Source organism: Macrotis lagotis, chromosome 1 (genome assembly GCF_037893015.1).
Source record: "Macrotis lagotis isolate mMagLag1 chromosome 1, bilby.v1.9.chrom.fasta, whole genome shotgun sequence".
NCBI lineage: Eukaryota > Metazoa > Chordata > Mammalia > Peramelemorphia > Peramelidae > Macrotis > Macrotis lagotis.
The window spans coordinates 676,534,722-676,656,617 of NC_133658.1; the positions used below are offsets into that span (position 1 = coordinate 676,534,722).

General features: G+C 34.3%; 2 protein-coding genes across 6 annotated transcripts; both read right to left on the minus strand.

Moving 5' to 3' along the window:
* Positions 1–38,887: 38,887 nt before the first annotated feature.
* On the minus strand, positions 38,888–108,349 carry NUP35 (nucleoporin 35). 3 transcript variants are annotated; one of them, XM_074215551.1, is made up of 9 exons: positions 108,267–108,349; positions 67,804–67,974; positions 66,359–66,486; positions 59,613–59,673; positions 46,421–46,562; positions 43,962–44,031; positions 41,453–41,581; positions 39,962–40,126; positions 38,888–39,208 (listed from the first exon to the last, which is right to left on the minus strand). In XM_074215551.1, exons 2-9 carry the CDS (start codon positions 67,961–67,963, stop codon positions 39,131–39,133), a joined length of 933 nt encoding a protein of 310 aa, XP_074071652.1. In that variant the 5' UTR covers positions 67,964–67,974; positions 108,267–108,349; the 3' UTR covers positions 38,888–39,130. The 3 variants fall into 3 exon arrangements, with proteins under 3 accessions (XP_074071652.1, XP_074071651.1, XP_074071650.1); XM_074215550.1 differs by lacking the exon at positions 108,267–108,349 and adding an exon at positions 88,497–88,605; XM_074215549.1 differs by lacking the exon at positions 108,267–108,349 and adding an exon at positions 82,952–83,312.
* On the minus strand, positions 97,794–120,528 carry DUSP19 (dual specificity phosphatase 19). 3 transcript variants are annotated; one of them, XM_074215552.1, is made up of 4 exons: positions 119,798–120,524; positions 111,327–111,373; positions 108,267–108,419; positions 97,794–102,165 (listed from the first exon to the last, which is right to left on the minus strand). In XM_074215552.1, the coding sequence occupies exons 1-4, from the start codon at positions 120,027–120,029 to the stop codon at positions 101,983–101,985; spliced, it is 615 nt and encodes a 204-aa protein (XP_074071653.1). In that variant the 5' UTR covers positions 120,030–120,524; the 3' UTR covers positions 97,794–101,982. The 3 variants fall into 3 exon arrangements, with proteins under 3 accessions (XP_074071653.1, XP_074071655.1, XP_074071654.1); XM_074215554.1 differs by lacking the exon at positions 97,794–102,165 and adding an exon at positions 107,163–107,372 and having other exon boundaries at positions 119,798–120,528; XM_074215553.1 differs by lacking the exon at positions 97,794–102,165 and adding an exon at positions 107,163–107,375 and having other exon boundaries at positions 119,798–120,528.
* Between the last annotated feature and the right edge of the window lie 1,368 nt (positions 120,529–121,896).

Here is a 121,896-nt window from a genome sequence, read left to right on the forward strand (position 1 = left end):
TTTCCAGCTCCTTAATCACTAATGGTTCTGACCATTTCTTGGACATACTAGAAAGAGAATCTGTTTGGATATCAAAGAAAAGAAAACTGAAATTAGAGCAACAAATGATTCAGTCCCCCAAATCCTAAAAGACATTGCTTAAAAGCAACCAAGGAAAACAACTAGTTACGCCTGCTTCAGTAGGAAAAGTTGTTTTGGCTCAGAGCAGCTATCAAAAATTGCAAGAGCTGAACAATAGCAAAAGAAGTCCCCCTGTACCAATTGCAGTGCTCCAGAACAGTGAGCCCTGGTCTAAGGCACTCTGCATCCACTCAAACTGTAGCTTTATAAGCCCCTGCCAACCTAGTCATTGTAGAAATCTGCCAGAGTGCAAAGGCATGAATTAAGTCACACAGTAAGAACAATAAACATATAATGCACAGTAAACAAGGTAAGTTTAGCTAGGATCAAATGTAATAAAATGTAAAGCGCTTTTTAAATCATAAAGCCCTTTATAAATAATTGATAGTAAATAGTATTGTAGCAGTCTTAATAGTAGTAGTACTAGTACTAGTACTACTTATTGTAAGTAGTAGGTAGTTTAGGAGTAGTGGTAATGGTGATGATGGTACATTTGGGAAAAAATCTGAAAAAATGTGAATTACTGGCTACTAGTATAAGCAGAAGATTCATTTCAACATTAATAAAGTATCTATTACTTCTACAAAAATATTCATAGCAGCCCTGATTGGAAATAAGTAAATGTCCTTCAATTGGGGAATGGCTTAGCAAACTGTGGTATATGTATGTCATAGAACACTATTGTTCTATTAAAAACCAGGAGAAATGGGAATTCAGGAAAGCCTGGAGAGATTTGCATAAACTGATGCTGAGTGAGATGAGCAGAACCAGAAAAACACTGTACACCCAACAGCAATATGGGGGCGATGATCAACCTTGATGGACTCACTCATTTCATCAGTGCAACAATCAGGGACAATTTGGGGCTGTCTGCGATGGAGAATACCATCTGTATCCCAAGAAAGAACTGTGGAGTTTGAACAAAGACCAAGGACTAGTACCTTTAATTTAGAAAAAAAACTGATATCTTATTGTCTGATCTTGCTGTCTCTTATACTTTATGTTTCTTCCTTAAGGATATGATTTCTCTTTTACATCACATTCAATCTGGATCAATGTATACTATGGAAACAATGTAAAGACTGGCAAATTGCCTTCTGGGCGTGGGGGGAGGGAAGTAAGATCAGGGAAAAAAATTGTAAAACTCAAAATAAATAAAAACTTTATAAAATAAAAAATGTCAAGTATTGTATTAAGAATAAGATATACACATACAGAAGCAAATATTGATATTAGGGAACTTACATTCTAATAGGAGAGCTAACTCATGCAGGTGAGTGATTATCCAAGAGAAGTTACAGAGAAGGTGAGTGGGAAAATTATCAAAAATGAAAATCTCCTTCCTCAAGGAGCTTTTTTACCTTGTATTTGTTTTCAAAGTTATTATCGTTGTAAATAATATTGCGCATATAAGTGAGCTTTCTATTTACTGAGTATGGAAAAATGCCATTTCTAAAGAAAAAGGGAGAACCTCATTTAATCTAAACTAGTTTGGGCACAGCTGATTATAATCAAATTGTTAATCATTTTCTTTATAACCTTCAGAGAAAATACCATATGCTTAAAGGATTTTTTGCGGGGAGAGGAGAGAGGAAGGTAGAGATACTCTATATAACTATATATGTACATATATATATATATATGTATATATATATATATATATACAGCCTTATCCTTTCTAGTTCCTCAATTTCCATATCAAGAAGTTTTCTCTTACTTAATATCTATTCCTCTGTGTGTTAATCTCATTCCTGCCAATCCTGTTCTGAGTGAAAACAAAGAACTCTCTCACCCAAACTTACTAAGATCCTGCCCTCCTCTACCTATTGAGTCTTCCTTCTCACCTCTGAGTCTAAAAATTCCATTGTTTTCTATGTTCTGCTAAGTGAATTTTCTTCATTTTCATACCTCTTTCTAAGTACAAAATTGGGAGGTGTGGTTACTAAAGAGCTAGCTCATTACTAGTGATAGCAAATTTTATCTTGATACCCAGACTTAAAAAGAAGGATGATTGCCAGACCCAGAGCCCTGTGTTTGCACTGCTGCTTAAAGTCCACATTCATGTTCTTTAGGGAGCATTTCTACTGAATGATAAATGCCAAACTTTAGAGAATGGGAGTAGTCTATGACAGGGAATGCTTCTCTAGCATGCCATAGAAAGTAGGCATAGAGATCGTGGTAACTAGGTGAAAGCCAGATCGGGGAATGTCAGTTTCCTATTTACCTTACCAAGACTATTTTTCTCATTGATTCATCACATAGGAACTCATTCTTAATTATTTGGAAAGTTCTTTAAGGTGCAACTAATTAGAAGCATTTATTAAGTCCCTAACTTGTGCGAAGAACTGTACTAGTTACTAGGGATACACAGATCAAAAACAAACAAAAAAACACACACACAGTAACAAAAACAACAAGAAAATAAAAACCAGAATGAAACTACCTCTTCCTTCAAGGAGCTCAAATTCTATTGAGGAAAGGAGAGTGGGTGAGGAGGGATGTGAAGAGAGAGAGGTATACAGATGAATACATATACATATGTATTTATATATAAGCATATGTATTCATGAAAATACATATATACACATATAAAAATACAAAGTACTTTCAGGAGCAGAAAGATTACTAAAAGCTATGTGAACATACCTTCTATCCCCTAAATATATGGAATGATTAAACATCAGAAATTGAGACTTTAGCTCCCTACCTCCCTACCAATGGCCTCAGGCCTATATTATTATTCCATGGTTTGGTTTATTTATTAATTAATAATTCTCCAGGTTTTTCATTTACACTGGTGCCTGTTATACAGTTACATTTACAGACAAAGAATCAATTCCCTTTTGTTATTTTGGATGAAAAGTAAATATCTTTACCCAAAAGCAGCATTTTTTTCCATTTGTTCTGGAGACCTCATCCTTTTCCTTTTGTTCTCTACAAAAGAATTTCTATAGAAACATAAGCCATCAGAAATAGAAAGTCCCATCTCCCTGGGGGGGGGAAAGCTTTGCCCCTACCTATTTCTGAGTGCTTCTGTTCCTCACTCCAAATCACCTCCAGCTTGATCTCTCACTATTTCTTAGCAGACCATTTCCCCTCTGCTTACTTTGAAACACTGCAAGCTCAAGGCATCAAAGACTGTGTCAGACTATGCTTATAAATTACTATATATAGCTCAATGTTCCTACAGAAACCTATAAATACACTGGCATAGGCTTTTAAGGTATGCCAGAATTAAGACAATGGGTGGACTTAGTGTAAGAAATCCTTCTTAAAAAGAGAAACTTGAATATATTTAAATAGAGCATTTTTCCCATTATTTTAATCACCCATTATAGTTTTACCTAACTTCCTACCAATCTCAGGTATACCTAATATATTAATTTCATAACAATAATAATAAAGGTTCCTTTGACCAGGGTTTTCTAGACAACCTATAGTTAATATCTATATTCTTGAGAATGAAATAGACGTAAGGTATTTGGCTGTGATTTCTATTCAGCAAAGAGAGTCTTCATGAGTTGTGGTAGAAAAACTTCTTACTCTGTGGGTCAGCTGATGATGACCTCACAACACTCAAATTGAGAGATATACAGTACATTGTTGGATCCATACTTGTAGTCTTTACAGCTTGATGGGATTTTTTTAGAGTTTAGGATCATAGGATTATAAGATTAGAGCTGAGAAAGATCTTAGACCTCATTAAATGCAACCCACTCCATTTACAAATGGGGAGTCAGAGGGTTAGAAAGGTTGTAGGACTTGCTGGGGGTCACCTATCTAGCAAGTATTTGAGACAAGATACAAACTCAGTCTTCAAGACTCTAAGCCCATTGCTACAGTCCCTGAATCTTATTGACATAGTCCTCAAGAATCCAGTCATTTTCATCCCATGCTGAGCCTTAGATGTGGGATATCAGTGAAGGATTTATATAAACAAATACTTAAAAAGTTGATGGATGAAAAATCTTAATTTTCTCTTGTAAACAATGGATCCTACATGTAGCCTGCCCAGATATCTTAATGTGAAGGCAATGTGGGAGGAAACATCTTCCTTTTTTGCTATATAGCCAAAAGAGGTTGGGGCTTTAAAACTGCTCTTGGCCTCTTTTCCTATGAAATCTTATTGTGTTCATAGGGTTAAAGCTCAGTTTACCTGCAGTATTGGCTCCATAAATTGAACCAATGAAGTGAGAAGGTTTTCCTCTCCTTGCCCTCCCTTTTACCACTTGGCTCAGAGAAATAGGCCCAGGGTTTGTTTGTCTCTGTTCTGTTATTTGCCCTTCTATTTCAGGTTCTGGGAGCAATCCCACTGGACCTGGGTGTTTGATCCATGGTGGCCTTAGAGCCAGAATTCCAGGTTCTCAGACTCAAGCCTAAGAGGGAGGGCAGAATTGGAACTGAAATTTTGGACTGTGCTATAAAATAATTGAACTAAACCGTGAATCTATTCTCCTTCCTCCACCCAAAAGATTGAGGGGATATGGGAAGAAGGTATTGGTTATGTCTCCCATGTGTTGTGGAGTATATTTGTATATTTGTCAACATACTTTTGAAGTAAATACTCCTTTGTAAAGCTAAGTTTTAATGTTGAATGTTTAAATGGAAGAAGGGTATTCCTACAATTGAGATAATACCATCATCAATAGGGACTAGAGTCATTAGCAGAGCCTAGATATTTCCACCCTCCCTTAAAGGTACTGAAGAACCCTGAAGGAGGGGATGAAATGTAACATACTTGACCCTCAGGCAGAGAGGGCCAGGGTAGTCAATGTTATACAAGCAAAAGAATAGCAGTAGGGTTTTTTTTTCAATTGAAATTTTATTTTTCCAATTGCATGAAAAGATAGTTTTCAACTTTCATCCATTTGCAAATTTATGAGTTCCACAATTTTCTACCACCTACTCTACTCTGTCCCTTCATCATGATGTTGAACAATCTTGTAAAAGTTGTACAGTTAGTTCTTGTCCTTTATTATCAAAGAAGACCAAAATGACATCACTATATTTAAGACAAATTACAGTGTCTTATCAGACACTGTGGTCAATCAGACTAATATGAGTTCAGAATGCTTTACCACAGGTTGGGCACAAATAGTCCATGTGAACACTTAGGGTGGGTACTCCAAACTTACAGATATAACGTTTCCTTTGAGCTGCTTCAATTCTGCCTTCCTCATAGAATGCAGTGCCCTCACTGATGAGGGCATACCATTCTGAGTGAACTTGTACCACTGTCTCCCATGCTGTACAATTAATTCTAAAGTTCTTAAGAGAGACCCAGGGTGTCCCAGTATTGCTTCTTTTGACCCCCTTGTGATCATTTCCTCTGTGTGAGTTCTCCATAAAATAGGCTTTTGGGCAAACATGCTTCTGGCATTCTAATAATGTGCCCAATCCATTTAGTTGCACTCTCTGTAGTAATATTGGAATACTAGGTAGTTGAACTCAGTGTCTGATATCTTCTCCTGACAGGTGATCTTCAGATAATTTAAATGGAAGCGATTCAGTTTCTTGCCATGGCACTAGTAGACTGTCCAGGCTTCATAGGCATGAATCAATGAGGTCAGCACAATGACTCTGTAGTTAGTCTAGTAGTTCGTCTAATATCTCTTCTCTTCCACACTTTTTTTTCAGACCCCCTCAAATACTAATCTATTGCTCTGGCAATGGGAGTGTCAACCTGACTGTCAATGTGTACCTCCTTGGAGAGGATACTACCAAGGTAAGTGAACTTGTCCACAGTACTCAAAACTTCTCCATTTGCTATAATCAGTGGTTCCACATATGGATGGTGTGGTGCTAGCTGATGGAGCACCTGTGTTTTCTTAATATTGTTAGACCAAAATTAGCACAAGCAGCAGAGAATTGATCCATATTTTATTGCATCTTAGCTTCAGAGGACTCATTGAATGCAAAATCATCTGCAAACATGCACTAACACTCCCTCAACTTTGGTCTTGGCTTGTAGCCTTTTAAAATTGAAGAATTTGCCATTGCGGTTGCTGATCTTGAGGCCATGTTGATCTTCAATGAAGACACTTGATAACATGGCTGAAAACATCATGCTAAAAAGTATGGGAGCAAGGACCCATCCTTGTTTCCCTCCATTAGTGACTGGGAAATCTTGAGAGCATTGTCCACTATTCAGAACTCTGGCATACATGCCTTCATGGAACTGACATACAATACACGTACATTCGTGTTTAATATATTTCCTTATTAGTCATATTGTAAAAGAAGAAATAGAACTAAGGAAAAGAAAAAACATGAGAAAAAGAAAAAACAAAACAAGTTTTTAAAAAGCCAACATGTACTGTTTGCTCTTCATTCATTTTTTTCCTCTGGATGTGAATGGCATTGACCACATAAACTGCTGAGAGAAGCTTCATCCATCAGTGTTGATCCTCTCACAATGCTGTTAATATTCTTTTAGTTCTGCCAGCTTCACTCAGCATCAATTCATGCAAGTCTTTCCATGCTTTTCTAAAATTCAGCAAAAGTCATGATTTCTTACAGAACAAAAGTATATGAATGTTTCATATACCATAACTTGTTCCCCAATTGATAGGCATCACCTCATTTCCAGGTCTTAGCCACAAAAAAGAGTGGCTATAAATATACTTGAACATGTGACACTTTTTCCATTTCTTTTTATTTCTTTGAGATATAGACCTAGTGTTGCTATTGCTGGATCAAAGGGTATGAACAGGTTTTTTTTTTTTGCCCTTTGGGCATAGTTCTCCAGATTGCTCTCCAGAATGGCTGCATCAGTTCACAGCTCCACCAATGTACCAATTTTTCCAAATCCTCTACAACATTGATCAATTTCCTTTTTCATCATCTTAGACAATCTTATAGAAATGAAGTCATAATTCAAAGTCGTTATATGTATTTCTCCAATCAATAATGCTTTGAAGCATTTTTCATATGACTAAAATAGCTTTAATTTCCTCATCTGAAACTATCTGCTCATATCCTTTTACCATTTATCAACTGGAAAATGACTTGTAATCTTATGTGATTGAGTGCTCTATATATTTTAGAAATGAATCCTTTATCAGAAACACTAGCTATGAAAAGTTTTCTTAGTTTTCTGTATTCTTTCTAATTTTGGCTGTATTGATTTTATTAGTACAAAAAGTTAACTAAATATAGTCACAATCACCCATTTTGCAATTTATAATGTTGTTAGGTCATAAACTTATCTCCTCTCCATAGATCCAACAGATAAGAGTATTTTTTGTTCTCTTATTTGGTCCATGGTATTACCCTTTATGTCAAAATCCTGTACTCATTTTGACCTTATGTTGGTATAGGGTGTGAGATATGGGTCTATGCCTGGTTTTTGCCATACTATTTTCCTAGCAATTTTTATCAATTAGTGAGTTCTTATCCCAGAAGCTAATGTCTTTGGGTTTATCAAGCAGTAAATTACTATAATCATTTATTACTATTTCTTCTGTTACTCATTCTAATCCACTGGTGCATTACTATTTCTTAAACAGTACCAGGCAGTTCTGATGACTGCCACTTTATAATATAGTTTCAGATCAGGTACAGCTAGGCTATCTTTGTATTTTTTTCATTTCCCTAGATATTTTTGGACCTTTTGTAGTTCCAGATGATATTTGTTGCTAATTTTTTCTAGCTCTGTAAAAATAGGTTTTTGGAAGTTTTATTGGTATGGCACTGAATAAATAATTTATCTGGATAGAATTTGCTCCACCTAACCATAAGCAATTGACATTTTTCCCAGTTGTTTAGATCTAAACAGCCATTTGTATGAAAAGTATTTTGTAATTGTGTTAATATAGTTTATGGCTTTGTCTTGACAGGTAGCTTCCCAAGTTTTTTAATATAGTTGTGATTACAGTTAAATTAAATGAAATTTCTCTTTCCAAGTCCTGTTCTTGGACTTTATTGTTCATATATAGAAATGCTGGTGGTGTATGTAGAGTTATTTTATATTTTGCTACTTTGCTGAAGTTAATTGCTTTAAGTAGTTTTTAGTTTATTTTCTAAGATTCTCTAAGTGTACCATCATATCATCTACAAGAATCAAAGTTTTGCATCACAAAAAAGGTATTTTTATTAATAAACATATACCTATACAATCTTTTATAGAGAATTCTATAATTTAAGAACAATATTAATGAAAAGTTCACACAAATTTGTCATTATGCCTTCCTTTGAAATCATATGTTATCATTTGGATACCATATCTTTATTATTTATTATATAAATATTCCAGGCAACCAATCAATAAGTATTTAAATGCTCTGTAAAAGGCACTATGTTAGGTTAAGAGGATATAAGGACAAAGGATCAAATAACCCCTAATTGCAAAGTACTTTTACTTTGATTAAGCCAAAAAGTACATGTAAAAATATGTATATGTAAATATAAAGTTAGTGAATACAGTACTTGCAAAGTAGAGTTCTAGAAGGTGAAGGGATCAGGAAAGGCTTCACCTAGATTTATTCCTTTCCTGTGTCTGTTCTGACTTCCAGACTTCAAAACCTTGCCCCTGGACAAGTGTCTGAATCTCCCCTCTACCTTTCCTTTTTTGGACTCCCTTTTGTATATTATCTTCTACCAATAAAATTTTGGAGCCTTGAGAACAGGAATTTTTTCTTTGATTTCATTGTATTTGTATCCTCCAGCTCTTTTCACACTATCTGGTACATAATAAATGCTAAATAAATTATTTCTTTCCCTTCTTCTTTTCTTTTCCCTTCCTTCCTTCCTTCCTTCCTCTTTTCCTTCCCTTTCTTCATTTGCACTTCCTATATAAAAATCAATGTATCTTGTTTTTCTTTTTGTTCTAATGTGTATTACTAAATAACTGAATATTTGTCCTGTCTGAAAGAAAAGAATTTGCCTCCTTTAGCAAAAAAAAAAAAGGAAAATTGTATGAATAACTTAAAATCTATTTTACAAGTGAATAAATCCTTTTAAGTATCTAGTCAGATTGCCCCTACCATGCCTGAGACAAAATGAAAATGCAATCCACAAGGGTTTTTTGAGACCTTGGGTACAACAGAAAAATCCATCATGCATTTTGAAACATCCTTAACAAGGTCAAAGAGGAAAAGCAGAATCAGTTTCAAGAATTATCTGTTACTTTCATTCTTGATAACTAAAAATACTTATTCCACTAAGTAAAATAGTTCTTTCATTCCATTTATTTTGTTCCAGTCTACAGCAACCACCCTGAGTCTTAGAAGAAGAATCACAGACAAGTCATTTAATGCAAAGTCATTCCTCATTGTGGCTTAACTGGAAACACCCAAGGCTTGAGATCTGGGAGGCATAAGCCAGGACAACAAGAGAAGGCCACTAGAGCAGTCATACCTATGAGATTATGGTATTATGGAATACTAGAAGAGATGGGGAAGATGTACAATGAAGGATGGTATCAGGGTCTCAGGTGAAATTAGTCTTCAGGTCATAATAAGAGGAAAGGAAGTCAATGTCAGTTCTAAAAGAGGTCAACTCTTTGCTTTGGCACATTATACCAAAATCTCACCACTCTTTCTGGTTTCAATGGATGGGACTCTTTGGGTACAGGTAATGCAGGCATGTTGAAGAAGACCAGGTGTTTTATAGGCTGAGTCAGGATGTCCCTCAAGTAATTATGACTGTTTTTCTACCCCTAATATCATGAGCAGGGAGGCAGTAAAGTCATATGGGAGATACATGCTTGTGACATGTTGTGGACATACAAGATTCAGGCAAAAGGAATGAGTAGGCAGTGAGAAGAGCTATGTTTAGAGCAGAGAGAGCCCATTGGAACAAAGACTATATGCAATATCTAATTGCAAATAAAATAGTTGTTTATAGACACAAGAACAGAGAGCTTATATCCAACAACTCACAAGTAGCATCCAAGTCCTGGTAGGTAATAACATTAAAATTGTTTTCTTTCTTCCTTCCCTGAAAACACAGATAATATAAAAACTCTGTTAACTACATGAAAAGGGCTAAAGCCCAATTGATTGTAGCCAAACCTTAAATCTCATTCAACCTAAAATTTTTTCCTATCAGCATGTTAAAACATAACAGTTTGAGCCCTATTTTTATTATTTTTACATAAAAGCCCTTTTTTATTTTTCCTTTTAAAAAATAGGAACCAGAACTATTAAATGCTTTCAGACTTCTTACTAAGAGCTGAAGCCATGTACCAGTCTGAAAGGTAAAATTAAATGACTCATTTCATTTATAATCAAAACTGTGAACCCCTTTATTTTTATTACATTGTGAATTCCAGTGAAAAAAATCTCACAACAGTTATTGAATTTTTCCCCTTAGAGCATTTATATTCAAAGCTATTATACAGTTAGTGAACTGCTAACTTTTTTTTCAATGTGTTTCAAAAATTCATTTTAAATGCCCTGCAGAGAAGACAAAACTAGCGATTACACGGTAGTGAAGAGACCCAGCCTAGCCATTCTAGAAAGTGCCCTTTAAAGAAAGTCTAAAAACACTATGAAAAACACTGTAGGCTAAGACTCTGCGTTAACATCCAGCAAAGACCAATATGTATTACTTAATAACTGAATAATTGTCCTGTCTGAAAGGAAAGAATTTGCCTCCTTTTTTCTAAACAATTTGGCATCAGAGGACAAGCATTCAAATCCTAATTCTTCACCTCACTATCTTGGTAACTGGGGGGGGGGGGGGGAGGAAAGGGAGGCAAGCAAATCACTTAACTACTCTGGACCTCAGATTCCTCATCTAGAAAAGAGGATTTGTACTGGATGAACTCCAAGGTCCCTTCCAGCTCCAAATCTATGGTGCTTTTCTAAACCACTTTAAGCTTTAATTCCATAAGTCTCCAAAGCTTCTTTGTTTTAATTACTTCTACAAATTTGTCAGATCTTATGATTACTTAGTCTTCACTCCCACTTTAAAAAATACATTAAAAGGAATTCTGGACCACAATATTTCTATCTGCACTGGAAGACAAGCAATTGCAAAACAAAACAAAACCCCAAACTATGTTTTTCTGACCACTGAAAGGTAAAAATTTCATGATGCATTCTTAGAAATTAATATCTTCATTTTTTAACTTTCCCACTTATTTTAATTAAATTGAATGTTAGGATTAAAGTTACTATAGAAGGCAAAATAGGAAAGAATTGACATACCTAGATTTTACTTTACAAGTACTTCACCCTGAAATATACTTTTCTTTAAAAATTATTTCTGAATTAGGAAGTATATAACTAGCTTATAGTATAATTTGTAAAATAAATTTTATTGATATTTACTTTTGCATAGCCTAAATTTCCTCATTTAGTCTTCTCAAAGGGTCAAAGAGGGAAAAAAATCAGTTCAGCAGTGGATAGAGCACCAGCCCCGGAGTCAGGAGTACCTGAGTTCAAATCTGGCCTCAGACACTTAATAATTACCTAGCTGTATGGCCTTGGGCAAGCCACTTAACCCCATTTGCCTTGCAAAAACCTAAAAAAACTAAACACAAAGAAAACATCTGATATTACATAGTGTTCCATAACCATAACTCCCCCTTCCCCCCTACTTCTGCAAAGAGGATAGGGAGCTTTATTTCTTCTTGCTGTTCAAGCTTGTTCATTATTGTTTCACAGCAGTTTCAATTGTCAGGTTGTTGCTCTTCCCATTTAAATTTTTATGGTCATTATGTAAGTTGTCTCCCTATTCTGATTACTTCAATTTATATGTCTTCTTATGTTTCCCTGTATTGATCATATTCATTGTTTCTTACAGTGAGATATTATTCACCTAACACAATGTTTAGGAATGTCCTAATCTAAGATCATCTTTTATTTTCAGTTCTTTGCTATTATAAAAAGTGCTAACATTTTGTAATATTTGGAATCTTTATTTTTACAACTTTATTTCATTGAAGTATATATCTAGCAATGGAATCTCTAGAGCAACAGGTATGGACATTACAGCCACTCAGCACAAATTTCCAGTTGCTCTAGACTAGTTGCAACAATTCACAATTCCAACAGTGGCACATTAGAGGGCCTTTCTGTAGTACCTAAGGACCAAATCCATATTCAAGAAGCTAGCAGATTTCAGAAGGCTGCCTCCAAGTCTAGGAACATCCATTTTTAGGATTGTTGTTTGGTAACTTCTGCTCAAAGAAACAGGTGGAAGTACCCAGTTTAGTGTAACCTAAGCAACAAACACGCATGTCATGTTCAAGAAGCTAAGCAATTGGGAGAGGTGGAAATGAGCTATCTTCCCCCCCCCCTCATCTCAGGGGAAGTAGCAGGAAAAAGTTCCATACCACATGATCCAAAGAAAAGAAGAAAAGCAAGAGCTAAATTTGTGTCTCCATATAAAGTATACTCAGAAAATAGACAGCTCTTTGTGCTTCAGTTCCAATAAAGGGTTTGCTTTCCATAGAATTGAATTCAATAAGTAAACACACTTAATAGGTACCTACAAGGGGGAACAAAAAGGCAATAGAATCCATTCATTAAATTTCTTATGATCTCTACTTAATTTTAATTTTGTCAACATTATTTCTTTTGGACCTTGGGCTTGTGTTAATTTACAAGTCTGTAGATTGCCTTAAATCTAAGACCTTTTAGAGGGGGGGAGAATAGATGTGTGATTTTATTCATGTAGTAAGCCCATGATGTGGAAATACCCTTTGACATTTTTAAACTTAGAAAGTTGCCTATATATCTAGAGGTAACATTTTACTTAGGAGAAAATATGTATTCACATAAGTGACAAGTTTGTTACTGGAGGAGGAAAGTAGCACTAAACTAATGTTAAAAATCAAATTCAAAATATCTTATTTATTGAAAGTGCTTTACAGTAGCCATATATGTATGTGTATATATATATATATGAATGTATGTATATAAATATATAGGAAGGAAATTCATGAGTTTGTGAATACAATGAATGTTGCCAAAGTCAATGATTCAAAACCTATAATTTCATTTTAGTGAAAGAAAAATAACATTCCAGTCAATGTGGCTGTAAATTCCATTTTAAATGCTATCATTTAGATGACAATTCTATATTTAATATTTCATAGGATGAAATCCTCCATTGCACACATAATAAAACTGATCCTAGGTACTGGTTTTATATTACTAAACTCAAACTGAAAATGAGCATAGTCTTTTGTTCCTGAGCACAATTCAATTATAAAGAAACAGAAAACGTCATCTAAGATCAATAGCCTATTACACTGCTAGGTTGCTGGGTAATTTCAGCCCAGTTTAATCTATTGAAAACTGTAGTGCTACAATCTCTATATGCTTGGGAATTCCTATAGAAGAAGAGACATGTATTTAGTTTAATTTTATTGAACACAAAAGCTATATATAATGCTGAGAAGAGTTCAGATGTGCAGCAAAAACATATAAAATCAACAGCTAACAACCTGAAAGAACATAAAAAGAATTTCAAGTATATGTGTGTGTGTGTGTGTATGGTTATTTTTTTAACCAGACCTGTGAATTCTACCACCACAAAAAGCTCCTGCTGGGGAATTGCCTCTATCAATACTTGTCAATATCATTTGACACCTATTCTGAAACTTATACCATTAGAGATACCTGGGGCAGTGAGAAGTTAAACAACCTGTCCAGGATCACACAGCCGTTAAACACATGTCAAAGATAAGACTTGAATTCAGATATTTCTAAAGTTTTGCTGAAAAAAAATGCAACTGGAACTTGAATAGTGGTTTTAACTAGTTACCACATTCTCATTTTAATGAATTTTTTCAAGAAGGAGAGTAGACAAATGCATTAAAGTTGTGAACCATAATTTAAGAATAAATGTACATTTCAGATTCATTGTTGTTATAATTGTTTTAAATTGGAAGGATTTTACTTTAACCTTTTTTTTATTTTACAGACAAGGAAATCAAAGCCCAGAAGGATTCTTGCCCAAGGTTATACATCAATTAGAATTAAAATTGAAATGTCCTATACCAGGACCATATTTATTATTTAATATCAACCATGCATGATACTAGATAGTTTTAGAAAATTTATGTTTTTTTAGATTTATCTAGCAAGTCATTCAGAAACACACACACACAAAGTGGATTAAGAACATAAATTTCTCAGATTATATCATGCAGATGGATGAATGAGTTGGTCCAGTGTGTATACATGACTTTACCGAGTATTGTAGATCAGAGTTGTCCAAAATGTGTCCCACAGACCTCATGCAGCTGGCAGTTTGATTTTATGCAACTCACCATGGGTTTACAAAATGCTTTAGTAAACAAAGCGGAGCTATAGCAGAGCTCTCACTAAAATGGCAAATCAAAATATAACATCTATTGTTTCAATAAAAACTCTCAAAAGTAGGGTTGGACAGCTCTGTTGTAGATGAATTACAAGCTGGGATCAGAATTGAACAAGAGAAAGAGAAGAGTCTAGGTTATTTTTATGAAATTGTGCAGGAATTTGCATTCTCAAGGAAGTTCTTGACACAAAAATCTGTATTTTTAACTTTTTCCTGAAGATGCAAATATCTGTCCTTGAAAGCAGAAATCATTTCATTTATTCTCTTTGTATCCTGATGCCTCCTAAAAAGTCTGCCACTTAAAAGTGCTTACTAAATGTTTGTTGTTATGAGTCTGCAAATTATGAAAAGTTAACATCTCAGACAATGAAAATTTCAAATATGAAGGATAATGCCAAGAAAATGAATGGGCAAAACTAGGCAGCAGTTTATTATTAAGAATGACTTCAGCAAAAAAGAAATATAAAAGACCTTATTATGGAAATATATAATTAAAGGGGAAAATGAGCTGTTCATATATTAAGTGCAAAACATAATAGTTAATCAAAGTGCTGCACTGATAGTACAAAAAAATTGAAAGTCCTGGAAAAAGACTTGTGTTGGAGAGTTCTTCAGGGGGGGTAGGATTTATGGGAGGATAGGACAAGAGTCATGCAGCTGGAGTTTTAGATGTGTTGCAATTTGCATGAGTAGAAGGAGCAGTCATATTGATCAAATCTTGAATCTAATCAAATATGAAAATATATCAACATGAACATTAATATGAAAAATATTTATAAAATCATGTATTAATGTTTATAACAGAAAAATAAATTAACCAAGGGTAAGATGACATGAAATGATCATGATTTCAAGTATATTTATTTTTTCATTTGTTTTTTGTTTTCACAATGGGGTTAAGTGACTTGCCCAAGGTCACACAGCTAGGCAATTATTAAGCAATTGAGGCTGGATTTAAACTCAGATATTCCTGACTCCAGGGCCAGTGCTTTATCCACTGTGCCACTTAGCAGCCCCTCACGTATACTTCTTGAGAGCACGTGCAACTAAGTCTGATTCATGGTCTCATCCTTGCATATGATAAATTTGGAAGAGAGTGAGAAGTCTCAAACTAAAATTATTTGAGTTGTAAAAGAAAATTATATATATATTTAGTTTTATATAAGCACACCTACCAACAATACCATTTATGAACAGGTAGATATATTCTATTTATCCTAGATAAATTGCCCTCGATCCCACACCTAGAAACCAACAGAAGTGTAATTTGAAGCCAAGTCTTCCTAATTCCAAGTCCAGAATTCTATCCACTGCACCCTATCTCCTCTCAACATAATTTCATAGGATTAAATATTAACTACACTGTTCTGCTCTTTGCAAGGGCTAAGTTTGCTGACTTTTCTACATAATAGATTTGCATCTGAGTGTCTCTTAAGTACTTCATTTATTCACCTTAAAAGGCAGTAGGCTCTTCCTCATAGGAAGTCTTAAAGGAATGTCTAGGTGGCCATATATCACAGTGATGTTGTTGAGAGGACTACTCAAGAGGACTATCTCTCCTGGCCAGTAAAATCAGAGAAAGTTGAGGATATTGTGAAAGAAAGCTATTTGGAGTGAAGTTGAAAGAATCCACCTTTTTTAAAAAAAAAAAAAAGTTTTATTTTATTTTTTCCAATTACATGTAAATCTAGTTTTAAACATTCATTTTCTATAATATTTTGAGTTTCACATTTTTCTCCCTCCCTTCTTTCCTTCCCCCTCCCCTTGAGAATGACTAATCTGGAAAAGATTATTTATACATGTACAATAATAACATTTTTCCATATTAGTTCTGTTTTGAAAAAAAAGATTAGAACAAAAGGGGGGAAAATAGGACAATAGTATGCTTTGACCTGCATTCAGACTCTAATTTTACTATGGATATGAAAGTCATTTTCCATTATAAGTCTTAAAATTTTCTTTGCTCACTGAACAGTGGAGACAGCTAAGTTTATCATAGTTAATCATTATACAGTGCTACTGCTAATGTGTACAATGTTCTCCTGGTTCTGTTTACTTCACTCAGCATCAATTCATGGAGATTTTCCCAGGTTTTTCTGAAATCCACCTGCTCAAGATTTCTTTCTTTTCATTTGTTTTTTTCTTTTTTAAAATTTTATTTATTTGAGGCAATGGAATTAAGTGACTTGCTCAAGGTCACACAGCTTGGCAATTATTAGGTGTCTGACATCGGATTTGAACTCAGTTATTCCTGATTCCAGGGCCAGTGCCCTATGCACTGCACCACCTAGCTCCCCCTCAAGATTTCTTACAGAACAATAATATCTGTAACATTTATTTACCACAATTTGTTCAGCCCTTTCCCAATTGGGCATTCCCTCAATTTCCAGTTCTTGTTCATGTAAAAAAGCTGCTATATTGTCATTTTCCTTATTTTTGTGAACTTTGGGGGATATAGACCTAGTAATGACATTGCTAGTTCAAAGATGCAATTTGGTTGTACTATGAGCATGGTTCCAAATTACTCTTCAGAATGGTTGGATCAGGGGAGGCTAGGTAGTGCAGTGGATAGAGCACTGACCCTGGAGTCAAGAGAACCTGAATCCAAATCCAACCTGAGACACTAATAATTACCTATCTGTATGACCTTGGGCAAGTCACTCAACCCCATTACCTTGTAAAAAAACAAAAAAAACAAACAGAATGATTAGATCAGTTTATAATTCCACCAATATTGCATTAGTGAGTGATCTAGTTTTCCCACATCCCCCCCCTCAATATTTATCATTTTCATTTTCTGCCTTATTAGTCAATCTGATAGGCATGTGATGGTGCCTCAGATTTGTTTTAATTTGCATTTCCCTGGTCAATAATAAAAAAAAAATTTTAATGGATGTAGAACTCTAATTTTTTTTCCAACATGGTAGTTTAAAAAAGCTAACTTTGAGAAAACAAATGTTCCATTCTGCCATTGTTTCCATATCTGTACTTTATTGTAATACACATATGTTTCTTTACTAAGGTGTTTTTGCAAAAAGCACAATTGTCAAAAATTAAATCAATAAATAAATATGCTTTCTTTGTGTCTTAGCTATAAATACCAACATATTATATACTATATGATTATGCTAACATGTTAATTTATTCATTCCTTTTTAAAGGTCACTTCTTTCAATTGAAGGCTTTTCTATTAAGCTAGCAGTGACAACATTTTTCTCATCATTGCTTAACCAATAATAATTTGTTTTCTTCTTAGAAAAAGAGCATCTCATTCTTACACAGCAGTGTGGCAGTCAATAATGTCAGAACTTCACTGCTCATTAATAGATATGTAAGACAAAAAAAAGATAAAAAAATAGTTATGTAAGACAATCTTACATTACAATCTTTTGCCAAATCATGCACTAAAAACATTATAGGAAAATATAACTTTATCAAAGAAGCAGAAACTTTGTTAAGAGTTAACATCTGTGCCTAATAGATCAAAAATGTTTACCTCATTGATTGTTCTTTTTCAAGTCAAGGTTTAATAGTCTGATTCATTAATCATGTAGAGTTGTTTATGAAGAAGTAAGCCAATTTATTTGAGTTTGATACTTTTTCATGGACTAAAAGACCATTTGGTGGTTAGGTGGAACATTAAGCAGCAATATTAATCTTTTATATAATGGGATAACTGGGTTTAAATTATGAAGCAGGAGGAGCAAAACTATGCTTAAGTTTACATTTTCTATAATGAAAAACCAATTTCCATTACTCATTATAGTTTTTCTGGTTGTGTGTATTTTAGGGACCATGTTCTTTTTAAAATGTTTTATTAGAACAACTGATTTGGCATTTGGGAGTAAATGTTCCCTTTTCACCATTCAATTATGAGAAGAAATGATTGTATTTTTGTATGATGTGCTCTTCATTTCTCACTAGTTGTACCTCCTGGACTAGATTCTGTTATCATAATGCTTCCAGGAAACCTCTTCACCAGGAAATTCAACATCCTTAAAGATTACATCAGTTTGGGTATTTATGTTTCATCTGTATTTTCAGTACTCTCCAACTGGAAGGTCAGTTTCTCCCCAAACTTCTATTTAAGGAGGACTTATAGAGCAACCAGTTCTTCATTTCCCACCAGTTGCACTCCTAGAATTGAACTCCATCATGTCCCTGCCAGGTACCTTCACCATCCCCCTATATCTTTTCAGCTTTACTTAATGTATTAGTTTTTCCCATTAGATTGTAAGCTCTTTGGACTTGGTTCTTGTCCTTCATTATCAAAGAAAACCAAAATGACATCCCTATGTTTAAAAAGTGTATCCAACTGCAGCTAATCGGACCAATTAGAGCTCAGAATGCTCTACCACAAATTGGGCACAAATAATCCATGTGAACACCTGAGATGTATACTCTAAACTTATAGATGTAATATCATTGTAACCTTAAGCATAGTTTTGCTCCTCCTGCTTCATAATTTAAACCCAGTTATCCCATTATATATTGCTGCTTATGTTCCACCTAACCACCATGAAAAAGTATCAAACTCAAATAAATTGGCCTACTTCTTCATAAAGAGTAGGGCTAGATGGCGCAGGGGGTAGACCTCGGCCATGAAGTCAGGTGGACCTGAGTTCACATCCAACCTGAGATACTTACTAGCTGTGTGACCTTGGGCAAGTCATTTAACCTTGATTGCCTCAAATCCAGGACCATGTCCAGCCACTCTGATCCATATCTGGCCACTGGACCCAGATGGTTCTGGAGGAAAAAGTGAGGCTGGTGACTTGGAACAGCAGTTCTTCTCACTCAAATCCAATTCACATGCTTGTCATGGCACCACCTCCCTGAGGTCATGGTCTTCTTCAAAAATGAATAATACTTTTCTTCAAAAAAAAAAAGAACAAGCAGCTCCTTGAGTGGAGAGACTTTTGCTTTTTCTTATTTATATCCTTAAAACTTAGCATGGTGTCTTAATTAATGTTTAATAACTGTTAGGGAATATAGAAAAGAACAAGTGTTTCTTGCCCTCAAAATACTTATGCTTTCTAAATTTACTGCTCGGGTGAAAACCAGTAAGTTTTTAATTAATTCCCATTAAGTTCCAGGCATTGATAAGGATGCCTAAACAAAGTCTCCAAAAAAAAAAAAAGATTTTAATTGAGGATCCTGGCCTTAAGAATCACCTGCAGGGGCAGCTAGGTGGCACAGTGGATAGAGCACCAGCCCTGGAGTCAGGAGTATCTGAGTTCAAATCCGGCCTCAGATACTTAATTACCTAGCTGTGTGGCCTTGGGCAAGTCACTTAACCCCATTGCCTTGTAAAAAAAAGAATCACCTGCAACCTTGTTAAGAAAACAATACAAAAAAAATCATAAAAAATAATTTAAAATGTACAACAAAGATTGAAGTGCCAACATAAATAATATAAATAATAAATTTTTAAAAGGTGAATATGGATGGAATAAATGGAAAAATCACAGAAAATGTATGCTTTACATTAAGACTTGGTGATGCAGAAAGGAGGGAGAACTAAGGGTGAGGAATACTATGAGGAAAGGAACAGAGGCAGGAAAAATCAGAGTGACTGTTTTAAACATCAAATGAGAAGAGTTCATTTCAAAAGCAGGCTTATCAAGATTTAAAACAAGATTGTGGAGAATTAATATCTAGATTGAAGTATTTGGACTCTGACAATGTGGAATGTCTAAAGGCGTAGTTTTTATATTGGGAGATAAAAAGATCAGGTTTTACAAAAGTTGACCAAACAATATTATCAAAAATAGATTGTGAGATCAATGGAGAAAGGCAAAAAGTAATATTGAGGAAGAGGGAAGAAAGGGTAATCAGGGCTTGGATAAAAATGGTGGCCATGGAAATAAAAAATTTAAAGAGATGATACAGACTGACAGATAGAAATATGTATATCCTATCCCCATATAAAACTCTAGGATGAATGTGAATTATAAAGAAAATCTAGGGTAGAGGAGGTTTAAAAGGGTACGTTTCTGACAGCCCAAACAGGACTGATATTTACAAAAAGCTCACATCTTAGGAAGAGGAGGAATTCCTCAGACTTAACTGGGTATTTAGAAATACATGCTGGATAAAATAAAGGCATGGAGATTGGAAATGGAATGTTGTGTACAGCAAGTAGACTAGTTCAGCTGGAAGCGACAGACTGCATGAAAGGGAATAATATGGAATTAGTCTGTCAAGATGTATTGGAGCCAACTTGTGAAAAGCTTCAAATTTGTTTGTAAAAATAGTTTGTATTTTATCCTACAGGCAATTGAACAAGGAAAAACAAGGTCAAAGCAGGAGAGAAAAATGCTAAAACTCTACTTTAGACAATTTGACAACTGTGTGGAGGATAGACTGTAATAGAAGGTAAATGAAGATAGGTTAACCAATTAGGATGCTATTGAAATAACTTTTATGGAACTTTTAGGTGATCACATGTGATTATGCTACAACCCTTCAACCAAGTAGAGGAATGGAAAGAATCAGTTGGTAATAACTGCCTCATTTCTTCATTTATTTCTAACCTGCTTTTGTTCATGAGAAATTTGTTGGATTTCAGAGGGCATGTACCCAGAAATAAGGGGTTTTTGTACATTTTTTGTACAATTTTTTTGGTAGAGCATGTGTATTGTCCACAGGACATATGTATCCACATGGATCTGTCTAGAGGTGACTAACAAGGAGGCATGAATAGATATTTATAGAGTCACTCCTACTTGTTCTGTCACCCCTACTTACTAAAATGTGACTTTGATTTCTGTCATAGGCAGTTAAGTAGCTCAGTAGTTAGAGTACTGGGCTTGAAATCAGGAAAACTAATTTTCATGAGTTCAAATTCAATCTCAGACACTAGTTGTGTGATCTTTGGCAAGTCACTTCACCCATTTGCCTCAGTTCCTTATTTGTAAAATGAATTGGAGAAGGAAATGGCAAATACTCTAATATCTTTGCCTAGAAACCCCCAAAAAGAATCACAAAGAATCAAACATGACTAGCAAAAACATTAAGTGAAAACAGTGAAACAGTAAAAAATCCATTTATCCGTTTATCCAAGCTAACACAAAATAGAAATCAAAGAAGTTATACAAATTAGTATATACCAGATAATACAAAGAGTAGGAGCAAAATATCTCAGCTTAAAAAAAAAAAAAGATATCTCAGTTTCATAATAAAGAAGGAAAGTTCCCAATCTCACCCAATAAGAAATTTCCAAAGTCTCTAATGTGGTAAACCGGGAATAGGGAAATGAGGTATTTTTCTAAATATCAGTTTTTCCCCCCCAATAGAGATCTCTCTCCTTGAAGAGAATCTGGAACTGTGTATATACTGTTGCCAAGCTGGAAGTCAGAAGAAAATCTGCTCTGGCAAGTTCTCTTCAACCCTACCCCTCTAAAAGGTAATCATTTTCCAACAAAGAGGAGAGAATTATGCAAATAGCCTTTAGCCTTGGTTACATTCAAGATAGTTTTTTTTTTAAGTACTGTTAAAGACAGCATGATAGCATGAATAAAAAACTGGGTTTGAATTTAAGAAGACAAATCATGGACTCCTGACTTCCACTTGACCCTTGGAGACAAAACTAAGAACAAATGGTTGAAAACTGTAGAGACCTGTAGAGACCTAGTTTGACTGGATTTAATGCAAAACTTCCTAATAACTGCAGCAATGCAATAGTGAAACAGGTTACAAGGAGTCAATAAGTTATACAACCCTGGAGATATTCCAGCAAAGTTTAGATGACCACCTTTCATCAGTCTCATGGAGATTTTTGGTTCCGGTATGAACTGGACAAGATAACTTCCTGGCTGTCTTCCAACTTTTAGATCCCAGGATTTTGAAAATTTGAAAAGCAAATCTTTGGAAATCCTGATCTCTATGGAAATGCATTGAGTCTCAGAATGCTAAGATAAGATACTTACAATGTTTGATAATATTTCTGTTGCCTCAAACTTGGTCTCCATAAGAACTAATCTTGTTCGAAAAAACTCAGACCTTTCCATCTAGATCATAGTCCATGAAAATCAAGGTAAACTGAGGCACTAAAAAGAAAAAAGTAAAGAAAAGCGCAGCTCAAAGCTCCCCTGACAAACAGTGGTGGGATCAGCCTAGGATTAGTAGCACTTGCACTTACAGCCTGGGAGAGATAGGGAAATCTAGCCTTAAAAAATAAACAATCAAATAAATGAATAAACAAAAATCTTAGTACAGTTTTAAGCTTTTAATAGCTTAAAATACCCTTTAATATCTTCTAAATCTGAAATTCTGTATATTATTTTCAAGGTGCTTTATATTTGATTTCATTTCAGCTTCTCAAAACTCTTATGCCATAGTTGCTTTGAATATTTTAAACCCTATTATTCAGATGAAGAGACTGAGACTAGAAAGATTAAATTATTTGTCCAGGCACAAATCTAATAAGGGAAGGAAATACGATTCAAATTTGTTTATCTATATATCCATTTCATTCATTCATTCGTTCAATAAGCATTTATTGACTACTATGTGTTAGGCACTGTGCTAAGAGTTTTCCTCTATAACATGTTGTCTTTACTAGTGACATGACCCTGTCATACATAGAGAGCAATTACCAAAACCATGCAGTATTATTCTAAAAATGAAAAAAAAAAGATCAGCTGGATGAAAAATAGCAAGAATGAAGTCTTATGACACTCTAAATGTATCATATATATAAAAACTCAGAAAAGGTAGCTTTATTAAATTAATATATCAATTTAGATAATTATATTGGATCTTAATTTCTCAATTTTCTTTGAAATAAATTCTAGAAAGGTTAAAAAGTTAGCTTTTTTTATAAAAGCCTGTTTTTTAAAAAATGACAGGGAATATTTGTCCCAAAATAATTACTGAATTGTTGAATCTCAGTTGTAGAGGGATAATGACCAACAATTAAAGAAAAGTAAGATATTATCCATGGTAAGATGGATGTGTGAATATATTAATAAATATATGCAATATATATAAATAAAAACTTATTCCTAAAGGAAAAGCAAAAAAATGAAAAGAAAAACATAATTGAGCGAAGTTTACTATCCAAAATGAAATAACAATAATTAACATTTAGAGTGAACTTTGAAGTGTCAGGAGCAAAATTGAAACCTAGGACTTCCTAATTACAGGTCCAGCACACTAACTACACTGCCACAATGCCTTTTAACTGATACAACAATAAGGACAATAGCCAAATTCCATGTAAACATGGTCTAAATGGAGAAACACACAAGAGACACAAGAGGAAAAAGAGACACCAAATCACCACATAGTAAAAAAAATAGAAATGCACATTAAAACTATCATGACATACATCTAAGGTCGAATACACCTAATCAACCAGGAAAAAAATACAAATTATAAAATACAATGTCCTTTGAAGAATGGAGGAAAAGGATCCTTATAAACTGCTAAGAGCTCTGAATTAGCTTCAACTGAGAAATAATGTGACAGGAATTACAAATTGCTAACATCCTTAGATATGATAATACAATTTGGGGGATATAGTCTGGGGAAATAACCGCCTAAAACAAGAGTATGGCTATACAAACTATTGTATATTAAGTTCTATGTAATCATATCTAACCAGAAAAAATTAATAAATGGAGATTTATGAAATGTTCAGAGAAACAGGCAGAATGCAAAATAAAGCTTATGAAACCAGAAAAGAATTATTAATGTTTTTAAATAAAAGTTACTCATGATTTAAAAAAAAAATTAGACACATTTTCAAAAATGGTTCCTCAGTCTCCTCAGACACAATGGGGAAAACTAGACAATTTGGGACCAGTTTAGATAACAAAAAGATGCAAGGGCACCATCTAGTGGCCACTTAAAAGTGATCTCAAATCTACATAATATAAAACAGATGCACGTTACTGATACAACTTAACATCTATAACCATTCTATAAGAAATAATGGAAATAGTTCTTTCGTCTGACCACTGGAAAATAACAATTGACTGAGATTTAAGAAAAAGAAATCCAGCTCACTCCCACAGATAAATTACTTAGTTCGTATATATATATATGTATATATAAAGAGAGAGAGACAGAGAGAGAGAGAGAGATTTACAGATACATATTATATTTGTGCATGTGTATATGTATATATGTGTGTGTGTGTATGTGTATATGTATATGTATATGTATATGTATACATATCTCCATCCAAGGGAGAACAAGGATATGTACTAGTCAGTGACTTCAAAATGTTTTTAAGTATCTAGTGTATGTCAACTACTTTGCTTGATACAGTCACAAAAGTTGTCTTTTGCCCTGTTTGGAACATATGAGGTCTGAGTAAGACGTGATCAGTTTTGTCAGCACTTGCTTCAAATTTCAATGGATCTTAAATTTGAGTCTTACAGTTTTTTACTCATAAGTAAACAGATTTGATATGCTTTACAAATACAATAATTAAGTGTAAGCAAACTCTGCATACTTTTGGGTGGGGTTTTTTGCCATTTTTGATGTTTTCTTCAAGTCATTGATGCAAAAAAACTAAAAATTTGGCAATTTGCATTTGTTAGCTAGTGTCATGATATGTCTCCATCTACTTCTAGGCCACTTTCAAAATCTTTATTCATTCACTTATTTTGTTCCTATCACAGAAGTTAGAGTAAGAAGTAACCTTGGCATTCATCTCTACTTCAGATCAAAAGGAATGTCTCTACAACTTATCAACAAATATAATTCCAAAGGGAACCCATTAGTTCTAAAGAAGACATTACATTTTTTGAATAGTATCTTATTGTAAAAAAAAATTCTTTATGTCAAGTTCTAAATTTGTCTCTCTGTAGACTCCACTCTTTGCTTTTAGTTCTGCCCTCAGGGGTCTAATAGAACAAGCTTAATCCTTCTAACAGGTAAAACCTCTTCAAATACTTTAAGACAGCTATCAAGACCTTTTAACCCCCATGTAATAGAAAGTTCACTGGTCTTCCAGACTGTTCTCCTTCAGGCAAAATATGCCCAACTCAAACTGAACTCATGAGAATTGTCAATTCCTCTTTCAGGTTTTTCCTCTAATACTATCACTCAGTAACTTCTCCTTATTCACTCAGTTCATAACTATGTTCAAATAATTCAGTGCCTAGCTCTTTAGCCCCTCACTAACTCAGCTCCATATACATATTGACACTTCCTCTATACCTAAACAGTTCCTAAACAATGTTTTCCCATGACTAACTGCACTCAGTCGCACATAAAGATGATAGTAATCTTGATCATGCAATCCCATCACTTCCATATTCATGAATTAGGAAATTTCCATATCTGATCACAATCAATTCCAAACATCTACCTTCTAAAACTAAATCCTCTTTCTACATCCATACTATGATATCAAATCCCTTTGACTCCTCAATTTTCATCTACTTCATCATCCCTGCAAGCTTACATTCTTTTCCTTTGCCAAGCTAGATCCCCTGGAGGACAGTTGAACTGTACACCAACTTTGTCTCAGTCCTTGCCTCCTTATATCACCATCTTGCCCTGTCAAGTTTCTGCCTTGGATCAAAACCATAATTTTATACCTTCATCCTTCTGCATGTTCTATTGAAGGTGGGGAAAATCACAAAACCAAGCTGACTGGGTCTACCATAAATTTGTCATATAACCTCAATTAGACCCTCACTTCCCCAAAGCAAAACTGCACCACAGTGGTTCTTCCAAGTCTTCTCATCCCTACTCAAACCTCCTATGACTTCTCATCAGTTTCACCCTTTCAGATGACAAATATTTTTCTGAAAAATTGAGGCTATTCGCTGAAAACTACCTTCTCTTTTCTCATATCACCCAGTTACCTTCTCTCTTCATTTACCTCTGCATAACATAAATAGCCCTTGCCAACCCTAACTTCATTGACAAATGATGCCACTTTATAGCAACTTTTCCAACATGTTATCCCCTTTTGGCCCTTCCGCTTCTCTTCAATTTCTGTTTACTGGCTGCCTCTACAAGCTTCCCCTATTCTCCCTCTCCACCTACCCATATCCACTATCATCCCATATCATTCCTACTTTTTGAGGTCAAATTCCTTGCTACCAAGTGTCTCTACTTCCTCTCATCTCTCTTAATTCTCTAAAATCTAGCTTCCAACCTCATCATTTAATTGAAACTGTTCTCTTTAAAGTTATTAATAAACACATGTCAAATCTAATGCTTTTTCTCAATCTAATCCTTGAAATCTCTGTAGCCTTTGACACTGTGGATCATTCTCTGCTTGATACCCTTCTCTAGGCTTTTGAACATCACTCTTTCCTGGTTCTCTTATCTGACTGCTTTTTGTTCATCCTCATCCAGATTTTATTCTCTAATTACAAGTGTCCAAAAGAGTGCTGTCCTGGGATCTCTTCTCTTCCAATATTTCACTCAGTAGTTTCTATGGATTTACTTACAATCTCTATGTTGATGCTATTTATCTACTGAACTAATCTCCAAATGTCTTTCAGTCATATCAAACTGGCTGCCACTACTGTGGTCCAGGCTCATTCCTCCATGCCTGAACTAATGCAATATGGCCTACTAGTTGATCTGTCTTCCACAAGCCTCTTCCCACTCCAATCTAGACACACTCAGTTGTCAGTGATCTTCCTAAATCACACATCTAAAATCATCCTCAAAATTAATAAATTTCAGTGGCTCCCTATCATTTTCAAGATCAAATATAAAATTCTCTGAGGCATGCAAAATTGTTTATAATCTGTTTCTCTCCACCTTTCTAATTGTCATAAGACCTTCCACATTCTTTGCTTCCATGCAATTCCTACATTTGCAAGTTCCTCCATTTCCCAACTTTAAGCATTTTCCCTGGCAGTTGCTTGGGACTGAAATATACTCCCTCCTTTTCTGTCTCATTTCTCTTATTTCCTTCAAATTCCATCTTCTACAGAAAGCTTTTCCTGATCTCCCTGATTCTTGATTAGCATCCCTTCTATATTATTTGTTCATAGTTGTTTGCATGTCATCTTCCCCATAGACTGTGAGGTCTTAGAGAACAGAGACTGTTGTCTTACTTTTAATATCCAGTGCCTAATAGAGTATGCTTACCATTTCATGACTAGTTGTGCCTTCTTCAAATATTTTCATAAAAATCTTTCCAGACTTCCCAGAATTCTTCATACTTATCAATATTAACTGTATTATCATATCAGGTCACAGATACTGCTGAATATTCTAATTTTTAATAAGCTAGATGAGGGCAGAGAAGTAGGTAAATGAAATAATTTTTTGGTGTTTATGGTTATAGTTATCTCATCAGTTATTCTGGATAATTCATTTCCCCCTACTTCCTCTGAAAAGATGGATCTAATCTTACAAGACTTTTTCAAGTACCTAATTGTATTACATGGACTTTAAACTTTGAATCTTTGACTCTTCAGAACTCATGATCACAGGCTTCTTCAATGATTTCTTGGTTTGCTCTGACACCAGTTTTGAACTTACCAGGCTTCCAGATATCAGATAATTGAGCTTTGTTATTTTATATATACATTTATATATCTCTATTAACTTTATCCACATACCTCTAGAAAAATTTCTTAATCAAAGAAATGCTCAGCAATTTCAAGTATGAGAATCATAGTTCACATTTCTTTGGTGCTTTATGGTTTTAAAGTCTATTTACAACTCTTTGAGGTTACTCCCTATGAGGAATTTCCTCTACCCAAGCAGTTTGGTATCTTTCCTACAATTTATGAACTTAAAGAGTTGCTTAGGGAATTTGAAGTTATATGATTTATCCAATATCACAAAGAAAAACAGAAATAGACAGAAATAAGGCAAAAAATAAGATTGAAGCAGGTCTGCCAGGGAAATCATCTCTTTATTCACTACACATGAGTGCATGTCATATGAAGATTAATGAAAGGAGACAGACAGTACAAGTCTTGAGATAGCTAAACATTACTTCCTTAAGATAGACAGTACAAATATTACCCATGTTCTTTGATGAAAATGAAGGGATCATCATTTACCACATGTCTGGCATTACAGGCAAACAATAAGCACTTAATGTTTATTGACTTGTCCAGCTTAGGTGGTTTAAAAATGCTTGCTGAAAGGATATGCATAGGCAATTTACAGATGAGATCAAAGCAATCAATAATCATATGAAAAATTGCTCTAAATCATTACTTATTAGAGAAATGCAAATTAAAGCATCTCTGAGGTACCACCTCACACCTCTCAGACTGGCCAATATGACCAAAAGGGATAATAAACATTGTTGGAAGGGATGTGGGAAATCTGGGACACTATTACATTGTTGGTGGATCTGTGAACTCATCCAACCTTTCTGGAGAGCAATTTGGAACTACACCCAAAGGGCAACAAAAATGAGCATACCCTTTGAGCCAGCAATAGCACTACTGGGTCTATACCCTGAAGAGATGAAATAGGCTAAAAACATCACTTGTACAAAAATATTCATAGTAACCCTGTTTGTGGTGGCAAAGAATTGGAAATCAAGTAAATGTCCTTCAATTGGGGAATGGCTTAGCAAACTGTGGTATATGTATGTCATGGAACACTACTGTTCTATTAGAAACCAGGAGGGACGGGATTTCAGGAAAGCCTGCAGGGATTTGCATGAACTGATGCTGTGAGATGAGCAGAACCAGAAAAACACTGTACACCCTAATAGCAACATGGTGGCGATGATCAACCTTGATGGACTTACTCATTCCATCAGTGCAACAATCAGGGAAAATTTGGGGCTGTCTGCAGTGGAGAATACCATTTCTTATCCAGAGAAAGAACTGTGGAGTTTGAACAAAGACCAAGGACTATTAACTCTAATTTAGGGAAAAAACTGTTATCTTATTGTCTGATCTTGCTATCTCTTATACTTTGTTTCTTCCTTAAGGATATGATTTCTCTCATCACATTCAATTTGGATCAATGTATATCATGGAAACAATGCAAAAACTGGCAAATTGCCTTCTGTGGGGGATGGGGGAAGGAAGTAAGATTGGGGGGAAATTGTAAAACTCAAAATAAAAATCTTTAAAAAAGATAATTGAGGGGCAGCTGGGTGGTGCAGTGGATGAAGCACTGGCCCTGGAGTCAGGAGTACCTGGGTTCAAATCTGGTCTCAGATACTTAATAATTACCTAGCTGTGTGGCCTTGGGAAAGCCACTTAACCCCATTTGCCTTGCAAAAAAACTAAAAAAAAAGCTTAAAAATGCTTGTTGAATTGAAGGTCACACTATTTTTGATAAGTGATGTAGCATAGACTTGAGATTAAAAGATGAAAAGAGTGCAATTTGAAAGAAATCAAATGGAGTCCAGTCCATGAATGAAGGCCTTTCTGCAGGAAAGACTGACTCATAGTAAGTCAATGCTATTATTACTATTTACTGTGCCCACATAGAGCTTACAAACCATTAGAGTGCTTGATGACAAAAATAAACCATCTCCCCTGCCCCAACCCTGCTGACGCCTGCTTTGTTGCTTTCTTCAGAAATGGTATTTCTCACTGACATGGGACTAATTGCTTTGAAATTTTCTCGTTACTACTAGATTTACTGCAATATCAGTTGCTTTCAAGGGTTACCTTTGTTACTACAGTAACAGATCATGCTGAGTTCAAGGGACCATCTTATATTAAAGAACCCAAACTGAATTAATGAGAATCAGGGTCAGTCCAAGGGAGGGTGGTCTTTACAAAGGAACAATTCAAGTTCTTTCATTGTTTCTTGGATACAAATAGAAAAGACAGTTGCTGCTGTCATTTACATTCTAATGGAAGAGATGGCACAAAGTAAAAGTTCCAGCTGCAAGTCAGATGGAAAACTCCCATAGTCCTTAGGGCAGCAGCAAAGCAGATGTTAATGCCTCTTCTTCTTTAGTATCATTTCCACTGATAACATCTTACCAGTTTCCAATGTTAAACCATTTGACAATGCCAAAAACTCTTTTCTGGGTTTTCAGGAGCTGTTGCTGCTACAGCAGTTTCCGGGTTGCATGTTCACAGAAGTTGCTTCCCAGAATAATCCCCGCAGGCATCTATCTGAAAGCATTGCTATTGCAAAGCTTCTTGGGTTCCTGGGCTGTCTCCATCAAGGTCTAAGAGATATCTGTCAAGGTGGTAGTTTGCATTGCTTAGTACCTATCCCTTAGGGTTTCCTCACTACTTCAGTTTAGGATGGTTTGCCTTCCCTGTGGCAGTAGTTGGTTTTTATCCACGGGAACTGCTTTCCTCAATGAACTGTGAAAGCCTAAATAGAAGCAAAACTGGTGATCTAGCAGGAAGGTGGGGGTCAAAGAAAGGGGATGGGAGAATGTGATCCACCCGCGGCAGAGTTGTTGGTGTTGGAACAAAGACTCAAGCACATTTTTTATTATTATTATTTGGGGGGGGGGGTGCAGAGCAAATGGGGTTAGGTGGCCTGCCTGGGGCCGCATAGCAGGGTGATCCTTGGGTGTCTGAGGCCAGATTTAAACCCAGGTGCTCCACGCTCAAGGGCCGATGCTCTGTCTACCACCCAGCCACCCCATTATTACTATTTTATTTTATTTTGGGTCTTTTTCTTTTGGTTTTTGCAGGGCAGTGGGGTTTGGGTGGCTTGCATGTCACATGGCTGGGTGATTGTTGGGTGTACAGGGCCAGATGTGGGCTCAGGTGCTCGTGGCTCCAGGGGTGGTGCTCTGTCCATTGCGCCACCTGGCCATACCTACAATTATTGCTATTATTTTTTTTATTTTAATTTTTTTTCTCTCCCCTTTACTTTCTCACTCAAGCAAATCTATATTTACTGGGGGGAGGGGGTATTTCATTTACTCTTAAACAAGAATATTTTACTAATGCAAAAAAATTATTTGTACAAAATGAGAATAAATATTAAATTAAAAAATAATTTAAAAATAATTTAAAGATTTAAAAAATTAATTTAAAAAATTAACAGAAAAAGAAAGGGGATGGAAGTTGCCATTCCCAGATGTCTTTGAGCATTACATCAGTTAGAAGAAAGGTTCAAATCAATAATAAAATGAGGTTAAAGATGAAAAATAGACTGTGCAATTATAGTAGTTCTTACCAAACCTAACTTAAAGAAGCTGTTTTCAAACATATGGGAAATGGAAAAACAAAAGGAGCATCACTATTCCCCCAAAAAAGTGAAACAGATCTGCCAACATTTCTCTATAATTGATTCTCAAAATCAACAACAGTGGCTCTATTATATTTGATCCTTAAATTGAATTACTACCTACATGGGCAAAGAAAATAGATGGAAAATATCTCTTCCTCCACTCACAAAATTGCATAATTAACTAATTAATATAGACTATCAGTGTATATAAACACCTAGGAAATTGGATGAATGTGTAGCTATGGATATGTACACATAAGTATAAAGTTCATCTGTATATATCTTAGACAGGTACTCCAAATAAACAATGATTTGGGTCAGAAATGAAAAAAGACAAAATTTCCCTTTGCTTTCAATACTTTTAAACTTCTTCCCTGACATAAAATCCTTATTATATATGTATATATATGTATATATGTATATGTATATATATATAATACACAAAAGGTGTGTATTATTTATTAAATTAAAATTTAATTAGTTAAAAATCACAGAATACCATAATTTCAAAAAATTCAAATGGGAAAAAAAGTGAGTTATAAATCTATAGCTTCTTACTGAAGGAACTAACATAAAAGAGAGCAGAGTCTGAAGATTCTGGGTTCTTCAGAGATAATAGGAGTTAACACCAAAAAGAATAACCATTGTCAAAAAAAGATCAGCACAAACCATAATCCAGCTTGCCAGAAGACATGAACCTGGAGGAAACTGTTTAGACATTTCAAAATTGAGATAAACTGTTAAATGCCTATTCAGTAGTCTTGCCAAATGATTTGCTTTAATGATTTTAAGTGATACTTGCAAAAAACATAAGTAAATTAAAACATATCTAAAGCACAATTGAGGTTTGTGAGAAAGTTTCTGGGTATTCATTTTATTTATAATGTTAGCATTTTATTATTAAAAGAACCCTCATGGCAATGGATTCACAAGTTTATATGTCCTCAGAAGAGTAGGCAATCTTGATGATAGCAATCAATATTAAAATGAGGTAGACCTACTTTAATGAGGGTCTGGGAATATGTAATGTTGATTTTGTCATTTCTTCTAAATTACCCCAAGCCTCAGAAAATCTAATAAAAAATGTCTATATTCCAAATAGACAAGTCTAAGCAGAAGACAATGGGCCTGGAGTTTCATCTTGGATTAAATTCCTTGTAAAGTTGGGTAAGGTAACAATAACTAGACTGAGAAGAATGTTAATTCTATCTGCTATCATCTGTCCTGTCCTTCAGAGGACAAGCTTATAAATGAGGATTTTAGAAAAAGGGAGAACTCTGGATCTCCCCAAATCACTGATTATTAATAATTATTTTTCTCATATAGAAGAACCCTGAATTAAATTCTGTTTTCTCATTAACTCCCTTTATTATCTTATTATTTAGGGGAATTTCTTAATCACCACTTTCAATTTCACAATTTATAAAAAATTTATTCCACAATTCATTAAAAGAACTTCATTTTTATTATTCAATAAAAATCACAAAATAAATGAATGTGCATAAATGTTGAGTATTTTTGAGAACCACAAATTTGTCTTTTCTTTCAGCTTTTCTAGCTTAACAAGCATATTGTCAGAATGTTTCAAACTAGACAACTCTGAAAAACCACCACAAGATGGAGATGAATCTACAGTTTAAACAGTTTTTAACAACAGTAAATTAATAGTTTCTTTGAAACTGTAGCAAAAATAATATAAATATCAAGAAATATACAGAGAAATTTTTAAGTAGTCAGTAGATAACTGTAAATTAATATTTGTGTTACTTAACCAAATGATTTAAAATGTTACAATAAAAAGATACATGTTTTGTTACCTTGTCTCTTGATTCCTTGGCCTAATAAAATCATGTGCTACTACCCTGATCATTCTTTTCAGGGATCCCTCAACCACCATCCTCAGTACACTAGACAATTCATTTCCTTAATGATATCTTCCAATATCAGCCTAATGGAATTTGGATGAATGATACACAAATGTATTTATATTAAGGGAACAGATCTTTGTTCCAGTTAGGTAAGACAACCATAGATTCCAAAGGAACTACAATTTATATTTTTATAATTATGTTGTATTATTATAATAGAACTACAAATAACATTCTTTCTTAATTTTCATTGATTCCTTCTACTGTCTTCCTTATCAATCACCTTTGGGGGGGGGGGTGTCACTGTGTGCCCAGAATCACATAGATCATGAGTTTCTGAGGTCATATTTGAATTCAGGTCCTCAATTCCAGGATCAGTGTTCTATTCACCATCTCCTGGCTGCCCTATCAATCAACTTTTTTTTAGGTTTTTGCAAGGTAAATGGGCTTAAGTGGCTTGCCCAAGGCCACACAGCTAGGTGATTATTAAGTGTCTGATGCCGGACTTGAACCCTGGTACTCCTGACTCCAAGGCCAGTGCTTTATCCACTACACCACCTAGCTGCCCTCAATCAACTTTTTAAAAGCTTACTATGTACATTATCAAAGGTCCTGAAGATTCAATTACAAAGAACAGAGTTAATTACGAACTCCACACAAAGTCCAATAAATAGTTATTTTAATATTTTTATCTAGCTTTTTAACTGACTAGTTAACATCTCTGGTTTAAATAGCTTAACTGAATCCAATGCCTAAGTCATAATCACTAGCTATCTCTTCATTCTGGAAAATTCCTTAAAAGTATCTCTGTCAATCAGAAACCTCATCCTCAGCTCTCTACTCTACCAGATATGTTATCTACTCTATCTACTTCATAGTTCAGTGACTAATATTGTTTATATGAGCACTATTTTTTTCATTTATAAACTGGCAATAATATTTGCACTACTTACTTTCAAAAAATTGTCAGAAGGCAAACACTATAAAAAATGTAAAACATTTTTTTTACAGACCACAAAGAACTAATTAAAAAAAACTCTTGAAAAGTTGAGGGATATACAAAAAAAATTTAACATTGATGTGATCCAAAAAAAATATATTTTACAATATATTTTACATGTTTTATACACTGAATCAATTATGTTCAAATTTTTTCGAACATGAAACTTTTTTTGAAGAATTTTTGAAAATATTATCACCAAAATACAAAAATTTATTTGTTCTATAGATGCACTACTGTACTTACCCAGTATATATGAAACAGAAAATTTATTAAGTGAAAATGTTTAAAATTTTTTCATTTATGAATAGTACAAAAAAATTCTTTATGAAAATGATCATTAATATTTAGTTTTATACTGTTAATAAAATGAAAAAATTAAATGCTGCTCATTTTATTGCATCATTTTGAAATATATTAAAAATTTTATATATTTTACATATCAAATTGACATTTTAAAAGATAACTTTTAAAAATATTTTTCATGACAATAGCACAAAATTTTTTGCTCTAATGAAATTAAGCTTTTGTACCATTAATAAACAAGAATCAAATATTGTTCATTTCAACTTTACAGAATGTATGCTGAAATGTATATTGAAATATTTCAATTGCTATTTTAGTGAGAACTTATTGAAAATTATGGTTTAATCTTTGGTGACATATAAATTGAAAAATCTGGTTCTAAGATCTTTGTTTCACTTTCAGGTTTAATGGCTGCCACAGGTAATACTTAACTAAGTTTCATAGATCACAATAAAGAAGCGCATTCCTGAATGTGCTTCTGAAACAATGCTTTTTTTTTTTAAGGTTTTTGCAAGGCAAACGGGGGTTAAGTGGCTTGCCCAAGGCCACACAGCTAGGTAATTATTAAGTGTCTGAGATCGGATTTGAACCCAGGTACTCCTGACTCCAGGGCTTTATCCACTGCGCCACCTAGCTGGCCACAATGCTCTTTTTTCAAACCTAAACTCCACTCCTCCATGACGTCAATGAGTTGTTGCAAACTAATAGGAAGGATATATATAGATATAGATATACAGATATATAGATATATCTATATATCTTTTTTTAAGGCTTTCTTTTATTTATTTATTTGTTATTTATTTTTAGTTTTTTGCGAGGCTAATGGGGTTAAGGGGCTTGCCCAAGGCCACACAGCTAGGTAGTTATTAAGTGTTTTAGGCTGTATCTGAACTCAGGTAGTCATGACTCCAGGGCCAGTGCTCTATCCACTGCACCACCTAGCCACCCTGGAAGGATATATATTTTTAACAAACGGATTCAGCATTCACTGATACTTCATTTTGAACATTTTTTAAACAGATCAGAAAGCTCTATTTCCAAGTATTTAAATTGGATAGCACTTTTTAGAGGTGGCACATTTATATCATTTTGGCAAAAAGAGCTTAGTTTTTAAATGTCTGTCACTAAATCATGATGATGTTATATTATCATTAGCAATAAACAGGGTGAGTCATGATTAATGATAATGAGTATAAGTTCACATTTCAAATTTTTGCCTAATATCATCACTTGTGATTATATCATAATTTTTGTTCCATGACATGGTTAATAGGGTTCATATTAGAAGTATCAGTTATGTCATTTTTTTGGTTGCTTGTGCTTGCATTATTCTTTCAATGTGTAATTTCTTTTCAGGAATATTTTTAAGCCACTAATCCCCTTTTCTGGGGGGGCTAGTTAAAATTAGATAATATAATCAGGAAATTCTGTGCACCCATAAATTGCAACTATTTCGAAACATTAGAGCGCTACTAAAGAGGGTGGCAATATCCATCCTTTTGTTGTAGAAGAACTCGTAATTTCTTCCTTCAGTATACCTCATTTAACACATGACGGTATAAGTGATAATGTTTAACATCTTATTTTTGTGGAAAAAAATTTAAATAGAAGTTATATTTTCTTTCCACATTCTAATGAATCATTTTGTACACTTTGGAGACTGTAACCCTCTATCAGGCAAGTAAAATTAAAATTTAATCAACTAAATTTACCAATGAATTCACAAAAAAGAGAAAGGGAAGATATACTGCTTTCTACCCCATCTCAAAAGAATATGGAACATGAGGAGAATCTCAAGTGCTGTAAAAATGTCACTTCCAGCACTAAGCTCCATTGTGTGAACTTTATTCCAACTCCTTTTCCTATCTTTGTTTCTGGTGTCAATTCACCTTTCTCCTACATTACATCTGGTACTGTTCTGTCATAAGCCAAAAAAAAAATACACACACACACACACACACACACACACAAATATACTGTAGCTGACAGGTTTTTTTTTTTCATTTTATATTCTCCTTCCATGATTATCCTTTAGCTGCATTTGGGATGACTATCCTTAGGTGAATAAAGATGTCAAACTGAGCCTTCATGCTTGTTCTTCTCTGCTAATATCCTTCATAAAAGTTTAAAATTATAATCTTGTATTGTTCTAGGCTGCAATGTTGGGTCAATTGTTTTCCGGCCAACTTGGATTTGGAGTTCTTTTGAGGTCCTTACTATAGTTAATGATTAACCACATAATTGTTATCATTGACATTACTATCCTTTATTCCATTTAGCTCTAATATTTCAACAATAACTTGTCTACAAAAGCTAGGTAGGCATTGTTTATTGGCAAACTATATTTTTATCCTGCTTATCCTTTCCTCTATATCATTAATTTTTGTATTTGCTCTGAAAAGCCTTTTTACAATTTAACATAACTCTCATAATAGTTAAAAACAAACCCCATCTTGTTTTGTCAAAAAAAAAATCAACTTCATTTAATTTTCATCGTGCAGGTAGCAATTTAGTACCAGGAACTACTCAACTTTGGTTCCCTGACAATGATTCCTGATCATTTAGAATACCTTGATGCGTTGTCAAATGTTAGATATAATGTAAAAATATAAAATCATTGAGAAGAGATTCATGGGGGAAACATTAATATAAATAGAACATCCTAATTCTTTGACAAATAAGTAATCATGATGTAAGGATACCAGGTAATAGCTTATAGGCTACACAGATCTCAACTAAATAATCCAATTGCTTTTTCTTTTAATTCTTAAAATACTAGCCATTTCTTGCATTCCTTAGGAATATTTGAGATTTCTAGAAAAATTATTATGGTATGTATTTATATGATCTAATGATATAATATCAACAAGCAAATAATGCAAAAGAAAAACAAATTGATTCACATCTCTAAATGTTTCCTATAACAATTTCCTATCAACGATTTTACCTTCTCGCAGTTTATCCATACTTATCAAATACCCAAAGATTAATTCTAGACAATCAGGAATCAGCAAGTCAAGGAACTAGGTGGTTCTTGATACTAAATTATTCACTGTATTTATCTGTTTTGCTCTATGAGAATATTAAAACTACAGTTAGAACCTAAATAAACAATACAAAATAAGATTAATTTTTCTTATGACAGGATACTAGCTTTAAACTCAGAAATACAGATATTCAACTCAGGTAACCAGGTACAAATCAAATTTTTTTCTCTCAACTCCAAAGATTCTCCTTATAACAATAAGTTTCAGAAAAAAGTGAGGATTCTGCACAACCCACTTATGAGATTTCACATAAGTTTTGTTATCTCTTTTTCCTTCTTCCTTTGCTGAAACAAAAAAAACTTATGTTTACAAAAGATACAATATAAGCAATAATTTCAGTCAGTTAAATCAGTCCATCAGTGTATTAATAAATTATCACAAAATCTCATGCACAGATAGATACAGCTTCTGAAATAATATCACAGGTAAATGTTCTACACAGGAAATTCTGATTCTGGATAAACACATTGAATCTATTCATATTCTCTTCATTTGAATCCAGATCCTCTGAGAGTAAAAATCTGGAGTGCTTCCCATTTTGTTATACTATCTCCTCTAATACTTTGTTTAAGAACAACTGCACCTTAAAAAAAATTAGGGAAGGCAACTTAGCAAAGAGGAGAATCAAAAGATCTTTTCAAAATCTGGTTCAGTCACTAACTTAACCTGGGTGATTCTAGGTATATCACAAACTCTTTGGACCTCAAGTTCCTCATAAATAAAATGAAGGACCAAAGGTAGACTAATTAAATTAAAAGGGTGAGCATACCCCTTCTAAAACTGTGATTTATTACCTAACACAATTGTGTACAAACACCACATACAGAAAAAGATCCAACCTACATAATTTGTAAAGTTTATTACTAGGAAATATGAATACAAAGCTTAAAAAAGGCTGTTTCTTGTCATTGATAATTCATGACAGGGCATTTGCAGGCAATGACATAGTATTAAGTAGCAACCAATTAAGAAGTCATGATTCAAATTTTTCAATTATAATCCATATGTCCTGGCAGAAGTACACAGTTTTCCTTCTTCGTGAAATCTGTTGCCTTCAGAGAAAACCATTAAAAAGCTTTACCACAAACTTAGTTATATAACTTACAGCAAATAATGCCTTTTTTTGTGATTAAGCATGCACCTATCACATCAAGCATTGTAACTTTTTATTTACAAATGTTTGAAGTTTCTTAAAACCATGTCACATCCGTCATTTAAAGTGCAAGCTACAAATAAGATGAACTTCTAAAGAAAAAAAAGTTTAAAAAGTCTGACATACAGTCCAAATCCTGCCAAAAGTGGTTATACAACTAACCAAAAGGAAAGTGGCAGAGCATTCTTAGATCCAATCAAGTTTTAGTGTAACACCTCCACGGGAATTGTTTTCTATATTACTACCAACCAAACATATATTCCATTGCTTTAGATACAAGACTTTCATCTTTTCTTGGAGTTTGTCTGTCAGAAACAACCTAAGAGAAAGAGAGAAAAAGACTCACTATTTTAGTAAACAATCTCTTCAAAACTATTAATTGCCTAGTAAATAATGAAGTTGAAAATACAAAGTGATTTGTTGGTTCATAAAACAAGTGTGTATCAAATGCCTATTATTTGGCAAGGTAACATGGGGAATACAAGGATAAATTAAAATACTAAGCCATCATATTTTAAAAGGACTATAAAATCTGGATTAGTAAAGTTCCAATAATTTTTTTAATTTTATTATTTTTCCTACTCTGCAAATAAAAATTAGTAAATTGATCAATGAAAAATATTCAGAATGAAAAAATATTCCAGATTAAAAGAGGTTATTACAAAATTTAAAAAAAGGTTTAATAAGCAATCTACCATTTTATTATCTTTGCTGCTGATCTTTAATCAGTTACAGAAATAGGGCTCAACAAACTAAAATAACACCTAATTTCTTAAGGAAGAAGACAAAAATATAGAGGATATAGAAAGAGGGTCATTTCAATATTCCAAATTTCATTTTCAAAATATAATATTCAAGAATATTCAGTTGATTAAATCATCTCAATGGAAAGGAGAAAGGCATTGCAAAACCCACTAATTTTATCACTTTTTTGGAAAAATATATATCTAGAGATTTCAAAAAAGATTTAATTCAATGATATGAATTAAGATCTCTTCTAAATATAAAGTTAAGGAAAATGCTATACATATATACAGATAAAAAATGTCATTTCATCCAACTAATAAAGTACCTGATAGTCACTAGTAGAAGCTTTATAAGCTGTAGCAAGAGGTCTCATGGTAGAAATTCTAGGAGTACTTGAAGGAATTAAAGGTGTGCCAAAGGTTTTGATTGGTGGTGTGAAGGCTGATCCTGGAGAAGATATGGTGCTTCTATCACAGCTTTCCATAACGCTCTAAAGAAAAAAAAATGCAAAACTTGAATTAAATCATAAAGCTGAAAGGGACTTCAAGGACTCATCTAGTCCAAATCCTTCATTTTACAACTGAAATACGATATCTAAAATCATACAGGCAATATGTAGTAAAATTGGGGTTAAACCTAATTCCCCTGCTTTTTTTTTATGAAATACTTTTTTCCATTTTATCCCTTCTTTGGTAGAAACATAAAGGCAAACATCAACATAAAATTTTAGATTAGGTTTTTTAATGAAATCAATAAGATATCTAGAAGATTTTACCTGCTTCAATTTAACATTCTGATAACTTCTACACTTAAGTAAACTAAGGCTATACAGTAAAGAGCCTGGGAATCAAAGGCTTAGGTTCTTATATGGTTCTGCCACTAATCAACTAACCAGCCATTTTTAATAGGTTTCCATTTCTATAACTGCAAAAATGAAGAGATTCCCTTTCCTTGGCATCACAGACAATGAGGTGGATGGAACTTTAGAGGCCATCCAATCCAATAACAATCTAATGGAAATAAAATTATCTGATTAGACGTCATGATCTCTAAGTTTCCTTTTAGCTCTATGAATCATTATATGAATTCAATCTAACAAGGCCATGGCATTTGCTTGCCAAGTGAAACTACAGTACCCTACTTTCAATTAAAACAGGATTTCAAGCAACTCAACAAACCCATAATAGTCAAAAACAAACAACAGAAGATACTGAAAGGCAAACTATAAAAAAATTCACAAACTTCAATTCATTAGGAAAGATGTAGAATACATATATTTTTTCCATATATCTGTGAGGTTTCTTAAAACATAGATAAGTAGCTTAAAATGCAATGACAAAAAGACAAAGTTAAAGATGGATATATAGAGACATTTAATGAACAAATAGTCCTAAATACTCTTAATAGGCCCTAACAGTAGAATTAAAGAACAGCACAGTACAATAACTAATGCTCCTAATTTAATGGGTCATTAAGAAAATTATTAAATGATGTCTGGTATTTTCTACTCCAAAAAGCTGTGTAGTACAGTTAGAAATATTACCATCAAAAGTGGTCAAAAAATTTTAAAAAGTTAGAGGTAAGTATAATTTGAATCTCCCAACATGCTAACATTACTACTTGTATTAATATTTTATTCAACTTCACTATAATCCACCTTATAGAGAAAGAAACACAACAAAGGCATGAATGACTTCCCAAAAAATAACAAAGCTAGTTAGGAACAAAAAACAGTCACAGAATTCAAAAGAATTTCAATTCTTCATTCAAAAATTTTCCTATGGCATAGGTTATATACTTGCTTTTAATAACTTACTTTATCTATACAAGGCTTTACTCCAATCATGATAGACTCTCCAAAAATCCTCCCATCTTTACTTAAAGCCTTTCGGGCCTGAAGTTTGGATTGATAACGAATATGCATCCAATTCCCTGTGTTAGACATCTGTACAGATTTCAGGTTCAGAAAACATGAGATAATAAATAAATGAATAAGTGAACAAAACCCAGATGAGATTTCATATAAGTAAAATCTTCAAATAAAAATAAAAACTCAAAATCACTATTCTAGTGCTCTGTAGTTTATAAAATAATCCCTCTAAAAGCTATGAGCTGGGCAATATAAGTTTTATCTCTATTTTACAAATGGGGAAATAGAGACTTAAAGAAGTTAAATGATCTGCCCATGAAACAATTTTTACAACTAGAATTTCTGACAAAAGCCTCATTTCGTTACTGATTAAAGAAATGGAAATTAAAGAATCTCTGAGGTACCACCTCATAGCTTGAAGACTATCCAGTACCAGAAAAGACAATAATCATGCTTGAAGGGATGTGGGAAATCTGAGACACTATTACACTGTTGGTGGAGCTGTGAAACTCATCCAACCTTTCTGGAGAGCTATTTGGAACTACGCCCAAAGGGCAACAAAAAATGTGCATACCCTTTGACCCAGCAATACCACTACTGGGTCTATACTGAAGAGATGATGAAAAAAGTAAAAGCATCACCTGTACAAAAATACTCATAGCAGCCCTGTTTGTGGTGGTAAAGAATTAGAAACTGAGCGAATATCCATCAATTGGGGAATGGCTGAACAAATTGTGGTATATGTACGTTATAGACCACTATTAGAAACCAGAAGGGAGGGGAATTCAGAGAAGCCTGGAAGGATTTGTATGAACTGATGCAGAGCAAGATGAGCAGAAACAGAAGAACGTTGTACACCTTAACAGCAACATGGGGTTGATGGTCAATCTTGATGGAATTGCTCATTTCATCAGTGCAACAATCAGGGACAATTTTGGGGTATCCACAATGGAGAATACAATCTGTATCCAAAGAGGGAATTGTAGTGTTTGAAGACAAAAGACTGTTACCTTTAATTTTTTTTTAAAAAAGCTATCTTATTATGTAATTTTGCTAGCTCTTACATTTTATTTTTTTCTTAAGGATATGATTTCTCTCTCGACACATACATTTTGATCAATGGAAACAATGTAAAGACTATCCGACTGCCTTCTGTGTGGGGTCAGGAGAGGGAAGACTGGGGAAAAAACTGTAAAACTCAAAAAACAATAAAAAAAAAAAAAGATCTGCCTATGATCACAGAGCTTCCTCCCTTTGCCCAGTGTAGTTTCCATTATACTATATTGTCTCAACAAATAATACATTATTTTTTAAATTATGGAAAATAAAAACTTTTTCTATTACATTTAATAGTACAGCTCTGCTAACCTCAAAACTACAAAACTCTATTACAAATAACACAATGCAAACAAATGCCTTTACCTAATTTCTATTTATATAACATTCTCTTTGAAGAAAGTACTAGTAAAATGCCATTTTAAATAATGATATTTAAATCTAAGATTATGCTTAGAATAAGTATTTCAATAATCTTAATAGATGGATCATTATCTATAAATTCTGTGAAATAACAAAAAATAAGTACAATCAATTAGCTTTAAGAATTTCTATGAGAAAGTACAGAATGGGTTAGATCCATGCCTAATTATCCTGAGTCCCCAGTCCACCTGTCAATAAACCTGCAACAATCATTAATGATAATTTATCATTCATTTATATAAGGAACTCCTGATGAGTATATTCCTTCAAGGAGATCTACAGCTGCTCTGCCTGGGGCACTAAAAAAGTAAATGACTTGCCAGAGTCACACAACTTGAATATATCAGAGGCAGGACTTGAACCTGGGCCTTCCTGATTCCATGAATTCCTCTTTAATATACTGTGCACAATACTGCTTAATAATAATGTCTCAGGGGGGCAACATGGTGGCACAGGGAACAGGAGCACTGGCCCTGGAAGTCAGGAGGACCTGAGTTCAAATTCAGCCTCACACACTCAATAATAATAATTAACTAGCTGTGTGACTCTGGGCAAGTCATTTAACCCCATACTGCCTTGCAAAAAATAAACTAATAATAATAATGCCTCAGGTTTTACATAATGCTTTATAGTTTATAGAAAGCACTTTCCTCATAATCCTGAGAAAAACGTATAGAAACTGTCCCCCTTTTACAGACAAGGAATCTGAGGCACAGAAAGTTTAAGTAACATATCTAGGGTCACAGAGCTAATAATGCAGATATCAAATTCAAATTCAGCTCCACTATACTTTGCTTTCTGTCAAATCTTTCAAAGTTTAAGGAAAACCTTAAACCAAAAATAAAATCTTCTAAAACTCAAAGAAATGGGAAAATATGAAGAAAAAATTTCTACTTTCTCCTATCCACAATTCATTTTTAATGTCCATATTTTAAATTATTTCCCTCCTTTGAAATCTTTTTTTAATAAAACTTACCACATGTTTTAATATATTTCCATATTGTGCAAACTGTAGGAGAATATAGGAAGCAGATGCTTGAGGAAATCTGAAAGAAACAGAAACTGCATTCAGCACAATACTAGTAGTGCAAATGCCATGAATCAGTTAGCATTTATTAAGCCTTTATTATACACCATTTTTTTGCTTCAAAATTATGTATGGATTGGAAGGAAGAAATTACTGCAAAGTAGGCAAAATGGCTCTTTGGTCTTAAGACTCAATCACAGCACAAAGGATAAGAAACCAAGCAATAACTAAGGCACTGGACACGTACTTTGTTACATACAAACAAAAATAAATGTCTCTACTCTAAAGGAGCTCACTCAATTCTTTGTGTGAAAAAAATTGAAAAAAATTAAAGAGCGCTAATTGCTAAAAGCATCCAAATCAGTTCGTTTCAACACAGCAAATTGTTAAGGGGCAGCAACAAAAAGAATTACCTTCAGCCCTTAGAATAAGACTCCTCCAGCTGCCATCAATTCTAGCAATTCAGTCTCTACACTCTCATTTTTTTTCTACTTCTATTTTAAATGATTCCAAATTCATTCAAGTTGTAAGAACTTAATTATGGCACTCAGATTTGCCAACTCCTTAAAAAACACTGTATAAGTAATAGTAGTAGTAGTTTATAAACCAAAGAATTTTTAAGAAGGATTCCATGTAAGATATAATAGTACCACTGTGGTAAAATCATGAATTATTGCAATTATATAATAAATGAATAGTCCAAGATCATAAAGTTTACAAAAAAGGTCTCTGCTAACAAAAATATCACAAAGTCTGTGAATTTTAATATATGCATTTTGCTCATAGTATAGAGTCACTCAGGTCCTCACTCTAAATCTATTTATTCTTATTTTAGACACAATTTCAACAGACTTCATCATTATTATGCTCAGCCCACAACATACTAAAAATCAACCAGCAAGGAGAAGGGATTAAGAGAAAGGAGAATACATCTGCTAGAGACATTCAAATAACTAATGAACTTATATTATTAATCATGCATTACATGCTAGATCTTGGGTGTGAGATAGTGTGAAATAGTCACACTAATTATTGGATAACAGAATTATAGGACTACAAAATGAAAGAAACTCTTAATTATCATGTGGTTGAACATCTGCATTTTACAAATGAGAATGCCAGGATCCAGAATCACTAAATAATTTGCCTAAGGTAATCAGCTATTAAGTATCAGAGGAGGGATTCACATTCAGGTCTCTTGGATCCATGACTAACAATGTTATTTTCATTTTAGCATAACAGCAGGAAAAGGAAACAACAATTTGACAATGCTAGAGCAGACATGAAGAAAATTATAAAAATCAGAAATAAACTAAAAAATTACAGTGATCTGGGATCAATTAAGCATCTACATCAAGAAACCATAAGAACACTATTGTTGAATAAGAATAGTATAAGAATAAGAATAGTAATAACTAGATAACTAACTCCATGTTACTAAAAAAAATTAAATAACATTAAGTAATAGTGGAAAAGGAAAATACATAAAATAATGAGAATTCCATAAAAATTGTTAACATAAAATGTTTTGGCATTAAAGTGTTTAGAAAATTTCTTTATGTGTAACTCTTTACTCCCAGATGAATAAATCAAGTATTTCTATAATATGAAACAAGGTAAAAAAATAACAAATCAAAAATAAGGAAGCTAAAGATAAAAAATGTTTCCAAGAAGTGTTTCAAGGAATCTACTGAATTCATAGCAACATAACCATGTAACTGACATTGTTGCTACTGAAGAACAAAAGATTTTTGTTTAGAAGTTGAAATACAGGTATTGACATCATATGACCAAAAGAATATAAAGATTCAAATATAAATAATCTAGACTCAATTATTACAAATACAGACTTGAATGAGGAAAATACTTAGTATTTCTGAAAATAAGAGAATTAAATAATTCTGATTTTATGTTATATTATTCTTTCTATATCTACTCACTTCCAAAATTAATAAGTAAATTTCAATGTTGATCTAGTAATTGTTTTCAAAAAACAACTAATCTCATATCTAGCAAACTACTTCATTTTTATCAATACAAGATGACTAGATAAATATGCAAGCTAAGTATTACATTATACATATTTATATAACTGTCACACTTTATACACCAGTTTTGTTGCTTCAAAATTATATATATGGAGTGGAAGGAAGAAATTACTGGAAAGCAGGCAAAATGGCTTTTTGGACTTAAGACTCAATCACAGCACATAGGATAAGAAACCAAACAATAACTAATAATTCTAACGACCTATTTTCCCACTCTAAAATAAGATTTCACACTTCACTAATAAATGACACTGATTGTTGAATATTTTTAAGACAGCAAAATAAGGGAAAAGTAGCTTATTTCTTTACCCTCAAATAAAAAAACTTAAGGCAGAAAGTCAAATGATGAAAACTACTTACCCAAAAACAGTTACCCAAGTGTCATCCAGATGGTCTTCTGAAGTTAAGGAATCTCCCTGAGTATAAAAAGGATCCAACTGAGCAGGAGACAAAGTAGTCTTTCGTGGTTGACCAATATTTGCTGGACTAAACACACCTGAACCTATCATTAAAAAATAAGTTATATTTCAGTGTGATCAAATTCATTTTATTTGAAATGTTACTATGTTTTAAATGAAAATACAAAAAATGAAATTATTAAAAGTTAGAACTTTGGCCAAAAAAAAATTCACAGGTATCTGTGAATTTAACAGTTAAAAATTTAAAATCATGGAAAACAAATGGTTAAAAAATAATTTTCAATGTTATTTCATAGTATTTTTATTTTTGCTAAATATGAATTATATTCTCCATGAAGCCCTTCCTGTTCATCTTCATTTTTACTACCACTATAATTCTTTAAAAAGTCAGAAGTAAGGGCAGCTAGGTGGCGCAGTGGATAGAGCACCAGCCCTGGAGTCAGGAGTACCTGAGTTCAAATTTGACCTCAGACACTTAATAATTACCTAGATGTGTGGCCTTGGGCAAGCCATTTAACCCCATGTGCCTCTTTAAAAAAAAAAGTACTAGAGTAGTACTAGAGAACACAACTAAATTTAGGTAGTGGTGATACCTTATCTGAGAATCCTAAAGCTTGTCAGTCACCATTGTGCCTATTCTAGTTCAGAGTTAAGGTTCTGCTCCCTGCATGCACCAAAGAAAGGTAAAAAAACTGGGTAAAGGCAATGAATTAATTCTACAGTTCTCTTCATATTTTGTCTTTCTTTTTTTCCTTGAAAAGCAGAAAAGTCTACTTGGTTCCCAAATGTGGGCGTTTGTTATTAGATTTAAAACAAATATGTTGCAGTCTGGTGCAATGTTATATGTACATTATTCAATAAACATTTATTTAATAAGAGTTTACTCCTAGGAAGTCACCAGGAGAAATACAAGGAGATATAAGACATAATATCTGCTCTAAAGATTACAATACAAAAAGGATAAAACATACAAGTAAATAAAAATACAATAAATGTATAAGAAGAATACAAATGAAATAGAGACACTTAAAGAATACAATGAAGAAGAGACGATTTCTAGGTAAGATCAAGTAATTTAGAGATAGAAAAGACTTCAAAAATCACTTAGTCCTACTCTCTCAGTTTACAGAAGCAGAGTCAGGAGGCTTAAGTAATTTATACAAGTCATACAAGTAGTAAGTAACAGAACTAGAATTTCAATCTAGGCCCCTGACTCTATATCCAGTACTGCTTCTTTAGCACTAGTGAAAACTCCAGGATTGAGATGGTATTTGACTATGGCTTTGAAGGGAAAAAAACATTTAACCAAAGACAAAAGAATTGTGACTAAATTTGACTAAAAGAGACAATGAGGGGAGAGGGAAAAGGGTAGTAAGAAAAAAAGGATAGAAAGACTGGGTTGAAATCAGTAAAGGGCTTTTACTGTCAGGCTAAGGAATAGGGACTATGTTCAATAGGCAATGCAACCTGATCACTATTCCCTTGGGGGTGGGGGTGGGGGAACTTCAGGGAGGCAAGGGTGATAATGGATATTAGAGAATTAATGGACCCACACAGGGAAGCTGAATTAAACATGTTCTGCTTGATCAAAAAGGAAAAGAAACAAAAGTAATAAGTATCAGCTAAAAAAAGATCAAAATTAGACTTAAGGTATGGGAAAACTTGCTGACAATTAGAGCTCTCCAAATACGAAATGTATTTTTTTAGGCAGTAAATGAATTTCCTCCCCCAACCCATAGACTTGAAGCATAAAAACGAACATACCCCTTTTGTCAGGTATGTTGTAGACTGTTTTTTAAGCAGATACAGGTTGAACTAAATAGCCTCTCAGATTCTTTCCAAGTTGGATATTCTGTGATCAGGCATCAAGTATTGCTTTTGTCTTTGTAGTTTTAGTAGTTTGTGTAGTTTTAGTCTCAGCAGAGAGACTCATGGAAGAAAAAGGGACATGGAAAGTTTTTTTAGAAGATAACTACAATAACCCAGAAGAGAAGTCATCAGTACCAGAATTAGAAAGCTACCATGGCACTGATAACAAAAGGGACAAATGTGAGCCATTATGAGGAAGAATTAATAGAACTTGGCAACTTAAATGGGTTGTGTGAAGAACCACAAAGGAAGAGACAGATGATTTCAATGTTGAAAAATGGGTAACCATAAGACTGGTAGTAGTAATACTACTGATAAAGTTTAAGAAGTCAGGAAATATAGCAGGGTGAGGGGAAAAAAATCATTTCAAATTTCTAGGGATGTGGAATTTGAGGTACTCTTAAAAATTAAAGGAAAAAAATAGTGACAATGGTAGTCAAAAAAAACTTTACAGTTTTATGTATGAGCCTAACCTATTTCTGCAACAAGCTATCTCTGCTCTAAATAAAATTCCTTCTTACTGCCTGCATCCCCAGTTCCTTTTTTGTAGTCTCCTATACCAGGTATTTCCCAAGCCCCTATCAGACCCTCTGGATAAAACAATGGATTTTTCCCACATACCTAAGATGTCCTGTTATATGGGAAATAATCCAGGACTATTCACACCAATCTCAGACTTCTAGAAGAATGTAGGTGTCCAAAGAACATCTCTTAGGGCAGCTAGGTGGCAGAGAGGATAAAGCACCAGCCCTGGAGTCAGGAGGACTGAGTTCAAATCCATCCTCAGACACTTAATAACTGCCTAGTTGTGTGGCTTTGGGCAAGTCACTTAACCTCATTGCCATGAATGAATGAATGAATGAATGAAACTTTAGAAATTATTTTAAAAAGAATAAGTCTTAGAATAATCACTGTTCCATTTCCTCCTATAGCTATGGCCCAAAAAGTATCTTAACTAAGGCCCAAATATCATTCTGCTGACTGAATCCCAAATGAAGACGAGCTCTTCTGGAAACTGGATTATATTCATGTGCCTCCAGTGACCTGTGATCTTGATGTCATCATCCCTCTCTTTTTGCCACAAGGTACCTCAAAATAAAACTACAAATCTTTTCTTTTGTGTGTGATAAAAACATAATAATTGGCCAATTTCTCTCATGCTTCTTCTTTGGAAATTTCTAAGTCCACAATAAAGTTTCAATAAACTGAAAAACTAATGTCAAGCTATTAAATCTCAAAACTGGTACCCAAATGAACCTATTCTGAATCCTCAAGTAAGGTAGTGCAAAGAAAGTTAGATCTGGAGTCAGAAGACTAGATCAGTTAATTATTACTCAGTTTCCTCATCTGTAAATTAATAGAATAAGACTAGAATAACTCGAAGTTATGTGTCAGCTATAAATCTATGATCCTTTAATCCTAATAAATCAACAACTCTCTCAGAAAACTTAAGTGAATATTGAAGACATACTTCTAAACCATTACAAAAAAGTTGACTAGAATGTGATGCTATTCCAGCTCTTCTTGCAGCAACAGTCCTGAGCAAGACTAAACATTCATCTAAGCTATACCAAATGTTAATGTGATTAAATGTTCTATTAACTACAGTCTCATTAACCAGTATCTTTCATTCCTCTAGAATCCTCTAAAAGATTCTCTAAAAATGGCCTCTAAAATTGCCATCTTAGATCTCCCTCAAGACCATGTATAACTCAGTGAAGAATTCCCAGAACACCCTTGCTGGAACTGATCTATCATATTGATCTCATAATACTCTGTTCCTCTTATGCACTAGTTTGCATTGTATCTATGCATAAGCAAACTCTTACTCAGACAGTAAATATGTGACCTTGGGCAAGTAACCTCCATTTGTCTCAGTTTTAGAAATCTGTAAAATTAGAACAATAATAGCACCTATATCTCCCAAGGCTGTTTCAAGGATCAATAAACATTTATTAAGCTTTTACTATAAGTAGCATTCTGCTGATGTTCAAATGAACTAATATTTTGTAAAACATTTTGTAAACTTTAAAACATTATATAAATACTAGTATTATGTATTACCACTCCAATTTAATTTTAAGTGCCTAGGCAACAGGGCCCATACTTTTTGTATCTCCTTCTACCATAGTACCTAGCACATAATATGCAATTAATAAATGTATGTAGCATAAATGAATTCCCCTGAAAATCAGATACATTTCGTGTTAATTGCTCTAATGTTCTGTACAAATTTATTAACAAATATACAAGTAAACCAAAATTCAAAAAACTCCTGAGCTAATATTAAAATTTATCAAAATATATCAAAATAGTTCCCACTTGTATTGCCACAAGTGATTTCATCATAAAATAAGTTGTTTCAAAATATGCTTACATAATACAACATTTGTCAATCTGGCACTGCTACCTCCACAATATCTCTTACAACTTATACCTTCTCTCTACCTTAATTCAAGTCATCAGAACCATTCACTAAATTATTACAATGTTTCCATGCTTCAAATTTCTCACCACTACAGCCCAACTTACAAAAAGTTAACAAAATGAATTTCACTTAAGTACAGATGTAATCATGACACCCCCAATAAGCTCTCAGTGATTCCCTATAATCTTTAAAATAAAGAAATTTCTCTGTTTAGTTTTTAAAACTCTGGCCCCAACCTGTTCTACACTTCCCCTACTTGGCTCACTCACACCAACAACCCTTTTTCTGTTTTCTCTGTTCCTCATACATGGCATTCCATTTCCCCATCTCTAACTCCACCTCCCTCTATGCCTTTGAATTAGCTTTCTCCCATGTCAGAAATGCTCCATATTTTTTCACCTCTGCCTCAGAGAATCCATCTCTTCCTTCAAATACACCTCATGGACCACTTGCTATATAAACCTCTACTGATCTTCATAGCTGCTAGTACCTTCCCTCACTAATTACCTTGAATTTAACTTTATATTTCCATATGAACTTGTATTCCCTGTAAACTCCCTAAGAATAAAAACTGTTTCATTTTTTTTATATTTATTTTCCTAGAACTTAGCTGAGTGTCTGGCAGAGAGCTGGTACATGATAAATGCTTGTAGATTATTCACCCCTATAAGACTTGAGGGATAAAAATTGCCTTCTGCCATGTAGAAGCATGAATAAATCTTTTTTGTTGGATCTAAGAGGGCAAAAGTAAGAACAAAAAGGTCAGGAATAGCAAAAGAGAAAGTTTAGGCGGGGGGGGGGGGGGGGGGGGGGGATTGTCAGTGGTGGAACCCTAGAGTTACCCAAAAATAGAATAAACTATCTTGAAATTTAGCATGTTCCCCTGAAAGTAGTTTGATCTTAAGCAAAGTTTAGATGATAACTTATTGGGACCATTATAAGGAATTATTTTTCCAGGCAAGAGTTAGAACAAATAGTTGGTGAAGTTTCTTCAAACTCTCAAATTCTGTGATTCTTTGCTCTAAAATCATAGGTCTTTAATTTAGTGACATTAATTAAAACAATATCATGATGATACTGAGTATGAAAAAATTTAGAAAATAAAAAATACATATAAACAAAAGTTCCTACAAGAATAATGCTTATAACAAACAGGAAAGGTATTTTACTCTAAGGTCAATCAAAATACCCAAGTACTATATTAATACTAAAAAAGCAATATTTAGTCTTACTATATTTTGTAAGGACCCTTAAGAAATCAAAGGCTCAAAGTTAGAGGGTCATAATGACTTTTAAAAATAAATCAAGTGAAGTTCAAATGAATAAGCAGTCTTATTATTACCCTGTCAACTACTCTAAAAAACATAATTACTTATACATAATCTAAAACCATTTACATAACTTTAACATAATTGCCTTTTTAAAAAAATGTTTAATTGCTTCACTGATTCTACATCCTTTCAATCAGACTTTCTGGTACAAACATGCTATGCTTTATAAAAGCTGAAAATTAAGCATACCTATTTACAAACCACATTAAATTGGACAGTAATGTGTCTCACTTGATAAATCATAACTTAAACACCCTTCACAAGATCAAACTAAAGCGGAAGGCAAAGGACTAATTGATGAAAATGAGCTATTTTTAAAAATTCATTTGAAACAGCACATTCAATTATTTCAAAAATTGAATTAATGACCTAAAAGACAGTCAGGTAATCAATAAACATTTATTAAACACCAACTATGTGCCAGAAATTATGCTATGTATTAGGGATATAAAAAGGGGGGAAAGATAGTTCCTCTGCCCTCAAGTAACTAATGGGCAAAAAACAAAAAAACAAGTCAGTACAAACAAGTTTTGTAAGCTAAATAGGAAACCATTTAAAAAAAAAAAAGAGAAGACACCATAATTTAGGGTTGAGGAAAGACTTTCCTCAGAAGATATGATTTTAGTGTAGATAGGACTTAAAAGAAGCCAAGAAAACCAGTAGGCAGAGATGAGAAGACTTCTAAGTATGAAGCAACCAGAGGAAAAGACCCAGGTTAAGAGATACAGTGTTAAAAGAGAAGTTGAAACACTGGCTAACATAATTAATCGATTTATGAAACCAAATCAATACCCTCTCTATAATAATATATAAAAGAAACAGAAAGCATCAAAATGGGCTAAGCTGCCTTAAGAAACCAGTCAATTTTTTTGACCTTAGACACAATAAAAGTCTATAAGACATCTGTTATAAATAAACAACTACAAATACTCCCTAATTTAAGATTTTTTTAATATAACAATAGTGAGTAATGCCAGGAACTAGCTCCCCAAGATCCCTAAAAAGTAAAGAATTTCCCCAACTTTTATATTACTCTCTTGCCATGAGTCAGGTGATCTCCATCATAACAGGCAACAGAAAAGTTGACAATGCCTTCCCAGCACAGCGGTATTCACTTACCATTTACCCTAGAAACAATGGTAGTTCCCAGTTTAGTTCCCAAACCATAAAGCATACTGAATTTGTAAGGAAACTGTGCAAAAAAGCACAGGATGTACATAGAATCAAGGAAATGAGTTCTATATCATTCACTATCTGTGTGTAATTGAAATGGTTATTTGACCTCTTGGAATTTTAGTTTCTTCATGAAGGAGTTAAACTAGATTACTTCTGAGATCCCTTTCAGTTCTAAATTTAATATCCCATTAATGTGTTTGAGGTAGGGTTAAAAAGTCTTTAATCAACTATTGATGGACTTAGCTCCTCTCAGCAGATCAGTGACTAAAGACAATTAATTCTAAAAGACTTGTGATGGAAAATGCTAACCATATATAGAGAAAAAACTATGGAATCTTCACTTTTTAAAACTTATTTTTTCTTTTTCTCATGTTTTTCCCCTTTAGTTCTGAATCTTCTTTCACAAAACGAATAATATGTCATACTTTACTTGCTGTCATGGGAGGGAGGAGGGAAGGAAGAGAAGAAGAAAGATGTAGAACTCAAAAGCTTACAAAAAAATGATATTGAAAATTATTTTTGCATATAATTGAAAAAGTAAAATAACAGTCAAGAAAAAGGAAATGACTGAACAATAACAACAAAGTCTTTGTAATGCAACCGCTACCTGTAATTATCCATACGGGCAAATTCCAAGTAAATGAGTTGAAGACTGCCAGATTTAAGGTGAATTACAAGTCATAGAACCTCTTTACAATTGGCTAGTACTCGTTTTATTATTAATACTTTAATAGCACTCTAAAGTTTCAAAGAGCTGTTTTCACAAAAATCTTAGAAAGTAAGCAGTGGAGGGTGGCTAGGTGGTGCCATGGATAGAGCACTGGCCCTGGAATCAGGAGTACCTGAGTTCAAATCTGGCCTCAGACACAATAATCACCTAGCTGTGTGACCTTGGGCAAGCCACTTAACTCCATTGCCTTGCAAAAAACCCTTGAGAGAGCGCGAGAGAGAGAGAAAGTAAGCAGTGACAATGTTTTATCCTCATTTTAGAGAAGTGAAAAAAATCATGGCTCAATTAGATGAAATGATTTGTCAAAGGTCAGGCAGGAAAATTTGATGTCAAAGTCAAAAAAGTTCAGATCTGACTTCAAATCCAGTGCTCTTTCCACTGAATAATAAATTATGCTTCCACTTTAAAAGTCTTATCCCCTAGGGGCAGTTAGGTGGCACAGTGCATAGAGCACTGGCCCTGGAGTCAGGAGTACCTGAGTTCAAATCCTGCCTCAGACACTTAATAATTACCTAGCTGTGTGGCCTTGGGCAAGCCACTTAACCCCATTGCCTTGCCAAAAAAACCTAAGGAAAAAAAAGTCTTATCCCCAAATACAATAAAATCTATCCAATATGAAGCAAGGATGTCCACTGTCCCCACTATTACTTGCTTTAGTTTTGGAAATACCAGCAACAGCAAGAAGACAAGAGAAAGGAACTAAAGAAATAGGTAAAGAAATGATAAAAACTGGATTGGCTAGGTGGCACACTGGATAGAGCACTGGCCCTGGAGTCAGGAGTATCTGAGTTCAAATCCAGCCTCAGGTACTTAATAATTACCTAGCCATGTGGCCTTAAGCAAGGGACTTAACCCCATTCCCTTGCAAAAACTAAAATGATAAAACTCTCTTTGCTAATGAAATGATGATTCACTTGGAAAACACTAGGGAATCAATAAAGTTACTGAGAAATCTGCTTCAGTAAAGTTGTAGACTACAAAATAAATCATCAAAAATCAACATTTAAAATAATAATAATTCAAAAACCAAGAAACAATAATAGAAAGGGAAATCCCATTGCAAATAAATGCATAAGATATCTAAGGACTGACCTCTCAAAATACACAAAATGTATGAATTAAATTATATAGTGCTTCTTAAAAAGATAAAGAATATCTGAAACAAATGAAGTTGTATAGTGAGTGTTCACTGCTAGGTCACACATCAGTCCACATTTCTATTGCTCCACTAATAAATTGCCTAGAGAATACTTTACAGAGCTAATAAAATAATAACACAATTCATTTGGAAAAACAAAAGTTCTAGAATGTCAAGGGAAATGATGAAAAAAAAGAATGAAGAGGGAATAGCACTTCCAAATGTCAAGCAATATTGTAAAACAGTAGTCATCAAAACCATCTAGTATGGTTAAATAGAGAGATAAATCAATGGAACATATCAGTCAAGGGAGATTCAGAAACAAGGTAACTAGTCCAAATCATAAATAAAAAAAAATGAATACTATAACATACCAAACATGTAGTCATGTAGTCATTCAGCCTATGCTTGAAGACTTCACATGATACCATTTCAACTCTTGACACTTTGGACCAGTTCTAATTGTTGGAAATTTTTTCCTTAAACTAAGTCTAAATTTATGTCTCTGCATCTTATATCCATTTTTCCTGGTTCTTCCTTCTGGGATAGAATAAAATTAGTCTAATCGTCCTCGTATATGACAGACTTTCAAATATTTGGAGATAGCTATCATGTCCTCTCAGCCTCTCCTGTCCCCCCAAAAATAGATCAATTTCTTCAAATGACAGGGATTTAATTTCATCACTCTTTCTTATTCTATGGTGCCTAGAACTTAACACATTACTCTAAATGCATTCTGACAAGGCAAAAAACTATGGACTATCATGGATTTTTCTAGACATTATACTACTCCTAAAGCAAGGCAAGAAGATAATATTATCATGTTTTACTGTCCCATCATACTGCTAAATTATATCAAGCTTACATTTCATTAAAACTTAGATATTTTTCAAACATAATCTCAACTCCAAAAGACTGCTGATGAAAAATATCCTCCTCATGAGGTGTGATAGATTACATATGTAGAATGAGGCATCATCATAATAATAATGTTTGTCCTTCATTCTCAAAGAAGACCATACCATCAGGGAAGTGATGCAATGACAAGCATATGAATTGGATTTTTTGAGTGAGGGGTTGCTGTGCTAAGTCACCAGTCTCACTTTCTCCTCCAGAGCCACCTGGGATCCAGTAGCCAGATATGAATCAGGATGACTGGAGATGACCCTGGATGCAAAGCAATCAGGGTTAAAGTGACTTGCCCAAGATCACACAGTTACTAAGTATCAAGTGTCTGAGTAGGATTATAACGCCCATCCTCCTGACTTCAGGGCCAGTACTCTATCCAGCATATGCTGTCAGACACAGTCAATGTGTCAGTCTGTATTTTGTTTTGCTCAGCTGTATTTTTTTTAACAAGAAGGATTCTATCATGGGTGATAAGTATAATTTTTTTAAAAACCACCAATAAAACATTTTTAATCAAATAAGCTAAAAAAACTCAAAGGATGGGAATCCAGGTACAACATTTCTGAAAACTAGAAGCAGCAGCTATATATATATAGCTGGGATAGCAGGGATTGCAGAGATTAAAAGTAAAAAGACATCTACGAAAAGTGTCTGAGATGAGACAGAAGTGATTTGCAGGCTAAAAGACAAACATCCACATTTTATTCCTCAGTAAACCCTCTCATTATCTGTGCTAAAGGGTAAAATTTCTAAATTCTCCCAAAGGCTTCCTTATCCAGAAAAATATCATTTCTCAGCAATAATAAATTTTACCACAGCCAAAATAAGATTAACATTAATTTTCAATTTCAGTTATAATAATCACTACAGTGTGAAAATGGTCTGTATAAAATATCAATGAATACTATCAAAGATGTCCAATTTTCTACTTACTATACCTTCTAACTAAAATTAATAAATTATATAGGGGATTCTCATTAATTTGTGCTAGTTTAAGAGAAGTGGAAAATCTGGTTCTTCTGATTCTATTTTCCAGTCTCAATTACTCTAAGATTTCATTTCTTTAAACCCCTCCAAACTTTTCTCAGTTACCTATTTATATAACACATTGCCTTCTAGTCCAAAAACTTATATAATAATTTTTCCTCCTTTTAAACCAGTCTTGTTCACCTATGCCTGTATGTCTTTCCCACATTTTTTTAGTCAAATCATGTGATTAAAGTCATTGCTAAAGCAGCAGTGGCTCCAAGTGGCTGATTTAAGCTCTGAATACTGTCTTTATCACAGTTCTTATATTTTCAGATAGTCAATTCTGCTGAGAGATCCTCTCTTTTGCTAGAAAGAATCTCTTAGCATTTAGCTTACTTTGTTGATGTTGGATTCTTCCTTTCTCGCCTTGAACTCCATTAGGGCGGGAGGGGGGTGCTTTTTAACCTAAAATATCTTTAGCATGACATCCAAGTTACCTCCTATTAGCTGCTGAGTCTGTTTCAAACCTCAAACCCTTAAGAGGGTTGTAGGACCACAGATTTAGAGCTGGAAGAGACTTTATAGATCAATGGATCCAATACCTTCCATTACAGATAAGGAAAGAGAGATATAGAAAAATTAAGTGACTTAAATGACAGGGTCAATAAGTGTCTGAGAAAGAATATGAATTCAAGTCTTCCTTCAAGGCCCTATATCACATTTCCTTCTGTTCTAAAGCTATTCTTAGTTATTTAAATGTACATTAACTGCTCCCTAAGTCACAAGCAAATTCTATGGGGGAATACCACCAATAATGCTGCTATCTATCACTCAGACTTTATTCTTCCCTACTGAATTTACCTGCCCAATATACAGAGTGACATTTTTATCCTATCCCAGATCCTAAGATGGTCTCAATCCAAGTCTCCCAGGTAAGAGTTTCAAGTTCTGTTCAGTATTTTGGGCACACCTGCTCTACACAGTTATTCAAAACTTGAATTTAAGACCCATGATTCATTTTTCTTAATTATTATTTTATTCTTCACCAGTTACCTGTAAAAACAATTTTTAACAATCATTTTTAACACTTTGAGTTCCAAACTCTCTCCTCCTTCCCCATCTCTCAATTCATTGAAAAGGCAAGCAATTTGATATAAGTCATACACGGGAAGTCAGCAAAATGTTTTCATAATAGTCATATTGGGAAAGAAAAGAGACTTAAAAAAAAACTTAAGAAAAATAAAGCAGTCATCACATTCAATTTGGATCAATGTATACCACGGAAACAATATAAAGACTGGCAAATTGCCTTCTGTGGGGGGGGGAAGCAAGATTGGGGGGAAATTGTAAGACTCAAAATAAATAAAATCTTTAGATCATTAAAAAAAGAAAAGAAAAAGAAAGCACAAAAAGTATGCTTTAGTCTGTATTCAGATCCTATCAGTGTTTTCTCTGGGAATGGATAGAATTTTTCATCATCCTTTAGAGTTGTAAGACCTATAATTCTTGCCACATTCCTACTAGGTCCTGATAGGTTCATCAACTGATATTAACCATTTACTCTTCTAACACTCCATAAAAATATGCACACTTCCCTAAGTAGAACTGAAGCAATCCTCAGCATAAGTTTAAAAATAGAATTTAAAACTAGAAGGAACATTACAGTGATTTAAAGATAATCAAATCCAACCTCATAATTTTATAGGTAAGGAAATGAAGACTCAGAAAAGTATAGTGACATGACCATGGTCATATAGGTAAATAAAAGAGATAGAATTTGAATAAAGGTTACCCAACTTTCCAATATACCATGCCATTATCCATCCTATTAACATTCCCTGAAATCTTTGATGCTCAGTGCCTTTGGTGTTAAATCAGAGACTTTTCCTATATTTTAATGCAGTCCCTTATCAGTCTATCTCAATAATCTAAGGATTAGTTCCTGTAAAATTTCTGAAATTTAAAAAAGGTGCAGATTTCAATATACAATTGAAGAAAATATCATTATCTTGCTAAATTTCATGACTTCATAGAATTTTAAGAGTTAAAATGGAAATTAGAAATCATTCAGTTCAATCTCTTCATTTTATAGATGAAAAAACTGAAGTTCACAGAGAATAAGATGATTAGACCAAAAAACAAAGTTGGTTAGTAACAGAGCCAAGTTAAGAATCTAATGTCTCCTAAGTCTCAATGCAATGTTGCTCTATTATGCCAGTGTTTTGTTTTGTTTTGTTTTATAGTTAAGGAAGTCTTTCCTAAGAAAAAAAAAAAAAGAAATGTATCTTATATAGATTACCAGAAGGTAACCAAAAATCACTACTCATTTATGCTTATAGCAGGAAAAAATTGCAATTCAAAAAAAATAAATTCAAGTCAAATAAATACTGATATCATCATACCTACAAACATGGGACAAAGAAATTAACTTAGGAGACTCCTATTCTTTTGCACTAAGCTAAAAAAGGAAAACTGATTTACAAGATATGCCTGAAGCTTGGAATGTAAGAGATAGTCTGGTAACATCACTATTCTTTAATTCAAGTATTAGAATCAACCATTCATGGTAAAGAAGATATTTACCTGTTCCTGGGGAAGCAGGCATAACTCCAACCACAGGACTCTGCATTACTGAAATATTGGGCTGCATTAAAAGAGAAGTAAGTAAGTTAAGGAACAAGGATTTTCATACTCTAAAATAAGTTCTGAATGCTTTGCTTCAGAAAAAAGCAGTATTTAAAGATTATTAAAAGATATTTAAAGTATTTAGAGTTTTTAGAGACTATTAAAAGATAACTCAAAATACTCATAATCTAGTAAATTGTGAGTATCTTCCTCCAGAAGAGAATTAGGAGGCACAGTAAATGGCAAACACTGAAAATAATAAACATTAAATTGATTATGTTGAAAGGAAAAGTCTGCTTGCCAGCAGAATTTTTTTCAAGTCATTGGGTCTGTCTAACTCATCACCTAATTAAAGCAAAATTCAAAAATTAGCATCAAATTAAATAAGATAACACTGTAAATAACTCCAGTAGCTTTAACTAAGTCTTTTCAAATAAGAAGTAGATACTAAAAATGGGAAATAGAAAATATCAATTGCAATTATCACTATTTTTTATAAAAGTTTGACAAATATGAAACAGATAGCACAGTAATGAGACCAAAATCACCAGAATCTGCCTTAGCTAGCAAACAATCTTGATAAGCTAAAAAGTAGCAGGAAAAAAATAGGGTAAGATGGTCTTAGACCACAAATTCATTTGTAAAATACGTTCTAGGATGATGGTAAAAGAGTTTAAGTATCATCATCTCTTTAAATAATAAAAATGTAAGCATTGCTCCAGAAAGCTTCAACCATCAAACTGGGAGAAGAACAATTAAAAGAGAAATTCTACAAATATGTCAGCATTTCTATCACTACTCTTATAAATAACACCAGGGAGAACCATTAAATTCTTAGCAACTAAGTCAAGGAAAAAGGCTGAAGGTTATATAAATTTGAGAATACTTGGGGGGTGTAAAAAAATTTTTTTAAAAGTAAAAATAATTTACCAAATAGAAAGATATCAATAACTAATAAGCCCATATAGCTACTTTTTTACCTTTACAAAATATCTATGAAAATTATTTCTTCTTAGTAGACCAATTACTTGAAGTAGTAATCAGTCTACTCACAAAATAACAAATTCATAAAAATGGTACTGTGGCACATCTAAATAATGAATCAGTCCCAGGTGCATACATTCTGGAAGGGTAATAACAATTGATTCATTCATTCATCCATTCAACAAACACAAAAGTAAATCCCTAGGAGTCAAGGCAATAACATTGTATCGCAGGAAAATAAATATACAGACAAGTAAACACAAAATAATTTTTCAAGTATCCTGACTACAAATATCTGAACTCCATCCACTACCCCAATAAGATTCAAAGAAATAGATACAAGAAGGTAGTAATAAAACTCTTCTGAAGTCCCACCTGATTAACTTTTAAAAGTCCAAGCATTATAACCCTTCATTAGCTAATACAGAGATTTGATGAATAAATACTGAAACTAAATTTTATCAAGAAACTAGAAACCAGAAAGATTCTGCAGGCAACCTGTATTTTGCAAACCAAAATTTGACAGATTACAATTCCCATGAATGCAGTTCAACTCAATAAATTAATCTAGAAGTCCCAGAAGAAGAAATAATCCAAGTGCTTTCTGTTCTCTTGTATAAACAAATGTTTTCCAGATCATAATGAAAAACACATTTTCCAGATCACAATAAAAAACAAATGTTTTCCAGATCAAAATGAAAAAGAGGCACAAACAAAAAACAATGACAGATAGACGGACACATAAATATACATACACACACAAACATGGGAAAGAACAATGAGATATATTCTATACATAAATATTTTTAAATAAATATTAATGAGATGTACAATACATTTTCCATTAACAACTGAAGAGTATGTTTCTAAATTATTTCATAGATTTTTTTCACACTATAGTTTGGTATTTCGTACATTTTTCTTACTTATCATTTGATTTTTTTTTGTGTTCATACAAAATAGCAGAAGATTCGTGCTCATAACAGATCAAACATGTTGAATCATAGATCTTCCTAAATCCTAAACTGGCACCATCATGATCAAAATAATTTAATATATGGTCCTATGAGGTCTAGGGCAAAAGGGGAAAAGTTTAACTACAGGTGCACGGCTTCAAATGTCTTTGACTAGCAAAACACATTAATAATTATATGTATAATAACCTTTCCTTGGTTCCTTTGAATCCCCCCCCCAAAAAAAAAAGATAACAAGAGTGGTTTCTCCTTAATTCAACTGGTAGAGGTTTCAACCATTTAAAAAAGTAGCTAGTAAGTCTCTATTTGGGAACAGAAGGAAGTCTGTTTCTTAATCAAAAAAATCCAAGCTGAATTCTTTATCAATGCTCCCAAGAAACTGCACTGCCTGTTTCTGAATCTCTTCAGCATTAAAGACAAATGGAACATAACTGAATTAGGTATAGTGAAAGAAGTACATAATCTAAAAATTGGAAGGGAACTATCAGAGTCTCTCAAACTAGATAATTGGTCAAAGGATATGAATTGCAATGTTCCAAGGAAGATGCTCCATATAACTAACAACTAGAGAAATGCAATTAAATTTATTGAAGGTTTGCCCTCTCACACCCAGTAGACTAACAATGATGACAAAAAAAGGAAAATTATAATTGGTGGAGAGCATGTAGAAAATTACATACACACAAATTCACTATTAATGGAATTGTGAATTGCCCCAACCATTCTAGAAACATATTTGGAACTAATTCACTAAACTAAATTATCACAAAACATCACTAAGTTATGTAAAAATCTTTCTGCCTAGCAATACTGCCAGATCTATACCCTAAAGAGATCACAGAAGGCAGAGCCAAAATGGCAACAGGAGAAGAGCCTCTCCTAGGTGTTCTCTCCATAATATTTCAAAAATATTAAAATTATGACTCTAACTAAATTTTTGAGACAGAACCCACAGAAAGATCCAGTGAGGCAATTCTCCAGAACAAGGTAACCTGGAAAACAGTGGAAAGGCTCTGCTCCACAGGGTTAGAGGGGTGGCCCATGAGAGTGAAGAAACTTCAGTCTCCTGGAGGGAGCCCCAGGACACCTGGGAGCCGTGGCTCACCACAGCAGAGGACAGTGTCCTGACCAGGGAGCATCAGGCACAGATTGGAGCATCAGCAGAAGGGACCTCTGCCAGAGCAAGGCCATGAAGCCCAGGCCCTCAGGACAGTTGCAGCAGTCAGTGAGGTCATCTCAGCATCAGCAGCTGCATGGTTGCCCAGATCCAGGAAAAAGAAGCGGCATGGAGTCAGTAAGCAGGAGTGGAACCGATAAGCAGGAGCCCCAGGGCAACTGAGTTTGAGTGCTCAGCCCTCCAAATGTAGGGGAGTGGAGAGACTTCCGAGGTCTGTCCTTTGTACCTGGAACAGGACACTGGGGCTCTGACCACATTCAGATCCTGATAGCAGTCTAGGCCCCCCATAAAACAGGGCCCCCCCCCCACCTCAGCCCCATGGCAGAGGCATGTGCATGTAGTCATTCACAGACCAGGAGGGAAGACAGAGCTTCACACACTGAGATCCTTGGGGGGAAGGGGGGTCCCAATAATACTCAAAAGCTTAAGAAGCACCCCAAAACCAGGCACAGTCTGGAAAAATGAGTAATCAGAGCAAAAAGAGGAACAGCATTGAGAAATACATTGTCTATGATCCCAAGAAGGATCAAAATACTCAGTCTGAAGATGGGGAAGTACAAGTTCCTGTATCTAAAGACTCCAAGAAAAACAGAAATTGGGCTCAGACTATGATAGAGCTCAAAAAATATTTTGAAAATCAAGTAAGGGAGATAGAAAAAAATTGGGGGAAAAAAATGAGAGAGATGCAGGAAAAACATGAAAAAGAAGTCAGCAGCTTAGTCAAGGAGATCCAAAAAAATGCTGAAGAAAATAATATGTTAAAAACCAGCATAGGTCAAATGGATAAAACAGTTCAAAAAGTTACTGAGGAGAAGAAGGCTTTAAACAGCAGAATTGGCCAGATGGAAAAAGAGTTAAGAAAATTCTCTGAGGAAAACAAATCCTTCAGATGTAGAATGGAGCTGATGACTTTACAAGAAGTCAAGACACAATACTTCAACACCAAAGAATGAAAAATTACAAGAAAATGTGAAACCTCTCATTGAAAAAACAACTGATCTGGAAAATAGATTCAGGAAAGATAATTTAGAAATTATTGGGATACCTGAAAGTCATGATCAGGGAAAGAGCCTCAACCTCATTTTTAAAGAATTCCTACAGGAAAATTGCCCTGATATCCTAGAAGCAGAGGGCAAAATAGAAATTGAGAGAATCCACCGATCTCCCCCCAGAAAGAGATTCAAAAAAAAATCCTCCCTGGAATATTATAACCAAATTCCAGAACTCCCAAGGCAAAAAGAAAATATTACAATCAGCCAGAAGAACACAATTCAAATATTGTGAACATGCAGTCAGAATCACACATGACTTAGCAGCAATTACATTAAGGGCTCAGAGGGCTTGGAATATAATATTCCAGAAGGCAAAAAAGCTTGGAATGCAACCAAGAATCAACTACCCAGCAAAACTGAATGTCCTCTTCCAGGGAAAAAGATGCACTTTCAATGAGCCTGGGGAATTTCAAATGTTCCTGTTAAGATGGACAGAGCTGAACAGAAAGTTTGATCTTCAAATACGGGACTCAGTTGAAGCACAGAGAGTGGAAGAGAAAGGTAAAATATGAGGGACTTAATAATGATGAACTACATGTATTCCTGCATAGAAAAATGATACTGATCATACTTATAAGAAACTTCTCATTTAATAGAGCAGGTAGAAGGAGGTTTTATAGATGAAGCACAGGAGAGAGCTGAATTTGAAGATATAATATATTGTAAAAATGGAGTCAATGGCTAAAAGGGAAATGTAATGAGAGTTAAGAGAAAGGAGAAGTGGAATAGGCTAAGATATTTCATATTAATAAGATTTTTTATTGCAATGAGCTATTGCAGTGATATGGAAAGGGGGAAGGCAAGGGAGAATGAGGGAACCTTTGCTCTCATCAGAGGTGGCTCAGAGAGGAAACAGCATAAATATATATATATATATATATATATATATATATATATATAATATATATATACTCAATGGAGTATCGACATCTAGAGTAAAAAGGAAAGGAGGGGGACAGGGGGGATGTCAGTGATGGAGGAGAGGGTGGATCATGGGAGAGAGTGGTCAGATATAACACAATTTCTTTTTTACTTCTTGCAAGGGGCTGGGATTAGGTGGCCAGTCCGGGACCATGGGGCTGAGTAGCTGCCGGGCCTTAGGGGTGGGATGTGGGTGACTTGGTGACTTCAACATTCCCTTACAATTTTAGGTCTATGATCTAGTGATATATAAAGCTATCACCTCCTCTAAGGAGAGTAAAGCAATTCAAAGCAACAAATAATCGTTGCTAAGAGCTTACTATGTATATGCCAGACATTGTGCTACTGAGGCCACAAAAGACAAGTAAAAGTGGTCCCTGCCCTCAAGGAGCTCACAATCTAATAGAGAGATAAAACATGGAAACAAAAGAGAAACAAAATTAATACAGGAAAAAATGGAGATAATCTCGGAGAAAAGGCACTAGGCATTAGGAGAAATAAGAAAGGCTGCTGTGAAACTTCAGGGAAGGTTAGAAAGAGAGAGATAAGAAAATATAACAGGTATGGGATACTGTCAGCAAAAACAGATAAAATGTGCTATCCTGTTTGATGAATTAAAAAAGCCTCTACAATGAAAGAGAGTGAACAGAGGGAAGTATAGAATGACCAGAAAGATAGGAAGAAGTCAGATTATAAAGAACTTTAAAATCCAAACAAAGGATCATACATTTAACAATATAAAGGAGTCATTGGAAATGAATGAATAGGGCAGGAACAAAGTCACATTTGTGCTTTAGGAAGATCACTCTGAAACACAGAATGAACAGAAACTTGAGGAAGGGAGACCAACCAGCAGACTATTATAATAATCCAATTCTAGGGTGATAAGGGTTGACATCAGGCAAGTATGGGAAGTATGGCAAGTATGGGAAGAGAAAAAGGAGTAAATTCAAGAGATGTTGGGAAGACAGAATCAACCGAACTTGACATGTAACTGGATATGAGGGATGGAAAGGTGAAAGGAAATGAGGAAGACATCAAAGTTATTAGCCTGAGTGAATAGGCCCTCAACAGTAATAGGGGAGTTAGAAAAAGGGAAAACTTTATAGAGGAAAGATAATGAGTAGTTTGGTTATCCTGAGTTTGAGGTCTACAGGAACATCCAATTCTAGATAAGCCAAAAAGCAGTTGGAGATGCAGGACTGGAGATCAGGTGAGAGCTTAGAGTTAAACAAGTAGATCTGAGAATCCTCTGCAAAGAAATGGTAATTCAATCCATGAGAGCAGAAGTAAACACCCTGAAACCATTTGTATTCTTCTTTGTATTTTCTTTCACACAGTAGATGAGAAAATAGGATAGTTAAATTAGTAACAATTTAAGTAAACTATTTCTATCCTGGGTAGATTATCATTAGAAAAAAAATTTGTTTTTAGTGAGTTATTTTTTAAAAGCTTCCCAATATTCATATCCAAAAATATATATACCTTTCAAATTAATCTTGATTGTATTAAGAATTTGTTAGTTATATATCTATGTTTTAGAACCGTAATTTTGATACTTAACAGCATTAATGGCCCAATATTAATATTACCCACCTGTCTTCTTGAAGATAAAGGTGTTGATCCAAGTCCTGGGCTAGAAATTTCATCATAGATACTTCTAACTGGTGGAGCACCACTTTTATCTTTATGAGATGGTACAACTGGTTGAGGTGGAGATCCAGCTACAATAAATTCAAGAAAGGAAAAAAATAATAGGAGTTGACAAGGACATATATTCCTTCCACAACATGACTTTCCATATTACAGTTTCAATGTAACATAGTCATCATAAGAAATTACTGTAATATGAATTTTAGGGGAGTTTTGAGCAATATTTTTACTTAACATTGACATACCTGTAGTCTATGATCATAGGGGTGCCATAACCCTAACCCCCCACAATGTGAAAGGGATAACTATAAACTATCATCAACATCTTCAAAAAAACCTTAATTTTTTTGTGCCCACTAGTAGAAAATACAACTATAGATCACTGAAAATTAAAACCACACCAGACCTATAAAGAAAATTTATCAACTCACAAATAAGACAATCCTTTTGCTACCCCATAGAAACATAGAACTTATTTTCTTTAAAGGATTTACTCACCTTATGCTACATTTAAATGAAAAGTGCTTTATCTATCTATGAACTCTCCATAAATTTTTCCCATAAGTTCACAGAATAACTCATTTTCCTAGCACCCCTATATGTGAGAAGATTAACTCACTAGTTGGAATGCACATCAGCAGATGCTCAAATTATACTTATTTTGGCTTGATATTTCTGTCCTCAGATATTAAACCATGACATTTAAATTGATATTCAATTGATGTTAAATATATGCAACATTTTTAATGAGTAGTTTTTTTCAATTACAGTAGTGTTTGCCGTAATCCAGCAGTTTTTTCTGTACAACTAGAAAATCTCAACATTTACAATTAAAATTACACCTTTTTTTAAAAATTTTTCAAAATTTTGGATCAAGAAAGAAAAAAGCCAACCACAATAGGGTTATAAAGAAGCAGTGTGGTACAATGCAATGTGTCATAATGCCTCAAAGTCAGACAGATCAAATTCAAGTCTCACCTCTGATACATCCACACTAATTCTGTACCCCGGGGTAAACTCAAATTTCTCAACAAGTGCTGAGCTGCATTTTTTTGAGGAAGTTACTCACTTAGCACTCTTTATTCACAGTTCCAACTCCCTTCCCAAGAAGATATGGCAGAGAAAAACACTGCTTTAGAAATCAGATTCCAGCAAAACTGAACCAGTTTTGCTCTGTACTAGTTGTGCAAATTTAAGCAGACCACTGTACCTCTTATAAACACTACAACCTCATCAACTGAATTGGGGATTAGATTAGAAAATATCTTTAATATTATTAAAATATTCCTTATGAATATGATTTTAACTATAGCAAACACATCATATTTATTCTGAAAATTGTCTTAAATAATTATCAAGAAAAAAAGAATAAAAAAAAAATTACCAACCTGCAAGTAAAGGAGATCTCATTTCCATTACCCCCACAGAAGGACCACTGAAAGATCGAGGTTGTGGAGTCACTGGAGCTGGCAAATCTCCCATTAAAAAACCAGGTAAGAACTGTGCATTCACTCCTGGCTTTGGAGAAGTAGGTGAACCCAGCATCATTGGTTCAGCTCCTAAATTGTTACATAAAAACAAAATGAGTAAAATCTATCTAATCATCCCCATGAATAAGCTAAGGAATTTTTGAAAAATTAATCAATGTTTTGAATAAATGTTTATTTTTTAATTATATAAAAGATCTTAGAAAAGCTTTGTTCATAAAACTGCAACTGAACTACAAATCATATCAAAGTCTGTAATGTACCCTGAATATAAGAATACAAGATTCCCTTATTAAATAAAAATATTTAAATATCCACTAAAATATAAAAAATTACTTTATTTTTGCTGTAAGGGCCAGCATTCCACATATTACAACAATCGTAATAGTAATGATGTAGTAAGCAACATTTATATACAAACTACTAGCAAATCTGATAATTCTTCTAGATAGGTAAATCCTACCATTTCCCCCATAGACTTAAAATATCAGCTTATGTATGCATAGTGATTGTTTTTATCAATATTATGAAATGTGAAAAGAGAAACAAAAATATATTTAAAAAATAGTTACAAAATTCTGTAACCACATTCTTCCTTTAAAGAGTACAAAACACTTCTGGCAAAACTATAGAAAAGGTCAGAAAACTTTAAAATACTGAAATCAATTTTTGTAACAACCTAGACTAATAAAAGACAATCCTCCCTCCATTCACTATTAGTACTTAAATGTTAATTGAATCTATAATGTTAAGTAAAAAATAAAAAATAATAAATAAATAATAAAACTCAAATAATATCTATAAATATTAATATTAAATTAATATTAAATTAATTAATATTAAGTAAAAAGACTTCTCACTACTGGACAAAATATTGTACTTTCAATAAGAGATGTTTTTATTTAAAGAGTCACGTCAGTAAAATACACTAAGTAAAGTAATGATGACTATTTGAAGAGAGAACCAATTTTTGCACCAACGAAAATGAGGTTTTAGATTTTCAGTCCCCAGTATGCTAAGAACAATGCAAATATGTATGAATTGTTGTTTTAAAGATGCAATGTGGGGCAGCTAAGTGGCACAGTGAATGGAATACTAGCCCTGGAGTCAGAAGGGCCCAAGTTCAAATGGGTCCTCAGACACTTAATAAATTGTCTAGCTGGGTGAGTCACTTAAACCCATAATCTTAAATAAATAATTTAAAAAGATGCAATGTGTACATATGACATTATTACTATATACATACTCATACAAAGATAAGATACATAGATAGGAATTTGACATGACTTTCAAAAATTATAAGAACAAGTTAATATTAAAATTTTTTTGCTGCCCTAAATTCCTACTTCAATGTCTCATCATGACATAGAGATAATACTAAAACATACATAAATGCACACACAAACATGTACATATTGCACACATATCTATTTGGCTAACAAGTTCTCAAAAGCAATTATATAGATAGGTTAGATAGAGCATATTATTAAACCCCTATGTGTGCAAGACACTATGCTAAACTCTGGGGATATAAATACAAGTAAACTAGACCTTCAAGCTTACATTTCTAATTAAGAAAGACCATGATATGGGGGCCGCTAGGTGGTGCAGTAGATAGAGCACTGACCCTGGAGTCAGGAGTACCTCAGTTCAAATTCGGCCTCAGATACTTAATTCCTTAGCTATGTGGCCTTGGGCAAGCCACTTAACGCCATTGACTTGCAAAAACTAAACTAAACTAAACTAAATTAAAATAAAATAAAATAAAATAAAAAAGACCATAATATCAGATTACTTGCCTTCTCAATGGGCTGGAGGGAGAGAGAGAATTACACACTTAAAATGTTTGGTTTTTTAATGAATATCAAAAGTAGAGGATTAGAAAAATTAATTCATGATATTTGATGAACTGGGGAAAATTAAGGAAAACTACACATGGAGCTGGTGACCAGAAAGTGAGATGGAAATTTGAATTCTGGGAAGATAAGGCTAAAATTCACCTAAAATAGTTAAGATAGTAGAGTCCATGTTTGAGTATTTCTGCCATGTTGAAAAAACTTCATGTATATACCAGGAATATTTAGTGTCTGCTTTTCAAGGACTAAATTAATTTAGCTAAGGACAGAGAGGCTCACCACTAGAAGGCTAGCCAACTTAGTGATAAATTCATTGCCAAGTACACATTCATTCATAAAAGAAAAAATGACCCTCAGTTCTGTGACACCTTTCAGCTTCTATAATTTTAGTGGCAGTTGTAGAAAAGGGAGCAAAAGATACTAAGATTCAGAGTTTTTAGACAGCCTATAAACTCTAACTTCCTTAATACTGAACTAGCTCAAACTTCCTCTTCATCTCAACTCCTACATTTATAGCAGATTTTAAGAGGAATGTTGAAGTTCCCTCAAACATCCTCACCTTCCCTCAAAACCCCAAAAATCCTACACTCCATCTCAAATCAAACACAAGAGTGGTCACACTTTGCATCTTTACCATCATCCATGAATGTTTAACTTCCTTGATCAAAAAACTCATGAACCTATCTGACCATAACCCCCTACCAGTTATATCTCTCCCTATGTGTCACTCCCCCTCTTCCACCCCAACCTATTTTTCACTCAATACTTCAATCCCTCCAACACTCAAGTTCTTACCTATGACTGGACTTTTAAAAGATACAACTAAACAAAGTCATTCAAAGAGAATTTAAGAACTTAAAAAAAAGGGGAAGCTAGGTAGAGCAGTGGATAAAGCACTGGCCCTGGAGTCAGGAGTACCTGAGTTCAAATCCAGTCTCAGACACTTAATAATTACCTAGCTGTGTGGCCTTGGGCAAGCCACTTAACCCCATTTGCCTTGCAAAAAAAAAAAAAAACTACAATATGAAGTCTCAAAGGGGATTATGAATTGGTCTCAAATTCAAAAAATCCTCTTGGAAGAGTTCAAAAAAGATTTTAAAAATCAAAGATGGGAGGAAGAAGAAAAACTGAGGAAAGAAATGAGCCAAACAAGAGAATTAGAAAAATTGACTGAAGAAAACAGTACCATTAAAAGTAAAACTGGCCAAATGGAAAAGGAAACAAAAATTAACTATAAGAAAATAAATCTTTAAAAATAAAAACTTCACAAGTGGAAACTAATGACCCTTTAAGACATCAAAAATCTATCAAGCAAAATCAAAAGACAGAAAAATAGAAGAAAATGTTAGCTACCTCTTAGGGAAAACAAGTGACCTGGAAAATAAATCCATAAGAGATAATTTAAGAATTACTGGGGGCAGCTAGATGATACAATGGAAAGACCACCAGCCCTGGAGTCAGGAGGACCTGAGTTCAAATCCACCCTCACATGTGAACTTGGGCAAGTCACTTAACCCCATTGCCTTGCAAACCTCCTCCCCCCCCCCAAAAAAAAAGAATTACTGGTCTACCTGAAAGCCAAGGTCAAAAAAAAATAGCCTGGACAATATCTTTCAGGAAATTTTGAAGAAAAACTATCTAATATCTTAGAACAAGATGACAAAATAGTACTTGAAAGAATGCACAGAATACCTCCTGAAAGAGATCTCAAAATAAAAACTCCAAGAAATATTGTAGCCAAATTTCAGAATTCTCAGTTAAAAAAGAAAATATTGGATGGAGCCAAGAAAGGATCAAGTTTTAGGCGCTCTCTGATAAAACTCATAAATTAAGGACTCTAACTAAACTTTCGAGAGACAGAACCTACAGAGAGGACCCAATGAGGCAGTTCTCCTACTCAAGGTAACCTGGAAAAGAGCAGAAAGGCTCTGCTCCCCAGGGACAGAGGGGCGGCCCTCCAGAAGGGTGGCCCTCCAGAACAAAAGAACTTCAGCCTCCGGGAGGCAGCCCCAGGGCGCTGGAAGCCCCGGCTCCCAACAACGGGGGAGTCTCTGGAGCCACACCCCGGGGAGCACCAGGCACAAAGTGGGGGAACAGCAGGGGACATCTGCCAAAGCAAGCACCAAGCACGTGGAGCCCAGCCCTCAGGGCACACAGCAAGCAGCTGTGTGGTCACTGCAGTCCAGATCCTGAAACAGAAGCAGGCAGAGCAGGTAAGCAGGAAACCCCAGGGCATGAGCCCATTGAGCTGAGGGAGGGGAGTGAAGAGAGACTGCTGAGCTCTGTCCTCTGCCTCTGGAACAGGACGCTGGGGTTCTAACCACATTCAGAACCTGATTGCAGTCTAGGCCCCCCATAGAACAGCAGGCCCCCCCCACCTCAGCCTTGTGGCAGAGGGGGGCACATATGGTCATTCACAGACCAGGAGGGAGGACAGAGCCTCACACACTGAAACCCTTGTGGGAGTGTCCCAAAAGCTCAGGAAGCACCCCAAAACCAGGCCCAGGCTGGGAAAATGAGCAAGCAGAGAAATAAGAGGAACACCATTGAGAAATATTTTGCAAATGAGCCCAAGAAGGATCAAAATACTCAGTCTGAAGATGAGGCAGCACAAGCTCCTGCATCTAAAGACTCCAAGAAAAACAGAAATTGGGCTCAGGCTATGACAGAGCTCAAAAAAGACTGAAAATCAAATGAGGGAGTTAGAAGAAAAACTGGGAAAAGAAAGGAGAGAGATGCAGGAAAAACATGAAAATGAAGTCAGCAGCTTAGTCAAGGAAATCCAAAAAAAAAAATGCTGAAGAAAATAGCATGCTAAAAACCAGCTTAGGTCAAATGGATAAAACAGTTCAAAAAGTTATTGAGGAGAAGAATGCTTTAAAAAGCAAAATTGGCCAGATGGAAAAAGGGATAAGAAAACTCTCTGAGGAGAACAAATCCTTCAAACAAAAAATAGCATTCACCAGAAATCAGGAATCAATACTTCAAAACCAAAAAAAAATATGAAAAATTAAAAGAAAATGGAAATATCTCATTGAAAAAACTGATATGGAAAACAGAGTTAGGAAAGATAATTTAAAAATTATTGGAATACCTGAAAGTCATGATCAGGAAAAGAGCCTTGACATCATTTTCAAAGAATTACTACAGGAAAATTGCCCTGATATTCTAGAAGCAGAGGGCAAAATAGAAATGGAGAGAATCCACCAATCTCCCCGAGAAAGAGATCCCAAAAAAACAACCCCTAGGAATATTATAGCCAAGTTCCAGAACTCCCAAGTCAAAGAGAAAATATTACAAGCAGCCAGAAGGACACAGTTCAAATATCGTGGAGCTGCAGTCAGGATCACACAGGACTTAGCAGCAACTACATTGGAAGCTTGTAGGGCTTGGAATATAATATACCCAAAGGCAAAAGAGCTTAGAATGCAGCCAAGAATGAACTACCCAGCAGCAAGGCTGAATGTCCTCTTCCAGGGAAAAAGATGGACTTTCAATGAACCAGGGGAATTTCAAAGGTTCCTTTTGGAATGGCCAGAGCTGAACAGAAGGTTTGATCTTCAGATACAGGACTCAGGCGAAGCATGGAGATTGGAGGAGAGGGGGAAAATATGAAGGACGTAATGATGATGAACTGCATGCATTCCTGCATAGAAAAATGACACTGATAATACTCATATGAACCTTCTCAGTTAATAGAACAGGTAGGGGGAGCTTTTATAGTTGAAGCACAGGAGAAAGCTGAATTCAAAGATAGAATATGGTGTAAAAATGGAGTCAATAGAAAAAAAGGGAAATGGAATGGGAGAAAGAAAAAGGAGAGGGGGAATAGGCCAAGATATTTCATATAATAAGATTTTTCTTTATAACAATGAGCTATTGAAATGATATGGAAGGGGGGGGCAAGGGGGAATGAGGGAACCTTTGCTCTCATCAGAGATGGCTAGGAGAGGAAACAGCATATAGAGTCAATGGGGTATTGACATCTGGAGTAAGAAGGAGGGGGGAGCAGGGGGAAGGAGTGGGGATGTGAATAAAGGAGGAGAGGATGGATCATGGGGGGAGAGTGGTCAGATATAACACATTTTCTTTTTTACTTCTTGCAAGGGGCTGGGATTGGAAGGCCTGTCCAGGACCATAGGGCCAGATGGATGCTAGGCCTAAGGGGTGGTATGGGGGCTCAGGGCCTCTTGGCCCCAGGACCAGGGATCTGTCTGCTGCACCACTCAGCGACCCTACAGCAGAGTCAGAGTGAAAAGAGAGAGAAAATATAGTACATGGTAGTGGAGAAATAAGAAAGGAGGGAGTTGTGATCAGCAATGGCAAGTTGGAAAAATATGGAAGTAACTTTTGCGATGGGCTTACCATAAAGAATGTGATCTACCCATGACAGAGTTGTTGGTGTTGGAACAAAGACTGAATCACATTTTTTATTATTATTATTTGGGGGAGGGTGCAGGGCAAATGGGGCTGGGTAGTCTGCCTGGCACCGCATAGCAGGCTGATCGTTGGTTGTCTGAGGCTGGATTTGGACCCAGGTGCTCCTGGCTCAAGGGCCAATACTCTGTCCGCCACCCAGTCACCCCTACTATTATTACTATTTTATTTTATTTTGGGTCTTTTTTTTTTTGTTCTTTTTGGTTTTTGCAGGGCATTGGGGATCGGGTGGCTTGCATGTCACATGGCTGGGTGATTGTTGGGTCTACTGGGCTGGATGTGAGCTCGGGTGCTCATGGCTCCAGGGCTGATGCTTCATCCATTGTGCCACCTGGCCATACCTACAATTATTACTATTATTTTTTTAATTTTAATTTTTTTTCTTCCCTTTATCGCTCAAGCAAGTTTATATTTATGGGGGGGTTCATTTACTCTTAAACAAGAATATTTTATTAATGTAAAAAAATTTGTACAAAATGAGAATAAAAAAAGAAAAGAAAGAAAAAAAGAAAAGAAAAGAAAAAAAAATACTTTACGTAGCCAAAAAAGAAGAAATTCAAAACCCAAGAAGTCACAGTATTTCATAGGACTTGTCAGTTTCAGCATTAAAGGATCAGAGGGTCTGAAATATGATATTCTAGAGAGCAAAAGAGCTTGGATCACAACCAAGAATCAACTACTTTGTTAAACAGATAAAATACTTTCGGGGGAAAAAAGATGGATAGTCAATGAAATAAAGAACTTTCAAACTGTTAACAAAGACCAGATCTGAACAGAAAATTTAAACTACATATACAAGACTCAAGAGTCATGAGATACATAAAAAAGTAAAAGGAAATAAAACTAAAGTGTTTATATCCCTGCTTGGAAAGATAAAAACTTGTAATTCTTAAGAATTATATTTCTTTTAGGACAATTGAAAGGAGGATAGAAGATGTGGGCATAAAACAATTATTGTTTCTCCTTCATTCTACAAGAACCATGACATAAGGGAGATGAGAACTGACAAGAACATGTATTTGAGTGAGGGGTGCCAAGTCACCAGCCTCACTTTCTCCTCTGGAGCCATCTGAGTCTATAAGCTTGATATGGATCAGATGGACAGGACGTGAGGCAATCAGTGCTAAGTGGCTTACCCAAGGTCTCACAACTAGTGTCAAGTTGAATTGCTAGATGGTAACAAGTCCTGGAGTCAGAAGGACCTCAGCTCAAATCTCTTTTAAATTATTATGTGATGATATTTATAAACTCAAGAATTACCATATTTCCCCATGTAAGACACACCTTAATTTTGGGATCCAAAATTTGAAAAAAGAAATGTATTACATAAAGTTATTGAACTCAAGTTTCATTCACCATGAAATTCAAGGACCTTACGCTCATAGCTTTCAGGCATCTTTTGAACAAGTCTGATGTGTGGACACATGCTTAGTCCATTCCGTTTCATGAACCCGAAGCGCCAATTGTGTCCTCCTTTGAAATCAGTCAACTTCTTTTCATGAGCAATTCTTCTTGTCTCATGCTGAACCATCATTGTGGACACAGGAATTCCACTTGCCCTTCACTCTTCAATCCATCTCTTCAATTCCCTCTCTAAATAAAGCCATTTTTTGACTTGCTTCTCATGGCCTTCTTCTGCCATGGAGTTTTTCAGTGGGGTTTTTTCTTCCCATAGCAGTCTCAGATTGTTTTCTCGGTTGGAGAAGACCAAACACAATTTCCATTCACTTTTGCAAACTGGATCACTTTGAACTTAAATTCAGCACTGAACAAAAATCTTTTATGAGCTATTTCTGGGCAGAAGGTAACCTAATATACTGGTAATAAATGCAAAATAATAAGCACAAAGACAAGAAGAATAAAAAAGTGGGAAATGCAAGTAAAAAATCAACAATGAGTGCAAAAACAAGAGTGAAAAAGTGGAAAATGAAAGTAAAAAAGTCTACAAAAAGGAGCACAAAAACAAGTGTGGAAAAAGGAAATGCAAGTAAAAAAAAAATCTACAACCACTATATAAGACATTCCCAGTTTTCAAACCCCAAATTTTTCAGGAAAGAATGCATCTTATACATTGGGAAATATGGTATATTTCTATTAGGTCAGTTGAAAAGAGAATACTTAGGGGCGGCTAGGTGGTGCAGTGGATAGAGCACCTGCCTTGGAGTCAGGAGTACCTGAGTTCAACTTTATATTTTTTTTTAGGTTTTTTTGCAAGGCAAATGGGGTTAAGTGGCTTGCCCAAGGCCACACGGCTAGGTCATTATTAAGTGTCTGAGACCAGATTTGAACCCAGGTACTCCTGACTCCAGGGCTGGTGCTTTATCCACTGTGCCACCTAGCTGCCCCAGTACCTGAGTTCAAGTCCAACCTCAGACACTTAGTAATGACCTAGCTGTGTGGCCTTGGGCAAGCCACTTAACCCCACTGCCTTGCAAAAAAAACTAAAAAAGAAAAAGAAAAAGAAAAGAAAAGAGAATACTTAAAGGGTGTGGGCATAAGACAGGTATAAAACAATAAGTCAGGAGAAAAAAGGATTATACTATAGGACAGAAGTAGAAAAGGGTAAATAATACCACTTGAAAATGCAGGAAGGACCTGATAGAGTAGAACAAAAGAAGGGAGGGAGTGAACATAGAGTAAATCTTACTCTCAATTATTTGACTTAAAAAGGGAATATAACATACATTGCCAATTCAATTTAGAAATTTATCCAACCCTACAAGGAACAAGGAGAGGAATGGGACAAAAAAGGAAAAAAGTAATAAAAAGGAGGGAAGAAGGGAAAGGAAAACTAAATGAAGAAAAAGGGAAGAAAAGGTAAGGGGGCTCATAGAAGGGAGAGTAAACTGAAGGAGGCAGTGGTCAGAAGCAAAACACTGGTGAGAAGGGATCAGATAAAAAGAGAGTGAAAAGTACAAATGAAGATAGGATGGAGGGAAATACAGAGTTAGTAATCATAACTGTGAATGTGATTGGGATGAACTATCCTATAAACTGGAAGCAGAAAGCAGAGTAAATTAAAAACCAGAATCCTACAATATCTTGCTTACAAAAATACATTTGAAACAGAGATAAGGGGCAGCTAGGTGGCACAATGGATAGAGCACAGGCCTTGGAGTTAGGAGTATCTGAATTCAAATCTGACCTCAGACACTTAATAATTACCTAGCCGTGTGGCCTTGGGCAAGCCACTTAACCCCATTTGCCTTGCAAAAGAAAAAAAGAAAAAAAAAACCAGAGAGATAGAAAAAAAGAGTAAAAAAGTCTGGAGCTTAATAGGATATGCTTCTGCTAAAGGAAATAAGCAGGGGTAGTAATGCTGATCTCAGATAATGCAAAAGCAAAAATAAATCTAATTAAAAAGGAAATAAAAAAGGGAATTACAAGTTTCTATAAGGTACCAAAGGCAATGAAATAACATCAATACTAAACATATGTAGTGGTAAAACATCCAAATTCTTAGAGGAGAACCTAAATGAGTTAAGAGGAAGATAAAGGGGCAGCTAGGTGGCGCAGTGGATAAAGCACCAGCCCTGGAGTCAGGAGTACCTGGGTTCAAATCTGGTCTCAGACACTTAATAATGACCTAGCTGTGTGACCTTGGGCAAGTTACTTAAACTCATTGCCTTGCCCCCCCAAAAAAAGAGGAAGACATATTTAATCACAAAATAGACAAGAAAGGAGTAGAGAAAGTGAATAGAACTTTAGAAACATTAAATATGATAGATCTCTGGAGAAAACTGAATGGGAATAAAAAAGGAATATACCTTTGTCTCTGTGGTACATTATACCTACACAAAAACTGACCATGTATTAGGGCATAAAAACCTCATAATAAATACAGAAAGGCAGAAATATTAAATGCATCCGTGAATGCAATTAAATACAATTAAAAATTATATATAATAAAGGATCAGGGAAAGACTATTAAAAATTAATTGAAACTATATAACCTAACTGTAAAGAACGAGTGAATCAAACAACAAAATGTGGAAACAATCAAAAATTTAATTCAAAACAATAATAATAATGAGACCAAAACTTATAGAATGCAGCCAAAGCAGTAATTAGGGGAAATTTTATATTTCTAAATGTTTATATGAATAAAATTGAAAAGAGGTCAATGAATTGGGCATGCAACTAAAAAAAGCTAAGAAAAAACAAATTAAAAATTCTGAATTAAATACTAAATTAGAAATCCTGAACATCAAAGGAGAAATTAATACAATTGAAAGATAACTATTGCTCTAATAAAACTAAAGTCTGGTTTTATGAAAAAAATAAAATAGATCAACCTTTGGTTAATTTGAATAAAAAAAAGAAAACCAAATTACCAATATCAAAAATAAAAGATAAATTCACCATCAATGAGGAGGAAATTAAAAAGTTTGGAGCAACTGAAGTGAAATGGATGATATTAACAACAACATAAATTGCCCAGATTAACAGAGAAGGAAATAAAATACTTAAATAGATCCATTTCAGAAAAAGAAACTTAACAAGACATCGATGAACTCCCTAAGAAAAATTCTCCAGGTCCAGATGGATTTACAAGTGTGTACTACCAAACATTTAAAGAACAATTAATTCCAATTTTATATAAACTGTTTGAACAAAATAGGCAGAGTAGTTTTGCCAAATTTCTTTTATGACACCAATATACCACTACCTAAACTAGGAAGAGCAAAAAGAGACAAAGAAAATTATAGACCAATTTCTCTAATGAATACAGATGCAAAATTTTTTTTAAAAATTAGCAAAGAGTACTGCAAGTTATCACTAATACACTATGATAGGTAAGATTTATGCCAGGAATACAGGAATTATTCAGGAATGGTTCAATATTAGGGGAAAAAAATCAGCATAACTGACCATATCAATAACAAAATTAATAGAAATCATATGATTATCTCATTAGATACTGAAAAAGCTTTAAAAAATGCCACACCCATTTCTAGTAAAAGTGCTAAAAAACATTAGTTTTCCTTGAAATGATAAGTAGTACCTATCTAAAAACCATCAACAAGCATTACATATAATAGGAATAAGCAAGAAGCATTCCCAATAAGATCAAGGGTGAAACAAGGATGACCATAATCACCACTATTATTCAACACTGTATTAGAAATGCTAAGCAATAAAAGAAGATAAAGAAGTTGAAGGAAATTAGGGCAATGTAGATGACATGACAGTATACTTAGAAAATTAACTTAAAAATTATTTGATACAATAAACAACTTTAGCAAAGTTACAGGATATAAAGTAAGTTCACATAAATCATCAGCATTTCTATATATATAAACAACAAAGTACAGCAGTAAGAGAGAGAAATTTTATTTAAAGTAACTGTAGATCACATAAAATATTTGGAAGTGTACCTGATAAGACAAACCAAAAATGATATCTGGACAGCTAGGTGGAGTAGTGGATAGAGCCACCAGCCCAGGTAGCAGGAGGACCCAAGTTCAAATCCGACCTCAGTCACTTAATAATTGCCTTGCTGTGTGACCTTGGGCAAGTCACTTAACCCCACTACCTTAAATAAATTTTTAAAAATTTAAATCAAAAATGAAATGAAAAAATTATAAAACACTTTTCACACAAATGGATTCAGATCTGAATAACTGGAAAAATGACAGTTGTCCTGAGCAGACCCAGCTAATATAATAAAAATAACAATTCTACCTAAATTAAATTATTTATTCAGTGACATGTCTATCAAGATAGCAACAAAAATTGTTTTATAGAGCTATAAAAAATAGCTGCAAAATTCAAATTGAGGAACAAAAGATCAAGAATACTAAGGGAATTAATGAAAAAAATATACAAAGGAAGAGGGGTCTAACTCTACCAGATCTTAAAATCATATTATAAAGCTGTAGTCAACAAAACTGTTTGGTAGTGGCTAAGAAATAAAATGGTGGGTCAGTGTAATAATTAGGTACAAAAGAAAAAGTAATATATATGACTATGGTAATCCATTCTTGATAAATCCAAAGCCTTCAGCTTCTGGGACAAGAACTATTTAACAAAAACTGCTGGGAAAATTGGAGCTTTCTGGGACAGGAACTCACTATTTGCCAAAAACTGCTGGGAAAATTGGAAAATAGAATAGCTAAAACTAAGTACAATCCAACATTCCATACTCTATACCAAGATAAGGTCAAAATGGGTACAGGATTTAGATATAAAGAATGATACCATAAGCCAGTTAGGAGAATAAGAAAGAGTTTCTCTGTCAGATCTATGGAAAGGGGAGGAGTTTATGTCCACACAAGAGAGCACATTATAATTATAAATGGATAATTTTGATTATATTTTATTTCAAATAAAACCAAAGATTAGAAGGACTACAGAAAGCTAGGAAACAATTGTCAGAGTTAGTGTTTCTGATAAAGGACTCATTTCTAAAATACAGAGAGAACTGAGTCAAATTTATAAGAATAAAGTCATTCTCTAATTGATAAATGGTAAAAGAATAAGGACAGGTAGTTTTCAGGTGAAGAAATTAGTCCTATGAAAAAATGATCTAAATTATTACTGCTTAGAGAAATGCAAATTTGAAAAAACTCTGCGATACCACCTCACAGCTATCTGATGGGCTAAAAATGACAAAAAAAAAAAGGAAAATGATCAATGTTGGAGAGGATGTAGGAAGACTGAGACACTAATGCACTGTTAGTGGAATTGTGAACTGATCTATTCTGGAGAGCAATTATGGAACGGTGCCCAAAGGTGCAATAAAGCTGTATACCCCCTTTTGGGAAATCTGAGACACTATTATATTGTTAGTGGAGCTGTGAACTCATCCAACCTTTCTGGAGAGAAATTTGGAACTACACCCAAAGGGCAACAAAAATGTAACATACCCTTTGATCCAACAATACCACTACTGGGTCTATACCCTGAAAAGATGTTGAAAAAGGTTGTAAAAACATCACTTGTATAAAAATATTCACAGCAGCCCTGTTTGTGGTGGCAAAGAATTAGAAATCAAATAAATGTCCTTCAATTGGGGGATATGTGGCATATGTATGTCAGGGAACACTACTGTTCTATTAGAAACCAGGAGGGATGGGAATTCAGGGAAGCCTGGAGGGATTTACATGAACTGATACTGAGTGAAAAGAGCAGAACCAGAAAAACACTGTATACCCTAACAGCAACATGGGGGTGATGATTAACCTTGATGGACACACTTATTTCATCAGTGCAACAATCAGGGACAATTTGGGGCTGTCTGCAATGGAGAATACCATCTGTATCCAGATAAAGAACCATGGAGTTTGAACAAAGTTCAAGGGCTATTCCCTTTGAGGAAAAAAAAACTGATATCTTATTGTCTGATCTTGTTATCTCTTATACTTTATGTTTCTTTTTTTAAGGATATGATTTCTCTCTCATCACACTCAATTTGGATCAATGTACAACATGGAAACAATTTAAAGACTGACAAATTGCTTTCTGTGGGGGGGAGGGAAGTAAGATTGGGGGAAAAATTGCAAAACTCAAAATAAATAAAATCTTTAAAAAAAACTACATACCCTTTTATTCAGCAATATCACTACTAGATCAATATCCCAAAGAGATCATAAAAAAGGGGGAAAGACTCACATGTTATTTATAGCAGCTCTTTTTTGTGATGGCCAAGAACTGGAAAATGAGGGGATGTTCAACTGGGAAATGATTAAACTAATTATGGTATATGAATGTGATGGAATAGTATTGTTCTATAAGAAATCACAAACCAGTAGATATCAGAAAAGTTTGGAAAAATGTGCATGAATTGATGCCCAGTGATGTGAGCAGAACCAGGAGAACAATGTAAATATTAAAAGCAATATTGTAAGATGAGCAACTATGGTGGACTCCTCTCCTCTCAGCAATTCAGTGATCAAGGGCAATCCTAAATCATTTGTGGTAGAAAATGCCATCCACATCCAGAGGAAAACACTATAGGCTCTGAATATAGACCATATTATATTATGTTCATTTTTTAAAACTTCTTTTATGTTCTTTCTTTCCCATGGTTCTTTATTCCCTTTTGTTCTAATTCTTCTTTTTACAACTTGACTAATAAATATGGAAATATAATAAACATGATTGCATATGTACAACCTATATTGCTTGCTGCCATAAAGATAAATGTTGAAAACCATCTTGGCTTTTAATTGGAAAAAATAAAATAAATAAAAAGAAAACAACAGAAAAAAAAACAGGTGGACTGTAATAAATATATACAAAGAGGTGTGTGCCACAGGTAATTTTGAGGAGACTAAGGATGAAATTCTCAAGGCATATTGGGGGGGGGGGGATCAAATGTGTAAAGGTAAAAAAAAAAAAAACTCAAGACATTATTATTCCAAAAAGGAAAAGTGACAGATCAAGAATTACTTAGCCACATGCCTATTTTACCCATCTCCATAACATTTTAATAAACTTAAATCTATACTATACAAAGATCTCCATTATAACCTTTATAACATATTAGAATTAGACAAGCTTTTGCAAATAATATTCCACAGCAGACATCTTCAATTTAACCCACTTGACCAAGATTCAAAGAAACAGACTCAAAGAATACAATGTAGAACTGTGCTGTTTGTTGACTATAAAAATGAATTTGACTTGGCAGTACAAAATGCAACATTAAAAATTATATAGGATTCTTCTGAGATAACTTTGCTCAATGACCTATTTAGTGATTTTAAGTGAAGCTTGAAACAGACTATGTAAGCTTAACCAAACATATTCACCAGTCACATAAGGGCACCACATCGCAGCCGCAGTGAAATACTTGCTAAATTGAATTGGAAGACAGCATGATGTATTGAAAAGTACACTGACTTGGAAGTCAAAAGGAGCGTGCTCCACTGGCATCTTTATGATGTCAAGAGAACTAAAGGAACATGCCCAGCTCATTGGGTAGACTTTCTGTGAAGAACTTAAGGAAGAACATCAACAAAAGTATCATGGCCAAGTATCTACAGTCTATGAGCTACTATTAGAAATTCAGATTGATGAAATCACAGATGCATTTGAGTATTACTGATAATCAGTTTTTAATTTTATCTTCCATTTCTTTCATAATAACTGAGATAAAGAACATTTTAAGTTTACAGAATTCTTAACATACATTATATCATTTGAGTTTGTCTACCCTAAAGCTGGCACTAAAGACATTATTACATTTTACCACTCATTAGATATTGCCTAAACACTCCACAGAGTAAATCAAATATACTGATCTAATAGTAAAATTGAGGTCCTCTCTCCATATCGCCAAATGACTTCCACTCAAGCCTTACCAAAATTAACAAGGCAGCTAGGTGGCACAGTGGTTTAGAGCACTGGTCTTGGAGTTAGAAGGAGGGGAGTTCAAATCCATACTCAGAGACACTCACCACTTATTAGCTTGTGATCTTGGACAAATCTCTTTCTTAACTCTGATTACCTCACATTCAAGGCCCTCTCTAATCATCCTGATTCATATCTGGCCACTGGACCCAGATGGTTCTGGAGGTTACTGACTTAGCACAGCATCTCCTCACTCAAATCCAATTCATGTGCTTGTCATGGCATCATTTCCCTGATGTGTTCTTCAAAAATGAAAGACATAGAGCAGCTAGGCAGTGCAGTGGATAGAGTAATGGCCCTGGACTCAGGAGTACCTGAGTTCAAATCCAGCCTCAGATACTTAATAATTACCTAGCTGTGTGTGTGGCCTTGGGCAAGCCACTTAACCCCACTGTCTTGCAAAAAAACTAAAAAAAATGGACAAACATTAACAAAAATTATTGAGGAAACACAGCAACTGAGTACAATTTTTTTTTTAAAAATTGAAGGCTGTTTTTTCTTTTGTTCAAGAACATTTAAAAAACTACTTTAAGTGTTCTTTAAAGGGATGTAATTTCCCCAAATAAACTATTAGAAAAGTGTCAGATTCCCAAAGAGCAATAAAAATGTGCATACCCTTCAATCCAGCAATACCACTACTGGGGTTATACCCTGAAGAGATCATGAAAAAGGGTAAAAATATCACTTGTACAAAAATATTCACAGCAGCCCCGTTTGTGGTGGCAAAGAATTAGAAATCAAATAAATGTCCTTCAGCTGGAGAATGGCTTAGCAAACTGTGGTATATGTATGTCAGGGAACACTGTTGTTCTATTAGAAACCAGGAGGGATGGGAAGTCAGGGAAGTCCGGAAGGACTTGCATGAACTGATCAGAACCAGAAGAACACTGTACACCCTAAAAGCAACATTAGGGTGATGGTCAACTTTAATGGATTTGCTCATTCCGTCAGTACGACAATTGGACACAATTCTGGGTTATCTGCAATTGGAGAATACCACTTGTATCCAGAGAAAGAATTGTGGAGTTTGAACAAAGACCAAAGACTATTACCTTAAAAAAAATTATCTTATGTAATTTTGCTATCTCTTATACTTTGTTTCTTCCTTAAGAATATGATTTCTTTCTCATCACATTCAACTTAGATCAATGTATACCATGGAAACAATGTAAAGACTAACAGACTGCCTTCTGTATGGGGTGGGGGGGAGGGAAGTAAGATTAGTGGAAAAATTGTAAAACTGAAAATACAATATTTTTTTAAAAAGTATCAGATTGTCAAAATAACTGAATTAAGTATAAACTCAAGTAAATTTCAGTGATCAGTTTAGTAATAGAGTGGAATGAAAGCAGAATCAGTATTATACTTATTTTTAAGTACCAGTTCTAACACTAACTAGTTGTTTCACATCAGAAAAATCACCTCCTGGGGTTATTTATTTCTCCTCTACTCACTACAAAATGGGTATCAGAAGGTTCATGTCAAGATTCTTAACATGAGATCTGCAAGCTAGTTTGATTTTATTTTTAATATTTTGATAAATATATTTTAAAATAATTGGTTTTTTAATCAATATATTTTATACACATAAAAATACTGTTCTGAGAAAGAGTGCATAGGCTTTTGCCAGCTTCCACAGGGGTATATTATACACATATATGTAACAGACAAATATTTTTCCCAAACTAATCTGGCCATGTAACATTTTGAGGCTTGAAATGTAAGTCGATTGTGATTCATTGAGGAAAGTTATGTTGTTGGTTCAAGAAACGTGTATGTATGTATGTGTGCATACATTATTATGCATTATGGTATAGCACACTATGGTATATAACTATGCCAAATTCTGATAATATATATATATATTATATATTATATATTATATATTATATATTATATATTATATATTATATATTATATATTATATATTATATATTATATATATATGGAATACAACCAAAAAGAAAATTAAGAGAGAATTAACCATATTTTGATATGGAAAGCATTGCTTTATGCTATCCAAAACATTTGATATTTTAAAGGGACAAATAGTATTCAAAAAAAAAAGTTCTCAGGAATTCCTAGACACAGATAAGAGAATACTAGGGTCCAAGGCCTAAATAAATTCTTAAGATCCTGTCAATGGATAACATCTCTATATGTATGGACTGGGCAGGGGATCGGGGTGAGGTGGGGAGGGGAGTGGGGCTTTTCCCAACCAGTAATTTCATTAATCTAGAAAACTTCCTACCGTGTAAAGTCTTTTCCACTGCTGTAACTTATCTCTAATATATAGTCTAAGACAAGTAAAGTAACTTGCCCATGGTCACACAGTTATAAACAATACCAGTAAGAAGTTTTCATAACACCAAAACCAGGACTCTTAACAAACTACTCAACACTGCTTCATCAATCATAAACTATGAAATTTTTAGGGGAAAAAAATCATTACACTCTCAACCAAGAACATTGCTCTTTCACCAAAAACAACCCAAATAAAGAACATTCTGCAAATATTAGTAAATTTTTTAATTAAAAGAAAGCATACTTACCTTCCTTTAGTCTCCCTAAAACACCTGTTATTCCAATACAAGGAACCTATTTTGCAGCAAATAATTTCATTTTCTTAAGTTTAATTTTAGTGGTTTATAAACAAAATACAACTAAAACTGACTTTTATCAAGAATCCTCCATCTACTCTATTTTATGTTGATGACTGACCCCAAGTCATGATTAACAAACTTCCAGCCTGTCATACACTTCCCATCCCAATGATTCAGAATCCAAACTATTTAAGCCATTGCTACTGTCTGCTTCCTTATTTTTAAACCCTTCAAACTGTGTTCCATATTGTTTCATTCAAAAGCTGTCTTAATGTGTACTTCACTAATAATGACTTAAAAGTATTTTTTTCATGTCTATGGATAGCTTTAATTTCTTCATCTAAAAACAGCCTGTTCCTATCCTTGGTCCATTCATCAAGGGGAAAAGAATCTAAGTTTCTGGAAGGCAAGACCCATCACTATGATTTTTATATCCCAAGCACATAAGAGGACCATAGGTCTTCAGAGTAGGGACTTTTAATAAATACATCATGAAAACCAATAGAACTCATAGCTCTTCATTACACTGGTTGTCCACTGGACACTCCAGTTTATCAATGTTTCTCTTGAGCTGTGATCCCAAAAACTAAACAATCCTTCAGAAGAGGTGTGTCAGGACCCTTTGTGTTCTAGGCACCCATTTAGGCTTTTCTCAAGAAAAATTATCAGCAAGATCAATGCATCTTGACATGGTACAAACTCTCATCACATAAATCTTTTGCTGTTGCAATAGCCTTCTGGTTGCTCCCTGTGCCTCAATTCTTTCCATCCCACTCAACAGGTAATACTCAATAAAGTTCAAGGACTCTCTATAACCTCCAGAATCAAATATAAAATTGACATTTAAAGCCCTCCACAACCTTGCCCCTTCCTATCTTTCTAGACTTCTTATTCTCTACCCTTCTCAACACAAACACATGCTACAATCAAGCAACACTGGCCTTCCTTTTTATTTTCCCTAACACAAGACACTACATGTTTCTGAATCGCTTGACTTCAGTTTTCTTTCACTACTCAACACTTTATCTCCTGATTTCCTTCAATAGTAAGCCCAGAGTGGGGCAGGTAGATGGCACAGTGCCCTGGAGTCAGCCTCAGATACTTGAAACTTATTAGCTGTGTCACCGTATACAAGAAGCTTAATCCTAATTGCCACATCAAAAAAAAAAAAAAGGAAAAAAGACTCAGTCCAAACCTCCCATGGTTCTTTCTCCCCTACTCTTGAGTTGATGACATGAGCTCATATTTCAATGAAAAAATTGAGGCCTAAGAGTCTCTTTTTTCTTTCCTTCCTCCTCAACTTACTTCAAATTCTTGCCTTCTGCTACTTACTATCTCTTTCATCCATCTCACATAATGAGGCGACTCCTCTCCTTGCCAATGCACTCTTCTACATGTAAAGTGAACACATTCAATCCCATCTTCTTCACAAATCACCCGAACTCTTTTGTGGTCACTCTCACTTATTTACAATCACTTCTTGCCTGCTGACTTCGTTACAAACTCATGTTGCCTCCAACTTATGAAACATTTTCCCCGGCTCCATCCCATACCGCTATGTATCATCCCATACCGCTATATATCATCCCATATTTCTCCTCCTTTTGTAGCTAAACGTCCTGAAAAGGCCATACATCTACAAGTGATAGCGACACTTTGGCTTCTCTCTTCTTAATTCTCTAGTGCGGCTTCCAACTTCATTCAACTGAAACCGCTGTCTTTGAAACTACCAACTATTTTTTTTGAACTGTCAAATCTAAAGACGTTCATGCTTCTTGACCTATCTACGGCCTCGGATGCTACAGATCAACTTCTCCTTGCGGTCAGTCTCCTTTGCTGAAGCCCGCCAACTCTGGGTGCTCTGCGTGGCCTCTGCTCCTGGGTGATCTCTTCGGTCCCGTGAACTCACGCTACTGGCCGGCTCGGCCAGCCCCATCTCTGTCTCCGCGACCTGTACGGGCCTTCTCTGGCCAGGGCCGGCGGCCGGCATCCTCCCCGCCCCCCGCAAGGCCCCGCCCCCCGCTCGGCGGAGCCAATAGCCTCCCGGTCCCCGCGCGGGGGGCTCCCGAGTCGCGCTCACACCTAGGCGGTGAGGACGGAGAGCGCGCCTCGCTGCCTGATCGGCGGGGGGCACGGCAGCGGCCGCACCCGGCATCCACCGGGGGAGAAGGACAGGGGGCCGCGGCGGCCAGAGCGGGGGTCGCGGCGGGTGGGGTCGGGGTCCACGCCGGAGAGGAGCGCAGGCCCGGTCCCAGCGACCACGGGCCGCCCGGCGCCGCCCTCCCGTCCCGTTCGGCAGTGCGGTCATCCGGCTGGAACGGACGCCCCATCTGCCACTCACCTGTCGGGGGCGGCTGGGGCTCCACGGCGAAGGCGGCCATGTCGGCAACGGGAGATGTTCACACCGGCTTTTCCAGATTTTCAAAAATGGCGGAAACGCTCCCCGCGGGAAGGGGCGCGTGGTCTGACGGGACTGCGTCACTTCCGGATCCGGGGATGGGGGGGCTCCCCGAGGTGGGGACGAGAGTCTCGTGGGTCCCCCGGAGCCGAGCCACGCCGCTTTGCCTCCGCCCTGCCCTTGTGCGCTGGCTCTTTGAAGGGGTCACCCGCGGAGAGGCCGGCGTGCCGCGCCAGACCCTCCGTCCTTTGTCCGCGGTTGGCGTTACCCGGAGGAACAAACTCGTTTTGTTTGGTTTTTAAATTGTTATTTTCAATTAAAAATATTTATTTTCTCTCCTCTTCCATTTTATTTCTTTTGTTAGTGGGTTTCAAAGTCAGTGCAAGTCGATCAGTCCATATTAGGCCTTTCTATGCCTGGGAACACGAGGAAGTGCAAAAGAAGCTTAATTGGAGGAGATCGGATGAAACAAGTTTCTAGAGACAGGACCCATCCAGGTTAAAGTTTGGGTCAGCTCAAAGGGAATGGACTAGGGAAGAAACTGAGAAAGCTTCCTGCAATGGGGTTTGGGCTGATATTAAAGGATGCCAGGAGATGGAGGCCAAGAGCAGAATATCCCAGGCGTGGGGGCCAGTGCCAGAGAGGGATACAAACAAGGCCAAAGGCCAAAGGCCCTGTCCTATTTCTTTCCCTTTGTAACCTTCACCTGTGTAGAACAGTTTCCTAATGTGTAAAATCAGGGCTTGAACTACATGACCTTTTATGTTTCTTCCAGCCGTGCTGGCTCACCTGGCACAATTCTTTAATTTTCCTAGGATCGTAGATTATTTTAAAAATTAAGATACTGAGGCCTAGAAGTGGATTATCCAAGATCACAGGTAATAAGGGGTTTGTTAGCTGCTCTTCCAGTCAGGATCCTCTCTGAACAATAGTTAGTGTGATCCTTAGAAGATGGACATAAAGAATAATATAGCCTGTATTCAAATATCCATGGCAGTTTGAGATTCATCAGTATAGCTCCAGAACCCAGGGACATCCCCATACTGCAGTTAGTCTAAAGAATAAGATTCTGATGGCCTACATATTATTATAATATAGCTAATAACTGCCCTTTTTTCTTCCTTAAAATATAGCACTGTTCAAAGTCAAAGTCACATTGTTTTTCCAAAAATTTATCCTACACAATAAAGTGTTATTTTTCAGGATTTGTATGTGTATACATATATATTTTTTACATAGAGATAATTTTAGAAGTGTGACTCATACTTAGGAGTGACTGACAATTGGACTAACATTGGCAATTATCTTGAATAATTTATTTCCTTGGTACACTGATTTCTTCATCTAATCCTACCATTAACAAAGGAATGACACTTCAAAAATTCAACTTGGATTTCAGCATTTGTCTTGCCAAGTGGTTACCATCTGATCTTATCCCTCTGGACTAAATTTAATGATACCTCCAACTTAAAATTAATTCAAATTTTCCTTAATGTGACCAGGCTAATTTCTATTATATAATAAAATGAATATAAGTAACAAAAAAAAGGATGGTTGACTACTTGTTTATCTTTTAGATCAGATTAATTACCCCCATGGATAATTGGTGGTGTAAAACTGGAGCTCAAGAGAGAGTAGGGCTATATGCATAGACCTAGGAATCATCTTTATCAAGATTAAAATCGAACTCGATGGAGCTGATGTAATTACTTAATTTAGAGAAAAACAGAGTACACAGGACAGTCTTTTGAAGGTTGTATTAGTAGTGGGCATGACATAGATGAAGATCCAGTTAAAAAAAAAAGGTTGAGAATGAGCAGTTAGGAGAACCAAGACATGGTGTCACAGAGGAGAGATCAAAGATGATGTGATCAACATTGTCAAATATTGAAGAAAGTTTAAAAGATGAAATTTGAGAAAAATTGGATCTGGCTATTAAAAGATCATTAATAACTTTGGAGAATGCAGCTTCAGTTTAATGATGAAGGTGGATGCCAGACTAGAGTTTAAGAAGCTGAGAGAAAAAGAAATAAAGGAATGAAGTGCGGATGATTTTTTTTGATGATTTTTTTTGAAGTTTAAGAAGTTATTATAGGAAGATAGTTGGGAAGCATGATAGAATCAGATGAGGATTTTCTAAGGAAATAGGAAGTAGGGAAATTTGTAGATAGGGAAACATCTAGTGGATTAAGAATGAAAGAAAGAAAGGATCATTGAAGCAATCTTCTAGAGAAAACCCATGCAAGACCCCACTCAAAGATGATAAACACAATGTCATAAAGTAAAGATTAAGCTCCTACTATGGACCAGATACTATACTAAGTGGGAAGACATGACAAGAATCCAGGGAAGTGTAGAAAAGGGTTAGAAATTGAGATGGCTGCCCTGGGCACCATCCTTTTAAATGGAATATCTAGAAGGAGTTCCCCATTGTGTCATAGTTGTAGATGTTTCAGGAATAGCAGCAAACCAGCCTAACAATTAGCAATTTTTTTTAATGATGTGCTTTTTGTTTAGTCAAAATCTTAAAGACAGAGAATCAAAAAAGGACAACAAAATTCTAATAATAGGAACAATCAACAATCAAAGAATAATCTTCACATATGCACAATTAAATTCAAATTAGTCATTTACTGAGTACCTACTATGTCCCCAGGACAGAGTAAGAACTTAATAAATGCTTATTGTCTTCCTAAGGAGCTGTCTACCATCCTGTCATATCCCCTATATTTTCTGACTAACATGTTGGCTATTAGGATTGTCAAAGGGTCTGTGGGGAAACAAAAACATACCTTGATGAAGAGGGACAGAGTTCAAATCAGAATTCAAGGAAGGGCATAAATAACAAGCTTGGCTAAGTCAGAACTAGAGTTTCTCAGGTAAGGCAGAGGTAGAAATATGGGGCTTAGACTAAAGCATCTCCTATGTGACAAGCACAGTAGGAAATAAAAAGACAAACTAAACAATCCCTGTGCTCAAGAACCTTATATTCTTAGAGAAATCAAACAGTATGTTATCAAGAGTGGTAATGAAATTACTAAATGCCTGTCACAATCTTCTTCCCTGAAGTACCATCCTTTGTAGGGTGATAGTCATCTTCAGCCTTCATCTTGTTTTGACATTATCAGCATGGACTCTAACTAGGAGAAACTCTGATTTCTTGACTCTGGGGTTCAGAGTCATGCCAATGATTTCTTGAAAGTAATTTTGAGCAAAATGGATTCAAAAACATTTCTAAGGCTATGATTCTTACTATTTAACAAAGACACACACACACATATAACTTTTAAGAGTTTGTTTTGGGGGCAGCCAGGTGGTACAGTGGATAGAGCACCAGCTCTGGAATCAGGAGGACCTGAGTTCAAATATTGCACTAGACACTTAATAAGCACCTAGCTATCTTACCTTAGCCAAGTCTTAACCCCATTGTCTTACAAAAATAAAAAAAAAAGTATTTTGGCACCAGCTACTTCCAAATTTGGAAAAAATGTTACTTTAGATTTAAACTGCCACCGATCTTTGCCCTTGCAACAGAGTACCTACTTTCATAGAATAGGCATTGAGAATACTTGTTGCCTCTGTCCATTTCCCTTTACTTTTGAACACTCAATAAGAAACAACTCAAGATAATTTGCATAGCCTAATCTACCTGGCTTAGAAAAAGATAGAAATTGGAAAGATTGAAATAAAGCAAAATTCCATTCTAAACCCCCAAAAAAGGGAGGAGTTGCATCATCTGGATGTTGGGAGAATAAACTATGGATCATGAACTGACCAAAATTAAAAAAAAAACATCTCTTTGAGCAGAAGGAGGAAGAGGTATATCCACAGCCACCTCAGGTTTAGAGAGATTAAGGTTGAAGGTCTAAGATCCAAGACATAAAAGATGGCAGAAGGTTTTAAAAAGGCCCTAAAAACAGAGATGACCCAATAACATTGTCATTTGTAGCTCCAATATAATTGTTCTGCCTCCTAAATCATGACCCTATCTGCAGAAAGAAAGTGTTACTACCTCTTCTACAACTTTAGCAGTAGCATTTGGTTAAATGTATTGACGTTATAATCCATTTCTATAATAATAAAAATTATATAATAATAATAGATTATTATGCTTGACAAAAAAGTTCTAAAACAGAATTTCAAATTTTTCCCTACCAAATCATTTTTCCTGGGTTAAGGCAATCTTTTTGACATCTGCCTCAACCTGGTTTAATCCTACCATCCTTTAGTAGGATTAATGGATTTCACTCAGGAAATCCAATCCTATTTGGATGAATGTTATTACAACTTTGTCATTCCTTCTCAAGACCCTCAAATTCAAGTTTGTGTTTCAGTTACTTCCCACCAGCTTCTGTGTATCTAAAGGTTTTTGATTATCATCTCCAGGTTAAATTAACTATTTTAGTCACCTAAAAACTTTTTATAAGTGATTCTTACCAAAGCCACTTAATCCCAAATTTTATTGCTCTTTGAAACAGCTAAATCTATATGTTGAGTACTATAATCAACTTAATTAATCTGGGATCTTTTGTTAATAAATAAATGGACAAGACTCTATTCTTGTCTCCCTCTCTATGCATTGCATAGTGTTAGGAATTATGGGTTGCAAAAGAAGTAAAAAACACTTCCTTCATATCCCCAAAAAAAAGAAAAAACCTTTTAATTCAATTGAGAAAATGAGATGTAATATATTAAATAATTTGTGGATAAGAGAGATACAAATATTATTTACAAAATAATATAGGAGAGATCCATGATTATATCTGTAAGGAAAACATTCTGCCAACAATGATGCAATCTGTCAGTGACTTAAATAAATCCTTAGGAGTTGTCTGAGACAAATTGAGATTACACAACTTGTTATGTGTCACATAGCTTTGAAATGTCAAAGGTGGGTTTTTAATACAGGTCTTATGACTATAAGACTAGTACTATATCACTTATACTATACGCCCATATGGTTTGTGCTATTTTTTTAAGTATTAAATTGAAAAAAAGAAAGAATAGGGAATAAGAGAGTACAGGAGTTCTATAAGCCACAAATTCTGAACACAAACTTTCCTACATAATTATGATTACTAATGAAACATTCCCTTCTCTTACCATCCATCTTTGCTAAAATGACATCAAGAAAGAACAGAAATAAAAAGCAAAGAACACTATTCTGCTCTTTTTAATTCTCCAAGAATTATTCACATTATCAATAAAAGAATTCTTCAGGGATCTATGATTTTGTCAGTGCAATTATAACTTTCCTAAAACCTATTAGATGTATGTCAGAGTGGTTAGGGTCCAATACATAACATATATAATTTCTTTTATGAATGTAAACCTACACATATATGCATAAAGATGCTGCTGAGGAGGAATATAATTACATTACCATTTTCAAACTGTACTTCTTATCTAAATCTTGTATTTTTCATACTGTAATTCTATAGTCCACAAAAGGCTTACTCCTATCACTGAAGCACAGAGGCTATCCTGGGTTTTTAACCATTTTAGTGGCAACTTTGGTAGGTTATACCAATTGAAAAGGCTTCAATTACAACTATGGCAACAACCATGTCTTTTGCTTGTGGCCAAGCCTACCTAAATTCAGAGACTATATGAACCTGAAGCTTAACCACAAGGTAATTTAAAAAAAATTTTTTATTTATGGCAATGGGGTTAAGTGACTTGCCCAAGGTCCCACAGCTAGACAATTATTAAGTGACTGAGGTCAGATTTGAATTCAGGTACTCCGGCCTCCAGGACTGGTGCTCTATCCACTGTGCCACCCAACTGCCCCCATGTGATAAATTTTTAAAAATACTACAAAGACACATAAAAAAGATAAAAATAAACATTTCTCAATTTTTGTGACCCATATTTAACTTTGCAATAATAGACACAAAGGGTTCTAATAATCACTTAAGCTTTTAGCCTATCTACAAACATTTGTTATTATTCTTAATATAAAATCTTTCTCCAGTAAACTAAGAGTTAACAATACTGTTTGAGGAAGTGAATCATATCATTATGGGCAGTGTAGCTAAAGGTAAAATAAAAAGACAAAGATGTGTCTGTCAGCTAAATGAAAGGATCCATCACAGATTCTCCTCAGAGAGACAAATAAAAATGTTGGTTTCATCATGCACCCAAAGGCAACAAGAAATGACTTTTCATGGGACATTTGATCATCTCACCTTGAAGTGCTCACAGTGAACATAGGAAGGACACAAATCATCAAGGAAATCATAAGATTATAGGATGCTAGATTTAGAATTGGAAGGGACCTTAGAGAAGTCCATTCATGAGTCCTTCATTTTACAGAGGATAGCAAAGTCTGTTGAGATCAAGTGACATAGTAGCAGAGCCTTCTCAGATCTGAATCCAGGTCCTCTGATTACAAATCCAAGTTTATTTTCAACAATAATTATTATATTTGTACAACTATATCTGTTGCAGAGGTTAAAGAAGCAGACAAATCCTATGAAGGACTTAACAAGTTTTCCAATGTAAGGAAATCTATATTCAATGACTTCATTAAAAGCATAAACACAGTATTTGACACATAGTGGGCAAAAAAGAAAAAGGAAAATGTTTCAAGATCAAGATAGAATCAGTCAAAAAAGATTTGTTGACAACTTAAGTCTCAAATAAGATGATGGATATTTTCCTCAAGATGATCAACCCCTGGATATAGTCAGTACCTAACATTTTAAAAATTGACATTATTTCCTGACAGGCAGGAAACAATGGCTACAAGCATAACAATCATTAGTCGTTATGAGTCTGTTCTTTTCCACTAGTATTCTTCCAGTCAGTATAGTTTACTCAATTCCCACAATTAACCACTTCCTGTTCTAATCCCCTTAATTCTTTCAATTTTGGGTTATAACTCCTTTGCCTTCCAGATCTAGATATCACATTCCAAACCCTCTGATTCTTCAATGTAGAAGCTAGTAAATCTTGTGCTGGTCTGATCACGGCTCACAAAATTTAATTTGTGTCTTTCTGGCTGCTTGCAACACTTTCTTCTTGACCCAGAAGTGTTGGATTTTGGTATTTTTCCATTTTGGGATCTCTTTCAAGGAGGTGATTGATGAATTCTTTCAATTTCTCTTTTTCCCTCTGGATCTAAGATATCAGGGCAATTTTTCATGATGACTTATCTTATATCACTTCAAAAACACGTATTATTGGCAATATTCCAAAGCTTCCTGACTGCTATATGTCTTTTTTTTCCATTTACATCAACTAAAATTTTGATTCTTCTGAAATTATGGGGTTCCATGATTTGGAATTACAGTATTACCATGAGAATATTGATAATATAAAGATGAATGGTATTTTGCATCATTGAATAGCTTAATAAAAACTGAAAGTATTATGAATTTCCCAAATGTGATTCTGCTCAATTTCCTATGGACCCAACTTATACATGGATCACCTGTCCAGGATTATTCATGTTGAAGGACTAATTCAAATAGTCTATCCCTCCAGTGCATGTCAAAATATGAACATTATGCATTTTTCAATCACATTATTTTTCTATTGTGAATCTCAAATAAGAATGAGTTCCCCAAAGAGGCTTTGCAATATTTTAGATTTAATGGAATTAGTATGTTGCCATCGATGATTAAAACATTTGTAAATTTTTATTATGAATGAATAATTCATCTTCTATTTCAAAAGTGCAAAACATCCCCCATGATACTGACAATCACCCTGGACGAATATGTGTTTCATTATTAGCTAAAATATGATGAATCATTGAAAAAAGTTATTGAAAAGTTGGATGTCATAGAATCTTATTATTTTAACACGTATGAAAGATACATAATTTAAAAAGACTTTTAAGACAGCATTTTATTTTACTGAAATTTTATTTAAGGCAATGGGATTAAGTGACTTACCCAAGGTCACACAGCTAGGCAATTATAAAGCATCTGAAGCTGGATTTGAACACAGGGCCTCCTGGCTTCAGGGCTGGTGCTCTAGCCATTGCACCACCTAGCTGTCCCTATATGGATGATATATTTTTAAAACATCAACAAATAATAGTTTGTGAACTTTTTACCCTTTCTATTGCTCTAAAGTAGTATGATATACAAAGCTGGAATATCTTACAGAAAAGTTTTTGAAAACCTATTTCCTTTGCATTTTGAAGGGGTTTTTTTGTTGTTTTTTATCAAAGATATATACGATGCTTGCATAAGCAATTTTCATAAAGATATCATGAAAGTATGAAAATAGATCTTATGCTTAAAGTCCTATTCTAAGAATTCATCATGTCTCAGAAATGATTCCTGACTCTTGAAGTTTACTCAGCAAGGATAAATTCTTGCAGGTTCTACCGGTCTGGAAAGGCTTTAGATACATCTATATATGAGATGGACCATGTAAATTGAAACACACTTAGCAAATGGTTGGTTGAGAATTGATGTTCTTTTTGACCTTAGCTGCTTTTAAAGACTCAAATAAGATAAAGTGGAGCCGTTTGGTCCGTGTCATTGGAGAGAAATGACTATACCAGAAAAATTTCTATTCCTTGAAGTAACACTACAACATTGTATAATAGAAAGGGTGCTGGATTTGGAGTCAGAGGATATTGATTTGAAACATAGCCCTAGGGGCAGCTAGGTGCAGAGGATAGAGCACCAGCCCAGTCACTTAACCCCATTGCCTTGCAAAAAAACAAACACAAAACAGCCTGTGATCCTGGGCAAATCATATAGCCTCTGTTTCTTCATCAATAAAATAGACAGGGGTTTAGGAGCCGTATTATTTTATGATCCCATATTAGTATGTAAATAGGCATATGGGTTGAAAAATATCTTCTCAGTTGTCATTTGGGGGAGATTAAAATAGCATTTATGATACTTTCTTGATGAATTTTTCCTTTTTTATTATTTTAGAAAGTGTTCCCTGAGTTCCCTTGAAATTGTATTTTCCTGGGGGTAGCTAGGTAGCAGAGTGGATAGAGCACACCTCAGGCACTTAATAATTACCTAGCTGTGTGGCCTTGGGCAAGTCACTTAACCCCATTGCCATAAATAAAAATTTCAAAAAAAAAGAAATTATATTTTCCCCAGTATATATTTATTATTTGATTAAATACAATTCTCAGGTTCATCTTCCTAAGTGCCAGTCACTGTTTCTTTGAATACTGACGTGGTCAAAATTAAATATATATATATTTTTATTAGAACAGTTAAATGAGACTTAGATCACAAGAGGAATAATTTCCAGTCTCCCCACTTAAGTTCTTTCTTCCAGTTTCATAAATAAATCACCTCAGAATAATCTGGCATAGGTTAGTTTCCTATCAAATTTTTTACTGTTCCCCCCCACTTGTTTTTGCTATTTCATGTGTGATTCTGCTTGCAATTTTTCCCCTTCATAATGTATTACAAATGAACTTGTACTCTAAACTAATATTGCCCATGACTATTCTGTCAGGTAAAGAGATTATCTTTGTTGAGTGGATTTCTGGGATCTTTTGACCTCTTGCTTCTGTGTGTGTGTGTGTGTGTGTGTGTGTGTGTGTGTGTGTGTCTGTGTGTCTGTGTGTCTGTGTGTGTGTGTCTGTGTGTGTTTGGCATTGGTTGTACTTTTCTAAGAAATGGTTATAATGTCTTTACTTTTGTTCATTTCCCTTTTTTGGAGTCAAAGTTTTATTTAAACAGGGTGGATTCTTCATGAAGAAGTTATAAAAGAATATGGATAAAAAATTAGAAGGAATGGATAGTTTTTGATCTACATTGCTTACCTGAGTACCTATGAAAGGAAAAGCTAACTATTTTTTTCTTTAATTTAAGGCGTTAAATTCATATAAATAGGCTATTCCCTTTGAATCCCTTAATATGTTATACCTTTGGAGTTACTAAATTTGAAGGTTACAGTATAATTTTAATGTTGAGTTTTGTATTGTTGTTTCAATAGTAAGAAAAAATCAATTATGTTGCCCTATTGTTTGTCATTAATATAAACACAAGTATTTTTGGAATGACAAATCACAAAGACTATCTAAATCCTCAAAGGTAATTGATAATTAAAATCATTCACTTCTGCAATCACCAAGTTTTCTTCCCTAACTTGAAGAACAAGAAGCATTTTAATTATGTCAAAACAAAAACTTGCAAAGAAACAAAAGGTTGATACAGGGGAAAATATAAATTTATTATTTTAAAATCAAGTATTTTCAAACCTAAAAAAGTACTTCGGTAAAGGATAAATTACAAATAAACATACAAAACAAATGTCTTTGACTTTCTGAATCACATGAGGCAAATTTTAACCATTCAAAACAAGGCAAACACAAACTAAGGTTTCTCACTGTAACTGTACCCATCTAAGTCTTGTGATAAAAACATCAGAAATAGTTACATTTATAAACAAGTATTCTAAAATCTTCCACCTAAATTGACTTAAGGCTACAAAGAATGGCTAAACAGTAGCTAAAACAATTACTGAACCCTTCCAAAAGTTTGGGTTTTGTTTTGCTTTGGTTTTTTTTGTCAGTAATGACTGAAATTAAACATTTAGATTCAGTAGTTCTGTCTAGACCTGTACTGTTGTTTGAAACTCAAAAGTATTGGTTGTGTTCTAAGTATATCTTCCGGATGGTACAGAGTTGAAAAATTCATTGTATCACACTCAAAAATCTTCTTTTCAATATTAGGAACATTTTGAGTTCCTCACACATTTGAAATGCCTGACTCACATTTGCCTTGCCAAATTTTAGTTTTTTCCATTGAAATGATTCTGTCAAAAAGAAAGTAAGTTGCCCAGTTCCTGAAGAATACTTTCCAAAAGCTATACTTATACAGCTTAATAGGAAAAGAACAAAAAGATAAATCAATAAGAATTTTAAACTTTATATCTTTCTTCCTCTCAGTGTTTGTTGTCATAGTGATTGAATCATCATGGTCAACATTTATTTTGCCTCAAATCTAGTAACATATGAGGCTGAAGTAAGGAGTAAGATTTACAAGTTCATATAAGTTCAAAATTTATCCATATCATTGTATACATTTTAAGTAATATGAACCTAAGTAAAATAAAAATAATTTAACATTTAAAAAGAGGAATCTTATTATCTATGTCAATATATAGCCTGTCTCTTCAAATAAGTGAAGAACCCCTTATTTTACTTCTTTTCTACTTAAAATTTTGAGCAAATAAGAACTTTATTTTTTTTCTCTTAGTCTAGAAATAAATAATTAAGCATGACAAGAAAAAAAAATCTATTTAAGTTATATTTTCAGGGACAGAGCCAAAATCACAACTGCACAGATGGGTCTATATATGTTTTTTTTTTCTCTACCAAAACAGTAACATTTGGTATCTACATATATTTTTTATTCAGATTGTTAGATAGTAGAATCATAATAAAGTTATAGCTTTCTGCTACCAAGATAAGGACCATGGATTATGAAATCATGAAATCATCTACAAACTGACAGATCACTGTCTCATCAAAAAATAGTATTTTTTTTAAAAAAGACTTGATCTTTCACTTTCTATTCTTAGAGACATCAAACTACAATTTTTAGGTAAATTAAGTCTGGAGGTCAAAGCAAGATCTTTATTTGAAAGAAGGGTGTGGTAAGTTCATATCAGGTATCACAAAACCAGAATAACACAGACCAGGACTTCAGATGTAAATTCCATGTCACATTATATGTTGTGATTTATAATGGGCATCATGTCCCAATTCTTAACAAACTAAAACCTAAAGCACCATGTAAAAAGAAAATATGTTCTCATAAACACTGAAAAAGGGTCATCTAGAAAATCCATAAATCCTTGGCAATAATGACTACAGAGAACACCACAGAGAAGTCCTGATATTCAACATTGGTCATTTTCAAACTGTTTACTTTGGTTGATTGGTTTTACACTGCTCCTCAGGATTAGTATGTGGTGAAAGAAAGGTTTCAGTTCTGGAGACACTTTTCCAGCAATTAATTTCTCTCAAAGCACACAACCTGTTATCACTTTTCTACTTTTTGCTCATGAAAGCAGCACTTTCTCAAGTGCACAGATGTGCTCAATGCATACTTTTCAACTTATTTACATGGAACACTCTGTCTTAAATCTGCTATGTTTGTAAGTGAATAAAAATAATTTTCCCTATAGCTTACAATAATTTCCTCAATTACAAAATACTACTTTAAAACTTTTCATATAAATTTCATGAACAAGACTAGGTATTTATATTTTATGTCATTATCAATAACATATTAATAGAAATAAATGGGGTTTTTTTAAGTTTCAAAGAATTAAAAAAAGAAAATTTCCAGGTGGTTGTATAACACTGAGAAATCATTCTTATCTAAATAGAGAAACAAAAGCAAAGGTAATGACATTATTTATTCAAGGACTAATAATCAGAGGTAAGGTTGAAAATGTATCCACACTCCATCTGAACAAGGTTCAAACTATCTATTAAGTGTTTAAGTTTTAAATGTTATCTTTTCCCTTTTTTTAAGGAATTATATGTAAAAGAAGTGAACAATATCAAGTAAAATTGATCATAGGCTTTTTTTATTATCTATCTGAGCTGTAAAAGTTTATTCAGGACAAACAGGCCTTTCAATATAAAGAAAGTATTTCAGAACTCTAACCTGACAAAAGTATAAAAGGAACCCTCAAAGACAAGAGGTGTCTATTGACAGTAAGCTATATAAATTAGAACATAGTGTAAGTGCCTGTATGTAACGGACAGGGACAGGGAGCAAATGGAGCTGGAGGCAAAAACTACCAAACATATAAAGGACCAAAAAAAAACCCTAAACAATTAAAAGACAATGAATTCTGATGAAAAGATATTCAAGCTCTGTGCATAATACAATTGTATGCCTTCTGAATAAATCTTTCACTTGGAACTATGCCTTTCAGGTTGTTTGGGCTATTTATATTTATTGGGAAAGCCAAGAAATCTAAAGTGACAAATAACTATTTTTCTAAATATGTGTACAAGTCAAACAATATTTCAGCAAATCTCTCTTCATGAGAGGAGGTGGAAGAGAAAAAACATCAAAGGCATTCAACCATGGATTCATTCTTTCAATGTTCAAATATAGACTTCAAGTCTACTTTTTACCATTTTCCTCCAAAGAAGTTAACACAATCAGTAATACTAATGTTATCTGATCTATGCAATTCAAAAAAAAAAGCATTCCATCACACTTTTTAAATACTGAACAATAAGCATATTATATTTAAAATTCATTTAGGCTGAAGTTCAAGATAATCAGGCCACCCTGGTTTCCACTTTGAGGGTAACAAAAGAAAAGGATTTGACTTCTGTCCTTCTAAAATCTTGGTTTTAAAAGGTCAATTCAGAAGTAATAGTTTCACATCATCTGTTAAAATGCCAACTCACAAACTGTTGGCTTCATCTGTTTCCTGAATAATTAATTAGTCCCAATTTTTTTCAATGTTGATATGCTCGAAGTTGTTCCATGAAGCCAGAATTTGGGCATATAGCAGGTCTTGCATTTTTTACCAAAGAAAAGGCACTGGTAAATGTAAGTTCTTCAGTATTCATCAAGAAGCCAATTATAATTGCAGCAGCCCTGGAGACTCCTGCATTGCAATGAACAAGAACCACTCCATCCTTCAAGAAAAGAAAAAATTTCATATTCATTTGAGAAACATTCTCAAGCTCATTGCACATACACTTAGAAGTATCATAAAGCATACCATATAAAAGATCTCTTCTTGGATTATTGCAATATAATCTACCATAAACAATGTATAGAAAGCATTCTCCTCTAGAAGGTCATATAAATGTTCTCCAAATCAATTTGGAAGTCTAAAATTGCAATTGTATCTATTTTTTTTGGTGCCTTAGTGATACCAGTAAAGCTGGTAATAGTATCATGTTTATAAGTAGCAAAAAAATATAGAACATAAGTATATTTTAAAGTAAGATAACAAAAGTCAACTAAACAAAAAGAGAAACCCTGAAACAAATTATGTACAGTAAGTATTCCTAGAAGAAGGAAAAAAAACTATTTAGAGAATTGCTAAGGAACAGATGCTTTTTCCATTTTCCATTAGACTGCACTTTCAGCTACATTCATTGTACTCTGAGTACAATTAAGTAACTTTAAAATAGCTACCAAGAAGCTAGCAAACAAACCCTCAGTAATTTTAATAGGAAAATTGTCAGCCCAACCTTTTAGTTTTAACTCAAACTCTTCAGATACCTGAAGGGGCAACCAGGTGGCACAGTAGATAGAGCACCAGCCCTTGTGTCAGGAGTACGGAGTACCTGAGTTCAATTCTGGCCTCAGACACTTAATAATTATTTAGCGGTGTGGCCTTGAAGCCACTTAACCCCAATGCCTTGCAAAACCCTTTAAAAAAAAGGCTACCTGAGCAACCAGTTTTATTAAAGTTGAGAGATATAGTAACAAAGACCTACTCAAAGGAGAATCTAAAGCAAAGGCACAAAAGAAAAGATTTTGTTATGTCTCATGATTCTATAGGAGGGAAGAAAATAAACAAAAGAGAAAAGAAAAATTTGATTTTTTTTTGGTTTAAAACCTAGATTGGAAGAAATTAAAGACAATAAGATTAGACCTTAATGAGAAAGGGGTGGGGTGGAAGAAAAATAGAAAAGCAAATAGAAATAGAAAAGCAATAAAGGATGAATCTATCTATATTGTGGTTAGTCAGAAACACTATATTGAGGATATGAGAGAAGCAAATCTAAAAGTCAAAATAAAACTGTGTCCCTTACATATGATTAATCTAGGGCTCCTTTGCTCTCTAGCATTATTCTGTTTCATTTTGACTATATTTTTTCCTAAAAACTATGAAGGGAGGGATCAAGCATTCTATCAAATAGAAATATTTTTGAAGATAATATGTAAAAAAACTTTTTAACACTTAAAAAAACCTGTTTCTGCTTTTTACTTTTCATACAATTGTTGGTATTGATAAAATGCTGGGTTCTAACAAAGAGAACTAAAAGATGTATTCTATACTATTTTGAATGAGTATTTACCTGTTAACAGTGAAATCTTGAAAGCTTCATTTTTAAATTTAAGGTGTTTCCCTCCCCCCCGTCCTTTTCTTCTTTGTTCTAATTATTTAATCTTCTGTTTGATATGTGTTTAAACTCAATGTTGTCACAAACTTCTTTATAAACTAAGTATTTATAAAATCAGGAAAGGACCTAAAAATTAAGCTTATGAACTAAGTGGAATAGTGATATTAAGAGCTTGATATGAAATGGAAACTGTAATTGGACACTGAAATGAGGTCAATAAGTGAAAAACGTTTCAGGTAACTTGCAATGGATACTTTACAAGTGAAAAGATACACAGTATAAAACAAATGCAGATGGGGGCTTATGCTATCAATAATGAAGTGATAGATCTGATGGAAGAGCCTTGATACAGGTTGGCCAGCCTTGTGCTTTTTAAAAGTTAATGATCTAAATGAAATGTGGTACTTTGTAGTGACAGAATAGACAATATTCTTGTCACAACAGTTTTTGATCTGAAATTAACATCACTTGTTAGGATAGTCTATTTAGGATGACAATAATGAGAAATTTTAACTATCAACAAATTGTAAGTAGTAAAATTTGGAGTAATGTGTATTATTTCTTTTGGGCCCAAATAGGAAAAAATAGAAATAAACTTGCAACTAAAGAATTTTTAAATACTTTTTTGCCCCAACCTAGGTTTTCAATGGTGTAGGGAATTCTGGAGACAGAAACTCTCCCATAAGTGCAGATAAGAAATGGATTAAAGAGGATATTCATCAATTGGAGATTGGCTAAACAAGCTGTGGTACATAGTTAGGATGGAATCTTATTGTGCTATAAGACATGACAAGAAAGAATGACTTCAGAAAAACCTAGAAAGATTTACATGAACTGATACAAAGTGAAGTGAGTAGAACCAGGAGAATGTTGTGCACAGCAAAATTGTATGATTAAGAATTGTGAATGATGTACCTAACCTCAGAAATATAATGATCCAAGATAATCTGAAAGGACTCATGATAAAACATTATCTGCTTCCAGAGGAAAAACTGGTATTGTCTAAATACAAATTGAAGCATGTTATTTTTCACTTTATTTTTACAAATTCTTATACAAAATGATGAACATGGGAATGTTTTACATGATTGCATATGTATAACTTACAATGGATTGCTTACTATCTCAGACTGGAGGGACATAAAGGAGGGAAGGAAGAATATAATTCGGAGGAGGGGGGAATAAAATATTACTTTTAAGAAAGAGAACAACAAATAAATGTCTTGATATTGGATAAGTATCACCTCTGGTTTATTTTCATTTTTATGCTATAAACTTTCACGTTTAAAGTGGCTAAATACTCTATTTGCAGGGCAAGTATAAAGGTAGAAAAAGCAAACTGACAGGTTTTGTAAAACTAAGAAAGTTAAACAAGTTTGAGAGAAATGGAGAAAAATTCAAGGAGATAATAGTTACTGACAATTATCATACTACCTGACTGGAAAGGTAGCATTCAAGGAAAATAATCAGTGAGGGGAAATCAAGACAACCATTTGCTTTAGAACTAAGTAGGTATTGACTTTTGGTCAAATTACCTCCTCTCTCTGGTCCTCAGTTTTCTCACCTATATTTAATGAGCAAATTAGATTAGATAATCTTTGAAGTCTGTTGTAGCTCTTACATATTAGGATTCTATGACAATTTAGGTTTTATGACTCTATGACAATACTCTATAAGTAAAAACTTGAACAGAGGATAAAATCCACATCAGGGAATAATAATTATCAAATTCATGAACTCTAGTGTTAATATCAAACTTCTGTTTAAATAAATCAGCTAAAAAATCAGTCAGTCAATCAATCAGTTGTATTCATTATACAAAATGCAAGATTTGGGAAATGTCTACATTGCAGCACTAAACCAAAATAGAACACACTGATGATCTAAAATAGAAAGAGAACTCATTGCTTAAAAAGAAGATATTGTAGTTAAGCCTCCATAATTCACAATTTAATGTCTCTTGTCCTATTCTAGACTGACTGTGTTCAACCTTTAGCTGTGATATCCATATTTTTATAATATTGATAAGAATGTACTTCATTTCCCTCTTTAATATATGTGTATGTAAGAGTGATAAATTATAAAGCACTTTAGCTTTTTGGGGGGTATTTTTATCATTACAAACAGACATATTTGAATAGCCCCTAAAATCATTGATAGCCTTATGCTTGATTCTTTATTCCCAAAGAATCAAACTAGACAGGTGATTAGACCCAGAAGTGAAAGACAGATTTCTTCCATTAGGCTAAATCTTAGAATGGCATATTGGATACAGAGCTGGCATAAAAGCCAGGATGCCCTGGGTTCAAAATTTGCTTCTGAAATATACTGTGTGACCCTGGGCAAATGTCTAGGACTAACTTGTGGAGAAAGTGCTGCCAGTCTAGTGAAAAGGGGAGTTTCTTCTCTGGCCTAACTCCTCCAACCCTTTCCTTGAGGTTAAAATCCTAGAGTTGTAACAAAATGTCTGAAGGACACAGCTCTAATGCTTTCAGTTCTGAACTTGAAAGTTTTATTTATTTTTTTTCCAACTGATTATCACTGAGTAAAAGAGATATAGAAAATCTTATTTAGAAGACTATATAGATTTTTGTATTCCCAGTGTTTAGCCCAGTGCCTGACCCATAGGAGGCATTTAAATGTTTATTGAATGATTAATTGATACTCAAGGAAACCTGGGTCAAAGACTGGTGAACAAAATACTATATAATCTAAATCCTAATCCTACCAATTACTCTCAATTCCAGTAAAGTCACTTTGATTCTCTATAAATAATTTTGTTTTACCAACCACAAATTTTACCTACCATGACTGCCCTTTACTTCTCTAATATGGATTTTTTAAGAAAAGCATGCTTCCAAAACTGATGTCACATCAGAAAATGTAATTAGGGCTGCTAATCTACCTAGATCCCTGACTATCAGAATCTTAATGTAAATCCAATACAATATTAGTATCCAGTTAATGAGCAGAAGATTGAAGTACTTATATTAATATCCCCAGTGGTTTTCTTAGCATCAAAAGACAGCTTCAATTCATATGCTCTTCAATACAAATCCCTGTAAATCATATTACAACAGACTAGTTCATAAATGTAGCACATGAATCATTTAGTTCCCTAAATATCCTTAAATGTTATGTTAAAAATCAAAGATTCTCTTTTCTTTCCTAAAGTGGTAGATTAGTCATACTGATAAAAACACTATCAGGCCCTAAAGCAAGCTTTGTAACATAGTTAGCTTGATTCTGTTATTCAGTAGTCCAGTTGGCATATGCTTTTCAAAGAAAAGTCATCTCTACATATTTTAATTGAAGAATTTAACACATAGGGACTTTTACCTCCCAACATTTCTCATATGAGTATCATTAAGCATCAAAAGTGGAAGAGAATCTGATTAAAACTAAAAATTAAATATTCTATGTACAATGCAATGGTTATGCATAAGAAAGAGAATCATTAGGAATGTACATTAATTAAATATTTATTTATATTCATATTTATTTAAATTAGATCTATTACACTTCCAACTTTTATTTGATGAACTATAATAGTATTATTATTATTATTATTAATAATAATAATATTAAACAGTATTTTAGAGGAGAGGGTAGATCACAGGAGAGGATAGTCAGATATAACACATTTCCTTTTTTACTTTTTGCAAGGTAATGGGATTGGGTGGCCTGTCCAGGACCATGGGGCCAGATGGCTGCTGGGTCGGTCCTCTTGGTCCCAGGGCTGGTTCTCTGTGTGATGAACCACTCTGCTGCCACACAGCACATTTTTGAAGAGGGACAGAGTGAAAGGAGAGAGAAAATATAATAGATGGAGGTAGGGAAGAATTAAAATCAGCAACGGCAACTATGGGAAAATATGGAAATAACTGCTATGATGGACTTATGATAAAGAGTGTGATTCACCCGAGACAGAGCTGATGGTTTTGGAACAAAGAATGAAACACACTTTTTTTCCTCTCTTTTACTTTCTCATGAGGTTTTATATTTTTGTTGGGGAGAGGGTATTATGTTTACTCAAACAAGAATATTTTAGTAATGTGCAAATAAATTAAAGAACATTTAAAAATAAAGAAATAATCTGTGAACATGTTAAACATAAATGTGTATGTACAATATTTGCCTGTTTGCCACTGAGGGGAGAGGGGTGGGAAGGGAGGATGGAAGGAAAACATGTAACTTAAAAATAAGCATATGCATGTGGATAAATGTTGAAAAAACTTTCATAACACGAAATTAGAAAAACAAAATATCAAAAGAATAAAAACAACAAAAAAATGACTGATCTGTAAACATGCTAAACACAAATGTATATGTACAATGTTCACCAGACTGTTATCTGTTGGGGGGGAGAAAGGAATGAAGGGTGACAGGAAATCATGTAACTTATAAATATGGATATGCATGTGGATGAATGTTGAAAAACTTTCATAACATGTAACTGAAAAAATAAAAAAATATCAATTGTGAAAAAAATAATGTTTTAAAATTTGCAAACGTTTTACACATTCTGTCTCATTTTATCCTCATGGTAACCCTGGGTGGGCATTTTGGGAAGAAAACTGGTAAACATCTGAGGCAAGATTTAAACTCAGATCTTTCTGACTCCACACTTTATCCACTGAACCACCATTTGTCCTTACCTTTAATTTGGCTTCTTCAATAAATTTGAAACATTCTGGAAAGTAAGATATGATATTGGTTTCAGGCAGATCCAGGATAGAAATGTTTTTATATGTAAAGTCATTGAGGAAAGCATTTTCAACTCCACAGGCAACATTGAGAATATGAGTAACCTAAAAGACAATACAAAGATAAATTTTGGAATTTGTGGACTTTAGTAATACAAGATAAGAATGAATTTCTGCATTTCAGTAGGGAGATATTAGATCTATTAAAAATAATTAGGTCATATATCATCTTTAAATAGGCAAAATAAAATGTATCAAAAATGTAACTACAATAAAAAAACAAGTAGGAAATAACATAACTCTATTAATAAATATTATAAAATATAAAGGGTCTATATTCTATTTGCCCAAAGGAATAATATTTGGGGAAAATGTGAAATAAGGGAAAATTAGTTTTTACCCTCCCTACTCATACTTTCTTCTTATATTCAAATTTAATCATATACTCAACAAAGGAATGGACCCTTCCTACATTTTCAATTATTTCCCATTTATCAGAGTAATTCTACTCTAGTCTACAAGAATATTTTTAAAGAGGACTCAAGAACTTGCTTTAAAAAATCAATATATTATTTTATTAATGATAGACTATACCAATGAAGAGGAAAAGAGATCACTTTGGAACCTTGGAAATGATAAATACCAATAGGAGACAATCTACTCCACTTATACAGAAAGGTCCAACTTATTCCCATCATTTTCCCAAGCATTTTTATAAAAAGCCTCTGTAGGAAATGATTTTGAGGCCTCAAAGATTAACCAGGAAAGTGAGTCACAATCTTAGGAAAACAAGGGTGGATAGAAATAATCATTAAACAGTTGTTAACCACAGTACTGTCATTTGGTAGTCAGAAATTCTCTATGTTATCAAACTAGTCTCAAATCAAACATTTTATTAACTAAAGAGTAGGAGATCATTTTGATATAAACTCTCCTAAAAGCAAGTTTTCTCTATAAACAATCAGGAATTGGGAATAAAATGATCTGTAGATGGATTTATAAATTTCAATCACTTCTGAGTTTTGCTCCTACTCAAAGGATTATTGATGAAGATAAATCTTTCAAAATTTGTGCATACATTACTCTCAAAATTCACTGACTGGTTCTCTTCTAGTGTGGCTTTTTCCCCTCTTTGATTCTTAGGGGAATTATGCAAAACTAATACTACAAAATTAGTATAGTCTAGGAATCAGGAATTACTGAAGAATATACCTTTACAACTAATCAGTTTAGTTCCTTTGAAATAAAGGATAAGAGGAAAAGCTGTCAATGTCTTATTGTCTTCTTCAAATATGCCTCTTTTTTTTATTTTTATTTTTTGCAAGGCAATGGGGTTAAGTGGCTTGCTCAAAGCCACACAACTAGGTAATTATTAAGTGTCTGAGGCCAAATTTGAACTCAGGTACTCCTGATTCCAGGGCTCTATCCACTGCACCACCTAGCCGCCCCTTGATAGTATTTTTAAGAAAGAGTTGGCACCTAGAGATTTGGCACCTAAAAGGGGGAAGAGAGCATGCTATAATCCCTTTTTGTAATCTCCTTATGAATGATTTATAAAAATATCCAAGTGGGAAAAGTAGAAAAGAGGGATCAAAAATATTTAGGGATAGTTTGTAAAGTCTTTCCTTTTTCCCTAGTCCCTCTGTTTGTTCATATTTTATATCCATCTTTTAAGATTCAATTCAAGTCCCATTGTCTATAAGGTCTTCCCTGAATACTCCAAACCACATTGATTTTGCTTTCTCTTTTGTCCCAGTGAAATTCAAGTTGGTCACACAGTTTAATCATTAAATGCATACAGCTTTAATTGTTCTTACTGTACAATGTGAAATTAGACCAATAGCCCCTATAAAATATCTAAGGACCTACATCCTTGGTACATAATGTCATGGAAACCTAGATTTAAAAGTGGAAGGGATTTAGAAATTATCTGGTTCATCACATCATTTTACATATAAAGGAAACAAGTCCAAAGGAATGCCATGAGTTTGGCAAGGCCTTACAGGTATCAGAATTCGAATAACAATCCCCTGACTTCAAGTTTACTCATATTTGATTAATTAATAAAGGCTACATTAAGTAGATATATTCCATCCCTTAAAAATAAATTCAAGGAAACAGTCTGTCATATATAAGTTCCAGAAAATGATTTTCCACAGGTCAAAAATTATACTAGAATGATACTCTTTTATATCAGAGACACTGGGTTTGAATCCTGTCTCTTTCACTTATTAGATGTGTGTCCTTGGGTTTACCACTCAACTTAATTATTTCTCAGTTTTCTCATCTAGAAAATGAGGAAACCCAAAAGTCATGTTCATGTTACATAGTTGAAGAGCAAATAAAAAACATTTTGAAAACCTGTTCAGCATATTCAAATATAAGTTATTATTTGATATGCAGATTACGAAATAGAACATGTAGCCCATTTCCCTGTGTTATCCTTCAATTTCTCTGAAAGCTTCCTATCCAGTTCTTTGGGCTTTTGTCCTAGTTCCTTTGGTTTACTGATGAAACTGGACATGGGAGTAAACAGCATTTTTTAAAGACTTCCTCAGTGTTTGGCAGTAGATTGGAATTAAATTAGCATACTCAAATTTAAAATCAGAACATTAAAAATATGCTAATTCATAGTCTTATCACTCTATAGTGAAAACCATGTATTTTCTTAAAACTTGGTATCGGTATCATTCTGTATAAACACTGATGGAGGTAAAATTTATAAAAATTCAAACAAACCTCTTTTCTAGTAAGTTATAAATTAAACCTGTTTAAACAAATATTTTGAATTCACTTGAAAAAAATCTAAAAATGACCAGGTTTCTTGAATTTATTAATAGTTGTTCCTTCTTAATAGGAAGGACTAATAAACACACAACTCAATATATTTAGATTGGGCAGACAAATTTTCGTCATATTTAATTCAAGGAAAAAGGTTTCTCATGATGAATAATTTTCTCTTTAAATGGATGTAAAATACCAATGGAAATGCTAAATTTTAGGCAATTTTACCTTGTGCTTTTTCAAAGTTTCTAAATCATGACCAACATCTTGTGATCCTGTAAAAAAATAAAGATAAATCATTTTAAATGGTGCATATTTATGAATATTCTCCTTATGGTATCATTAGATATGCAGTATAAACCAGATTATTCCATATTGCAATTGAGGAAATTGAGGTACAGCATAGTTATTCATATCAATTGGTCTATAAAAGTAATTGCTCTCATTCTCTGCTTCAAGGCATTAAAAATATAACTAAATAATCTTTATTATAATTCTATCAGGTCTTAACTTACTTTTTAAAGATGGTAAAGAATACTAAAAAGTAGGGGGAATGTAGATGTATCTCAATGATTAAAAAATACTTTGACCAAACAAGATTTTTAAAAAGTCCTTCTGGAACAACGTAAAGACTAACAGGCTGTCTTCTGTGGGGAGGGGGGGGGGGGGGGAGCAGGATTAGGGGGAAAATTGTAAAATTCAAAATAAATAAATTTTTTTTTAAAAAGTCCTTCTGGATTCTCATATTTATCAAGAGGGCACCTGATCTAAGTTGGCTTAGTATTAGCTTAATAAATTTTTTTTCCATTCTTTTCTTTAATGATTCATTCACTTTTGGCCTCCTAAAATGTGGCTTGATTCCATCTTTCTAATCTTCTCTTCTCACTAATTTCTTTCAGATTTACTTAGAATACTCCTTCTAAAATATACTCCCCTCATACTATTTTCTTTTCTTTTGTATACTTGCTCCTCCCTATTCAGCTCAGACATCTTTCAAAGCTAGGATCAATTACTACTTTCCTTAATAGAGTGTTATTTTTTAATCCCTTTGACAGATAAGACTATTTTGCATTATGGTTATTTATGTTCTGTTCATGTTGCAATTCTGCTAAGAGCTTGTAAATGTCTTGTGGGCAGGTCTGAATTTTATTCATTTTTTTTTAGGTTTTTGCAAGGTAAATGGGGTTAAGTGGCTTGCCCAAGGCCACACAGCTAGGTAATTAGTAAGTGTCTGAGACCGGATTTGAACCCAGGTACTCCTGACTCCAAGGCCGGTGCTTTATCCACTACATCACCTAGCTGCCCAATTTTATTCATTTTTTAATTCCCTCTTAGTCCAGAGTCTTGCACATTAGATACTCAATAGATAGTTGTTGAATGAATTAGTTGTAACATTAGATATAGTGAACTAATACTGTCAAATTACTTAATCACACCCTGGGTTAACCCCAAGCTATATCCTGAAGTCTGAAAATATTCTTGTATATCTTGTATTCTGAAAGATCTGTATTTCTGATCTAATCCAACTACAAGATTTTAGCTAATTCCAAAGAGCCTCTGAAAGACTTTGGGATTTTGGACTGTCATCATGAGACTTTGAAACTAACCCCACACATGCATTCACTGAGGTGTTATCTTAAGGACTTGACAAATTGGCTCCAATTACTTAGCCCTTTAGAACAGCCAACCTCAGACAATCAGGATTTGTTACCATAGCCAAGGGCAGGAAAAACATGTAAGTTTTATTTTTGGAGACTTCTAAATCTTATACTCTCCTGAAATGGAATCCCTTTTATAGAACAGTATTTTTATTCTTATCTGATTTTGTACACAGATACTTTGATTCACCCATGTTTGGCTTGTCCTTGGTTTCAAGGGGAAAAAAACAAGTGTTCTTCAGGTCCCTATCTCTACTTCCAGCACCAATTTCTTAGTTACTTTTACAGTTGAGAAAATAGGAAGATGCCTATAATGGCTTTAGGTGGCTGCTGGCAAAATCCAGGTTCCTTACATATGCACAAAAAAGAATATACAAGAATGTCTTTCCTGAATGAACAAAAGGTGGATAAAACATGGCCTTGATATCATCAAGGATGCTGGCTACTGGCTTTTTTTTCCCCAACCTACTCCCTGACTTGAGTCTTTCTCCATTCCTAGATAAAAGGACTGTCTGAAAATTGGATTCAAAGAAACCTGATGATTTTATATGGTACTATTAAAATGTATTTCAATTTAAAAATATTTAGGTTTCCTATTCCTTATCTATTACATTGGAAATATGCTTTGTTTTCTTATAAAGAAAACCACAGAAATATCATTTTTGCAAAATTATAAATAAAAACTTTTGTAAATATATGCAAGGAATACTTTTAGGCTTGGTTACTTTATTAGGAAAGTAAGCTCTGGGACATATTTTTGACTGTTTTTCTTTTATGCTTAAGAACAGATGAACCCTAGTGCTGATAATCTGCTTCTTACAATCATGAAAGATGCACAAATACATAATAATAGCTTGTGGGAGCAATTCAGGTCGGTACACAAAGACAATGGCTAATTTAATTGTTTTCCAACTAATAACTTGAATGTAAAAATAGAGTACTGCATTCAAGTTTGTTCCTCCAAGATTTCCTAGAAACAAGTTCCAATTTCTATGCTATTTTATAGAGCTATTTTTCAGCACTGTTCCTCTCCAATGGAAAATTCCCTCTGAATGGGGAAAAACAGCCCAAACCATTACAGAATACTAAATTACAACTAACTATTCAATAAAGAAGTAAATAGCCTCAATGATTTGGCAGGCATTGCATACTTACCCATTAAATAAAATGATTATCAACAAAATAATTCATAAAAAGAAATGTCACTAGTTTAACTTCCAAAAATAAATTAGAATTAATGAAGTTAATGTTGATATATCTGCCCAGAAATAATTTCAATTCCCTTGGAAATCTCAAATGTTTTATTTAGTTGATATTTGTATCTAATGGGTATTTTTCACATTAATCAAATAGATTTTCAAAAATACATTTTTGGAAAGCATTCATATCTAAATTACCTAGAAAATATATATGCTATTTAATTTCATATATGTTGGCAAAAATCTGAAAAAAAATTTTTAGAAATTTTAACATGATTATAATTCATAAGGGGACCTATGCCATAAAAGATATGTGAAAAGCATATAGGATCAGAAAAGGAAATGATTTAGTTATGTAATGAGGTATACAAGAACAGCATCTTGGGTCATCTGATAACTATGAAATATTTTCAGATGTTCTTTACAGATAAGAAGACAAGAAGTTTTGAGGGATGTAAAGTTGTGAAGGGGTGGAAGAAGTGATCTTAAAGGACAATTTATCTGTTATAGAGGTTCTTTAGACTTAAAAAAAAGAAACATAGACATTATAGATTCTGAATTTTAACACACACCATTTGATAGAGGTACAAGAAAGAAACTCAAAGTTGCAAGAAGCAAAGTCATGACAATGAGATGTAAGGGAGAGACTCTTGTCTGGTGCAAATGAACCACTTCATACATGAGACCCAACAAGGAGGAAGAACCCTGTCCAGCAAAGATGATATACTTTGAAAGGAACCAGACCAGAATTTGAGCGACTTGCTCAGTATAACAAATACAGAAGAGATGCTATTCACCTATGAGAAGCAAGTCTAACCTATCTGTGGAAGGACTAATCTAGCACTAACACTGATGCTCTACCCTGCAGTGAACTTCCTTATGACACTTTGGAAAAAGTGATATCAGAGTTCTGTAGTGATAAGTGTTCCCTACAAGTATGCCTCACTATCAACTGTACTTTAAGTCTGTATTCACTCTCCTCCCATATATTCTATGTGTATCTCTGGAAGAGAGTCCTTTGGGTGGGAGAGGGGAATGGCTATCATTCTTGCTGTGCCATTTAACTCTTTCCTTAGAGCTAGTTCAATCTACTACCTAGTTGTTAATAGGAAGAAAAAAAGGGGCAAGTCTGGAGCTTTAATAATAGTAGTAGTCATCCACAGGGTTACTCTAGAAGTTGATGCAGCAGTTGTTCCTCTGGGTACCCAACCTTCCAGTAAGAATATAAGTTGGGGGAGAGAGCCTAGAGTGGATGCTGTATAGGATTCTAAGAATTATCATCAGGGAAAAGTGAACTGAAATGTAGTTCTCAAACAGAAATATAAGCTGTTGGAACTATCTACAGAGTGGCAAGCCCAAATAAAAACATAAAAGAAAACAAAAAAAGATTTCATACTGTCAAATGCAGATATACTTTTGGGGGAAAGTATTTTTACAGTGGTTAAAATGTAAACAAAACTAGTGTTCTCAAATGTGTCTTACAAATGAGAAAAGAAAAAAATTAGTGAACTACTAACACTTCCTTGTTTCATGGGAGCTTTTTGACCTCTGCAGCATTTGACTCTGCTGATTAACCCCTCCTTCTAGATATGCTTTCCTTCCTGTGGCATTGTTCTTTCCTGCTTATTTTTCTCCCTAAATAGTTATCCCTTCTCAGTCTTCTTTGTTGAATCATTATCCATGTCCTTCTCCTTCTGTATGAGCATACCCCTTGCTCTAAGTGATCCCATTAGCTAATCACTGGTTTAACTATCATCTTTACAGGGATTATTTCCAGATTTAAATGTTCAGCCCTAATCTTTCTTTTGAGCTTCAGTCTCACAGCACATCATAGGAAATATCTCCAACAGTAAGCCCCAAAGATATCTTAAATATAATAAATCCAAAATAGAACCCATTATCTTTTCCCCAAAACCCTTCCCTCTCCATAATTTTCCTCCTTCTTTTGAAGATACCACCATTCTTCTTGTCCTCCAGATTTGAAACTTCAGAGTCAAATTTAACTGTTCACTTACCATGATCCCCAAATCCACTCAGTTGCCAAGTGTGAATTCTATTTCTACTATATTTGAAATCCATCCCTTCTCTCCATTCACATGACCTCCACTCTATTTCAGACCCTCTTCTCTGGATTATTACAACAGTTTCCTAATTGATGTCCTTTCCTTCAATCCTTTTTTCCATGTAGTGGAAATCCTTTTTCCATATGCCAGTGATATTCCCAAGCATAAGTCTAACCTATTCAGTTACAAAATTCTAGTGATTCCCAATGTCCTCTATATAAAATGTAAACTACCACACTCCATTTTTCATTCCCAATCTGCTTCCAGTCTTCCTTTCCTGGTTAACTGTGTATTCATCTCATCTCTAATTCCATGTTCTAGGAAGACTGACCTGCTTCCTGAATTTTTAAGATGATCTTTAGGATAGTTAGAATTTCAAGGATAGATCTTTGATGATAGACGACCTAAGGTTTTTTCCAATTCTCTTAAGACCTAGTGTCCTCTCCTTACCCTTGCCAGAAATTACTTTGTATATATTATTTTGAAATATCTGGATTCATGTTGTTTCTCTCTAATAGTATGTAAGCTCTTTTAGGGAAGGAATATTTCAAATGTTTCTTTTTATTTCTAGCACCTGGCACATCTTTTTGGTCAAAGCTGTGATTTTATTAGTGTAGGAAATTCTTAATGAAGAAACTATCACAACCACACAGATTAGCAACACTCCCTATAGCTTACAGTCTCAGAGCTGTCTGAGTCACTGAGAAGATAGACAATTTGCCCAGGGTCATATATAGCTAAAATTGGTCAGAGGTGAGACTTCAATCTAGATCCTCTACACCAACACCACTGTGCCTCTTGCTTGACACATAATAGACACATAGTAAATACTAACTCATTAAACATATCACTTAACCTCTCTATCTTAGTATTCTCATCTGTTAAATGAGAAAGTTGGTTTGAATGGTCTCCCAGGTCCCCTCTAATTCTAAATCTATGATTCTATTATTAATTTATTTGTTCAAAGGATATATTTTTTAAATACAACAATTTTAGGCATCAAGTAGATATATGATTCCATTTACAAAAATAACAGGTTAAAAAAAGGATAAATTACCTTTTTATGACTTGCCAATCCCATACTCTTCATTGAAACAAAACAAATGAAAAAGAGTTGTTAACCAGTATATAATTCTGGATGAGCGGGCAGGAGAAGATTGAAAATGGAGAAATAAAACTAGAGAGAATCCTTGCCATTAAAATAGGGAACCAAGTGTCAGGAAGCAGGTTGCACATTATTAGTGAGATAGGGCTTCTGGGGTAAAAGGGGTGGGAAAAAAAGTAGTTCATAGATCATAGGCACATAGAATTATGGATTTGGAGCTGGAAGGGGTCTCAGAGCTCAATTAGGCCAATACTATCATTTTATAGATCAGGAAACTGAAGTTCAATGAGGTTAAATAAGTTATAAGTTAAATAAGTAATAAGTATTAGAGGTGGCACAACAAAAACAAATGAAGATAGAGGATGAAGAAGGAAACACCTTTGATGAGATGAAAGGACATACAAGGCCTTGTCTAAAGGTTCTAGCATATGCTCAAGTAAGCAAAACTGCTTTCAATTATCCATCTAGAACAAGTCCACACAGTCAAAAATAATACAAAGATTAATTTTCTGTCTTGTTTGTAGCTATGCAAAAAAGAACAATCTATTAGCTTAATTAAGAATTTGTATTAAGTGGGAAAAAAACTACTAGTGATATCTTTTTAAAAAAAGACTTTGCACCTTCTTGCCATTTTGCAAGATAATTCTACAGAGATGTTCATTAATATAGGTCCTCCAATAGTATTGCAACATTCCACAAACTTTCTGTGTTATTTTCACTAAACAGATAATCAAACAGCTGTTCCATAGACATGCTTAGACAAAAGAAACTAAAAAAGTTACATTCTTTTCCAGTCATGGCAAGGGAGTCTGATAAACTTGTCAAACTAGGTTCATGAAAAAAGAAACTTGCAAGGTTTTCAGCCAATTTTTTCTTCACAAAGTAATTATTTTTTTTCTCATGGGGCTATAGATATCAATCTTTGTTTTTTCAAAAACTAAAAACAGAAAGGGTTTAGCAAAAAGTCCAAGAAACAGTAACATCCAACTAAAAATACCACCTTATAGTTGTATCGTATTTTCAAAGTACTTTTAAATTCTTCTAAGTTTGCTCTCATAACAGCTCTGGGAAATAGATGATAGGAAGGATAGGTAGTATCAACTCCATTTTACACAAAAAGTTACTGAGGTCCAGAAAGAGGAAAAGACTCACCAAAAATCACAAAGGCCTTAGGTTCCAGAGCAAAGCAGCGCTTTCAGGTTCTTATCCTATGATGATTTTCACCACAGATTCTCTCTGTGAGCAAATCATTCAACAGACCCAAATTTTCAATTTCTCTATTTCTTTTTTAATGTGAAATAATTGAGATTATTTTCAGTTAATTGACTACTATAAGTAATATATCATTTAAAAATATAAAAAAAGTGTGGCATTAGTAACAGTCATGGAAGTAGCTGTTGGTCAATTTAATCATATATGCTATTATTATTATTATTATTATTATTATTATTATTAATTATTTTGCAAGGCAAATGGGGTTAAGCGGCTTGCCCAAGGCCACACAGCTAGGTAATTATTAAGTGTCTGAGGCCGGATTTGAACTCAGGTACTCCAGGGCTGGCGCTGTATCCACTGTGCCACCTAGCCACCCCTGGCAATTATTTTTTTAAAAAATCTTAGTGATGTGACTCTTTTCCTTCCTACCTTTTATATTATGGTTGAGTGAAAGCAAATACAGGCAAAGACACAGAACAGAAGACAACTTGAACCCTACAGAAATAGCCACTGTAATTACATGGAGTAACAACTGTATGCTCTTAGCACCAATGAACAGAAAGGCAAGTCATATAAGTGTAATGAATTTTTCTTAAAATTTTAACCCCCCTCAATTAACATATTTTCCAACTTTCATAAATATTATCATTGAATGTAATGTTATACACAAGGAGCCTACCTTTCTCTCAACCATCAATACATAAGAGATCAGGTATTGATCAGGGCTTGCAAGGGTCAGCCAATTCTTTTGATTATTTGATTATGACTCAAATAGTATGGATTTGGAGTCCTATGCAAGAAGTGAAACACTATATCATATCCTTACAGGATAATAGATACAGAACTGGAAATGACCTTGGGAGTCACTCAGTTAACTGAGGCCCAGAAAGGTTAAGTGATTTTCCAAGATTACACAGTTAGTAAATAGCAGAGCCAGCATTTAAATCCAACTTTTCTGATTCCAAATCCTTTTTTTCCCCACTGTTCTTGTACTGTTGGGATTTCTTATATGAAGCTTTCCTTAACTTCTCCTAACTAAAAAAAAAAAAAGTAAAACAAAACAGTGATCCGTTCAATTTGAGGAGTCTTCCAGTTAACTTGAGCAAGGGCTTCATTTAATCCTTTGCTTACAAATAAATCAGCTGGCACATTTTTTCCTATTCTTTATCAATTTATATCCATCCTGAGAAAGTAGGAAAACAGGATGACAACATTTCTAATAAAGCTATTCAATACTGTGTTATATTAGGACATGTGCTTCTGATGAATATAGTGTGCCCGGGGTGAGAAAACTGATTTTTGCCAGAAAAGTCTGTTCACATCTACAGTGAATTCCAAAGTCAAAATGTAAACATTTCAATTTTCCAATTGTGTAACTGATTCCAACTGAAATAAGATTTTTTTTTGAATGAATAAGCAAAATGAGGACCCTGACTTAGGAGACAATACACATACTCACCCAGCAGCAACCATGGCTTAACAACGCCCACTTGCAGGTCCAGGCTTAGGTCCTGCACATAACCACAGCCACCCCCACTGCCAGGCTCAACTTCTTCCACAACATGTATTCTGGCATCTTTCCACGTTTCTATAATTTTTTTCCCAGTTAATGTTGTCACCCTGGTGCATTGCTTCCTGAGATTGGTCCGGGAGAAGGCTCTGATTTCCTGGTTAAGGGAGTGCATTAGCATTACACGGGCAGTGGCTAGCAACACAGAATCAGCCCTGAGGTGGGCGAGGTGAGGCAGGTCTCGCTCTCCCCTCGCACTCAGGTTGGCCCTGGCTCCTCCCTGCCCCCTGGCTGGACCAGCCACCGGGCCTCATCTTGATGGAACAGAGCCTTCGATTGGTCATTCAAAAGCAGGAGCTGATTGGATCCTGTCGCTGCTTCCGGTTACAGAGTTCGGCATCCTCTCGGGCTCTTCTCTCCTTGAGGCCTCAAAATTGATCTCATTCACTGATTCTCCGCCCGTTTTATCCAAGCTTTACTAAAGTGAGCGGGAATGATGCAAAATATTAGGCCTAGTCCGAAAAAAATACCGCAACACTCCTTCCCGCTTTTTTCTTTTCCCGTTTAAACTTCAGGTGATTTTCTATTTTTACTAGATTGTTTTATCAGTGGCCATGAAGGAGATGCGGAGGATTCCTGGCTATAGCTGATTCCAGGCTGCCATAGAGAAACGGGTGGAACGCCGGAAGGCGAGCTCAAGTCCCGCCTCTCGCCAGCTGCGTCATAGTAGACAGGTTGCAGTCTCTCTGAACCTCCCTGATTAAGCCGAGACGGGAATGTGCCTGGCACCCGACTCCCAAGATTTTTGTAAGGATCCATTGGACAATTATTTTATTTTAATATCAATCATTAAGCATCCTACAAACGGCTCATATCTCACCATAGCCGAGATAAAATAATAGGCAAACTACTTCACAAATCGTAGATTATGTATTTTTTATTTAATAAAATTTATTTTATTTTAACATTTAATATTTAAATAAACTTTATTTTTAAACATTTAATATTTAAATAAAATTTATTTTATTTAAATCTTTAAATATTAAATATTTAAATAAATATTTATTTTATTTAAGTATTGAGTATTTAAATAAATATTTATTTTATTTAAGTATTAAATATTTAAATAAATCGTTATTTTATTTAAGTATTAAATATTTAAATGAATAGTTATTTTATTTAAGTATTAAATATTTAAATAAATCATTGTTATTTAAGTATTAAATATTTAAATGAATATTTATTTTATTTTAAGTATTAAATATTTAAATAAAATTTATTTTATTTATGTATTAAATATTTAAATAAATATTTATTAGGTGTTATTTATTGTTATTTTTCAAAACTTAACTGATAAAAAACTTCCTTTTCTCAATGAAGTCATCTCTCATTTTCTCCTCCTTTATTCCAGTCTTCAAAGAAACTAATTCTTTTCACTTAGTACATCCAAGTGGAAATGTCCTTTGATCAGTTGGAAATATTGTACTAGAGAAAATATTTAGAGAAGCCAGTTAGGAGAGCTGTTGTCATAATTATCAAATGAAATAATGAATGCACTGGGTTTGAAGTAATGGAAGAAGAGAAGGAATAGATAAAGGACACTAAGTGGACCCTCATGAAAGACAGTGCATACAGAAAGGAAAAAATCTAATATAGCTAATAGGGTTTCTAGTCACAGAAATTGAGTGAATGATGGTACTGATTCCACCAATTTCTCTATTTTTTTAAAAAGGGAAATAATTGGGGCAGCTAGGTGGCGTAGTGGATAAAGCACCAGCCTTGGAGTCAGGAGTACCTGGGTTCAAATCTGGTCTCAGACACTTAATAATTACCTAGCTGTGTGGCCTTGGGCAAGCCACTTAACCCCGTTTGCCTTGCAAAAACTTAAAAAAAATGAAATAATTGAGATTATTTTCAGTGAATTGCCTACTATAAGTAATATGTCATTTAAAAATATAAAAAATATGAGGCATTAGTAAGTCATGGAAGTAGCTGTGGGTCAATTTAATCATATAGGCAATTAATTTGAAAAAATCTTAGTGATTGAC

Bases quoted from the DNA above. Each gene is read 5' to 3' on its own strand.
- DUSP19 (XM_074215552.1), bottom strand. From the start codon at position 120,029: ATGCTAATGCACTCCCTTAACCAGGAAATCAGAGCCTTCTCCCGGACC. The intron at 111,374-119,797 runs GTGAGTATGTGT...ATTTTTTTACAG, and splicing joins TAAGCCATGGTTGCTGCTGG to GATCACAAGATGTTGGTCAT. The intron at 102,166-108,266 runs GTAAGGACAAAT...CTTTTCTTGAAG, and splicing joins TTGAAGAAGCCAAATTAAAG to GATGGAGTGGTTCTTGTTCA.
- NUP35 (XM_074215549.1), bottom strand. From the start codon at position 83,117: ATGAGCTGGGCATGTTCCTTTAGTTCTCTTGACATCATAAAGATGCCA. The intron at 67,975-82,951 runs GTGAATATGTTT...GTAACAATTTAG, and splicing joins GTGGTGCCCTTATGTGACTG to GAGCTGAACCAATGATGCTG. The intron at 40,127-41,452 runs GTAAGTTATTAA...TTTTTTCTTTAG, and splicing joins TAAAGCCTTGTATAGATAAA to AGCGTTATGGAAAGCTGTGA.